This window comes from Somniosus microcephalus, chromosome 3, assembly GCF_052327205.1.
Source record: "Somniosus microcephalus isolate GS21.2 chromosome 3, FLI_Smic_1.0, whole genome shotgun sequence".
Classification (NCBI taxonomy): Eukaryota; Metazoa; Chordata; class Chondrichthyes; order Squaliformes; family Somniosidae; genus Somniosus; species Somniosus microcephalus.
The window spans coordinates 126,301,798-126,445,976 of NC_140989.1; the positions used below are offsets into that span (position 1 = coordinate 126,301,798).

The 144,179-nt window shown below is 47.8% G+C and overlaps 1 protein-coding gene and 1 pseudogene across 1 annotated transcript; both read left to right on the forward strand.

Annotated features, from left to right (window-relative positions):
- The first annotated feature begins 16,358 nt into the window (after positions 1–16,358).
- On the forward strand, positions 16,359–17,552 carry LOC147121393 (uncharacterized; annotated as a pseudogene).
- A 3,511-nt stretch (positions 17,553–21,063) lies between these two features.
- Positions 21,064–117,464, forward strand: slc1a4 (solute carrier family 1 member 4). The gene is made up of 8 exons (XM_085981615.1): positions 21,064–21,890; positions 80,469–80,511; positions 82,734–82,811; positions 94,217–94,383; positions 97,169–97,402; positions 102,724–102,918; positions 108,200–108,334; positions 116,030–117,464. Exons 1-8 carry the CDS (start codon positions 21,337–21,339, stop codon positions 116,262–116,264), a joined length of 1,641 nt encoding a protein of 546 aa, XP_085837741.1. The 5' UTR covers positions 21,064–21,336; the 3' UTR covers positions 116,265–117,464.
- The last annotated feature ends 26,715 nt before the right edge of the window (positions 117,465–144,179 follow it).

Sequence of the window (144,179 nt, forward strand, 5' to 3'; positions counted from 1 at the left end):
TCCGGAGAGTGATAGATTCCGGAAGGTGATAGACTCCGGAAGGTACTAGTCTCCGGAAGGTGATAGACTCCAGAAGGTACTAGTCTCTGGAAGGTGATAAACTCCGGAAGGTACTAGTCTCCAGAAGGTGATAGATTCCGGAAGGTACTAGTCTCCGGAACGTACTAGTCTCCAGAAGGTACTAGTCTCCGGAAGGTGATAGATTCCGGAAGGTGATAGACTCCGGAAGGTACTAGTCTCCGGAAGGTGATAGACTCCGGAAGGTACTAGTCTCCGGAAGGTACTAGTCTCCGGAAGGTACTAGTCTCCGGAAGGTGATAGATTCCAGAAGGTGATAGACTCCGGAAGGTGCTAGACTCCGGAAGTAGGCAGCACATTTTCCTAAGTCAGAAGCTTGTGGGTTCAAGTCCCACTCCAGGAGACTTGAGCACAAAATCTAGGCTGACACTTCCGTCCAGTACGGAGACGCCACCTTTCTGGTGAAATGAAAAACCAAGGCCCCTCTCAGGTGGAGATAAATAAATCCCACAGCCACTATTCAAAGAAGAGCAGGGGAGTTCTCCCTGGTGTCCTTGGTCAATATTTATCCCTGAACCAAACTAAAACAGACTATCTGGTCAGTATCACATTGCTGTTTTATGGGACCTTGCAGTGCGCAAATTGACTGCCACGTTTCCTACATTACAACAGTGACTCCACTTCAAAAGTGGTTGTAAAGTGCTATGGGATGTTGTGAAAGGCACTATATAAATGCACGACATTCTTTTTTTGGATATGGAGTGTAAGTTCTGGGCTAACAGCATGGTAGAAATAATATACCATAGAATGCTAACAATATCATGTGACTGAGTTGGGATGTAATTGTGACCGAAGGCAACCTGGCCAGTTCTGTTCTCATTGTACCAAATGAGCAGGGATAATATTAGAGTTTTATGGCATAAAGTAACCTGTTTCCCCTGGCTGGAGTGCCTAGAACTAGGGGTCATAGTCTCAGGGTAAGGGGTTGTCTATTTAGGACAGCGATGAGGAGAAATTTCTTCACTCAGAGGGTTGTGAATCTCTAGAATTCTCTGCCCCAGAGGGCTGTGGATGCTCAGTCGTTGAGTATATTCAAGGCTGAGATCGATAGATTATTGGACTTAGAGGAATCAAGGGATATGGGATTGGATGGAAAAGTGGAGTTGAGGTCGATGATCAGCCATGATCTCATTGAATGGCGGAGCAGGCTCGAGGGACTGTATGGCTGACTCCTGCTCCTATTTCTTATGTTCTTAGTGCTGCCTACATTCGATCACTAGAGGGCAGGGACGGAATCTGAAAAAAAAACACACAAATTTTAATGAATTGCCAAGAAGTTTACAGAATGTAATAGGATTCAAAATGGCATTGTCACCAAACTATAGTATTTCTTTATCACCTTTCACAAAATGCATAAAATCAACTCTTTTCTACAGCCCTTGTACACAGAGGTGGCTGGACAGAAACAATGAGTTATTATGAAATGCAGTGGTGCAATCACATAATCATAATAACAATGTATTCAAAAGGTTGATTAGGAGAACTGTGCTGAAGAAATAAATCTCTACTGAAGCCAGCCTGTGGCAGCCCCAACACGCTCCAGTGCTGGAGGTTTCTAGCGAGCATTTTCTGTTGTGGCTGTGTAGAGCTGATATAAATTCCCACCCTTCAGGAATTCATTCAATTAGTTAATTACTTTAGAAATTAACATCACAAAAACCCTCTGCCCAGTTACAGCATTTGCAAAAGCTGAAAGTCAAAGCACGAAATTGTTAGCTTCATTGCGCCCGCTGGTGACACACTGTGGCCTACAAATCCGATTGCGCCCGAAAATGAGCGCGCGGGGGGAGGGGCGAGCGAATGCTGGAGTGCGGGACTGTTCCCTTTGTCGCAGAGACCGCTTGAAATTGGTGCTGTCAGCTCATTATCGTGACTCGGAGGTGCTACCTGCGCTATCTGTTGGCTGCAGGTTTGTTTGGGAGGGTGGGAAATCGGTCACCTTTAATGCCACTTAAAGGCAGCCAGCACTTCTTAAAAGGGCAGACAGCAGAGATTGATTGTTAGGAGAGCAATGGCTGCAAGACCTGCAGTTGGGCCCAGGGTCCTCCGATGTGGTCCCTGCAAACATGTGAAACAGCCCCGTGCTTCCCACATTCCCCACTCACTGCGCAGTCATTTTTGGGTACGTACCCTCTCCCCCATGGAAGAAAACATGCTGGCCAGGGCGCATCATGGTCGTAATCAATGTTCCCGTTAAGCTGGGCAGCTACGCAGCGATCTGGAGGTCCCACGCAGGCCGCTCCAGGGCTTTATAATGAAAAAAAATGCACATGTGTGATAATTAGAATGGGCCGTGCAGCCGCCCAAAAAATTAGCAAGAACATTGGTCGTGGTGGGCTCAAATCCCACTCCAGAGCCTTGAGCACATAATCCCAGCTCTCACTTCCAGTGCAGTACTGAGGGAGAGCTGTACTGTTGGAGGAGCAGTACTGAGGGAGTGATGCACCGTGGGAGGAGCAGTACTGAGGGAGTGATGCACCGTGGGAGGAGCAGTACTGAGGGAGTGATGCACCGTGGGAGGGGCAGTACTGAGGAAGTGCTGCACCGTGGGAGGAGCAGTACTGAGGGAGTGATGCACCATGGGAGGGGCAGTACTGAGGGAGTGATGCATCATGGGAGGAGCAGTACTGAGGGAGTGATGCACAGTCGGAGGGTCAGTACTGAGGGAGTGCTGCATTATTGGAGGGGCAGTACTGAGGGAGTGATGCATAGTCGGAGGGGCAGTACTGAGGGAGTGCTGCACTGTCGGAGGAGCAGTACTGAGGGAGCGCTGCACCATGGGAGGGGCAATACTGAGGGAGTGATGCACTGTGGGAGGAGCAGTACTGAGGGAGTGATGCACCACGGGAGGGGTGTAAAGTCTGTGGGTTATATGGTGAATTAATACACAGACTACAAGAGTAACTTTAACAGGACTTTACTATTCGAAGGTCAGGGCGAATCTGCCCAATAAATCCTTACACAGCACTTATATACCGGTGTGGTCACTCCCGGTATTACAGTATACAGCAGCCAAGATAAAGTAGTGCAACACCTAAAATAGTTCTCTTAAAGGTGGACGGTTACATACAATAGTTCTCTTAAAGGTAGAACGGTTACATACACTACAAGGAGCAGTACTGAGGGAGTGCTGCACTGTCGAAGGAGCAGTACTGAGGGAGTGATGCACCGTGGGAGGGGCAATACTGAGGGAGTGATGCACCATGGTAGGGGCAATACTGAGGGAGTGATGCACCAAGGGAGGGGCAATACTGAGGGAGTGATGCACCGTGGGAGGGGCAGTACTGAGGAAGTGCTGCACCATGGGAGAGGCAGTACTGAGGGAGTGATGCACCTTGGGAGGGGCAGTACTGAGGGAGTGATGCACAGTGGGAGGGGCAGTACTGAGGGAGTGATGCACTGTGGGAGGGGCAGTACTGAGGGAGTGATGCACCGTGGGAGGGGCAGTACTGAGGAAGTGATGCACTGTGGGAGGGGCTGTACTGAGGGAGCACTGAACGGTCGGGGGCAGTACTGAGGGAGTGCTGCACTGTTGGAGGGGCAGTACTGAGGGAGTGCTGCACTGTTGAAGGGGCAGTACTGAGGAAGCACTGCACTGTCGAGGGGTAGTACTGAGGGAGAGCTGCACTGTCGGAAGGGTAGGACTGAGGGAGTGCTGCACTTTTGGAGGGACATTACTGAGGGAGCGCTGCACTGTCGAGGGGCAGTACTGAGGAAGCGTTGCACAGTCGGGGGCAGTACTGAAGGATGTGCTGCACTGTTGGAGGGGCAGTACTGAGAGAGTACTGCACTGTCAAGGGGTAGTACTGAGGGAGAGCTGCACTGTCGGAGGGGTAGGTCTGAGGGAGTGCTGCACTTTCGGAGGGACAATACTGAGGAAGTGTAGCACTTTCAGAGTCCCAGTACTGAGGGAGTGCTGCTGCACGGTTGGAGGGGCAGTACTGAGGGAGCGCTGCACTGTCGGAGGGGCAGTACTGTGGAAGTGCTGCACTGTCGGAGGGGCAGTACTGAGGGAGAGCTGCACTGTCAGAGGGGCAGTACTGAGGGTGTGCTGCACAATCGGAGGGGCGGTACTGAGGGAGTGCTGCACTGTCGGAGGGGCAGTACTGAGGGAGTGATGCACCGTGGGAGGGGCAGTACTGAGGGAGTGATGCACAGTCAGAGGGGCAGTACTGAGGGAGTGATGCACCATGGGAGGGGCCATACTGAGGGAGCGCTGAACAGTCAGGGCAGTACTGAGGGAGTGCTGCACTATTGGAGGGGCAGTACTGAGGGAGAGCTGCACTGTCGGAGGGGTAGGTCTGAGGGAGTGCTGCACTTTCGGAGGGACAGTACTGAGGGAGTGTAGCACTTTCAGAGTCCCAGTACTGAGGGAGTGCTGCTGCACGGTTGGAGGGGCAGTACTGAGGGAGAGCTGCACTGTCAGAGGGGCAGTAATGAGGGAGTGCTGCACTGTCGGAGAGGCAGTACTGAGGTCGTGCTGCACTGTCGAGGGGCAGTACTGAGGGAGTGCTGCACTGTCAGAAGGGCAGTACTGAGGGAACACTGCACTGCTGGAGGAGCAGTACTGAGGGAGTGATGCACCGTGGGAGGGGCAATACTGAGGGAGTGATGCACAGTCAGAGGGGCGGTACTGAGGGAGTGATGCACTGTGGGAGGGGCCATACTGAGGGAGCGCTGAACAGTCAGGGGCAGTACTGAGGGAGTGCTGCACTATTGGAGGGGCAGTACTGAGGGAGTGCTGCACTGTTGGAGGGGCAGTACTGAGGGAGCACTGCACTGTTGGAGGGGTAGTACTGAGGGAGCGCTGCACTGTCGGAGAGGCAGTACTGAGGGAGTGATGCACTGTCGAGGGGCAGTACTGAGGGAGGGCTGCACTTTCAAAGGGTCAGTACTGAGGGAGCGCTGCACTCTCGAGGGGCAGTACTGAGGAAGCGCTGCACAGTCGGAGGCAGTACTGAGGGAGTGCTGCACTGTTGGAGGGGCATTACTGAGGGAGCACGGCACTGTCGAGGGGTAGTGCTGAGGGAGAGCTGCACTGTCAGAGGAATAGTACTGAGGGAGAGCTGCACTGTTGGAGGGGCAGTACTGAGGGAGTGCTGTACTGTTGGAGGGGCAGTACTGAGGGAGTGCTGCACTGTTGGAGGGGCAGTACTGAGGGAGTGCTGCACCATTGGAGGGGCAGTACTGAGAGAGCGCTGCACTGTCGGAGAGGCAGTACTGAGGTCGTGCTGCACTGTCGGAGGGGCAGTACTGAGGTCGAGCTGCACTGTCGGAGTGGCAGTACTGAGAGAGTGCTGCACTGTCGGAGGGGCAGTACTGAGGGAGTGCTGCACTGTTGGAGGGGCAGTACTGAGGGAGTGCTGCACCATTGGAGGGGCAACACTGAGAGAGTGCTGCACTATTCAATTCAATTCAATTCAAATCGTTTTATTGGCATGACAAGGTACATCTTATGTTGCCAAAGCATCGAAAAACATTTATGGTTGAACACATAAACGCAGATCTATCCATACAGTGTATAAACAGGTATATCCTTGTGTGTATAAATATACACTCATATAATATGTATATACTCTTCTTAGATTTAATGGTTGTCCCTCTGCTTATGGCAAGCTGTAACATAGTTTGCCGCTAAAGTTACACAATTTCTCTGTTCCCCTAATAGGTATGGGAGTTTTTAGTCGTCATTCAAATTTCTGAATTCAGGGCATATTTTTGTGAATTTTGGGTAGAAATTCTCCCTGATGCCCTGATATTTTCCACAAGCTGTGAGGAAGTGCATCTCTGTCTCCACCACTCCCTGACTGCAGTGAGAGCATATCCTGTCCTCTCTTGGCAGCCGGGTCTGCCTGTGTCTGCCTTTTTCGATGGCCAGGCTATGTTCACTAAGTCTGTACATTGTCAAGGTTTTTCTCAGTTTGCTATCCTTTACCATGGTCAGGTATTCAGCCATGTTGTATTGTCTGTCTAGGGCCAAGTATCAATTGAGTTTGTTTTGGGTTTTTGTTGTTTCTGCCCAATATGACATATTTTTCCTTTTGCTTAGTGACAATTGTGTTGGGTCGAATTCTCTGTGCTACGATGTCACTGTCCTGGGGCTGGCTATTGTTAGTCGTGTTAGTAGTTACTTCACTGAGTCCCAGGACTAGTTGACTGAGGGTATTCTTCTTTATGGTCCTCTCTTGGCATTTCAGGGCTTCGTAATGATAGCAGTGGGGGTTGCTCATTTTTAGCTGTTGCCAAAATTTGGTGGCTCTTTTTTGGATAGTAATTATTAATGGATATTGGCCTAGTTCTGCCCTGCATGCATTGTTTACGGTTTTCCTTTGAGTCCGGAGGATACTTTTACAGAATTCTGCATGTAGGATCTCAATTGGATGTTTGTCCCATTTTGCAAATTCTTGTTGTGTTAACGGTCCCCACACCTCACTGCCATAGAGTGCAATTGGTTCAATTACTGATTTAAAAATTTTGAGCCAAATGCCAATTGGGATTTCTATTTGGATTGATTTTTTAATGGCATAGAAAGCCCTTCTTGCTTTCTCTTTCAGTTCATTCACAGCCAGATGAAAATTTCCCGTAGAACTGATTATTAAGCCCAAGTATGTGTAGTTAGTGGTTTGTTCAATTTTAGTTGTTCCTAGTGTGAAATTTATTCTGGGTCCCTGATGTCTGGATCTTTGCTGGAACACAAGAACTTTGGTTTTTTGGGGGTTTATTGTCAGGGCCCAGGTCTGACAGAACGACTCTAGCAGATCCAGGTTCTGCTGTAGACCCTCCTTAGTTGGTGACAGCAGAACCAGGTCATCTGCATAGAGGAGGAATTTGACCTTGGATTCATATAGGGTGAGGCCGGGTGCTGTAGATTGTTCAAGTAGTTTTGCCAATTCATTTATGTAAATATTAAAGAGTGTCGGTGAGATGGGCGAGCCCTGTGTCACACCACGCCCCTGTGGGAAGTATTTTGTTTGTTTGTCTCCAATTTTAACTGCACATTTATTGTTTGTATACATTGATTTAATTACATCATATGTTTTTCCCCCTGCACCACTTTCAATAAGTTTCAAGAATAGACCGTCATGCCAGATGGAATCGAAAGCCTTCTGGAAATCTATAAAGCAGGCAAAAATTTTGCTTTTGTTTTGATGAACATGTTTGTCAATTAGGGTCTGTAGGGTGAAGATATGATCTGATGTTCTATAGTTTGGTAGGAATCCAATTTGGCTTTTACTCAAGACATTGTGCTCCTCAAGGAAGTTTATAAGTCTTTTGTTTATGATACTACAGAATACCTTCCCCAGGTTACTGTTTACACAGATGCCTCGATAGTTATTTGGGTCAACTTTGTCTCCACTTTTGTATATGGGCGTTATGAGTCCTTTGTTCTATCGGCGAGGCAATAGTGAGGTTGTGCTGCACTGTCGGAGGGGCAGTATTGAGGGAGTGCTGCACCATTGGAGGGGCAGTACTGAGAGAGTGCTGCACTATCGGAGAGGCAATACTGAGGTTGTGCTATACTGTCGGAGGGGCAGTATTGAGGGAGTGTTGCACTGTCAGAAGGGCAGTACTGAGGGACTGCTGCACTGTTGGAGGAGCAGTACTGAGGGAGTGATGCACCATGGGAGGGGCAGTACTGGGGGAGTGATGCACTGTCGGAGGGGCAGTACTGAGTGAGTGCTGCAATGTCAGAAGGGCAGTACTGAGGGAACGCTGCACTGTCGGAGGGGCAGTACTGAGGGAGCACTAAACTGTCGGAGGGGCAGTACTCAGGGAGCGCTGCACTGTTGGAATGGCAGTACTGAGGGAGTGTTGCACTGTTGAAGGGGCAGTACTGAGGGAGAGCTGCAGTGTCGGAGGGTCAGTACTGAGGGTGTGCTGTACAATCGGAGGGGCAGTACTGAGGGTGTGCTGCACTGTCGGAGGGTCAGTACTGAGGGAGCGCTACACAATCGGAGGGGCAGTACTGAGGGTGTGCTGCACTGTCGGAGGGGCAGTACTGAGGATCTGCTGCACAATTGAAGGGGAAGTACTGAGGGAGTGCTGCACAGTCGGAGGGGCAGTACTGAGGGAGTGCTGCACAGTCGGAAGGGCAGTACTGAGCGAGTGTTGCACTGTTGGAGGGGCAGTACTGAGGGAGCACTACACAATCAGAGGGGCAGCACTGAGGGACTTCTGCGCAATTGGAGAGGAAGTACTGAGGGAGTGCTGCACTGTTGGAGGGGCAGTACTGATGGAGTGCTGCACAGTCGGAAGGGCAGTACTGAGGGCGTGCTGCACTGCCTTCACAGGTACCGAGGCCCCGTCTGTCCTCTCAAGTGGACGTAAAAGATCCTACGGCCACTATTAAGTTCTGTCCATGCCCTGGTATGAGGCTCGAGTGGTGACATACCTCAGTGACAACCTCCTTGGTGAAGCGAAAGGGACTCAGACATTGCTCCTCAGTGAAGTTTATGTAGAAGAAGAGCTCCCTGAAGACCCGCTGGGGGTATGGCCTCCTGCGCAGTGCCCTCCTCCTCCCTCTTGTCCCAGCTGCTCCTGATCTCTCCTGCCCCCATCATCCTCCAGCTCCAAAAGCAACCCTACCAGACCGTCTATGATTACAGCCAAACTGTTTAGAATGTGGCCACAAGCAGTGCAACTCCGGCAAAATCTTCTTCTCAGAAGTCAGAATTAAGTTTCCACAGTCTGGGATACCCAGGAATTAACCAGCAGCCTGAAATGGCAAACCAGCAACTAACGTGTATGCAGGGGAGGAGCCCTTTAAATAGCGCTACTGAAGGGCCTTCCTGGCTGTTAGCGCCATGGGTTGCTGAGCGAGTTTATCACGTGGTGAGTCAGGCACTGTGCTGCCCTGTGTCTCCCAGGTAGTGATAGAATGTCTATCAGGCAGGGAGGGCCGTGAAGACTGATTGCCTCTGTAAGAAAGAGCCAAATATGGAGATACTGGGGGGTGATTTTGCCAATGGGGGTGCGTTGGAGGCGGGACTGCTGCTTTTCGGGTCATTGTCCTGCCTCCATTGACTTGTGGCCAATACACGCTATTTTCCCTTGATTGACCTTGTTAAGCCCGCCTAGCGGGCTTAGCAGGCCAATTAAGGGGAAGCCGGTTACAGAGAACGTCAGCGTATGACGTTTCATCTGTCAAACACCCGCCCCCAGATTCTGAAATTTTCCCAGCAGCCCCCATACCCACCTCCCCAGGGTTGGCAAGATCGCGCCCACTGTATCAAATCTTCTGAGCATGTAGCAATATCTTTTATTCCAAGCTCAGAGGCACCTTTTAGAATCATAGAATGGTACAGCACAGAAGGAGGCCATTCGGCCAATCGAGTCTTTGCCGACTCTTCCGAAGAGCAATCCAGTTAGTCCCACTTCCCGCTCTTTCCCCATATCCCTGCAATTTTTTCTCCTTCAATGATTTATCCAATTCCCTTTTGAAGGCTACTATTGAATCTGCATCTACCACCCTATCGGGCAGTGCATTCCAAATCCTAACCACTCATATCCTATCACTGAAATTGTGTTTAAGATGATTAACTGATTTGATCGGGTAGATGGAGAGAAACTATTTCCTCTGGTGGGGGCATCCAGAACAAGGGTTGCGGGGGGCGGGGGCAGAGAGGCTGTGAAGGCAGAAGACAGGCTTTTAAACAGATTCCTGCAAAAGCTTTAGTACTGTAAGTTAGACGTGGTAAGTTCGAAATGCTAGGGGAACACTCAGAAGATATCTTGGTGCAGTCAAGTAATATAACCCATTCATATGGGGAAGCGTGGCACATTCCTTATTTTGTACCATTACGTGAAGATAAATTGTGCTGATTGAACTAATTGAATCCAATCATAACTGTTGCTCTTTCTGTTAACAGTAACAGTGGGTGAAATGGTACGTGGAAGTAAAGAGCTCCTGTACACTGAAATGCAAATACAGACAAAATATGCAAATATTCTGTATTACTTTGGTTGCTGACACAGGTGTTTAATCAGATATAGAAATGATTTTGTATAAAATAAGAGGTAATGTACATGCATATTATGAATAAGCTTACAAGATCATTTAATGTGGAACTGTAGACAGGCTGGCATGGATTTTTAATTATTTTAGATCAGTTTTATCAATTTCCTTTTTCCAATTTTGCCCTCTTTCTTCTGTCCTGTTCTGAGAGCAGTGACGTCCGAGGACACCATTCTGTGGGTGCCTGCAGTCCTCCAATAGATAGCTCACCCAAGAGGCCATTCTGCATCAATGAGTGTGGCAGGCTACTCCGTGATTGGGGCTCAAAGCTGAACCAGAACCTCGTACATTTTTGTCCATCGCATTGCACTTCCTGAGTCACACTTTGCATTCGGAAAAGAGCAACAAATCAGTAGTCATCGGGTAGGGAAAATGCACACCAGAAACCAGGAAACTAGGTGGAATAGTACCAATCAGGAGCTACTGGGAGTGTATCAAAGCAATGAATTAAGGATGGGTGGTGAAGAAGATTTATCAATAAAAGAAAGGCAATAAAATAGTTTCAAAACTTTTACACAGCTGGTGTGAAACACCGTCTTGAATTTTAAGCCCTGCTGAACATTTACAGTAAAATTTATCTCACAATAAACCTGTTACAATTTCAACAATTCTGAATAAAATGCTCATTGTGTTACTCATAGAATTAACTGTATGGTGTTTGAAATCCCTGCAAACATCTTCTCAGGTTAAATTTGGAGCATGTGCCTGGAACTTAAAGCCTTCACTCAGGTTTTCTGTGGTGTCACTGTGTTCCGCTCCCATGGCACATGTGCAGCCTGGCGTCCAATGGCTATAGAGGCACTGAAAGGGGCTGCAGGTGTGGTCGCTATGGAAACATTAAAATACCTGCGGTTGCTATGGCAACACTGGAAATGTGGTTGCTATGGAAACGCAACGTTTCTGTGGTTGCTATGGTGGGGTAAGAATGGGGGAAATTACAGTGGAGCGCAGTGGAATGGCAGCAGGTATGTGTGAAGTTGTTCCGATGTGTTCTCTTAGAAAAAAAGAAAAGGCTTGCATTTCTATAGCGCCTTTCATGATCTGAGGATGTCCCAAAATGCTTTACAGCCAGTGAAGTACTTTTAAAGTGTAGTCACTGTTGTAATGTAGAAAATGCAGCAGCAAATTTGCGCACAGCAAGGTCACAAAAACAGCAATGTGATAATGACTAGATAATCTGTTTTAGTGATGTGGGTTGAGGGATCAATCTTGGCCCAGGACACTGGGGATAACTCCCCTGCTCTTCTTCAAAATAGTGCCATGGGATCTTTTACATTCACCTGAGAGAGCAGACAGGGCCTTGGTTTAACGTCTCATCTGAAAGACGGCACCTCCAACAGTGCAGCACTCCCTCAGCACTGCACTGGGAGTGTCAGCCTAGACTTTTGTGCTCAAGTCTCTGGAGTGGGAATTGAACCCACAATCTTCTGACTCAGAGGCAAGAGTGCTACCAACAGAGCCACGACTGCCAGAACTTCTCCCCGCGCCATTGCTACAAGATCCTGGGACCTCCTCCCTGAATTTCCACCCACCTGGACCCCCCCTTACTGCTGCCAGACCTTGCCACCCTCTGCTCCATTGACCCCAACCACTGGGACTCCCCCAACACAGTGGCGACATCCCCTCCCCCAGCAAACCCTAATTCCAGGGATCTCCAACCAGGGCTGCCACTGATCCCTGCCCCTGCTGCCAAATCCCACATTCCACCATTGCTGGAAAATTCCCTTATGCTATCAAACCCCAGGCTCTCTTCCCAGTGCTGCCAAACTTTGGAATTCTCTCCCTGGTGCTGACAAATTCCCTTTGTTGCTAAACCCTGGTGCTTCCAAACTCCCGGAGTCTGTTGTCAAGCCCTGGAGCCATCACCCCTGTGCTAATAAAACCCAGGACCTCCCTCGCTGTGCTGTTTAATCCCAGGACATCCTCCTCCTCAGCGCTGCTAAACCCCAGGACCCTTTCTAGTGCCACTAAACTGCAGAAGCACCTTCCCAGTACTTACCCAATGTTCCTACATCCCCTTCATCTTTCTCTGCCTGATCCTCATGGAATTAAGAACCGGCACAGGCATGATGGGCCGAATGGCCTCCTTCTGTGCTGTATCATTCTGTGAAAATACTGAAAATCCCAGAATACCATGTAACAAAAAGAGAATTTAAATTATTCGGTCACCGTAAATCCGTGGCCCTGATAATAATCCATTGTGCATAACACAGTGTAATGCTTCTATTGTCATAGAACAGCACAGCCTCCAACATACCATCAGTGATGCCAAAGGAGATCCACTAGTACATTCAACAACAGCAACTTGTATTTATATAGCGCCTTTAACACAGTAAAATGTCCAGAGTTTGGGGCCTAGGCAGCTGAAGGCACGGCCGCCAATGCTGGAGAGATTAAAATCGGGGATACTCAAGAGGCCAGAATTGGAGGAGCGCAGAAATCGCGGAGGGTTGTAGGGGCTGGAGGAGGTTACAGAGATAATGGGGGCGAGGCCATGGAGGGATTTGGAAACAAGGATGAGAATTTTTAAGTCGAGTCGTTGCTGGACAGGAGCCAATGTTGGTCAGCGAGCACAGGGGTGATGGGTGAACAGGACTTGGTGCGAGTTAGGACAGGGACAGCAGAGATTTGGTTGAGCTTAAGTTTATGGAGGGTGGAAGATGGGAAGCTGACCAGGAGTGCGTTGGACTGGTCAAGAATGAAATGGTGTCAAATAGAGGTAAAACACAATGGGATAGAGTTTCCGCTGGTTTGCGCTAGTATTATCAGCGCAAAAGAGGTGAAATCAGCCGAACCAGCGCAAACCATCAGGGAATTTTAAACGTAGGTTACGTTGACCGTAAATCTAGTTTAAGTGATCTTTAACGAGATCGAAATAACGAGGATGGCGCGTTTCAGCCAATTGCGCTGTTGGCTAACGTTCAAGGAGGCTCTTCAAATTGAGCACAGGCACTCGTAGGCGCGGTTTTAAAGTTTCTATATGGTAAAAAAAAATTAATTCACTAAGAAATTGAGCAGTGTATGCCAATGAAACTAGTAAATGGTTCTGTACAGTTTTTTAAAAGTCATTTTCAGTAAAACCGGGTTACTCACAGGTGGAGGACTGGACACTATTATTAAAATGCTTATTTTTTTGTGGTAAACCCATTTGCAGCTGTGTTAATCAAACTGCACCAGGTTACCACTCTTAATTACATCAAGGAATACTTTTTAATACAAAGAAAAAAACCAATTACATTTGATTACGCTGCCCGATTACACTGGCTCATGGAAATTTTTACATTTGTGGTTATGCAAATGAATTTGGGCGGAAACTTGAACCATAACTTCACTTAGGAAAAACAACGCAATTTCAAGTGTCCAGATTCCCGATGTCGCCCAAAGCGAAACTGTTTTCTATCTTGACTGGTTTACTAGATTCTCATTTTGGTTATCTAGTGTTTAGTTTTTCCATTTTGAGGACACCTATCATCTCAGTTATATTCTAACATTTGGTGATCGGGTCCTCTGTGGCTACAACATCAATGACAGAGAGGTTAAACTAATTCATAAAGAGATAACTTTGATGTTCAGGTTCTGCACCCTGAATTGGCAAGGTTATTTTTTGGATTGTTTGTGGTTAAATGGTTTCAAACTGCTGCTTTCTTCCTTTTTTTAACCAATGTGGGTAACGATAGCAACTCAACAGATATGTTGCATCATCCTCAGGCTTGTCACATGACCCAAACTGAAATTATTATGCTGAAATATTAGCTTTCCTATAATGAGAATGCCCAGACATTTATGCTGAAAATATTGAACGTTGTCACTTTATGGTACAAAAAAAACATTGCAGCTTCATGATCAAATAGTGTAAATGGTGGAACCAGATTAAATGAATAAAACTGTGTACAATTCTAATCAGTTGGTACAGTAGACTGAAGTCTTGGATATATACCTCTCCCTGCCCCAAGAAGGTTAAGGGGAGATTTAATGAAAGTGTTCAAAATGATGAGGGGCTATGATAGATTAAATAGGGAGAAACAGTTTCTACTGGCAGGAGGGTTCTTAACCAGAGGACACAGATTTTAGGTGATTGGCAAAAGAACCAGAGGGGAGATAATGATAACTTTTTTGTAATCAGCGAGTTGTTGTGATCTGGATTGCACTGCCTGAAAGGGTGGTGGAAGTAGATTCAATAATAACTTTCAAAAGAGAATCGGACAAATACATGAAGGGGAAAAAATGCAGGGTTCTGGGCAAAGAGCGGGGGCTGAGACTAATTTGATAGCTGTTTCAAAGTGCCGGCACAGGCATGATGGACTGAATGGCCTCCTTCTGTGCTGTATCTTTCTATGATTCAAATATTCACCATCTTACATTCGAGGGATGTCTTGGACCTGCACCTGCCTGTTCTTTACTGACGAGCCTTGCAATAGGCATTGGAATTGGAGCAGGTGACGACCTCCCATTATCCCACTCTCATTTGCATGTTGCCACTGATGTGTTGATGGGCGAGCCAAACATTCATCAACATCCTGACCAGAAAGTTAACTGGACCAGCCACATAAATACTGTGACAACGAGAGCAGGTCAGAGGCTAGGTAATCTGCGGCGAGTGTCTCACCTCCTGACTCCCCAAAGCCTATCCACCATCTAACAAGGCACAAGTCAGGAGTGTGATGGAATACTCTCCACTTGCCTGGATGAGTTCAGCTCCAACAACACTCAAGAAGCTCGACACCATCCAGGACAAAGCAGTCCGCTTGATTGGCATCCCATTCACCACCTTAAACATTCACTCCCTCCACCACTGGCGTACCGTGGCTGCAGTGTGTACCATCTACAAGATGCACTGCAGCAACTCGCCAAGGCTTCTTCAACAGCCCCAACACCTCCCAAATCTGCAACCTCTACCACATAGAAGGACAAGGGCAGCAGGCACATGGGAACACCATCACCTCCAAGTTTCCCTCCAAGTCATACAGCATCCTGACTTGGAAATATATTGCTGTTCCTTCATCGTCACTGGGTCAAAATCCTGGAACTCCCTCCCTAACAGCATTGTGGGAGAACCTTCATCGCAAGGACTGCAGCGGTTCAAGAAGGCGGCTCATCACCACCTTCTCAAGGGCAATTAGGGATGGGCAATAAATGCTGGCCTTGCCACAACGCCCACATCTCATGAATGAATGAAAAAAAATGATTCGGTTGGAAAATAAATCCTGGCAGACAGAGAGGTATTGGGGAGTAGCAGAACGCATAACCCAAGACAGTTTCCAACCCGTTTGCCAGGGATGTGCTGATGTTAAGGTGAGCGGAGAGAAAATGAAGAAGGCCAATTTTTCTGGAGGAATACAAACTTCGTGCTGCCTGGTCATTTACATGATTGCAATGCACAGCACAGCGCTGAATGTGCTGCTGAGCGGCTGTATGCTCAGCAGGGGGCCCAAGTTTGTGCAAGGCTAACTCAAATTAAAGCTAGCCTGCACTTCTTAAAGCCAGCCTGCGCCTCTTTACGGGGAGGTGCAGTTTGACGAGAGCAGGTGCTGGAAGTCATTGCAGAAGTGAGTTTGAACTGGCAGGGCAACAGGAATGGTATAACATTCCAGAGAGCAGATTCCAAGGTTCTCCAATGCAGCACTGGAGCCTTTAGTGCAGGAGGTGGACAGGAGGAGAGAGGTCCTGTTTCCACAAGGGCCCAGGAGGCCCTCCAGACAGAGACTGCAAAGGCAGTGGGAGCAGATAGCGGTGGAGGTAACTGCCAGCGCTGTTGCCCCGAGGACCTGGATGCCATGCTGAAAGAAATCCAATGACCTCACACAAGTGGTCAAGGCTAGTGAATGCATCTTCAAATGCCATACCCCACCAAATGCACCACTAGCCTCACACACTGTTCAATGCACCACACACCCATCACTCATCTACCAACAATCTCTATCAATCACGACTCATCCCTCGCATACATGCGCTCCACCTCACCCTCACACACTTACCACTGCTGCAAGCCTCATAGCCACATGCACAGCTTGCACACACTGCCAGCTATTCAACCATGACAGCCACATCAACCAAACACATTGCATCACACTCAGTGACACACTTCCCTCTCTCTTGCAGGAAAAGGTGGTGCACAATCGGAAACAGCAGCAGCTAATCGAAGGGGAACAGGTGTGTCTGCATATCTTAACCCCAATGGAGGAGACCGTACTTGGCATTATTGGAGCCAATGCTCCCTTTAAGCTGTGCAGCTGACCCAATGGCATTCTAATGGCAAAACCTGAGCATGCACGGTAATTTGAATGGGCCAGGCAGCCCCTTAAAGGGGTTGCACACCCAAAAATAATTAGCGGGTACATTGATTGGAGCTGCCGTGACTGAGGCCGTGGCCAGTGGCAGGGTTGAAACCATTGAAGATGACGGTATGCTCATACCTAATCCTCCTTCTCACATGCCTCATCTGACAATCTCTTCTGATTTACAAGATGTACATGGTGTAAGCATGCAGCCCTTGCTTTCCCCCCTCCCCTCACCTCAACCCTACCCTTGTGCCTTTCTCCTTTCAGACTCCCGAGAACTCCAACCTGGGCAGGCAGTGGTGGAAGAGGAAGAAGACACTGATGAAGAAGTAACACCATCACTCAATCTCACACTCGCAGCCACCAGCTCAGATACTGGCACTGTACATACTTTAGAGGGTAACATAGAGGCGGGATCTGCACATGGTGAGTCACTGGGCACAAGTAGGCTGCAGTCAGGGCAGGGGGAAAGGATAGCTCAGGTGCCAGCTCCCCGGAGGGCAAGGTCACACATGAGTTCTGCTGCACAGGACTCAGATTAGGACTTTGATGGGGCGGCCAACAGAAGAAGGCTGATGGGTATGCACAATGAAATGCTTGGTGCATTGGCAAGCCTGAATGCAATGTCAAGGAGCTTGGAGGAGTTTGGCACCAACCTTGCACAGGGCTTTGCACAGAGCTTGGAGCCCATCCTTTCCAACATGGAAGTGATGGGCAACTCCATTAGCACACTTGTGGACCCAACCATGATGCAGTGTCTGATGGCCGATGTCTCAGCTTCCATTGCAGCACAAGCAGAAGCCACCCAATGTCTGAGTGCTGTAGTGGAAGCTCAGACTGAAGTTATGCAAGTGCAGCTTGCTGATACGTAAGCACAGACTGCTGCCATCATGGCTGCGGTTACCAGTGCTGAAAGGAGCTTGCAAGGTGTCACAGCAGTCCAGCAATCTGTCCTCCAGCAGTTTACTAGGATTGCTGAGGCGCCGCCCCGAGGGAGTGGCAGTGGCTCCATGGAGCACGAACCTGCTGTCTTCTCTCAGGATGACAGCATTCATCCTCCCACCACTGCCACTCCGCCAGTGCCCTTGCTGTTGCCCGTCAGCCAGCCAGTCCAGACAGCTGCCACCCAGGCCGAGGTGGTGCAGGCCCAGCTTTGGATTACTAGGCCCAGAGATGCTTGAAGTTGTCCTACAAGGCCATCTGCAGTCTCCCCCACTGAAAGTCAACAGCCTTCCACCAGCCATGCTGCAGCCACTGGGGTAGCACTGTGTAGGAACATTAGGACACAACGAATCTTCAGACGCACTCCAGCGGACCCTGGAAGGAGCCCAACACATAAAAATTCATGGCCTGCTCACCTTCACAACCACTGGCAATGCCATCCTCGCCGTGCACAGAGGCTGCAGGTCTGCTTGCGACAGGCAGCTTATTTCAGTGAGCACCTCCTTAGTGAAGCAAAGACGTCGCATGCACTGTTCCTCGCTGAGGTTGAGGTAGGAGAATTGCTCCCTGAAGACCCTGGGTGAATATGGCCTCCTGCTGAAAGCCCTTCTCCCCCTCCTCCCTCTTCGAGCAGCTTGTCCTCCTCTGTGTCGCCTCTGCTCATTCTCCCTGTCATGCTGCAGGCCAAGGGGGGATACAAACTGTAGCATCTATGTCTGGAAGCAACAGGTTTGAACAGACGCCTTGAAGTGACCTGCCACACCACTCCCTGGACACTTTAGCAACTTCAAATAAGACACCAAACCAAGAAACACCTCTACAAACTCACCAAGAACCAGTCGAAATCAATCAGCAGCTAACCTGAAAGCAGGTGGTGATCCCTTTAAATAGCGCTGGGGGGGGGGGGGGGGGGTGGGGTCCTTCCTGCTCCTGAACGCATGCTCAGCTGCGGGAGGTTAGCTCCAGTGTTGAGGTCAGAAATGGCAGCACTGGCTTCAAATCAGCGCCGCACACTGACTGACGTCACGATCTGCGTACCCTGCATACTTCCGGCGCACGCTCCCTGCACCGACACAAATAATCTCACCAAAATGGCGTCTGGTGCGGCCCACGGCAGAAGTGTGCATGCACGGCGCAGACGCCATGGTCAACACAAAACGGCACCTGTAGCGCCAAATAAATCAGGCGCTACGGAGCCAAATTTCTAGGCCTTCAACTTTCAATGGAAAATAATTTGCAAAACATTAACTTTAAAGACAAATATTGTCCTTGGTAGTTATTATCATCATTAAATGTGCAAATACCTGCAGCTGAATAATGGTAAGTTGTTTCTATTTATATAGCAGCATCAACTGGCAATTTCACATGAAGGCTTACAACAGAGTTATGACTCTATGGGCAGGATTTTCATTGGGCCGTGGAGTCAGGATTGGAGGCATGCGGGGGGGTTAAAATCCTGAAATCAGGGGTCCCGACCCCATCCTGCACCCAAACCCGCCTCCATGCCAGTTTCAAAGGAGGCGGGTACCTGCCCCACACTGGAACCCACCTACCCGAGGCGGGAAGGGATTAGTGCCAATTAACTGCCTGTTAACAGGTAGTTAACAGGCAGTTTTTAGCCTAATCCCTATTTTCAAGGTTGAACTGTGGGATTCCCGACGGCTCCAAACCACGCCAAGTTAGAGGAGGCGGGCCGTCGGGTTGAAGGGCTTGGAGGGGTCGAGATGTCAGTGTTCAGGTGAGTGATGTGTGCATGAGTGCAAAGGTAAGTGTGTTTGGTGTGTCTAAAGTGATTAAATACGTTTTACATACCTTTTCTTACCTTTTCAGCCTTCCTTCCTTTAGGTCTTGGGAGTCCCTCATCTCACCGGCACAGAAAGCAGAATGGCTGCGAACTGTCAAAAGTGACAGCCTGCAGCTTTCTGTGCAGGAGAGATTTCTAACTGAGTCTGTGGAGAAGGACTCATGTTAAAAGTAAGACTGTCAGTGTTTGACAGCTTCAAACAGCTGTGAAACACTGATATTTCATCTGTCAATAGCTCTTGACAGATGAAATTTCAGTCTGTGATGTCACCTGTTGCCAGGTGGCCCTCAATTGGCCTGCTGAGCCCGCTGGGCGGGCTCAACAAGGTCAATCAAGTTAAAATCGCATGGATTGGCCGCATCTCGATGGAGGCGGGACTACAACCCTGAAAGTTGTAGTCCCGCCTCCAACCCGACTCCTGAATGAAAATCCTGCCCTTTGACTCTATTGACTCTATGCCAGAACAAAGATGAACTTGCAACTTACAATTACAAAACCTTTATTTTTGGTGTTCCGATTTCCCCTATGGTTTTCAGCTCTTATCCCTCTTGCTTGTTTCCACTGGCAACCACTGTCCTTTGGTAATTTATCCAAGTGGCCATTCTTGATGTGCAGCTCTGAATTTTGGCAAGTTATTTGAACCGTGGGAGTTTTTTTTTGTTTCAAAAATATACTTTATTCAGAAAAATTTAGTTCGAATACATTACAGTACAATCCATATCAATTACATACAGATCATATTTTATATCGTACAGTCCAGGTTCAATACATTACATGGCACTCACTTTCGTTTCATGCCAGTTACATTTCAAATGTTATGTACATTTACATTCAGACAATTTGATACATACGGCCCGAGGGGGTTTTTATACTGGTTTCAGCCCCTCGGTGTACACTGGCGGGAGGGCCTTAAACTGTGGCCCTTCCCCATCGTGCCTTTGCGGCGGCGGCACCAACCTTTAGTGCGTCCCTCAGCACGTACTCCTGGACCTTGGAATGTGCCAGGCTGCAACACTCGGTCGTGGACAACTCCTTGCTCTGGAAGACCAGCAAGTTTCGGTCAGACCAAAGGGCGTCTTTCATCGAGCTTAGAAGAATGAGGGGTGATCTCATTGAAACATATGTCTTAAGGGGCTTGACAGGGTAGATGCTGGGAGGATGTTTCCCCTGGCTGGGGAGTCTAGAACCAGGGGTCACAGTCTCAGAATAAAGGGTTGGCCATTTAAGACTGAGATGAGGAGAGATTTCTTCACTCAGAGAATCTTTGGAATTCTCTGCCCCAGAGGGCTGTGCATGCTGAGCCTTTGAGTATATTCAAGGCTGAGATCGATAGATTTTTGGACTCTAGGGGAATCAAGGGTTATGGAGATTGGGGGGGTAAGTGGAGTTGAGGTCTATGATCAGCCATGATCTTATTGAATGGTGGAGCAGGCTCGAGGGGCCGAATGGCCGACTCCTGCTCTTATTTCTTATGTTCTTACAAAATATGAATTACCAGCCCTAAACGGTTGTGGCGAGATTAATTCACATTAACGCCATAAATCCAGCAATTTCATGGCACACAATGAAATTCAAGGGGACGCTCATGGCGAAGTTGCCATTTTTTTCGATTATGTCGAGATAAATCATCTAGTAATTTGTGGGGAATCTTACGATCTATCCCTTCCCTTCGCCACAAATTACTGGACTTTTTTTTAACGAACTAATAATGACCTGCGCCGTGAATTTGCCGTTATTTTTCCAGCAAATTCCGGGCCATTATTATGCAGATACTATTTACATATTTACTTAACAGTTGCCCCGGGCCCCCCCCCCCTCCAATATTGGCAGCTTGACAGTGGAAATTGGATCTGTTTAGAGAAAGTGCTGACAGAAAGCTAATCCTGGAGTCAGTGATCTGTGTGTGGGGGAAATAAATGCCTTTGGAGCTGCATATTCCTGAAGACACTAAACATCGCAAATTGCAGAAACCGTCTTAGCCTTCGCACATAAAAACTTTCCCGAGCCTTCTTCAGCATTAATAATGAATATAAGCAGGCAGCAGTAATATCGGCGCTGGTTGCATCATCCGATCGGGTTTCCCCTCCTCCTCATTCCACAGGCAGAGCACTGAAGCATTATTAGATCCTCACAGTCTCAGCAACACATCGGCAAAACCGCTTACCCTTCCAGCTGCAGACTGCACTTCTCTCCACAGGGTCGGGCCAAGCATATTCAACATGCAGAAAGGACCCGAGCCGGTTGCGAATGGACATATTGGCCTGAAGAGCCGCCCGGCTTGTACTATTGACGGGTTGGCCAGAGTTGGGTCTCAGGATGTACCAAGAGCAGAGCAGAAACTGTCAGCCATGGGCAAGGTCTTGGGCTTCCTCAGGAGAAACTCCCTGGTGATATTCACCGTCTCCGGGGTGCTGGTTGGAGTGGCAGTCGGGCTGGGCGTGAGGAAGCTGCACATCTCCCGGACTCACATGGTTTATTTCGCCTTCCCCGGCGAGGTCTTCCTCCGGCTGTTGAAGATGGTGATCCTGCCCGTGGTCTTCTGCAGCCTGGTGTCGGGAGCAGCAAGCCTGGACACCAAAGCCCTGGGCAAACTGGGGGGTAAAGCCATCCTCTTCTTCGCCCTCACCACGCTCATCGGCTCGACAGTTGGCGTCGCTCTGGGGTTGATCATCAAACCAGGACAACACGCCCAGGCTGAGAACACCAACACCCCGGCCTTAGGCTCCGGGCTCCTCGCCAAAGAAGCCGCAGACTCCTTTCTAGATCTTTTCAGGTAAAAAAAAGGGAAGTTAACTGGGGTTGTTCTTCTTGGAGCAGAGGAGGTTATGGGGAGATTTAATAGAGGTGTTCAAAATTATGAGGGGTTTTGAAAAAAGTAAATAACGATTAAGTGTTTCCTTTAGCAAGTGGGTTGGTAACCAAACGACACATATTTAAGATAATTGGCAAAAAAAAGGCCAAGGGGGAGATGAGGATAATTTTTTTACACAGCGAGTTGTTATGATCTGGAATGCACTGCCTGAAAGGGTGGTGGACGTAGACTCAATAATAACTTTCAATAGGGAATTGGCTAAATAATTGAAAAGGAAACATTTGCAACACTGAGACAATGACTGAGACTGAGACTGAAAATTAGAACAAGACAAGACCGAGAACAAGAACAAGAACCAGACCGAGAATGAAACCCAGACCGAGAATGCAAAGGAGACTGAGCCAGAGACAGAGACTGAGACTGGGAAAGAGCGGGGGAATGGGATTAATTGGACAGCTCTTTCACAGGCACGATGGGCTGAATGGCCTCCTTCTGTGCTGTATCATCCTATGATTCTATGAGATGGTCCATGTTTATCAGTGAGGGGAGCGCTGCGTGAACTCGGCACATCATGCAATTCATTGGGAACATGGGCAGCATGGAGTCAACAATATCCTACAAGAGCTAGGGTGAGTTAGTGCCACGAACTTATATTGGAGGTAAATTGTTGTTTTTATGTTGTGCGTTTAAATAGTTGATCGAAATGACAGCAAGTGCACAAAGCTCAGGGTTCCTGTTGCATGGATTTAGAGAGTTATATAGTTCTTGGTGAAGGGACATGTCTGACCAATGACGAGAACCATGCTTTTTCAGTGAACTCAAAGCACCGCCTGAGATTCAAGATTCAGAAGGTAACATGCTGATATGGCCAGGCAGGTTCAGCAGAGGTCAGTCTCCGTCTCTGTCTCAGCCTCCTCCGCGTTCTCGATCTGGGTCTCATTCTGGGTCTGGTTCTTGTTCATGGTCTTGTCTTGTTCTCATTCTCAGTCATTGTCTCAGTCATTGTCTCAGTCATTGTCTCATCATTGTCTCAGTCTTTGTCTCAGTCTTTGTCTCAGTCTCAGTCATTGTCTCAGTCATTGTCTCAGTCATTGTCTCAGTCATTGTCTCATCATTGTCTCAGTCTTTGTCTCAGTCATTGTCTCAGTCTCAGTCATTGTCTCAGTCTCAGTCATTGTCTCAGTCTCAGTCATTGTCTCAGTCTCAGTCTTTGTCTCAGTCATTGTCTCAGTCATTGTCTCAGTCTCAGTCATTGTCTCAGTCTCAGTCATTGTCTCAGTCTCAGTCTTTGTCTCAGTCATTGTCTCAGTCTCAGTCTTTGTCTCAGTCATTGTCTCAGTCTCAGTCTCAGTCATTGTCTCAGTCTCAGTCATTGTCTCAGTCTCAGTCTCAGTCATTGTCTCAGTCTCAGTCTTTGTCTCAGTCATTGTCTCAGTCTCAGTCTCAGTCATTGTCTCAGTCATTGTCTCAGTCTCAGTCATTGTCTCAGTCTCAGTCTTTGTCTCAGTCATTGTCTCAGTCTCAGTCATTGTCTCAGTCATTGTCTCAGTCTCAGTCATTGTCTCAGTCATTGTCTCAGTCTCAGTCTTTGTCTCAGTCATTGTCTCAGTCTCAGTCTCAGTCATTGTCTCAGTCTCAGTCTCAGTCATTGTCTCAGTCTCAGTCATTGTCTCAGTCTCAGTCATTGTCTCAGTCATTGTCTCATCATTGTCTCAGTCTCAGTCCAGTCTCAGTCTCGGTCCAGTCTCAGTCTCAGTCTCAGTCCAGTCTCAGTCTCAGTCTCAGTCTCAGTCTCAGTCTCAGTCCAGTCTCGGTCCAGTCTCGGTCCAGTCTCAGTCTCAGTCTCAGTCTCAGTCCAGTCTCAGTCTCGGTCTCGGTCTCGGTCCAGTCTCGGTCTCAGTCTCAGTCTCAGTCTCAGTCTCAGCCCAGTCTCAGTCTCAGTCCAGTCTCAGTCTCGGTCTCGGTCTCGGTCCAGTCTCAGTCTCAGTCTCAGTCCAGTCTCAGTCTCAGTCCAGTCTCAGTCTCAGTCTCGGTCTCGGTCCAGTCTCAGTCTCAGTCTCAGTCCAGTCTCAGTCTCAGTCCAGTCTCAGTCTCAGTCTCAGTCTCAGTCCAGTCTCAGTCCAGTCTCAGTCTCAGTCCAGTCTCAGTCTCAGTCTCGGTCTCGGTCCAGTCTCAGTCTCAGTCTCAGTCCAGTCTCAGTCTCAGTCCAGTCTCAGTCTCAGTCTCGGTCCAGTCTCAGTCTCAGTCTCAGTCCAGTCTCAGTCTCAGTCCAGTCTCAGTCTCAGTCTCAGTCTCAGTCTCGGTCTCAGTCTCAGTCTCAGTCTCAGTCTCAGTCTCAGTCCAGTCTCGGTCCAGTCTCGGTCCAGTCTCGGTCCAGTCTCAGTCTCAGTCTCAGTCCAGTCTCGGTCCAGTCTCGGTCCAGTCTCGGTCCAGTCTCAGTCTCAGTCTCAGTCTCAGTCCAGTCTCAGTCTCAGTCTCAGTCTCAGTCTCGGTCCAGTCTCAGTCTCAGTCTCAGTCTCAGTCTCGGTCCAGTCTCAGTCTCAGTCTCAGTCTCAGTCCAGTCTCGGTCCAGTCTCAGTCTCAGTCTCAGTCTCGGTCCAGTCTCAGTCTCAGTCTCACTCTCAGTCCAGTCTCAGTCGCAGTCTCGGTCTCAGTCTCGGTCCAGTCTCGGTCCAGTCTCAGTCTCGGTCCAGTCTCAGTCTCAGTCTCAGTCTCAGTCTCGGTCCAGTCTCGGTCTCAGTCTCAGTCTCGGTCTCAGTCTCAGTCTCAGTCTCGGTCCAGTCTCGGTCTCGGTCTCAGTCTCAGTCTCAGTCTCAGTCTCAGTCTCAGTCTCAGTCTCAGTCTCGGTCCAGTCTCGGTCTCAGTCTCAGTCTCGGTCCAGTCTCGGTCTCAGTCTCAGTCTCGGTCCAGTCTCGGTCTCAGTCTCAGTCTCAGTCTCGGTCCAGTCTCAGTCTCAGTCTCGGTCTCAGTCTCGGTCCAGTCTCGGTCTCAGTCTCAGTCTCAGTCTCAGTCTCAGTCTCAGTCCAGTCTCGGTCTCGGTCTCAGTCCAGTCTCGGTCTCAGTCTCAGTCTCAGTCTCACTCTCAGTCTCAGTCTCGGTCCAGTCTCAGTCTCAGTCTCAGTCTCAGTCTCAGTCCAGTCTCAGTCTCGGTCTCAGTCCAGTCTCGGTCCAGTCTCGGTCTCAGTCTCAGTCTCAGTCTCAGTCTCAGTCTCGGTCTCGGTCTCAGTCTCAGTCTCAGTCTCGGTCTCGGTCTCAGTCTCAGTCTCAGTCTCAGTCCAGTCTCAGTCCAGTCTCAGTCTCAGTCTCAGTCTCAGTCTCAGTCTCGGTCTCGGTCTCGGTCTCAGTCCAGTCTCGGTCTCAGTCTCGGTCCAGTCTCAGTCTCAGTCTCAGTCTCAGTCTCAGTCTCGGTCTCAGTCCAGTCTCAGTCTCGGTCCAGTCTCGGTCTAGTCTCAGTCTCAGTCTCAGTCTCAGTCTCAGTCTCAGTCTCAGTCCAGTCTCGGTCCAGTCTCGGTCCAGTCTCGGTCCAGTCTCAGTCTCAGTCTCAGTCCAGTCTCGGTCCAGTCTCGGTCCAGTCTCGGTCCAGTCTCAGTCTCAGTCTCAGTCTCAGTCCAGTCTCAGTCTCAGTCTCAGTCTCAGTCTCGGTCCAGTCTCAGTCTCAGTCTCAGTCTCAGTCTCGGTCCAGTCTCAGTCTCAGTCTCAGTCTCAGTCCAGTCTCGGTCCAGTCTCAGTCTCAGTCTCAGTCTCGGTCCAGTCTCAGTCTCAGTCTCACTCTCAGTCCAGTCTCAGTCGCAGTCTCGGTCTCAGTCTCGGTCCAGTCTCGGTCCAGTCTCAGTCTCGGTCCAGTCTCAGTCTCAGTCTCAGTCTCAGTCTCGGTCCAGTCTCGGTCTCAGTCTCAGTCTCGGTCTCAGTCTCAGTCTCAGTCTCAGTCTCGGTCCAGTCTCGGTCTCGGTCTCAGTCTCAGTCTCAGTCTCAGTCTCAGTCTCAGTCTCAGTCTCAGTCTCGGTCCAGTCTCGGTCTCAGTCTCAGTCTCGGTCCAGTCTCGGTCTCAGTCTCAGTCTCGGTCCAGTCTCGGTCTCAGTCTCAGTCTCAGTCTCGGTCCAGTCTCAGTCTCAGTCTCGGTCTCAGTCTCGGTCCAGTCTCGGTCTCAGTCTCAGTCTCAGTCTCAGTCTCAGTCTCAGTCCAGTCTCGGTCTCGGTCTCAGTCCAGTCTCGGTCTCAGTCTCAGTCTCAGTCTCACTCTCAGTCTCAGTCTCGGTCCAGTCTCAGTCTCAGTCTCAGTCTCAGTCTCAGTCCAGTCTCAGTCTCGGTCTCAGTCCAGTCTCGGTCCAGTCTCGGTCTCAGTCTCAGTCTCAGTCTCAGTCTCAGTCTCGGTCTCGGTCTCAGTCTCAGTCTCAGTCTCGGTCTCGGTCTCAGTCTCAGTCTCAGTCTCAGTCCAGTCTCAGTCCAGTCTCAGTCTCAGTCTCAGTCTCAGTCTCAGTCTCGGTCTCGGTCTCGGTCTCAGTCCAGTCTCGGTCTCAGTCTCGGTCCAGTCTCAGTCTCAGTCTCAGTCTCAGTCTCAGTCTCGGTCTCAGTCCAGTCTCAGTCTCGGTCCAGTCTCGGTCTAGTCTCAGTCTCAGTCTCAGTCTCAGTCTCAGTCTCAGTCTCAGTCTCGGTCTCAGTCCAGTCTCGGTCCAGTCTCAGTCTCGGTCCAGTCTCGGTCCAGTCTCAGTCTCAGTCTCAGTCTCAGTCCAGTCTCAGTCTCAGTCTCAGTCTCGGTCTCAGTCTCAGTCTCAGTCTCGGTCTCAGTCCAGTCTCAGTCTCAGTCCAGTCTCGGTCCAGTCTCAGTCTCGGTCTCAGTCTCGGTCCAGTCTCAGTCTCAGTCTCAGTCTCAGTCTCAGTCTCAGTCTCAGTCTCGGTCTCAGTCCAGTCTCGGTCCAGTCTCAGTCTCGGTCCAGTCTCGGTCCAGTCTCAGTCTCAGTCCAGTCTCAGTCTCAGTCTCAGTCTCGGTCTCAGTCTCAGTCTCAGTCTCAGTCTCGGTCTCAGTCCAGTCTCAGTCTCAGTCCAGTCTCGGTCCAGTCTCAGTCTCGGTCTCAGTCTCGGTCCAGTCTCAGTCTCAGTCTCAGTCTCAGTCTCAGTCTCAGTCTCAGTCTCGGTCTCAGTCCAGTCTCGGTCCAGTCTCGGTCCAGTCTCAGTCTCGGTCCAGTCTCGGTCCAGTCTCAGTCTCAGTCTCAGTCTCAGTCCAGTCTCAGTCTCAGTCTCAGTCTCGGTCTCGGTCTCAGTCTCAGTCTCAGTCTCAGTCCAGTCTCAGTCCAGTCTCAGTCCAGTCTCAGTCTCAGTCTCGGTCTCGGTCTCGGTCTCGGTCTCAGTCTCAGTCTCAGTCCAGTCTCGGTCTCGGTCTCGGTCTCGGTCTCGGTCTCGGTCTCAGTCCAGTCTCGGTCCAGTATCGGTCTCAGTCTCAGTCCAGTCTCGGTCCAGTCTCAGTCCAGTCTCAGTCTCAGTCCAGTCTCAGTCTCAGTCTCAGTCTCGGTCTCAGTCTCAGTCTCAGTCTCAGTCTCAGTCCAGTCTCAGTCCAGTCTCAGTCCAGTCTCAGTCTCAGTCTCGGTCTCGGTCTCGGTCTCGGTCTCGGTCTCAGTCTCAGTCTCAGTCCAGTCTCGGTCTCGGTCTCGGTCTCAGTCCAGTCTCGGTCCAGTCTCGGTCTCAGTCTCAGTCCAGTCTCGGTCCAGTCTCAGTCCAGTCTCAGTCTCAGTCTCAGTCTCAGTCTCAGTCTCAGTCTCGGTCCAGTCTCAGTCTCGGTCTCGGTCTCGGTCTCAGTCTCAGTCCAGTCTCAGTCATTGTCTCAGTCTCAGTCTCGGTCCAGTCTCGGTCTCGGTCTCGCTCTCGGTCTCGGTCTCGGTCTCGGTCTCAGTCTCAGTCTCGGTCTCGGTCTCAGTCTCAGTCTCAGTCTCGGTCATTGTCTCAGTCTCGGTCTCGGTCTCAGTCCAGTCTCGGTCCAGTCTCAGTCTCAGTCTCGGTCTCGGTCTCAGTCTCGGTCTCGGTCTCGGTCTCGGTCTCGGTCTCAGTCTCAGTCTCGGTCTCGGTCTCGGTCTCGGTCTCGGTCTCAGTCTCAGTCTCAGTCTCGGTCATTGTCTCAGTCTCGGTCTCGGTCTCAGTCCAGTCTCGGTCTCAGTCTCAGTCTCAGTCTCAGTCTCAGTCTCAGTCTCAGTCCCGTCTCGGTCTCAGTCTCAGCCTCGGTCCAGTCTCGGTCTCGGTCTCGGTCTCGGTCTCGGTCTCGGTCTCAGTCTCAGTCTCGGTCTCAGTCTCAGTCTCAGTCCCGTCTCGGTCTCAGTCTCAGTCTCGGTCTCGGTCTCGGTCTCGGTCTCGGTCTCAGTCTCAGTCTCAGTCCAGTCTCGGTCTCGGTCTCGGTCTCGGTCTCAGTCCAGTCTCGGTCCAGTCTCGGTCTCAGTCTCAGTCCAGTCTCGGTCCAGTCTCAGTCCAGTCTCAGTCTCAGTCTCAGTCTCAGTCTCAGTCTCAGTCTCGGTCCAGTCTCAGTCTCGGTCTCGGTCTCGGTCTCAGTCTCAGTCCAGTCTCAGTCATTGTCTCAGTCTCAGTCTCGGTCCAGTCTCGGTCTCGGTCTCGCTCTCGGTCTCGGTCTCGGTCTCGGTCTCAGTCTCAGTCTCGGTCTCGGTCTCAGTCTCAGTCTCAGTCTCGGTCATTGTCTCAGTCTCGGTCTCGGTCTCAGTCCAGTCTCGGTCCAGTCTCAGTCTCAGTCTCGGTCTCGGTCTCAGTCTCGGTCTCAGTCTCGGTCTCGGTCTCGGTCTCAGTCTCGGTCTCGGTCTCAGTCTCAGTCTCAGTCTCGGTCATTGTCTCAGTCTCGGTCTCGGTCTCAGTCCAGTCTCGGTCTCAGTCTCAGTCTCAGTCTCAGTCTCAGTCTCAGTCTCAGTCTCAGTCCCGTCTCGGTCTCAGTCTCAGCCTCGGTCCAGTCTCGGTCTCGGTCTCGGTCTCGGTCTCGGTCTCGGTCTCAGTCTCAGTCTCGGTCTCAGTCTCAGTCTCAGTCCCGTCTCGGTCTCAGTCTCAGCCTCGGTCCAGTCTCGGTCTCGGTCTCGGTCTCGGTCTCGGTCTCGGTCTCGGTCTCAGTCTCGGTCTCGGCCTCAGTCTCAGTCCCGTCTCGGTCTCAGTCTCAGTCTCAGTCCCGTCTCGGTCTCAGTCTCAGCCTCGGTCCAGTCTCGGTCTCGGTCTCGGTCTCAGTCTCAGTCTCGGTCTCAGTCTCAGTCTCAGTCTCGGTCTCAGTCTCAGCCTCGGTCCAGTCTCGGTCTCGGTCTCGGTCTCAGTCTCAGTCTCGGTCTCAGTCTCAGTCTCAGTCTCGGTCTCAGTCTCAGTCTCGGTCCAGTCTCGGTCTCAGTCTCAGTCTCAGTCCACATTGTGTCATCTGTAGTTGCTGTTATTGTTTTATATAGAATTACATAGAATGTACAGAACAGAAACAGGCCTTTTGAGCCGCAGAATACCCAGCCTCTGACCTGCTCTTGTTGCCACATTAATTATGTGGCTGGGCCAGTTAAGTTCCAGAATGTTTCACGTGTGGGAATTTTTCACATGTGGGAATTTTTCACGTGTGGGAATTTTTCACGTCTGGGAACCCCTCTTCACCTTACCCTAGTAGCATATCCTTCTAATCCTTTCTCCCATCTGTATTTATCAAGCTCCCCCTTAAATGCATCTGTGTTATTCTCCTTAGAAGGGAATTAGATCAGCCATGATCTCATTGAATGGCAGAACAGGCTCAAGGGGCCGCAAGGCCTACTCCTGTTCCTATGTAAAGAAGTTTCTTCAGAATTCCTTATTTTTTTTTAGTGACTATCTTGTATTTATGGTCTCCCCCACAAGTGGAAACATCTTCTCTACGTCTACCCTATGAAACCCCTTCATAATTTTAAAGACCTCTTAATTTTAAAGATCTATTAGATCACCTTCAGCCTTCTATTTTCTAGAGAAAAGAGCCCCAGCCTGTTCACAGCCTTTCCTGATAGTTATAACCTGGTATTATTCTGGTAAATCTTTTTTGCACCTTCTCTGGTGCCTCTATATCCTTGTTGTAATATGGAGACCTGCGTGCACAGCACTCTGTAGTCTAACCAAGGTTCGATACAAGTTTAACACAACTTCTCTGCTTTTCAACTCTATCCCTCTAGAAATGAACCCAGTGCTTGGTTTGCTTTTTTTTTAAGGCCTTATTAACCTGCGTCGCTACTTTTAATGATTAATGTTTCTGTTCCTCTAGATCCCTTTGCTCCACTACCCCATTTAGGCTTAGTATCCAAGCAGTATGTGGCCTCCTTATTCTTCTTACCAAAATGCACTGCCTCACTTTAATACTGTCATTTGGGTCTTTGAATTGTGCACACGTGAACCTTTCCCACACGTAACAAATTCCCACATGTGAAACATTCCCACACGTGAACCTTTCCCACACGTGACAAATTCCCACATGTGAAACATTCCCACACGTGAACCTTTCCCACATGTGAATCTTTCCCACACGTGAAACATTCCCACATGTGAACCTTTCCCACACATGAAACATTCCCACACATGAACCTTTCCCACACGTGAACCTTTCCCACACGTAGATCTTTCCCACACGTGAACGTTTCCCACACGTGAACCTTTCCCACATGTGAATCTTTCCCACACGTGAAACATTCCCACATGTGAACCTTTCCCACACATGAAACATTCCCACACATGAACCTTTCCCACACGTGAACCTTTCCCACACGTAGATCTTTCCCACACGTGAACGTTTCCCACACGTGAACCTTTCCCACACGTAGATCTTTCCCACACGTGAACGTTTCCCACACGTGAACCTTTCCCACGCGTTGAAACCTTTATTTTTGCAAATAAATACAAGGGTGCGTCCGTTTCATTTCTGAAGCTCTTTTTACACCTCCTTCCCTCCCCCCCCCCCCCCTGCCAACACTGGGGTGTTTCGAGCACAAACTGAACATGGAGGAGGGTCAAGGCTGCAGCTTCGAGGCCTGTCCAGTGCGCACGAGGTTAACACCTACAACTGCTGAGACTCAGACAGGACCGAGGGTTTGGGAGGTTATACCAGAGGAGCAGTGAAGCTGATAAGAACATTTCTAACAAACGCTACAGCAGATTACTTTTAGTACAAAGTTTACACCCTACTCCACAATGGTAAACATAAAGGAAAATTGAACGCAGAATTATAATTTAGTGTTGGAATAGTTTGTTACATTGTCAATGGGCTGAATTTTTACCCGTGAGTGTGTTCAGGTGCGAGGGGGCCGCATAGTGGGTCATCATCATGAACTCTCCATCAGTGGGCTCTCCACTGTGTGTTTAACTGAACTAGATCAATTGACTGAGTCATGCGGGTTTCCCGGCCAATTAACTGGAGCGAGTCTGATGACGTCATGGACGACTCGCCTTCAGCTCACCTGTTTAAAGGAGCCTTTACACATCAGAGTTGAAGGTTGTTGTAGGAGGGTCTGAGGTGGTTGTGAGAGGTGCCTGTTGCTGTTACATCCAATACTTTGACTGTGAGGGTGCAAGCATTTATAGCCAAGGACACAGTCTCAGCGCCAGAAGGCTTTCTGATTCCTCCCTGGATATCCTGCTCCAGGGAGTGAGAACACGGAAGGAGGTCCTCTTCCCTGGTGATGGCAGGAAAAAGCCAGCCACTGAAACAAAGAGGGTATGGCTGGAGATCGACCATGAAGTGAGCAGCAGGGGTGTTGTGAACTGCTCCTGGATGCAGTGTAGGAAGAGATTTAATGACCACAGGAGGTCAGGAAAGGTGAGCACAATGTTACATTCAACTACATCCTGATGTGCGTGTCACCCCAACCCCATCACTCTGCCTTCCCAAGCCTACTCCTGCACGCCACTCCTCACACCAACCTCCCCTGCAGATGCACCCATCCCTCACTGTCTGTTCACCTACTCACATCCCCATCTGAGTGTCCACCACTGACACTCACCTTCATCCTAATGCAATCATAGAAAGTAACACTACAGAAAGAGGCCAGTTGGCAATGTCACGCCACTCCCTTATAGTCACCCTCTACAGATGTAGCCCATCCATCCCTTACACCCATTTCATCACTCTCACTCAAAGTTCACTTCTTTCCCTCCTTGCAGGAGAAGAGAGCCCAGAACAACAGGGGGAGACTGAGAACCGGAGGTAGCCCTCCTATTTACAATACATTGACGCCAGCAGAGGAGGAGGCACTGGAATTAAGTGGAGTGACAGAGCTGCTTGCGGTGGGAGATGGAGAGAGGGGGACCTCCCAGCAACCTGGTGACAGAATTAAATCTCATACATCCACATGGCATACAACAGTCACTTGTGGTGACTTGATGTAGGAAGCCAGTGAAATATCATGATGTCCATAATGGTAACCTTACACATTCTTATCATAAGAGTTCTAATTCATGTCTTTACTCTCCCACAGGTAATCAAGTGCCCCCCAACCGTCCAGCCGGAGGAAGAAGATGACTCCTCAGAGGAAGCGCCACACTCTGAGGGTGCACCGTCACCAGACACAAGCGCACCCAGCACCAGCGCAGACATGCGCACCTCGATGGGGCCAGGGAGAGAGAGAGTAGTGTTGTCACCTGGTGTCTCACAGATCACAAGTGAGCAAGAGCAGATGGTGGAGTCAGGGACAGCAGTGGAGAGTCCTCACCAGAGAGCACAGGACGCTCCCAGCTCTGCTCAGACTGATGCAGATGCTGAACCTCGGGGGCCGTCGACAAAGAGGGTGATCTTGGAGGAGCAGCAACAAATGCACGAGGCTCTGGCAGCTTCTCCAGCCACGATGTGCCGATTGTAGAGGAATGGAGGAGTCCATCTCCAACATGAGCACCACAATCTCGCAGGTGATGGCGACCATGGAAAGGATGGCCACCTGCATGGAGCAGCTAATGCGCCAGTCCAACGAGAACATGCTTGCTGTGAACAACAGCTTGCAGGCTCTGATTGACCTCATCTCAAGGAGGGATATTAATGTAGACTTGGGCATTCATCGCCACATTACTGTGCAGCAGGGTGCTCTCCAGCTACTTGCTAGCAGGGAAGTGTGGGTGGCCCATGAGATGGACGATGGTGAGAGGGGACATGGAAGTGGGGGCTCTGCTCAAAGTGCTCCCACTTCTCCCCCGTTGCCTTCCCCTCAGTCAGAGCCCCACATGCTGCCTTGGATCCCGATGGCCAAGTCTGCCCCTGCACAGGTGAGGGAGGAGCAGTCTTTGGCGAGGCCATCACAGGCACCAAAATCCAGAGGACGTCCACCAAAAGTGTTGAAGCAGTCAGAACAGGGAAGTGAGCAGCCTGCCTTTACTTCTACTGAAGCCACAGGGGTTGCGCCTCGTAGAAGCACTCGGAAAAGAAAAATGATGCAATCGTAGATGCACAAGGCTATGCACATGGGTGTTTGCCAAAATGTTAGTGTTAAGTTTCGGTTCTATTTGTGACCCACATTAATTTATTTATTTGCATCACTTCCCCGTCTTGCCCATTTTTGCCTGCTACTTGGGAAGTGGCCTTGTCACTTGGAGTGAATGGTGAGACAATTACTTAACCTTGAGCAATAGGTGTGTGTGTGTGACAGGAATGGTTTGGTCATTTTAGGACTGCTTTGTGCTGTTGGTGGCGAGGTGTGGGGGATGTTGGTACAGCATCTGGGAGCCAGATGGGTGCACTGGTGCAACTTAACTAAATCGTGCCATTATGAGACCATCCCAGGCCTCCCGGGCAGCAGTGTACGCTGTTGCTGGTGCCATGTCCACCTCAGGTTTCTCCTCCTCCTCATCCTCCTCCTCGTCTTCCACCTGCTTCTCCTCCTCCTCCGTAGAGGCTGTGCGCTCTGCACCTTGCTCCTCCAGCAGCTCCAATCCTCACTGTTGTGCTATGTTGTGCAGTGCACAGCATACGATGATGATTCTGGAGACCCTAGCTGGTGCATACTGAAGGGCTCCTCCAGATCTGTCAAGGCATCTGAAGCATATCTTCAGTATGCCAATTGCTTGCTCTATGACCCATCTGGTGGACATGTAGCTTTCATTATAGCGCTCCTCGGCCTCATTGCTTGGCCTCCTCAATGATGTCATCAATCACGTCTTCAGTGGATAGCCCTTGTCTCAAAGCAGCCAGCTGGTAAGTCTGTTTGGAGGTGCGAAGAACTGAGGGAGGGTGGACTGGTGCAGGACAAAAGAGTCATGACAGCTGCCAGGGAACCTGGCACACACATGCATGATGATTTTTTATGGTTGCAGACGAGCTGCACATTGAGGGAATGGAAGCCCTTGAGGTTCACAAACACTCCTGAGTGATGATGGGGTGCCTTGATGGCCACAAGTGTGCAGCTGATGACGCCCTGCACCTGTGGGAAGCCAGCCAGAGCTGCAAAGCCGAGTGCACACCCAGTAACACTGGCTTCATCAGTGGCAAAGTTGATATAATTGGCTGACTTGTGAAACATGGCATCAGTCACCTGGGTGATACATTTGAGGGCAGCTGACTGTGAGATCCTGCGAATGTCTGCTGCAGACCCCTGAAGGAGCATGAGGTGAAGAAATTGAGAGCGGTGGTGACTTTGACAGCCACTGGTATGGAGTGTCCACTAGGTTCTCTCGGCAGCAGGTCTTGTTTCAGCAAGCTACAAATGTCTGCAACGACCTGGCACGATAGCCTGAGCCTCCTGAAGCACTGCTGCTCAGTCATGTCCAGGAAGCTCATCCTCTGCCTATATACCCTGTGTTGGGAGTATCGCCTGTGGAGTGGCACACCCCTGTGCTGATCCCCTCTCTCCTGTGGTGAGGAGAAGGCTGCTGGTGTGGTTGCTGCTGGTGTTGTTGGTGCTGGGGCTCATCTTGGTCCAATTCTGAGATCCAAGGTGAAACAGCATAAGCAGCACCCATGCTGATCTAATAGATGTCAGGTAAAGTGGAGATCATTGGTACAATCCTCCAATGTTGTGAGAGTGACTTGCAATGTGGTGAGAGTGGCTTCCGAGGTTGCAGAAATCACCTGCAAATTCCTGAAAGCTCCTGAAAGCAAAACCTCTGCACAAAATGGTGTCAGCAAGAGCCTTTCCCTTAGGCAAGGAAGCAGGTGTAAGGTGTGAATATTTATGTGCTTTTTCCAGCTGTCACTTAATGAACTCGCACAATGGCCACTGAGCTCCCGCCTCCCCTTCACAGGCGAGCTTCCCGAGGTGCATGAATCTTGTGCGCAACAAGTTAAAGTTCAAACCTGACGTTAAAAAGGCAGTTAAGGGTCTGTAAACGAGCAGTTAACAACCTCAATGAGGTGGCCCACCTCTCCTGAGCGGGTCCGTGGCGCGCCACAAAATGCGCCCCAGGGAAAGGCGGAAGTCAGCGGGATGACGGGGGGTCCCCGACACGCTGTCAGTTTCTGCGCTTTTAGCCGCCTCCCCTCCCCCAAACCCGCACGCTCTCCAATGTAAAAATTCTGGCCAATGTCTTTAAACAAGTCAGTGTGAATCTAATAGCTCTTGCATTAGGATTAGGTATCACATATAATTAACAAGATCCATTTGATCACAGTAGTTGAGAATTTAGTGTTGAGTGGCTGAACATGAAATCCTTTCATCTGTGACCAGACCGCAATTTATTACCCTTCAATGTGTTACCAGCTGTGATGTGTTTTCTGTTACTGTTTGAGTTAGGTAGCGATTTTTGAAAGCTGCGCAGGGCTAGAAAAACAAGATAATGGCCTCTATCAGTAGTAGAAACTGTAATCAAAGAGCAGTAATGAGCTCTGCCTGAACTGCACTGGGGATCCTTCAAATTGATCTGGCAATCTTCAGTCTGCTGATTCAGTACACTTAGTTGCCTGTTATTACTTTCATCCTCAATGGAATTGATCCAAAATAACAAAGTCATATGATTGCCAGTAATGCTTTGGTTAGAACATCATCAGCTTTGTGCCACAAAAATATCAAACATCTATATATATAAAGCGGTATGTCTCTCTGTCTGTCTTTCTGTCTCTCTGTCCGGCTATACAATCAAAAGTTATAGAGCGTACCTACACGTGTGTTACATCAAAAGAAAGCTTACGATTACAGAACGGTTGTAAGCATATTTACGTTTCGGTGAGACAAAAATTGTGCCCGCGGTATCCAAAAAACGTTCAAAATTCCGCTCATTATCTACTCATTAGCATTGAGTGACGTCGAGGTCGACCAATCGTACGGTCGAGCGACCCGACGGTCGACCAATCACTGCGTGGCGGGGGCGGGTTCCTGGCGCGTGCGGGCGGGCCCTCCTAGAGTCGAGTGATGGGACGATTGACCAATCCTACGCTTTGGTGACCTGACGGTCGACCAATCGGTGCGTGTGTGGGCGGGCCTTATCGTTCTGAACCGAGGTGAGTCACCGCCATCTTGATTCCAAACTTTTCATTTCTTTTTCCCGCTTTCTGCGTCTTAAAAAAAAAAGTTGCTTTTAAAACACATATTGTTTTTTAAAAAAGTTAATTACTTTCTAAATCTTTTATCTAATCTCATTAATTTTCCTACCTTTCCCGGTTTTTGCAGGTAGGCCTCGAAGCCTGGGCGTCTGTTGCCAGCCATGCTGGACCCTAGGCAATTGTTTTGTGGCAAGCTCCTCCCACCCCTCACCCCCCACCCTCCCCCGCTGGGCCCGATTCCGAACCAGCGGCCAGCCATCTTGGTAAAGGCTGGCTGGGCTCACTGCAAGCTCCTCACGCTTGCGCTGCACGGCGCATGCGCACCTCCACACAGAGCGCGGCCAGAGGGAAGCGAGCAGGTTAGCGGGGGGGGCGGGGCTCGGGAGGGGAGGGGGAGCGGAGAGGGTTACCCCGGCAACTGGGCTCGCCAGCCGCAATCGGCCGTCTGAAGCCGCTCAGGCCCAGGCCCGGTCCCAGAGATCGGGAGGCGGAGAGGTGAGGAGGGTTACCAAGGCAACCGGGCCCGGCCAGCCGCAATCGGCCGTCTCAAGCTGCCTCAGGCCCGGCCTCGGGAGGGCGGGGCTCGGGCTGACCGGGCCGCTGCGCTCGGCATGTCAGTGCGTGGGGCGGCATGGAGCTCAGCGGAGCCATCGCCGGCAGAGGGGAGAGGGTCTGCTGGCTCCCCCCTCCCTTTCTCCCCCCCTCCTTCCCCCACCTCCCCCACCCCTCCCCCCCTCTCCCCTCCCCTCCCCCTCCCCTCCCCTCTCCCCTCCTCTCCCCTCCCACTCCTCTCCCCTCCTCTCCCTCCCCCCTCCTCTCCCCTCCCCCTCCTCTCCCCTCCTCTCCCCCTCCCCTCCTCTCCATCTCTCCCCCCTCTCCCCCCTCCCCTTCCCTTCCCCCTCCTCCCCCTCCCCTCCCCCCTCCCTCACCCCTCTTCCTCCCCCTCCCCCCTCCCCCTCCTCCTCCCCCCTCCCCTCCCCCTCCCCTCCTCCTCCCCCCACCCCTTCTTCCCCCCCCGCACTCCTCCTCCCCCTCCCCTCCTCCCCCCTCCGCCCCCACTTCCCCCCCTTCCCCCCAGTCGCTCTCTCTTCCCCCCAGTCGCTCTCTCTCTTCCCCCCCAGTCGCGCTCTCTCTTCCCCCCCAGTCGCGCTCTCTCTTCCCCCCAGTCGCTCTCTTCCCCCCCAGTCGCGCTCTCTCTTCCCCCCCAGTCGCTCTCTCTCTTCCCCCCAGTCGCGCTCTCTCTTCCCCCCAGTCGCTCTCTCTCTTCCCCCCAGTCGCTCTCTCTCTTCCCCCCAGTCGCTCTCTCTTCCCCCCCGTCGCTCTCTCTCTTCCCCCCAGTCGCTCTCTCTCTTCCCCCCAGTCGCTCTCTCTTCCCCCCAGTCGCTCTCTCTTCCCCCCGTCGCTCTCTCTCTTCCCCCCAGTCGCTCTCTCTCTTCCCCCCAGTCGCTCTCTCTCTTCCCCCCCAGTCGCGCTCTCTCTTCCCCCCAGTCGCTCTCTCTCTTCCCCCCAGTCGCGCTCTCTCTTCCCCCCAGTCGCTCTCTCTCTTCCCCCCAGTCGCTCTCTCTCTTCCCCCCAGTCGCTCTCTCTCTCTCTCTCTTTCAACAACAACATGCCCTCAAAAATCCCTCGGCACCGCCGGGCACTTCAGCTAGTGAATTATAATGCAGTGTATTTTTTAAAGTTGAAAATGTGTCACTGGAAGCTCGTCCATTGGGCTATAACTGTAGCTAGAGTGGAGCACTTTCAATTTTAGAATAGTCAGGCTTCCCACACTGCATTGGCTCCCAGTCCGACAAAGTCTCGATTTAAAAATTCTCATCTTTGTTATCAAATGTTTCCATGGCCTCACCCCTCCCTATCTCTGTAACCTCCTTCAGCCCTACAACCCTCCGAGATCTCAGCGCTCCTCCAATTCTGGCCCCTTGCGCAACCCGATTTTAATTGCTCCACCATTGGCGGCCGTGCCTTCAGCTGGCTGGGCCCTAAGCTCTGGAATTCCCTCCCTAAACCTCTCCGCCTCTCTACCTCTCTTTCCTCCTTTAAGATGCTCCTTAAAACCCATTACTGTGAAAGCCATTGCTCCCTCTAAATATTACCTTGGGTGCGTGGCCTGTTTATTTAAATGCGCGGTACCTTTAAATCTGCAGCAGCTGCGCACGCACAGTACCTTCAACAGGACAGCTTGTGAGCGGCCTGCGCGGTCCCTTCACAGATTGCTGCGCGGCTGCATACCCTCACAGCTTACAGGGAACATTGGTGACCACCTGTCCCAATAGCTCCTTACGTGGCTATGTGTCAAATTTTGTCTGATCACGCTCCTGTGAAGCGCCTAAGGACATTTTACAACGTTAAAGGTGCTATATAAATGCAAGCTGCTGTTGTTAGAATCATTACGGGCTGGATTTTCTGGGGGGTCAGCAGGCGCGATTGGTGGCGGGTCAGGTGGGAAAGTGTTTGTTTTCCCCAGCGGGTTGGGACCCCGCTGTGAACCTGCCACCACACGTCTTTCCCCGATGTCGGGTCTCTCAGCACTGAGCAGACCCGACAGGCAGTGGCGGGCGACTCAATTCAGGTAATTAGTGACTTCTTTAGAGCCACTTAAGAATGAATATCAGCTCAGCTTCTGCATTTGACAGCTCGCCCATAAGGTCCACGCTGGTCGTGGACCACGTCTGTCAAACTGAGGCAGGAGTTCAGCGGCCATTGAATCAGCTGTTGAGTTGACAGCTTCAAATATACAGTAAAACCTCCCACCTTACAGAGATATTGTCAGGGCAACTGTCAGGGCGAGACTGGTTCTGGACCCAAGTGCAGACAGACGAGGCGAGAAGCAGATATGCAGTCTTAAATAACAGTACTTTACTAGAATCACACAGGTAAACAGTTACAAACATAACAGCTCAAGACAAGCTACCACATAGGCAAACGGCTAGTCAAGATGGAAACTCAAGACAAGCTACCATGAGGCAACCGGCTTGTGAAGACTGAGCTCAAGACAAGCTACCACAGGGCATCCGGCTTGTCAAGATAGAAACTCAAGACAAGCTACCATGAGGCAACCGGCTTGTCAAGACTGAGCTCAAGACAAGCTACCACGGGGCAACTGGCTTGTCAAGACTGAGCAACTTCTCAAGACTGAGCAACTTGTCAAAACTGAGCAACTTGTCAAGACCGAGAACAAAGGGAAGAACCACAGAACTTAAATACAAGCAAAAACATAACACAGATAAACAGTTATAGACATAGGAGCTCAAGACAAGCAACCACTTAGGCAAACGGCTTGTCAAGACTTAGCCCAAGACAAGCTACCACAGGCAACGGCTTGTCAAGATAGGAACTCAAGACAAGCTACCACTGGCAACCGGCTTGTCAAGACTGAGCTCAAGACAAGCTACCACAGGGGCAACAGGCTTGTCAAGACTGAGCACCTTGTCAAGACCGAGAACAAAGGAAAGAACCACAGAACTTAAATACAAGCAAAAACATAACACAGATAAACAGTTATAGACATAGGAGCTCAAGACAAGCAACCACTTAGGCAAATGGCTTGTCAAGACTTAGCCCAAGACAAGCTACCACAGGCAACGGCTTGTCAAGATAGGAACTCAAGACAAGCTACCACTGGCAACCGGCTTGTCACGACTGAGCTCAAGACAAGCTACCACAGGGGCAACAGGCTTGTCAAGACTGAGCACCTTGTCAAGACTGAGCACAAAGGGAAGAAACCACAGAACTTAAATATAAGCAAAAACAGGTGAAACCAATAAACCTGATAAAAGGCAGTTAAGTAATAAACACAGGAGAAACTAGTAACAATTAACAAAGGGAAACAAACAAGTGAAGGTGCCATCTAGGGGTTACTGAAGGAACTGACCGGCACCCTCACAGATATCTTCCCTCAGCCACAAACTCTTCCTCACTGCATTTCCACAACAGATTCACCATGCTGCAAGTCTTTATACAAGCCTCCATTCAGACTGACCTCATTACCTCTCTCACCATTGACAGATTGCTTTTGTCATCTCTACTTCACCTGCCATCTATTCCATCAGCATGGGTGCCTTTTACACTCTCTCACCTTGGTCCTCAGAATCCCACCACGATCAGCCCCAACACCAGCAGCACCAGGCACACCAGCAGCACCAACAACAACACTAACCTTCTCCGCAATCACCTGATGCTGTACAGGACAGAGGGTATCAGCACCCGACCACATTGCTGCCCGGGATGCCAGGGATGGTCTCACCATGGTCAGATTGACTTCACCTGATGCTGTACACCAGGTTGGCACCACCCCACACCAGCACCACAAAGCATCCCTGCAATGCCCAAGCCATTCCTTTCACACTCATCACCATTGCGGGGGTTGTACCATTATGTCTCACCATTCACTGCAACTCACTAAGCCACTTCCAAAGGTGCACACAAATCTGTCCAAGAACGCAAAGTGTTGAAAATAATGATTTCAATGTTTGACACCACATTAACGGAAACTTCACATGAACATTGCATAAAACACCCAATTGCCTACCCTTGTGTGTTGTTAGTTGGTATGATTGCACTAGAATGAGGGTTAGTGTGCGGGGTGGCTAGTGAGATGGGGATGTGATAATGTAGATAGAGAGGGATCGGTGGAGGTGCAAGGTAAGTTGGTGTGAGTAAGGATGTGCAGGAGTAGGGTAGGGAAGGCAGATGTGATGAGAGGCACAGCAGGATGAGGTTGAGTGTGGCTTTGTACTAACGTTTCGTGATCTACTGAGATCATTGAAATGTTTGCGGCACTGCACCCAGGTCCTCCTGACCACATCCCTGCTTGTGCCTTCCTGTGCAATGTGCAACCAGGCTGTGTTGATCTCCTGGAGAGGCTTCTTTCACCATTGGAAAGGGAATAGGACCACCCTGCATGCTGTGACTCCCTCCATAAACATATGGAGGGAGTCATGGGAGAGCCGGGGTGCAGCCATGCATCTCTGTGCAGTCATTGTCAGTGTTTGCAGCACCTCAATGCTGTAGAACACTGACAGCTGTAAGATTAGAATCACAGGCTCACACAGATTACCCAACAGGGCTTTAGAAGTTGTAGGGCTTTTATTAAAGAGCTACAGTTTTAAAGCATAATCAGGTATTACATATGGTTTAAGCTGAGTATAATAGACATACAACCCATGACAGTAGGAGCGATCTACAACTCCCGAATCCGAATGCCACGACCGGACGGATGGGGAGGCAGTACGGTGGTCTCGGTGGTCATGCAGTCTGCTGCAGTGGTCACTTCCGTTGGGTCATCTCTCAAGCTGTTGGAGGTGTGAGGCTGTCAGCCACCTCAGAGGCTAAACTTGACCAAGGTGTTAGGCCATAGCCACCTCGGGGAAGCCTTCGCCCCTGACTGCCTGAATTCCTCTCTTGGTCGTCTATATTTATAGTTATTTCAGTGGGCTGGTAATCACCTGGTGTCAATCATTTGATCCCCATCCTATTGTCCAATTGTGAAGCGGGAAGGCATCCCTCACCGTCCCTTTCTGCATGGCTGATGAGGCCTCCCTCTTATCTTTCTGAGGAATGTTTTGTTATGTTTCTTTAAGGACATTTTATGACTTTTCGGCTCCATTTTTGTCTATTATCCCACCACCCTGTGATGTTTTGCATTTTACGATTCCCTTATCACTTCTATTTGTCTTTTGGTGTTTGTTATTCGACCTTGCTGACATTCCTGCCATCTGTTCCCCCGCTGCATGTTGTCAGTCTCTGTTCTAAGAATTAAAACCCATCTTTGAATCTAACAGCTATTTCTTACAATTCTCTTCTTTGAGAAGGAAATATCCTTACTGACTTCTCACAATCGGCTCTTGACTAATCTAGCTAGCTCTTATTGCTCTCTCAACTTGGGCGTTAGTTAGTAGGGAGTCTTGAAGATTTCTCCCTTCCTTACAGTCCATTCCTTTGAGGAGAAGGAGCAACCTCTGACCCCTTACTCAAATTCAATTCACTGTTCTGGTGTTCCAATTCCGCCCCGCCTGGGCTATCCTCTATTTCTTCTATCTTTCCTGATGTTACCCTGCCTGGGGGTCACCTCTACATTGCTTCAGATCTTCTCTTTCAGTGTGCTCAATTAATATGTTAGTGCTGATTAGTCATAGGCATGAGTGCCCAATTGACTTATGTATCAAAGTCTTACTCCACACATTACATATATCAAATACACTATCATTATAAGTTGGAGGACTACCAGAGCGTGTGAAATAATATGAACCTAAGGACGTGCTGATATATTAAGTCCAATATCCCACCAGTGTGAGTTGTCCTCTATGCTGTCAATTTAAATATCCATTCTCGATTTGTCTTGCTCCAAAACATAAAAATGCTTTAGGGAGGAGTTCAGTTGCATCACGAGCTCACTGAAACTCTCAAACAACAGAGGAATATCGTATCCGAGTATCTGAATTGTGCCACATAATTGTGTAGCTCATACTTAAAAATGTGTTGGTTGATGGGACAAGTCCTGTTAGACCCGTAAACCATGGTAGTTGCGGTAGTAGTGACACAGGAGGCACCACCAAAGCCACCTCATACTGGATTTGCACTGGTTTTTCCCACGTTCTGTTACCTACAAAACACAATTATTACAGTCACAGTTAAATTCAGTCTTACAATCATTTCAAGCGACATTACAGTTTAACATCTAATCAACAAATCATGGACTTAAAAGATTCTCCAGATCTTTCTTTTACTCGTATCCATCTTGTGGATAATTCTTACTAAACATGATTTCTCCTTAGCCCTCAATTGTCCCAATTGTCCCAATCCAAATTCCATGTAACTCTCCACTTCAACTTCAATTTCAATCCCTCTAACAGGTACCAGTGCATTCAACTTTATTCTGATTGTTTCATTAATTAGATAGTTTCTCGATGGAGTATGTGTCAATGCTTTAAAGGTTGTCTTGCTCTCCTGAGCCACATTAACCATTTCATGTCTTGCTGTTGTCAAGTAACTGAGCATGTCTGAGACCTGTTCTTCAATGCAAACTCACCATACATTTCCAGATGGTAATTGCCTCATACGTAATGAATCACCTTTGCACACTTATACCGGTATCTCAATATCGTGCCACATGTGCCATCCGATACAAGTCTTTCTCGGGCTTTCAGGTGATCTTATCAAAAGATTTTCTGGAGGTCTTTGTTCATCTTCCACCGCATGGTCCCGACGTCTTGGATAGTGGCCAGACTATCAAATTCAGTTTTCTTAAAAAGTTCATTATAGGCAGGGACACAAATGTCTCCAAGAGAAAGCTATCAATTTACTATTCTTAACTACACTTTCCTGACTTTCACAAGAAAGTTTGGAAAATTCCCAATTGGTGGTATAATTCTCCTACTTCTATCTCACACCCTCAATCACTTCCTCTCTCCATTTTACACATCCCATTAATTACCATTCATATCTCATTCATGAGCCCTGGAGGAACTTTACTGTCCAATACAATATTTAAGATTGAAAACATATCAAACATTCTCACTTGGTCCAAGCTATTAACACTTTTTATTTATCATTATTTTAGAGGATCTTTTATTTTCCCAAAAGGAGCCCAATATATAGTGCCTGCTTCCATTTTGTTATCAACCCCTCCACCCAGTCCAATTCCTTTTGAATTATTTACACAGAAACATTGGGCCAGAAATTCGCGGCCAAAGGCGTGAGTGCGCTCGGGGTACTCACGCATCTGGCCGTTGGAAATGCCGGCGTTCAGCATGAACAGCGCATGCGGGGAACGCCGGCATTTCCAGACCTCGAGCGCGTGCGACTGCACAGGCAGCGCTTGCGCAGTGAACTTCGTAGATTTCATTCATGAAATCCGTGAGGGTAAGTCCTCAGAAGTTACACTTGAAAAAAGCAAGTGTAAAGTGGTTCATTGGCTGCGGAGGAAGAAACATTTTATCGTGGAGCTTCTGAAATGCAATACTTTTGTTTGGGAAAGGGAGGGAAGTTATTTTAAGAAATTTTAAGTAAGTTTTAAAGTTAAAATTTTTTTTTTTTAAAAGGGTTTTCAGAACGGTAGGTAGAAGGAGCAATTGTGGCTGTGTGAATGGAATGTGAGAATGAGTTATGTATGTATGTCCACATATATTCCTTTACGTATATGTATGTATGTTTTATATTCCTTTACTAATGTGTATGAATGTATGTTTTTAATTATGATTTTCAAATAAGTTACTTTCTCCGAAAGTCATAACTAAATAATACATTCATACACATAAGTAAAGGAATATATACATAACACGCAAAGGAATATATACAGACATACATACTTTCAGAAGCTCCACGATAAGAAATATCTTCCTCCGCAGCCTCTGGAGCAACTGTACCCATGCTTTTTTCATGTGTAAGTTGCAAGGACTTGACCTCACTGAAAGCAGTAATGAAAGCGGCGAATTATACTGCGCACGCGCTGCCTGTGCAGTCGCACGCGTTCTGCCTCTGAACCCCTTCGTTCAGAGGACAGGAAATGCCGGTTTTCCCCAAAAGCACTGTGCATGCTGAAAACCGACATTTCATCCGGCCAGATGCGTAAGTACCCCGACCGTACTCGCGCAGTTGGAAGGGAATTACTGGGCCAACATTTTACATGTCAATAAAATGAAAAATTTAACAATTGCACGACTTGCCCCCTCGCATCTGCGACTGAGGGTCCAAGGAGGTGCATTGCGCAAGAGGTCATCATCGTACGTATCCTCACACTGTTCCCTTTGGGGAACTGTATGAAGTGGTGGAAGGATTTATGGCCGTGATTAACGCTCATTCCGTGACCGTAACCATCTCTGAACCAGCCATTAGGGTGGTTAGTCCTATGGCGGGAGGGTTTTACGGGCTCCCACAACCCATCTGAGGGGGGGGGGCCACCAACACCCACGGACGCAAGTATCCCGCTGGATGTCCACCCAGAATTTAAAGTTGGAACTCCGACTCCACTTGCCGGGACTGTCTGGAGTGGGGTTCAAAACCCTACTCCTTCTGGCCCAGCGGCGGGGATGCTTACTGCTACGCAAAAGGCCCACTCCGCACAAAAGGTGACACCCATACGTTTCCTGCGCCTTTTCCCTCCCCGTGACTGGAGCCCTATGCTGCCATTTCACGTTGCTAATCGGATTGGGCCTTTGTCATAGCGGTAGGATCCCCGCCGCTGGGCCAGATCAGGGTAGGGTTTCGAACCCCGCTCCAGACAGTCCCGGCAAGTGGAGTCGGAGCTCCGGCTCTAAATTCTGGGTTGACATCCAGTGGGATATTTGCGTCCGTGGGTGTGGGTGGCCCCCCCTCCTTGTATAGCTTGTGGGAGCCCGTAAAACCCTCCCGCCATAGGACTAACCGCCCTAATGGCTGGTTCAAAGATGGTTACGGTCACGGAATGAGCGTTAATCACGGCCATAAATCCTTCCACCACTTCATACAGTTCCCCAAAGGGAACAGTGTGAAGACACGTATGACGACGACATTGCTAAATAAATAAATGGAATTTAAAAAATTCTTTTAGGACTTTTAAAAGTCTTTAAATTGCTTTAATTCTCTTTAAAACTACTTCAGATTACTCAAAATAATGTAAACATTTTAAAAAGTTTATAAAAGTTACCAAAATCTTCAAAAAACTTCCAAAAACCTATTTAAACTGCTGCTTTGCATGTAAAAATCCTTAGCAGCTTGACAGAAACATTGGGGGTGTGTCCAGTGAAACTGAGACCTCAAGGGGCGTGTCTCACTTACACTGCACGCTCCTGGCTTCGCGCTGGCTGCACTCCTGGGCGGCGTGACGTCATACGCTGCCCGGGATTCTTCTTTTTCATTCACCAAGTCCAGGCGTCCCTGGAGCTGATCGTCAGTAGCGTGGGGTACGTGTAAATACGGGGCTTGCACGCACTGCAAGCCCCGTTCTGGAATTTCTGGGCCATTGAAATGGGGGAAAAAAATGATTTGGAAAACATTTCTTTGACTGGTCCACAATGAATAACCTCCTCAGTACGACTTAGCAGTTTATTCACCTTGGCTTTCGCAGCCAAAGTAACTGGGTGCTTCTATGTGCGTTTAGTTAATCTGGGTGCATTAACATTGTACTGTGGCAGAGCTACTAAAGGACTCAGACCATTTGTATATAATTCCCTTTAACAACATGTTAGCTACAGCCTGAGTCTGTATCTTTATTTATACTGTTTACTTGTATAGAGCGTGATTACTTTAACAGCGCGGGTAAATGCGATGATGTCACGCCGTACATCACATGATCCCCCATTGACGGGAAGAACGTGATGACGTCATGACGTCAACCACGGGACCAGCCAGCAGTCCTCGTGGAGCCTCCGAACTGAATAGACCTACACTCGATGTTCTCCTGCAGTTACTTGTTTAAACCTGTTAGTTTCCAGTAAACTTCGTTTTGTTTAAGCGCCTGAGTGGACCTCAGTCTTTGGATAGGAACTGAACATTCCTACATTGGTGACCCCGACTTTTGCGAACGGTTTTCGCTGAAGATAATCAACATGGAAACGAACGCCGTTACCTTGAAGCTATCGCAGTTCTGGGAGCAACAACCAGCCACGTGGTTCATCCAGGCTGAAGCCCAGTTCGCCATCAGGGACATCGTTGCGGATGAGACCCGTTATTATTACGTGGTCTCCACCCTCGACAGCGCCACAGCCTCGCGGATCGTCAGCCTACTCGGTAGTCCGCCTACTGATCGCAATTATGACACCTTAAAGGCGCGGTTGCTGCAGGTCTTCGGGCTCACGAAGTCGGAGCACGCCCGCTGGCTGCTCGCTATGCCCGGCCTCGGGGACACCAAGCCGTCCGAGCTCATGAGCTAGATGCTCACGCTCCTCGGGTCCGAGCCGGAATGCTTCCTCTTCAGGGAGCTATTCCTCAGCCTACTCCCGGAGCAAGTTCAGGCTGCCCTAGCCAGGTCCGAAGTCACAGACTGTATGGAGCTTGCTGCCGAAGCGGACAAGATCTTCGCGGTGACGCAACAGCACTGCGCGGCCACCAGGCGCCCATCCCCCACAGACGCTGCTCCAGCTCCTCAATCAGTGGGGTTGTGCTTTTACCACGCCCGTTTTGGCGCGAAAGCAAGATGCTGCCGCCCTCCCTGCAGTTTTTCGCACAAAAAAAACCATCTACAGACACCCTGGCGAAAGAGGACCGGGTTTAACGAGCGCCCCGCTGCTGCGATGGCCATCGGAGATTCAGGGAGGCTTCTCTTCATCACCGACTCCCTATCTGGTCGACGTGTCCTTTGCAACACCGGGGCGCAGTGCAGCATCCTACCCGCGTCAAATCTCGATATACTAGCTGGGGGCCACGGCCCCGCCCTTGCGGCAGTTAATGGCGTGGCCGTTCGGACCTTCGGAAGGCGGCAGGTCCAGGTGTGTTTCGGCGGCCAGCGTTTCCAATGGGAATTCATCACGGCCAAAGTCACACAGGCCATCTTTGGGGCGGATTTTTTGTGCGCCAACGGCCTCCTGGTCGATGTCAGGCACCGCCGGTTGATAAATGCGGCCACGTTCCACTCCATCCCATGCCACCGCGGTAACGCCGTGCCACGCACTGTCTTCTGTACGTTCCCACCTCCAGACGACTTCACTCGGCTCCTCGGAGAGTTCCCAGATCTGACCAGGCCCACTTTCTCCTCCTCGGCTACTAAACATGGTGTAGAACATCACATCACCACCACCGGCCCCCTGGTTTACGCACGGGCCCAACGACTCGAACCCGGCAAGCTCGCAGCTGTGAAAGCGGAGTTCGACACGATGGAGCGGCTGGGGATTATTCGCCAGTCGAATAGTCCCTGGTCTTCGCCTCTCCACATTGTTCCAAAACCCGGCGGCGGATGGCGGCCATGCGGCGACTACCGACGCCTGAATGACGCCACTACTCCTGATCGGTACCCGATCCCGCATAGCCAAGATTTCTCGGCCCATTTGGCGGGAAATACCTTTTTTTCGAAAGTCGACCTCGTCCGCGGTTACCACCTGGTCCCCGTGCACCCGCAAGACGTCCCGAAAACCGCAGTCATCACCCCATTCGGCCTGTTCGAATTCCTGCGGATGCCGTTTGGCTTAAAGAACGCTGCACAGACTTTCCAGTGCTTAATAGACTCTGTGCTTCGGGACCTAAAATTCCTCTTCGTCTACCTTGACGACATCCTCAGCGCCAGCCCTAGCAAAGAGGAGCACTTCTGCCATTTGCGCACCCTCTTCACACGCCTCAGTCAACACGGTTTGATTATCAACCCGGCCAAGTGCCAGTTTGGCCTGCAGCGGATTGATTTCTTGGGCCACCGCATTACATCAGACGGCGCAATTCCCTTACAGACGAAGGTCGAGGCGGTTACATCTTTCTCGCGCCCGCAGACTGTCAAGGCCCTACAGGAGTTCCTCGGGATGGTAAATTTTTATCACCGGTTCATCCCTAAGGCGGCTCTGCTTATGCAGCCCTTGTACGAGGCCCTCAAGGCCAAGTCCGGTAAGGATCCGATCAGCTGGACAGCCGCGATGGACCGGGCGTTCGTCGACACCAAAGGCGCCTTGGCCAACGCAACCATGCTGGCGCACCCGCTTCCAGGTGCCACCATTGCCCTTACCACTGACGCGTCGGACTACGCAATCGGCGCAGTGCAGGAACAGTGGGTGAATGAGACGTGGCAACCGCTTGCATTTTTCAGCCGTCAACTACGGTGAAACGAAAGAAAGTACAGCACTTTCGACCGGGAGTTGCTGGCCCTTTTTCTAGCCATCCGCCATTTCCGGTTCTTAGTAGAGGGACGTCCGTTCATGGCTTATGTGGACCACATGCCACTAACGTACGCTATGGCCAAGACCGCCGAACCGTGGTCAGCTCGGCAACAACGTCACCTGACGTTCATTTCAGAATTCACCACGGACATTCAGCATTTGTCCGGCAAAGACAACCTGGTGGCGGATTGCCTCTCCTGCACGACTGTGCACGCAGTCCAACTCGGAATCGACTATGCCCTCATGGCTGTGGATCAAGCCTCGGACCCGGAGGTCCAAGCATACAGGCCCTCTAGCTTCCAAGCGGCCGATGTCAAATTCCATGCCGCGGGCACCATGCTACTTTGCGACGTCTCCATGGGAGTTCCCTGCCCTATAGTTCCAGTCGCCTGGCGCCAAAAAGTGTTCGACGCCATACACGGGTTGTCACACCCTGGCATGAAGGCCTCACAAAGGCTGATGTCGTCAAAATTCGTCTGGAGGGGTATGCACCTAGATGTCCGCGACTGGGCCAACACCTGCGTGGTCTGCCAAAAGGCCAAGGTACAGCGTCATGTAAAAGCTCCATTGGCCACCTTCGCTGTTCAGGAGCGTCGATTCGACCACGTGAATGTGGACCTCGTGGGGCCGCTTCCACCTTCTCAAGGTTTTGCACACATCCTCACAATGGTAGACCGCACCACTAGATGGCTAGAGGCAGTTCCTATGGTTTCCACCACTTCGGCAGACGTGGCCAGAGCTTTCATCTCCTCTTGGGTTGCTCGTTTCGGCGTACCGGCGGACATCTCTTCCGATCGTGGACCGCAGTTTTCCTCTGAGCTCTGGAACGCTGTGGCTCAGGGGCTCGGCACCAAACTACATCGCACCACAGCCTATCATCCACAGGCGAACGGCCTGTGCGAGCGATTCCACAGGTCGCTCAAAGCCGCTCTGCGGGCCAGTCTTCAAGGCGCGGGATGGGTGGACAGACTTCCCTGGGTCCTTTAGGGTCTTCGTACGGCACCCAAAGAAGATTTACAATCCTCCTCGGCGGAACTCGTATATGGCCAAACACTACGAATACCAGGGGATTTCCTCCCGTCTCCAACAGAGCCATGGTCCGCATCCCAGCAACTCGTCAGCCACCAGGAAGCGGCCAGATGATTCGCTCCAGTGCCTACGTCGCATCACGGCTTACAGAGCTCCCACGTCCCAACTGAGCTGAAAAGCGCCGAGTACGTGTTTATCCGCCACGATGCTCACCGGGACCCGCTCAAGCCTCCTTACACTGGTCCCTTCCACGTCGTAGAGCCGGGAGACAAATCCTTTTCGGTCGATATCGGAGGTAAACCGGACCACATATCGGTTGACCGGCTGAAGCCGGCGCACTTAGACCTGGACAGCCCAGTCGAAATCGCTCAACCGCCAAAATGGGGCCGACCGCCCACAGTCGCCATGCCAGCTCCACCACAACCGCCCAACAGCTCAACCACCGGCCATCAGCTTCCACTCCAGGGTTACAGAAGTCGCTCGGACAGGCTTGTCAGGCCTCCTCGCCGTCTAACTTTTGCTGTTAAAGACAATTCTGGGGGGGCGCATGTGGTGGAGCCACTAAAGGACCCAGACCGTTTGTATATAATTCCCTTTAACAACATGTTAGCTACAGCCTGAGTCTGTATCTTTATTTGTACTGTTTACTTGTATAGAGCGTGATTACTTTAACAGCGCGGGTGAACGCGATGACGTCACGCCGTACATCACGTGATCCCCCACTGGCGGGAAGAACGTCATGATGTCATGACATCAACCACGGGACCAGCCAGCAGTCCTCGTGGAGCCTCCGAACTGAATAGACCTACACTCGATGTTCTCCTGCAGTTACTTGTTTAAACCTGTTAGTTTCCAATAAACTTCGTTTTGTTTAAGCGCCTGAGTGGACCTCAGTCTTTGGATAGGAACTAGACATTCCTACAGTACAATAAAAATTGGACCAGTAAAATGCTAGTATGTATTCAACAGCTGAAGGGCTATTTTATCCCGAGAAGTGTCCGATGCAGAGTTGACATTTTTTTTCTTCTTAAAAATATTTTCCTTTTAAATGCATGGTAGAATATATCTATCGTTTAATATCTGTACGCTGTCCAATCAAGGAGCCCAGGCTTAGGCTTGAAGCCTTGATCAGAAATCACTGAAATAAATATGGACTGTTGCAGCGGCAGCAGTGAATTGTGCAAATACTTCCATGAGAACTAAAAACTGATAAATAACCTCGACTGCACATTGTCAGTCTGTGTCCAGATGCAAAAAGGCTCTGTTGTTAAATGTGTGAAATAGGAGGGGGAAATTGCATGTATATAAAATGATCCATTCATGCATGCTTGATTGCAAAATAGGCTCATTTTGGGAAGGTGCATAGTGATTTTGTTTAATGATTTTGTAAACTGTCCTGCTCATGTCCGGTTTTAGTCTGTGTACTGTAATAGGTGATTGCCATAACTGCTGGGGACTGGTATAAATGGAGCTGTACCACACAGAAGTGTCAGCACCTTCAGCAGATTGTGGGAAGGGTGGGCGGGGTGTGGGGGTTGAGGGAATGAAAGCAGGCTTTGGACTGTGACATACAATTTAAGTTAAGAAGTAATAACTGAATATTTTAATTTCCCGCTTATAGCAACTGCTTGAAGGACATCTGCGTTCTTACAGCTTTCACACTGAACACAGCAACAAACTGCAGAAAATCTGTTCACACAACAATAATACCAATTGTTACCAGAACGTGTCTCCTAAAAGCTTTGGGGATGCTGTTGGCAAAGTGTAGATAGAAAGCCTGCACTTTCAGAAAATGAATGAAAATAGATCTCTGAGACATCTTACTCATCAAGACAGTTAGATCAGTTGGAAAAGTCATATTGGAGCCAGAAGCTATGGCTGGTTCGGATTTGTCTTCCTATGGAGGGGAAGTGAATACTGAAAGTGGCCCTGTGCCGACTGCTGACTAAAATAGGAGGAAGTAGAGAGAATGGGGGTAATTCTAACATCAAAAAAAGGGTAGGTTGGGGTCGAGTGGGAGGTTAAACTATTAAAAATGTGAATCCCAACCTCAAGCCCTCTCCATCCTGCCCACTTCCAGGTTTAATGGAGGCGGGACAGGGGGCGGGCAGCCAACCTGCTCCCAGGAAGCGGGTTGGCACCTTAAATATGATAATGAGAATGGAAGCCTCTGATTGAACCTGCTGTGCAGGTTTAACTGTGGCTGGCAGAGGTTCCCAAGCCGCGGGATTCCCGGCAGCTGCAGCGAAGTGAGGACAGTCTCCGGGGAGCAATCCTTGTGGGTCGGGAAGAGCAGGAGTGCTTCCTTCCGGCCCCCCAAGATCCCCGACCATCAGCGACCCCCATACAAACCTCCTCCCCTGCCCCCCACCCCCCGGGATCGCCCCACCCCGGGATCGGACTTCGCTCCCGGGGCTGGGCCTTGCACTTAGCTGTGGTTGCGGCCTACTGTCCCTATCAATCAGGCTGACTTCCTGGTGGGGAAACTGTCCATGATGTCACACGCACGCTGTGGTGTTAAAACTGCACAGCGTGCGAGGAAAACCGGACTTCCGTGTTTCCTGCGCTCTACCATCCCCCCACCCACCCGCCCCAGCGGGTCAAAAACTTAAAATTCCGACTAATGAATGAAGGGAGCAGACAAACACGACAATAAGTAAGCAGTAAACCTCGGTAATTCTCCTTTAGCCTTTGGACTGAGATCTCGGGAGACGTGGAATGATTCTGCTGCAGATGGATTATTCTATTCTGAGACAACGCGAGTGTCAGAAATTCAGACAGTAAAACTGTTGTGTCTGTGTATAATAAGACACAGACTGCAGGAGAACGGTACAACAGGTGTTTACTCAACGTGGCTCACACGGGAACTGATCTGTACAGATTACTGCTCAGTGCGATATACAGGTGTGGTCACTGCCGGTACTGCAGTATACATGAGCTGCAAAAGATAGTTCCCCCCTTAAAGTTATATACGTTACAATTCCTCCCCTTTTAGATTAACAGTACCATAGCACTCATTTAACAATTAAATATCAAACTAATTACAATTAACACTTTTAACACGCAACATTAGCTGAAAATAGTCTAATTATATATTCAGTCTTTGGGGAGGCTTCCTGATCCTTTCTGGATAGTGCCTTTCCTGAGTGTCTTGCTCTTGGTGCGGAGGCGATTCTGGCCCCCTGTCGTCGGTTGGTTCATCAGCTTCCGATGCTACTGTTTCTGGGGTAGATGCGACCTGTACGTCGGGTTCATCACCAGGTACGTATGGGCGAGGCATGGGGTTGACTTGTTCCTGTGACTCTAGGATCTGGTCAGCATGGCGTCTCACGATGCTCTCCCCAACGTCCACTGTGTACATTAGTGGGCCCTGCCGTGTGCATATCGTTCCTGTTATGTCTGTGTATCTTAATGTTGTGTCCTTCAATAATCAGACAACAGACTGCAGGGAACGATTCAACAGGTGTTTACTGAATGAGGGTTACTCTAGAACTAAATGTACAGATCACTACTCAGGGTTTATATACAGGTGTGGTCACTGCCGGTACTACAGTATACAGGAGCTATAAAAAGTAGTTCTCTCCCTTAAGGTATATATACATTACATACATTACAATTCCTCCCCTTTTAGATTATCAGTACCATAATACTCATTTAACAATTAACATTTTTAATGGGGCAGTAATTCCTCCCCAAACGCGTGAGTACGGAAGGGGTACTCACGCGTCTGGCCGGAGGAAATGCCGGTTTTCAGCATGCACAGGCATGCGCTGAAAACCGGCATTTCCTCTCCTCTAACCCAAGAGGTGAAGAGGCTAGCATGTGCGCTGTAGGGGGCAGCGCGTGCGTCTTGGATTTCCTCTGTTTTGGGGGATTTGCGCATGTGTAAAGGCCTCCGGTCTTTACGCTTGTAAAAAGCACACGTAAGTATTTATTTTTACAGGTAAGTGGTGTTTTAGTGCAATTTAGAATTTTTTTTCCCACAGGTTTATTATGTTAAAGAATCTACAATAAGGTAAGTTTAGTTTTAGACCCTTTTTATTACATTTTTTTTTTTTTTTAATTATTGTTTAAATTATTTTTTTTAAACTTATTTATACTTAATTTAATGATTGGGATGTTTTTTAAAATTTTATTTTAAGTTTAAGTAGTGTTTTGGGGTGCAGTACTTCTCATGAGTTTGACAGTTCTTACTCTGAAACTTATGAATGAAGTTTCCCCTCCCCTGATTGGCTGAACAGTGCTCACCTGATCCCAGCCGGCACATCGCACTAACTACGCCGCTGGGTCAGGTTAGCACAGCGCGCCGACATCAGAACCGGGCCACTGACAGGAAATCCATTGTGGGCCAGGTTTCAGACGTCGGCGCACCGGGTAAGTGCACATCGGGGGCTTGCACGCGCGGCAAGCCCCCGACACCAAGTTCTGGGCCAATATACAATGTTATATGAAAATCGTCCATTCATATATTCAGTCTCTGGGGAGGCTTCCTGATTCTTTCTGGATAACGCCTTTCCCGAGTGTCTCGTTCTTGGTGCGGAGGCGATTCTAGCACCCTGTCGTCAGTTGATTCATCAGCTTCCAATGCTATTGTTTCTGAGGTAGATGCGACCTGTATGTCGGGTTCCTCACCAGGTACGTATGGCCGAGACATGGGGTTGACTCGTTCCTGTGACTCTAGGATCTGGTCAGCATGGCATCTCACAATGTTCTCCCCAACATCCACTGTGTACATTAGTGGCCCCTGCCGTGTGCATATCGTTCCTGGTTGCCATTTCTCTGTTCGGTAGTCGCGGGCCAAGACTGGTTGCCCTACATTGAAGCTCCTTGTCGGCTTCTCATTGATGTGCTGGAATTGCTTACTCTCAACATCTCTTTGTACATTTGGTCTGAGCAAATCCAGACGAGATCTCAACCTTCGGTTAAAGAACATCATGGCCGGGGCCTGGTTGGTGACTGCATGTGTCGCATTTCTGTAGGCTAACAGGAAATTGTCCACCTTATGCTGCAGTGGAATGTTGTCATCGCACATGGCCTTTACTGCTTTTTCAAAGGTTTGTACGAACCTCTCAGCCAATCCATTTGTGGCTGGATGATACGGGGCGGATGTGTAATGCCTTACCCCATTCCTTTTCATAAATCTTCGAAACTCTTCGGACACAAACTGTGGTCCGTTATCAGAGCAAATCTGCTCTGGCAAGCCGTTCCTGGCAAAAATGGTCCGTAGGACTGCAATAGTTTTCTCCGTGGTGGTGGAGGACATTTTGATCACCTCAGGCCATTTCAAGTGCGCATCCACGGCTATTAAAAACATTGAGTCCATGAATGGACCAGCAAAATCAATATGCACCCGTTGCCATGGAGATGAGGGCCACTCCCATGGGTGTAGAGGGGCATGTGGTGGTGCATTTTGGACCTTCTGGCATCCTGAGCAGCTCTTTGTCAGGTCCTCGATTTGCTGATCGATCCCCGGCCACCACACATAAGCCCTAGCAAGGCTTTTCATTTTCACCCCTCCCAGATGACCTTCGTGAAGCTCACTGAGCACTCTCTCCCTTAACTTGGGTGGAATTACCACTCGGGATCCACACATCAAGGTCCCCTGGCATACTGACAGCTGTTCTCTTCTGGATGAGAATGCTGGCAACAGTGAGTCGCCATGTGCTGGCCATCCCTTCACCGTCAAATCATATACCTGAGACAGTGTCGGGTCATTTCGGGTCTCCTTCTCTATACCAGCGTTAGTTACTGGCAAGCATTCAATTATAGTCGAATGAAATATTTCGACAGGATCCACTGCTGGTGCTTCCTCTGCAATAGGCAGTGGCAGGCGTGATAGACCATCAGCGTTTCCATGCTGTTTCGTGCCCTTATACTCGATTTCATATTGGTGCGCCCCTAGAAAAAGGGACCATCTCTGTAGCCATTGCGCAGTCATCACCGGAACGCCCTTCTTTGGATTAAAGGTGGAGACAAGTGGTTGGTGGTCAGTCAGCAAGGTGAACTTCTGCCCGTGCAGATAGTGATTGAACTTTTTCACTCCCCACACTAGGCTGAGGGCCTCCCTGTCAATCTGGGCGTAGTTACGCTCGGCTGAGGTTAGTGATCGTGACGCAAAGGCTATTGGCCTCTCTGAGCCGTCCGAGAATTTGTGCGACAGCACCGCTCCAATGCCGTAGGGTGACGCATCATATGTGAACCGAATTGGTAATGCCGGGTTGTAATGGGCCAATACCTCTTTCGATGTGATTAGTGTTTTGCTCTTCTGGAAAGCTCATCTACATTCGTCACTCCACTTCCATGGCACCCCAGTTTGCAGTAGGGTGTTCAGTGGGTGTAGTATTGTAGACAAATTTGGCAAGATCTTATGGTAGTAGTTTACCAGCCCGAGGAACGACCTCAGTTGTGACACATTTTCCGGTGCTGGAGCCTTGACTACTGCCTCAATCTTCTCTGGGGACTTATGTAACCCCTCTTTATCGATAACGTGGCCACAATACGAGATCTGTTTTCTAAAAAACTCGCATTTGGGACGGTTAGCTCGGAGCCCATATTCCTGCAATCTAGTGAGCACCTGCTCCAGGTTGGCAAGGTGATCACTGTCATTTTCACCCGTGACCAGGATGTCGTCCAAATAACACTGGGTCCCTGGGATCCCTTGCAGGACTTGTTCCATTGCCCTCTGCCAAATAGCCGGAGCTGATGCTACCCCGAATACCAGCCGGTTGTATTGGTAGAGACCTTTATGGGTGTTGATTGTGAGGTATTTTTTTTGATGCTTCTTCTACCTCCATTTGCAGATACGCCTGGGCCAGATCAATCTTAGTGAAGCGTTTCCCTCCAGATAGCGAGGCGAAAATATCTTCAATCCGCGGAAGTGAATATTGTACGGTGTGAAGGACCGGGTTCACTGTTACCTTAAAGTCCCCACAGATGCGAACCTTCCTTGGTTCCCCAGGCGTGCTGCTCAACGACTTTTTCATCACAGGGACGATGGGTGTAGCCCACTCGCTCCAGTCTACCTTGGACAGTACACCTGAACGTTCCAGACTCTCCAGCTCTGCTTCGACGGCTGGGCGGATTGCAACGGTACCGGTCTGGCCTTAAAAAAATTTATGCTTGTGTTTTCTTCAATTTTAATCGTCACTGTCATGCCTTTTAGTGTTCCGAGTCCTTGCTGGAACACTTCTTTTGCGTCAGTTAGGATCTTTGACAGTCGCCCAGGTGTGACGTCATCATCCTTTTTGTCAGCCACAGTCAGTGCCTGTATGGAATGCCAATCCAGTTATATTTTCCGGATCCATTCACGTCCCAGTAATGGTGGTCCTTCATCTTGCAATACATACAGGTCTAGTTTTGGTGTTTCCTTACCGTTATATATAACGGTCACCCTTATTTTTCCTTTGATGTAGACTTTTTGCCCCGTGTACGTCTTCAAAATAATTTTTGTGTCTCTCAAGGGTATGTGTGAGAATAGCCACTCGTAGTCCCGTCGGTTTATGACTGTTAGGGCTGATCCTGTGTCCAATTCCATCTTTACCTGGACTCCTGCTATCTTGAGAGTGACCCAAATGGTTCGGTGATCCTCCATTGTGATCACATTATTTAGTTTCAGACAACTCAGTTCCCTGCTTTCGGAGTCGTTATCACTCTTTTGTTCATCTGAACTATTCTCCGTCATCTTATGTACCTTCTTGTACTTTTCTTTGGTCGGTTTCTTATTGCTGGTTTTCTTTCCCGACCTGCAGACTCGTGCTATGTGTCCTACTTTTCCACACTGTCTGCACACTTTGTCTTTAAACCAGCAATCATTCTGGTCGTGTGTTGTTCTGCCGCAGCGATAGCACTTCTCTGTTCTATATGACATTTTGTTTGTGCCATATTCTTGCGGTCTCTGTTGCATCTCTGCAGCGCCCCGTGCTGCTGCTTCATATGATACCGCAATGCTGAAAGCCTTTTCCAGCGTAAGGTCCTTTTCAGATAAAAGCCATTTCTGGGTTCCTTCACTTTGAAGCCCACACACAAACTTGTCCCTTAAGGTATCTGCCAGTCTTGCTCCAAACTGGCAGTGTTTCGATAGTTTGCGCAGTTCTGTTAAATAATCAGCATTGCTTTCATCCTTATGCTGGTTCCGTTTGTGAAACTTGAATCTTTCTGCTATCAGCAGCGGTGTGGGGTTTAAATGTTCCTGTAGTATCGTTACTATGTCTTCAAAACTCTTTTCCATTGGCTTCGTTGGAATTACTAGATTTCGTAATAAACCATATGTCTTTGCACCCATTAAATTTAACAATACCGACGCTTTCTTGTCATCTGACACCTCATTTGCCTTGCAGTATACCTCTATTCGTTCGACATATATAGTCCAATCTTCGACTTCATTGTCAAACGCGGTGATACTGCCGCTCTTTGGCATTTTGGGTGTGGTTTAAAATGGCATCTCCCAATGGCTTAGAATGGCGTCTCCCGCGCTTTCCTTCCTCCCCCGCTGCTGCCAACGCCGCTCCCGGCGGTTCTCGTGGCAATGGCGGCGCCCTGTAGGTTTCGCGCGCTTCTCCTGCGCTGCTGCCAACGCCGCTCTCGGCGGTCCTCGTGGCAATGGCAGCGCCTTGCGGGTTTCTGCGCGTCTCTCTCTCCCTCTCTTCGACGCTGCTCGGCCCCTGAACACCAGCTGCGCCCTGTGCGCTCTGCCCTCTCTCTCTCTCCCCCGTTGACGCTGCGCGGCCCTTTGCTGTGCCGCTCGGTCGGGCTCTAACCCACCGCTGTCCAGGAAGGGTCTGCGCACTACCTGTTGCCAGCCCGTTTCGCTGGACCATCTCGACTGGAAAGCCAAGCCTGGCTCTCAACAGCCTGCCCCGCAATTCTCGAGTCTCTGCTGGATGACTGGGCGGTTGCCCGTGGTCGACGCCCGAGTCTCTGGCCTTGACCTCCAATCCACTGATCTCCAGGAACGAATCCCCGGGAGGTGATGCAGAGTTGCAGGTAGGTTCGAACTTGCCTTGTCGCCAATGTTGTGTCAGTGTATAATAAGACACAGACTGCAGGAGAACGGTACAACAGGTGTTTACTCAACGTGGCTCACACGGGAACTGATCTGTACAGATTACTACTCAGTGCTATATACAGGTGTGGTCACTGCCGGTACTGCAGTATACATGAGCTGTAAAAGATAGTTCCCCCCTTAAAGGTATATACATTACAAAAACGTTCTATGAAATAGGACACAAAATGCTAGTTTTGATGCACTTTATTTCGATCTTAATTCAAATATGCTGTACTTCAGTGAATTTGTAACTTATTAAGACATAATGCTCACGTATTAATGGAATATTCGCTAATTGGATATGTAATCACTATTAAAGGGAGCTAGTTCAATTAGAAGCTTTTCAGCTTGGCTGGTAATGGCAAGAGTAATGGTGTCACACAGGCACAGAGCAGCTAATGTATGTTGAGTAATAGGATGGAAGATTTGTGAGAGTCATTAAACTCCTGATTTAGCAGTGCAGTTTTTAACGTGTATCTAACAGCAGGCTGCCATTTCCAAGGCAACATGAAAAAGTGCAATTTAAAACAATTGTGCTTGGGTGCCTCTGCTAGCTCGTTAATTCATTGATTACATCAGCAGACATGGCAGGTACGTTCTAGGTGCGATGCCCGTTCTGTACTGACTTAGCTGAGGGGTGTTACGGTTAGCTTTTACACTCGTGAGTTAAGGAGGGTAAAATTACCTAGGCCTCCCACTCCTGATATAAAAACAGAAAATGCTGGAAATACTCAGCAGGTCAAGCAGCATCTGCAGAGAGAGAAACAGAGTTAATATTTCAGGTCGATGACCCTTCGTCAGAACTGGAAATAGTCAGAGATGTAAAAGGTTTTTAAGCAAGTGTAGGGGCAGGGAAAGGGGGGAGGAGAGGAAAGAACAAAAGAGAAGGGGGGAAATATTCGGTTGCTTTGTGCCTCCCATTAGCACCCTAAGAGGGCGCTAACGAGGTGCAAAGCAACTAGCACCCGGGCGTGGTGCTGCCAACGGCTCCCGCAAAATTTAGCGGGAGGTTAGCGGCGGCGGTAACGGTTAGCGCCCGTGGCGCTGCGTCGCCAGCGATGACATCGCCGTGCGCAGTGCCCCGCTCGCAATCTTCGGTAGCGCCCCCCTGACTTACTGCCGGACGCTATGTCCGACGGGGTCAGGGGTGCCTACCTGCGGCCGGGGCGGCGCTATTTAAAGGCGAGGTGCCGGACGGCCATTTTTGTTGCTGGCCGCCTGCCAGCACCTGCCTCCGTTCCCGTCCCTGGCCTCCTGAGCACCCCCGCCCCCCTGCAGAGTGCTGACTGCACTCCATGAGCCCGGCACTTCTCTTGAGGCTCTTTTGACGGCACTCCGATCCCGGTGGCCCAGCTGGGCCCCAGGTCGCACTGCACGAGGCCACTCCCCTTTAAGAAGAGGCGGAAGGTCTGCAATGCTGTGGCAAGTAGCGCCGCGATATTCCCTCACAGCACCCCAAGAGGGAGGTGGGGCACTTCCAGTAGTGCCCCGCTTCCCTCTTGGGGCCCTACCACTCAATTTCGGCCGCAGGGGCGCTACTTTTTTCAGGGCACTAAAAGTAGCACCCCGGCGAAGTTAACGCCCCAAAGGGGGCACGACTCAATTTTCCCCCCAAAGTCTGTGATAGGATGGAAGGCAGGAGAGATTAAGAGACAAAAGGTATGATGGTGCAAGGCAAAAGGAGATTGTAATGGGACAAGTTAAGAAACAAAAGATGAATCTAGATGAGGTGTAAACAGGAATAGCAGAATCATCAACAGCTGCCATGTGAAAAAAAATAGGTGCAGAGGTTATGGTCTGAAATTGTTGAACTCGATGTTGAGTCCAGAAGGCTATAAAGTGCCTTATCGAAAGATGAGGTGCTGTTCCTTGAGCTTATGTTGAGCTTCATTGGAACAGTGTAAGAGGCCAAGGACGGAGAGGTCAGAGTGGGAGTGGAGCGGAGTATTAAAGTGACAGGCGACCGGAAGCTCAGGGTCACCCTTACGGGCTGAACGGAGGTGTTCCGCAAAGCGGTCACCCAATCTGCGTTTGGTCTCCCCAATGTAGAGGAGACCGCATCGTGAGCAGCGAATACAGTATACTAAATTGCAAGAAGTACAAGTAAATCGCTGTTTCACCTGGAAGGGGTGTTTGGGGCCCTGGACAGTGGGAAGAGGGGAGGAATAGGGGCAGGTGTTGCATCTCCTGCGCTTGCACGGGAAGGTTCCGGGCGAAGGGGAAGGGGTGATAGAGGAATGGACCAGGGTGTCGCGGAGGGAGTGGTCCCTTCGGAATGCTGAAAGGGGAGGTGAGGGGAAGATATGTTTGGTGGTGGGATCATGCTGGAGGTGATGGAAATGGTGGAGGATGATCCGTTGAATATGGAGGCTGGTGGGGTGAAAGGTGAGGACAAGGGGAACCCTATCGTGGTTCCGGGAGGGAGGGGCAGGGGTGAGGGCAGAAGTGCGGGAGATAGAATGGACACGGTTAAGGGCCGTGTCAACCACTGTAGAGGGGAATCCTTGGTTGAGGAAAAAGGAAGACATGTCGGAAGCACTGGTGTGGAAGGTGGCATCGTCGGAGCAGATGAGACAGAGAAACTGGGAGAATGGAATAGAGTCCTTACAGGAAGCGGGGTGGGAGGAAGTGTAGTCCAGGTAGCTGTGGGAGTCAGTGGGCTTATAGTGAATGTTTGTCAATAGCCTATCCCCAGAGATGGAGACAGAGAAGTCGAGGAAGGGAAGGGAAGAGTCAGAGATGGACCATGTGAAGGTGAGGGAAGGGTGGAAATTGGAAAAAAAGTGAATGAAATTTTCTAGTTCAGGGCGAGAGCAGGAAATGACACCGATATAGTCATCAATGTACTGGGAAAAGAGGTGAGGGAAGGGACCTGAGTAGGACTGGAATAAAGAATGTTCCACATATCCCACGAAAAGGCAGGCATAGCTAGAGCCCACGTGGGTTCCCATAGCAACACCATTAATTTTGAGGAAGTGAGTGGAGTCAAAGGAGAAGTTGTTCAATGTGAGAACAAGTTCAGCCAGACGAAGGAGAGTGGTGGTGGATGGGGCCTGGTTGGGCCTCTGTTCAAGGAAGAAGCGGAGCGCCCACTCCTGATTGTTGTCCAACAACCCCTGCTGGAAATGTGCATGTGTAGATGTTGGGTGAGGTCCACATCAGACTTGGCTTTAATTGCACCTGTTGTTGAATAGCCCTCACAGTCACGGCTCACACGTGAATAATGGCCACTTGGGCACGGTACCACAGACACTGGCAGCTGTAGCATTGTACCCAGCAAGGAATCAATATTTTCAGGTAAGTATTATTGTCACCTGCAGTTTGCCAATTAAGATATATGCCTTTAAAGAGACTTATAGATTTTTTATTTATAAAGAGGCATTCCAAGCAACATAGCGTTCCTGCCAACCTGTCATGAGTGCCATTAAAAACATGTAGGGGCAGGACAATCACATCTCTGATTGCTCAGTGTGTAAATGTACCACCTCATGTGGAACAACAACAACTTGCATTTGTATAGCGCCTTTAACGTTGTAAAACATCCACAGGCGCTTCACAGGAGCAATTATCAAACAAAATTTGACACCGAGCCACATAAAGAGATATTAGGGCAAATGACTAAAAGCTTGGTCAAAGAGATGGCACATTGATAATCAAAATAGTAACATGTTTAGACTTGAAACATGGTAGGCTATATATCGGAGATCAGATTTAATGATATCCCTTTGTTTGTGGTTATGGCTGTTACCATTGAATTATCTTTTTTAATCATTGCCTTGAACGATGCTGTTCATTTTCTACAAATTGTTTACAGCTTTACCTCACGCTGCTGCCCATGTGGTTGGAAAGAGGATTAGGTTATCAGTTGGCATGTGCAGTAAGCTGTACTGGAATCTGCTCACTGTACATATGTACAGTTTATACTTTGTCATTAAAGGCTGGAGAGCCTAAAGTTTCAAGGGTATGTTTGCTATGGCAATGTGTCTCACAAGGGTGTTTGTCTTGTTTAGAAACTAAGGCAGATTTACATAGAACATACAGCACAAAACAGGCCATTCAGCCCAACTGGTCTATGCGGCGTTTATGCTCCACACGAGCCTCCTCCCACCCTTCTTCATAACCTTCCATTCCTTTCTCCCTCATGTGTTTATCTAGCTTCCCCTTAAGTGCATCTATGCTATTTGCCTATTGGCAGTAGAGTCATAGAATCATTATACAGCACAGAAAGAAGCCCTTCGGCCCATCATGTCCGTGCCGGCCATCAAGCCCTGTCTATTTGAATCCCATTTTCCAGCACTTGGTCTGTAGCCTTGTATGCTATGGCGTTTCAAGTGCTCATCTAAATGCTTCTTGAATGTTGTGAGGGTTCCTGCCTCTACTACCCTTTCAGACAGTGAGTTCCAGATTCCAACCACCCTCTGGGTGAAAAAGTTTTTCCTCAAATCCCCTCTAAACCTCCTGCCCCTTACCTTGAAACTATGCCCCCTGGTTATTGATCCCTCAACTAAGGGGAAAAGTTCCTTTCTATCTACCCTATCTATGCCTCTCATAATTTTGTACACCTCAATCAGGTCCCCCCTCAGCCTTTTCTGCTCTAAGGAAAACAACCCCAGCCTGTCCAGCCTCTCTTCGTAGCTGAAGCGCTCCAACCCAGGTAACATCCTGGTGAATCTCCTCTGCACCCTCTCCAATGCAATCACATCCCTCCTATAGTGTGGTGACCAGAACGGCACACAGTATTCCAGCTGTGGCCTAACTAGCATTTTGTACAGCTCCATCATAACCTCCCTGCTCTTATATTCTATGCCTCGGCTAATGAAGGCAAGTATCCCATATGCCTTTTTAACCACCTTATCTACCTGTCCTGCTGCCTTCAGGGATCTATGTACATGCACACCAAGGTCCCTCTGATCCTCTGACCTTCCTAGGGTCCTACCATTCATTGTGTATTCCCTTGCCTTGTTAGTTCTCCCAAAATGCATCACCTCACACTTTTCAGGGTTAACTTCCATTTGCCACTGCTCTGCCCATCTGACCAACCCGTCTATATCGATAGCAAAATACTGCGGATGCTGGAAATCCAAAATAACAACAGGAAACGCTGGAAAAACTCAGCAGGCCAGGCAGCATCGGTGGAGAGAGAAACAGAGTTAACATTTCAGGTTGATGACCTTTCGTCAGAACTGGAAAAAAAGCAGGAAATGGAAAGCAAGTTTGGGGGCTGGGAAAAGGGGGAGGGGATGAAAGAACAAAAGGGAAGGTCAGTGATAGGATAGAAAGCAGAAGAGATTAAGAGACATTGAGAGACATTAAGAGATATTCAAGGCAAGGGGAGGTGGAAATGGGACAGGTTAAGGAAGAAAGGATGGCTCTAGATGGGGTGTGAATTGCACTGGCAGAATGAAGGACAGCTGAAGGGAGGGAAGAAAAAACAAAAAGTGTGGATAAAAAAAAGGAAGAAAATATATATATGTGATAGGGGCCGAGGTTATGATCTGAAATTGTTGAACTCTATGTTGAGTCCAGAGGGCTGTAGAGTGACTAATCGAAAGATGAGGTGCTGTTCCTCAAGCTTACGCTGAGCTTCCGTGGAACAATGCAATAGGCCGAGGATGGTGAGGTCTGAGTGGGAATGGAGCAGTGAATTAAAGTGACAGGCCACCGGGAGCTCGGGGTCCCCCTTACGGACTGAACGGAGGTGTTCCGCAAAGCGGTCGCCCAATCTGCGTTTGGTCTCCCCAATGTAGAGGAGACCACATCGTGAGCCACGAATACAGTATACTAAATTGCAAGAAGTACAAGTAAATCGCTGTTTCACCTGGAAGGGGTGTTTGGGGTCCTGGACAGTGGGAAGGGGGGAGGTATAAGGGCATGTGTTGTATCTCCTGCGCTTACACGGGAAGGTGCCGGCTGAAGGGGAAGGTGTGCTGGGAGTGGTAGAGGAGTGGACTAGGGTGTCGCGGAGGGAGCGGTCCCTATGGAATGCTAAAAGGGGAGGTGAGGGGAAGATGCGTTTAGTGGTGGGATCACGCTGGAGGTGGCGGAAATGGCGGAGGATGATCCGTTGAATGTGGAGGACAAGGGGAACCCTATCGTGGTTCTGGGAGGGAGGGGCAGGGGTGAGAGCAGAAGTGCGAGAAATAGAATGGACACAGTCGAGGGCCGTGTCAACCACAATAGGGGGGAATCCTCAGTTGAGGAAAAAGGAAGACATGTCGGAAGCACTGGTATGGAAGGTGGCATCGTCGGAGCATATGCGGCGGAGATGGAGAAACTGGGAGAATGGAATAGTGTCCTTACAGGAGGCGGGGTGGGAGGAAGTGTAGTCCAGGTAGCTGTGAGAGTCGGTAGGCTTGTAGTGAGTGTTAGTCAATAACCTATCCCCAGAGATGGAGATGGAGAAGTCGAGGAAGGGAAGAGTCGGAAATGGACCACGTGAAGGTGAGGGAAGGGTGGAAATTGGAAGCAAAGTGAATGAAATTTTCTAGTTCAGGGCGAGAGCAGGAGACAGCACTGATACAGTCATCAATGTACTGGAAAAAGAGGTGAGGGAGGGGACCCGAGTAAGACTGGAACAAAGAGTGTTCCACATATCCCATGAAAGGGCAGGCATAGCTAGGACCCATGCGGGTACCCATAGCAACACCTTTGATTTGGAGGAAATGAGTGGAGTCAAAGGAGAAGTTGTTCAATGTGAGAACAAGTTCAGCCAGGCGGAGGAGGGTGGTGGTGGATGGGGACTGGTTGGGCCTTTGTTCAAGGAAGAAGCGGAGCACCCTCAGGCCATCCTGGTGGGGTATGGAGGTGTAGAGGGATTGTGTCCATAGTGAAAAGGAGGCGGTTGGGGCCGGGAAACTGTAAACTGTTAAAGTGGCGGAGGGCGTCGGAAGAGTCGCGGATGTAGGTGGGAAGAGACTGGACAAGGGGAGAAAAAAATAGAGTCGAGATAGGAAGAGATAAGTTCCGTGGGGCAAGAACAGGCTGAAACGATGGGTCTACCAGGGCAGTCCTGTTTGTGGATCGTGGGAAGGAGGTAGAAGCGGGCTGTGCGCGGTTGGGGAACTATGAGGTTGGCGGCCGTGGGGGCAAGATCTCCAGAGGAGATGAGGTCAGTGACAGTCTTAGAAACGGTGGCTTGATGTTCGGTAGTGGGGTCATGGTCCAGGTGGAGGTAGGAGGAGGTGTCGGAGAGTTGGCGTTCAGCTTCCGCTAGGTAGAGGTCGGTTCGCCAAACAACAACAGCACCACCCTTGTTAGCAGGTTTAATGACAGTGTCAGGGTTGGTAGCCTGAGGCTTCCCTCCTCGCTATTTACCACTCCACCAATTTTTGTGTCATCTGCGAACTTACTGATCATACCTCCAACATTCATACCTAAATCATTAATGTACACTACAAACAGCAAAGGACCCAGCACCGATCCCTGCGGTACACCACTGGACACAGGCTTCCTGTCACAAAAACAGCCTTCGACTATCACCCTCTGCCTCCTGCCACTAAGCCAATTTTGGATGCAATGTGCCAAATTGCCCTGGATCCCATGGGCTCTTACCTTCTTGACCAGTCTCCCATGTGGGACTTTGTCAAAAGCCTTACTGAAGTCCATGTAGACTACATCAAATGCACTACCCTCATCCACACACCTAGTCACCCCCTCGAAAAATTCAATCAAATTGGTTAGACATGATCTCCCCCTGACAAAGCCATGCTGACTATCCTTGATTAATCCTTGCCTCTCCAAGTGGAGACTAATTCTGTCCCTCGGAATTTTTTCCAATAATTTCCCTACCACTGATGTTAGGCTCACTGGCCTGTAATTCCCTGGTTTATCCCTACTACCCTTCTTGAATAATGGTACAACGTTGGCTGTCCTCCAGTCCTCTGGCACCTCCCCTGTGGCCAGAGAGGTTCTGAAAATTTGTGTCAGAGCCCCTGCAATCTCCTCCCTTGCCTCACACAGCAGTCTGGGATACATCTCGTCTAGGCCTGGGGATTTATCCACTTTTAAGCCTGCTAAAACCACTAGTACCTCCTCCCTCTCAATACTAATTTGTTCAAGTATAGCACAATCCCCCTGCCTGATTTCTATGCCTACATCGTCCTTCTCCATAGTGAAAACAGATGCAAAATATTCATTTAAAACCTCACCTACATCTTCCGGCTCTACACACAGATTGCCACTTTGGTCCCTAATGGGCCCTACTCTTTCCTTGGTTATCCTCTTGCCCTTAATATACTTATAAAACGCCTTGGGATTTTCCTTTATTTTGCCTGCCAGTGTTTTTTCATGCTCCCTCTTCGCTCTCCTAATTTCTTTTTTAAGTACCCCCCTGCACTTTCTATACTCCTCTAGGGCTTCCACTGTTTTTAGTCCTTTGTATCTGACAAAAGCCTCCCTTTTTTTCCTAATCCATTCTTGTATATCCCTTGACATCCAGGGTTCCCTGGGCTTGTTGGTCCCACCCTTGACCTTTACAGGAACATGTTGGTGTTGTACTCTTTCTATTTCCTTTCTGAAAGACTCTCACTGCTCTGATGTGGATTTTCCTACAAGTAGCTGATCCCAGTCCACTTTGGCCAGATCCTGCCTTATCATATTTAAATCGGCCTTCCCCCAATTTAGAACCTTTATTTCCGGTCCATCTTTGTCCTTTTCCATGACTACCTTAAATCTCACCAAATTATGGTCACTGTCACCAAAATGCTCTCCTACTGACACTTCTATCACTTGCCCGGCTACATTCCCTAGAATTAGGTCCAGTACCACCCCCTCTCTTGTAGGACTTACTACATGCTGGCTCAAAAAGCTCTCCTGGATGCACTTTAAGAATTCCACACCCTCTAAGCCTTTCACACTCTGACAATATCGAGTTCAACAATTTCAGATCATAACCTCGGCCCCTATTACACATTTTTTCTTGTAATTTTTCCACTCCTTTCCCGCCCCCCCTTTCCTTTTGTTTCTCTCTCACACCTGGCAGCTATCTCTTGCCCTGCCAGTACACTTTACACCTAATCTCAGCCTATTACCATCTCGTCTAGCTCTTTAGTTTCTTTCACTTCTTTTGTCCAATCGCAGCCCTGCCTTTGATCTAATTTCTTTTCTTTCCAGTTTTGAAGAAGGGTTCGACCTGAAACGTCAACTCAAATTTCTCTCCACGGATGTTGCCTGACCTGTTGAGTTTTTCCAGCATTTTCTGTTGTTATTTCACACTCTGACTATCCCAGTTAATATTGGGGAAGTTGAAATCCATATTATTACCCTATTATTTCCACACTTCTCTGAGATTTGCCTACATATCTGTGCCTCTATCTCCCCCTGACTGTTTGGGGGCCTATAGTACACTCCCAGCAAAGTGCTTGCCCTCTTTTTGTTTTTAAGTTCTACCCATATGGCCTCATTAGAGGAACCTGCTAAGATATCATCCCTCCTTACAGCAGTAATTGACTCCTTGATTAATGTAGAAACATAGAAGCATAGAAACATAGAATCATAGAAGATAGGAGCAGGAGTAGGCTATTCGGCCCCTCTAGCCTGCTCCGCCATTCAATGCGATCATGGCTGATCATCCAAATTCAGTACCCGGTCCCTGCTTTCTCCCCATACCCCTTGATCCCTTTAGCCTTAAGAAATATATCCAACTCCTTCTTGAATATATTTAATGAACTGGCCTCCACCACCTTCTGTGGTAGAGAGTTCCACAAGTTCACCACTCTCTGGGTGAAGAAATTCCTCCTCATTTCTGTCCTAAATGGCCTACTCTTTATCCTTAGACTGTGTCCCCTGGTTCTGGACTCCCCGACCATCGGGAACATCCTTCCTGCATCTAGTCTGTCCAGTCCTGTCAGAATTTTATAAGTTTCAATGAGATCACCTCTCATTCTTCTAAACTCCAGCGAGTACAAGCCCAATCGACCCAATCTCTCCTCATATGTCATTCCTGCCATCCCAGGTATCAGCCTGGTGAATCTTCGCTGAACTCCTTCCATGGCAAGAACATCCTTCCTCAGATAAGGTGACCAAAACTGCACACAATACTCAAGATGTGGTCTCACCAAGGCCCTGTATAACTGCAGCAAGACATCCTTGTTCCTGTACTCAAGCCCTCTCGCTACGAAGGTCAACATACCATTTGCCTTCTTAACCGCCTGCTGCACCTGCATGCTTACCTTCAGCAACTGGTGCACAAGGACACCCAGGTCTCGTTGCTCTTCCCCTTCTCCCAATCTATTGCCATTTAGATAATAATCTGCCTTCCTGTTTTTGCCACCAAAGTGGCTAACCTCACATTTATCCACTTTATATTGCATCTGCCATGTTTCTGCTCAATCACCCAACATGTCCAAATCATCCTGGAGTTTCTCGACATCCTCCTCACAGCACACACGCCCACCCAGCTTTGTGTCGCCTGCAAATTTGGAGATATTACATCTAGTTCCCTTGTCTAGATCATTAATATATATTGTGAATAGCTGGGGTCCAAGGACCGATCCCTGCGGTACCCCACTAGTCACTGCCTGCCACTCGGAAAAAGACCCGTTTATTCCAACTCTTTGCTTTCTGTCTGCCAACCAGTTCTCTATCCAAGTCAATACCTTGCCCCCAATCCCATGTGCCTTAACTTTACATGCTAATCTCTTATGCGGGACCTTATCGAAGGCCTTCTGAAAGTCCAGATACACCACATCCACTGGTTCTCCCTTATCTATTTTACCAGTTACATCCTCAAAAAATTCCAGTAGATTAGTCAAGCACGATTTACCTTTTGTGAATCCATGTTGACTTTGTCTGATCCTGTCACTGTTTTCCAAGTGCTCTGCTATTACATCTTTTATAATGGACTCTAGCATTTTCCCCACTACCGATGTCAGGCTTACCGGTCTGTCATTCCCCGTTTTCTCTCTACCACCTTTTTTGAACAGTGGGGTAACATTAGCTACCCACCAATCCATGGGTACTGTTCCAGAGTCTATCGAATTTTGGAAGATGACCAGCAATGCATCTACTATTTCTAGGGCCACTTCCTTAAGTAACCTAGGATATAGATTATCAGGCCCTGGGCATATATCGGCCCTCAATCCCATCAATTTCCCTAACACCATTTCCCTACAAATACTGATTACTATCAGTTCCTCCCTTTCATTAGACCCTATGTTCCCCGACATCTTTGGGAGGTTATTTGTGTCCTCCTTTGTGAAGACAGAACCAAAGTATGTATTTAATTGGTCTGCCATTTCTTTGTTCCCCATTATAAATTCCCCTGATTCTGACTGCAAGGGACCTACGCTTGACTTCACCAATCTTTTTCTTTTCACATATCTATAAAAGCTTTTACAGTCAGTTTTTATGTTCCCTGCAAGCTTACTCTCATACTCTACTTTCCCCCTCTTAATTAATCCCTTTGTCCTCTCCTTGGATCTTATACTATCCCTAATTTCCCTTGTTAGCCACGTTTGAGTCACCTTTTTTGTTTTATTTTTATGCCAAACTGGGATGAACAAATTCTGTAGTTCATCCATGCGATCTTTGAATGTTTGCCATTGCCCATCCATCGTCAACCCTTTGAGTGACATTCCCCAGTCAATCCTACCCAACTCGCACCTCATACCATCGTAGTCTCCTTTATTTAAATTCAGGGCCCTAGTCTCTGAGTCAACTATTTCACTCTCCATCTTAATGAAGAATTCTATCATATTATGATCGCTCCGACCCAAGGGGCCTCGCACAACAAGATTGCTAATTAATCCTTTCTCATTACATAATACCCAGTCTAAGATGGCCTGATCTCTAGTTGGTTCCTCGACATATTGGTCCAGGAAACCATCCCGTATACACTCCAGGAATTCCTCCTCCACAGTATTGTTACTAATTTGGTTAGCCCAATCTATATGTAGATTAAAGTCACCCATGATGACTGCTGTGCCCTTATTGCACGCTTCTTTAATTTCCCTTTTAATGCCATCCCCAACCTCCGCCTTACTGTTTGGGGGTCTATATACCACTCCCACTAACGTTTTCTGCCCCATGGTATTTCACAGTTCTACCCATACAGATTCCACATCATCAGAGCTAATATCCTTCCTTTCAATTGTGTTAATCACCTCTTTAACCAGCAATGCTACCCCACCTCCTTTTCCTTTCTGCCTATCTTTCCTGAATATTGAATACCCCTGGATGTTGAGTTCCCAGCCTTGGCCACCCTGGAGCCATGTTTCCGTAATCCCAATCATATCATATTCGTTTACTTCTATTTGCGCAGCTAATTCATCTATCTTATTACGAATGCTCCTCGCATTAAGACACAAAGCCTTCAGGCTTGTTTTTTTAACGCTCTTAGATCTTTTAGAATTATTATTTACTGTGGCCATGTTTGATTTAAACCCTTGATTTCTCTGCCTGTCACTTTTGTTTTTATTAAAGCCATATAATCACTATAATAATTCAGAAATTCAGGCAGACTCAGTCCTTAGGCTAGTGAGGCGGGGGAAACAGCCTGGGTTTCTGCTCCTGATCTCTATCCCGCTAGCCCAGCTGGAAAGGGCATTTGATCTGCACATGGTGCAATGACAGCATTGATGAAATAGACTCTCACAGTCGAATAGTGCCTCACTGTTTAGGCTCACTTACTCAGTGAGGTACCAGAGAGAAGCTGATATTTATGGAATGACACTTCAATCTGAGTTGGCACATTCAAGAGAATAAAAGAGGTAATGAGAGAGAACCAGAGGGATAAAATCTGAAATAAAAACAGAAAATGCTGGAAACACTCAGCAGGTCAGGCAGCATCTGTGGAGAGAGAGACAGAGTTAACGTTTCAGGTTGAGGACCCTTCATCAGAACGGGAAAATGTTAGAGATGTAACGGGTTTTAAGCAAGTACAGAGGCAGGGGGAGGGGGAGGGGGAGGGGAGGAAAGAACAAAAGGGAAGGTCTGTGATAGGATGGAAGGCAGAAGAGATTAAGAGACAAAAGGGATGATGGTGCAAGGCAAAGGAGATGGTAATGGGACAAGTTAAGAAACAAAAGATGGCTCTAGCTGAAGTGTAAATGGCAATAGCAGAATGGTCAACAGCTGCCATGTGAGAGAGAGAAATAAAAATGGAAAAAACGGTAGGGGCAGAGGTTATGGTCTGAAATTGTTGAACTCTATGTTGAGTCCAGAAGGCTGTAAAGTGCCTAATCGAAAGATAAGGTGCTGTTCCTCGAGCTTACGTTGAGCTTCATTGGAACAATGTAAGAGGCCGAGGGCGGTGAGGTCAGAGTGGGAGTGCAGCAGAGAATTAAAGTGACAGATGACCGGAAGCTCGGGGTCACCCTTACGGACTGAACGGAGGTGTTCCGCAAAGCGGTCACCCACTCTGCGTTTGTTCTCCCCAATGTAGAGGAGACCGCATCATGAGCAGCGAATACAGTATACTAAATTGCAAGAAGTACAAGTAAATCGTTGTTTCACCTAGAAGCAGTGTTTGGGGCCCTGGACAGTGGGAAGGGAGGAGGGAAAAGGGCATGTGTTGCACCTCCTGCGCTTGCACGGAAAGGTGCCGGGCGAAGGGGAAGTGGTATTGGGGGGTGATAGAGGTGTGGACCAGGTTATCACGGAGGGAGCGGTCCCTTCAGAATGCTGAAAGGGGAGGTGAGGGGAAGATGTGTTTGGTGGTGGGTACACGCTGGAGGTGGCGGAAATGCCAGAGGATGATCCGTTGCATGTGGAGGCTGGTGGGGTGAAAGGTGAGGACAAGGGGAACCCTATCATGGTTCCGGGAGGGAGGGGAAGGGGTGAGAGCAGAAGTGCAGGAAATAGAACAGACACGGTCCACGGCCGTTTCAACCACAGTAGAGGGGAATCCTCGGTTGAGGAAAAAGGAAGGCATGTTGGAAGCACTAGTATGGAAGGTGGCATCGTCAGAGCAGGTGCGACGGAGACGGGAGAAACTGGGAGAATGGAATAGAGTCCTTACAGGAAGCGAGGTGGGAGGAAGTGTAGTCCAGGTAGCTGTGGGAGTCAGTGGGCTTTTAGTGAATGTTTGTCAACAGCCTATCCCCAGAGATGGAGACAGAGAAGTCGAGGAAGGGAAGGGAAGAGTCAGAGATGGACGGGCTTCACTTGGCCAGTGCTGGGACTAGAGTCCTGGCGGATCATATAACTGGGGCTGTAGAGAGGGCTTTAAACTAACTAGTGGGGGGGGGAGGTTCCTAGAGAGCAAATTAATAAAAATGACAACAGAGAAGGTCATAGACTTAGGTAGCAGTGGGGAAATTAAAAACCAGAGCGTGTCAGGAAGGGGCAGAAGGTATGGAGTAAAAGGTAAAGTAATAAAAAGGGCAAAAGCAGGAACTAAGTGTCACAAAACATATTTGAAAGTTCTCTATCTGAATGCACGTAGCATTCGTAACAAAATAGACGAGTTAATGGCACAAATAACTACATATGGGTATGATCTTGTGGCCATTACAGAAACATGGCTGCAGGGTGACAATGCCTGGGAATTAAACATACCAGGTTATTTAACGATCAGGAAGGACAGGCAGGAAGGAAGGGGAGGTGGGGTGGCTATGTTAATAAAGGAAGGAATCACTGTAATACAGATAAATGATATTGGGTCAAAAGATCAGGATAATGAAACAGTTTGGGTGGAGGTAAGGAATAATAAGGGGAAAAAAACACTAGTGGGCGTAGTCTATAGGCCTCCGAACAGTGGCAACTCTGTTGGACGGAGTATCAATCAGGAAATAGTTGAGGCTTGTAATAAGGGAACATCTATAATTATGGGGGATTTTAACTATCATATTAATTGGACAAATCAAATTGGGCAGGGCTGCCTTGAGGATGAGTTCATTGAGTGTATTAGGGATGGGTTTCTTGAGCAGTATGTAACTGAACCGACCAGGGGGCAAGCAACCATAGATCTGGTCCTGTGTAACGAGACAGGATTAATTAAAAATGTCCTAGTAAAGGATCCCCTTGGAATGAGTGACCATAACATGGTTGAATTCCATATTCAATTAGAGGGTGAGAAGGTTGGATCTCAAACAAGCGTGCTAAACTTGAATAAAGGAGACTATGAAGGTATGAGAGCGGAACTGAGTAGAGTGGATTGGGAAAATAGATTAAAGGGTAAGACGATACATGATCAGTGGTGTACATTTAAGGAGTTATTTTACAACTTCCAAAAAAAAAATATTCCACTGAGAAGAAAAGGGTGTAAAAGAAAAGACAGCCATCCATGGCTAAGTAAAGAAATTAAGGATAGTATTTGACTAAAAACAAGGGCATATAAGGTAGCCAAATCTAGTGGGAGGATAGAGGATTGGGAAAACTTTAAAAGACAGCAAAAAATAACAAAAAGATTGATTAAGAAAGGGAAGATAGATTATGAAAGTAAATTAGCAAAAAATATAAAAACAGATAGTAAGAGTTTTTATAGTTATATGAAAAGAAAAAGGGTGGCTAAAGTAAATGTTGGTCCCTTAGAGGATGAGACCGGGAAATTAATGGTGGGAAATATGGAGATGGCAAAAACACTGAATGAATATTTTGTATCAGTCTTTACAGTAGAGGACACTAAGAATATCCCAACACTGGACAAACAGGGGCTAAAGGGGGGGAGGAGCTAAACACGATCAAAATCACTAAGGAAGTGGTACTCGGTAAAATAATGGGACTCAAGGCGGATAAATCACCTGGACCTGATGGCTTACATCCTAGGGTCTTGAGGGAAGTGGCGGTAGGGATTGTGGATGCATTGGTAATAATTTTCCAAAACTCCCTGAACTTGGCAAAGGTCCCGACAGACTGGAAAACTGCTAATGTAACACCCTTATTTAAAAAGGGCAGTAGACAGAAGGCTGGAAACTATAGACTGGTTAGCCTAACATCTGTGGTAGGTAAAATTTTGGAGTCCATTATTAAGGAGACAGTAACAGGACATTTGGATAATCATAATTTAATAGGACAAAGTCAGCATGGTTTTATGAAGGGGAAGTCATGTTTGACAAATTTGCTGGAGTTCTTTGAGGAAGTAACGTATAGGGTGGATAAAGGGGAACCAGTGGACGTAGTGTATTTAGACTTCCAAAAGGCATTTGACAAGGTGCCACACAAAAGATTATTGCTTAAGATAAAAAATCACGGGATTGGGGGTAATATTCTGGCATGGATAGAGGATTGGCTATCTAACAGAAGGCAGAGAGTTGGGATAAATGGTTCATTCTCAGACTGGCAATCAGTAACTAGTGGTGTTCCGCAGGGGTCAGTGCTGGGTCCCCAACTCTTTACAATCTATATTAACGATTTGGAGGAGGGGACCGAGTGTAACATATCAAAGTTTGGGAGGGAAAGTAGTGAGTGAGGAGGACATAAAAAACCTGCAAGGGGACATAGACAGGCTAAGTAAGTGGGCAGAGATTTGGCAGATGGAATACAATACTGGAAAGTGTGAGGTTATGCACTTTGGCAGGAAAAATCGTAGAGCAAGTTATTATCTTAATGGCAAGAAACTGGAAAGTTCTGAAGTACAAAGGGATCTGGGGGTCCTGGTGCACGAAACTCAAAAGGTTAGTATGCAGGTGCAGCAAGTGATTAAGAAGGCCAATGGAATGTTGGCTTTCATTGCTAGGGGGATAGAATATAAAAATAGGGAGGTATTGCTTCAGTTGTACAAGGTATTGGTGAGAATGCACCTGGAATACTGCGTACAGTTTTGGTGTCCATACTTAAGAAAGGACATACTTGCTCTCGAGTCAGTACAAAGAAGGTTCACTCAGTTAATCCCGGGGATGAGGGGATGGACATATGAGGAGAGGTTGAGTAGATTGGGACTCTACTCATTGGAGTTCAGAAGAATGAGAGGCGATCTTATTGAAACATATAAGATTGTGAAGGGGTTGGATCGGGTGGATGCGGGGAAGATGTTCCCGATGATGGGTGAAACTAGAACTAGGGGGCATAGTCTTAGAATAAGGGGCTGCTCTTTCAAAACTGAGATGAGGAGGAACTACTTCACTCAGAGGGTAGTAGGTCCATGGAATATGCTGCCCCAAAAAGCTGTAGAAGCTACATCATTACATAAATTTAAAACAGAAATAGACAGTTTCCTAGAAGTAAAGGGAATTAAGGGTTACGGGGAGCGGGCAGGAATTTGGACATGAGTCTAGGTTCGGATCGGTCATGGCCCTGTGGGTAGCGGAGCGGGCCCAGGGGCCGTGTAGCCTGATCCTGCTCCTATTTCGTGTGTCTAATTCTGTTAGATTCAGGAGATGGTTCTGTGATAGTGGATTGGCGGTTAGGATCAGATCAGCCATGATCTTATTGAATGGCGGAGCAGGCTCGAGGGGCCGATTGGCCTACTCCTGCTCCTATTTCTTATGTTCTTATGTTCTTATGGACCATATGAAGGTGAGGGAAGGGTGGAAATTGGAAGCAAAGTGAATGAAATTTTCTAGTTCAGGGCGAGAGCAGGAAACAGCACCGATACATTCATCAAAAAGGCAGGCATAGCTAGGACTCATGTGGGTTCCCATAGCAACACCTTGTACTTGTTAGTCCGTTTTTCATGTAGCTAGAATAGTCTACAATACCAACAGTATTTGCATCATCCTAACCCTCTGTGCTGTACAGTGGAGATTCAGGTGCTTACAAATTTACCACATCTTTATTAGGTATCTTAATAGCTACTTAAACACAGCAGTGAAGCAACCAAAGTATGAGTGAGCTGACATGAAACATGTGGCCAATTTTTGACAAGCCTGCTTGTTATACGTCTGTCAGATTTATAGAATTTGGGAATATCACGATGATTTACTCCCTCTGCAACACTGCTAATTAGGTCTTCAAAAGACAATAAAAAAGGTTGATGTGAGTGAGCTGAAATGCCTTGCTTCGTGTCAGCACTTCACTGAGGGACACTAAATAACATATCAGCAACCATCTCTGGAGTGGAAGTGGAATGGGACAAAGTTCAAGGAGATTGTCAACAAAACTGCAACCAAAATAACCCGTCATTATTAGGACTGGTTTGAAGGAAATTATGTAAAGATTCTAAATCTTCTCAGCACAAACTCCGTCACAAAGAAAGAACATTACACAAATGTCAGAAACAGAATGCAAGCTAAACTGAGAGAAACAAAGAACGCCTGATGGGGGGGAAAAACAAGTGGAGGAGAATGCAGTTATGCCCTAAGCAGAATGGTGCAAAAGAGGGCTAGAAATTGCATAGCATCCCATTTGGGGCGATGACTTTTCAGGGAGCGCAAAAGTATCGCCAGCGAAAAAGATTTGCTGCTGCCGGGACCTTCCCCTTTAGCGCTACCACTTCCCTTAGGGCGCTAATGGGAGTGAGGGGCGGTATCGGCAGAGCGCTGAGCAATGTTCGGGGCAGCGCTGCCATCTTTACAGGCTCCTTCCCTCCCTTAAAGGGAAGGGCCAATGCTGCATTTAATGAATCTTCAGGCTGTGTCTGTTGGGCAACGACACCTGCGCAACGCACATAGCAGCCCCATGCACTCTAAGAGAGTGCAGGGCTGAGCAATCGCAGGGGCAAAAGAAAGCAGGAGGCACCAGAATGGGGACATAAATGAATGTTGCCCTTCCTGACCACCACTGCCTTTAAATAGCACTCCCCAAGCGACCAGTCGAGGTGACGACGCCTTCTGCAGCTGCCGTTGTTGACGCCCGGCGATGCTGCAGAGGACGGGAGCGAATATCACTTACGGGGCGCTGCGCACCGGATAACATCACGATCTTCAGGGCGCAAGAGAGCGAGGCGGTAAGGCTTAGCGCCAGCGCAAATCCACCAGAGAAGTTTGCGGGCATCGGTGAATTCGCCGCACCCGGTCGGTAACCCCTCAGTGCCCCGTTACCATCTCCCACAGGCGCTAACAGGAGGCGCAAACCAGGTGAATTTCTCCCCGTGTCTTGTCCAATCACCCATGCTGCTGCATCTCTCAGGAGCGCACAAACTACTGGAACATTGAGACAAACATTCCATTGAGTCCACTGAGCTTCTCAATAGACCCTCAGCAATGAACAATGCCTCTACAGCCAGAATTCTACAGCAACAGATAGTAAAGGACTGCCATAGTTTTGGGTTGTTTTGTGCTCGATATTCTCTTTGTTCAGCCTCACTGGTCACTCCTTTAAGCAGATCTTATGTTCCCTATTATCAAGAGTGCACCCTTTTCTGCCCACATGTAGTTTAACAGTATTATTACCCAGGGATCATAACACAGGACCCTTACTCTATCACCAGCTACTGAAAGATTACACTGTGAACTCTCCTCTTTTTATGAATGGCGAACTGGAATAGCACTTTACTGAGACATGGTGTGGAGTTTAGACCAATAGTTGGTTTATTTACACAAAATACATGAATGAACAGTATACACTTTCCACTGTGAGAGCTTATATTTTCCTCCAGTCTTCAGTTGTGAAAACAACAAAGACATAATTTGTTTTCTCTCTAAATATAGGCTCTCCTTTATCTTCACCTTCAATGCTACATTGGTTCCGACTTTAAGACACAGATACCTTTTTGTTTCTGGCTGTGGAATTGCAGACATGGTGACTGAGAGAGAGCGAGAGACTGCCTGTTCATATAATCACATGCAGACAACATACATCTCATGATTTAATTGACCCAGAATGGCTATTTCATCAATATTGAATGAAGACAATCTTTATTGGTGGCCTAAGAAGCTTACCGATAAATGTGACCATTTCAGCTAACTGGCCCCTGGGAATTTCCCATTGTCTACAGTAACTTGCATAATATCAATGATGTTGTGCCTAGGGTAGGACTGCTGTGATTTCCCTCTCCCCATCTGAGTGACCTTGGATGACATAGATTTAACCCCTTACGTGCTGCCCCTAGAACTACAGAAATATTGTGGAGCTTTACCCCATTAGTGGCTGTACAGGAGATTTATGCTGTACTGCTTGTTGGGTTTTTATAGGATATTGTCATAAATCCTTTCCCCTTATGTGGAGGTATTATAGGATAATCATTTATCCTATATCCCTAATACAAATTTGAGGAGTAGGAAACACTGAAATGTCTGATTAATACTCTTTGTTTATCAAATCAAAGTTATACAACCCCTTACATGCAGCGCCATTGAGACTGGTACCGATTGTAAATCACGTACTCATCAGAACTCATCAGGAAGTCATAAGCATGTCACCGTGACTGCTCACGCTAGCTTCAGCGAGACTAGGTCGAAGTTGCTTGGGTGTGTTGTATCTTTTATAGGGTTAATAATCACGTCCTCCTAACATGATGCCATTATGTTAACATGTCCTCTCTACATCTGGTTAATCTCCCTTCAAAGCGCCTGCGCAATAACATCTATCTTTTGCTCAATGTTCTCCCTGCATGATGGACCATGGATAGCAATCATGGCTTTTTACTTCCTTATCTCTTTCTAGTACATCCATAACTAACTCCAATAATACTCCCTTACATTCTGCCTCTACACCCACTACATTTCTTAACTCTTCCCACATATAGTTACTGAGGTAGTGTCTGCTATACTCCAGGCCTCACCTCATACTTTTTGCAACTACTGCAGAATTAGTCTTAAATATGTGTGTATGTATGTTTTATATTAAGTAAAGCTTACTATGGCTAGTCTACCTGGTACATCTACACTGCTGTGGAACAAACAGGTCCATATTCGTATAGTGCAAGCACCACCAAAGGTATAGCCAACTTTAATCAGTGCTGCTTCACCTATGACCTGGTGCTGCATTTAATGTAGTTACCTCCCAGGCCTTGGCTGAGGCATGACAACTCCACCCGTAACTTCCAGAACAAAATAAACAAATGAAGCATGAAATCCTGACAGTTTCCTTCCTCTTGCTTTGCTCAACTTTGCAGGACTGACTAAAGTATGTCTTAAGCTGTTACGAGCTGCTTTTAATAGCAAATTAGAGCGACGGCTGTGGAAAATAGTGTCAGACAGTAAGTGTGGAACATGGAACGGTCATGTGTTTGAATGCCATTAATTGGAACTCTTTTTGAGGTTAACGCCAGGTTTGCAAAACGTTTTGGGACTACCGAACTTTATACGATTGACGTAGATCTGGGTGAAAAATGGAATGGAGCAAAGTCAGGCAAACTAGAAGCAAATATTGCAAATTTTATCCTTGCCAATGTTATGTGTTCCACTTCTTGTCTAAGACACATTTATTGTTTATTTTTCTCTATCTTAAGCTTACTGAATTATTACCAAAATGTTTAGTGGGTCACTGAGAAATTGTGTTTTTTTGTTGTTGCAGAAACCTGGTTCCTTCAAATCTTGTTGCTGCTGCTTTCCGATCGGTAAGCTTAGCTCCATTTTAACATCAGCAAATGCAACATGACAGAAAAATTAATAAGTAGCTAAAATAGATGTTGTATCTTCATTTTCCACTCTGGGTGTCCTGTGCTCACAAACTAAATGTTATATTTTGATGACATTTCTCACAAGTGCACAGTTTTTTAAATTCCAACTCGCCAACTTTTCAAAATAACTTTTGGGAAAGATTCCCTCTGCTGTTTATAATGAAATTGTAAAAGCATTCTTTATACTCTCAAATAGTGAACAAAAGAAATCTCCTCATTATTTTTTGGTACTACAGGTAGACTACCCTTTATCCGGACTTCCGAAAACCGAAACCCTCTAAAAACCGAAGGTTTTTTCGTTCAGCGTAAGTCGTGCGTACGAACGAAAAAACCTTCGGTTTTTAGAGGGTTCCGGTTTCGGAAGTTCGGATAAAGGGTAAGTCGTGCGCACGACCCCCCGCCGACCCCCCCGCGGACCCCGCCGGCCCCGACAACCGCCGACCCCGCCAGCCCCGACAACCGCCGACCCCCCCGCGGACCCCGCCGGCCCCGACAACCGCCAGCCCCGACAACCGCCGACCCCCCCGCCGGCCCCGACAACCGCCGACCCCCCCGCGGACCCCGCCGGCCCCGACCCCCGCCGACCCCGACTGACTTACGCTGAGCGTCAGCGTAAGTCGTGCGCACGACCCCCCGCCGACCCCCCCGCGGACCCCCGCCGACCCACCTTCCGAAATCCGAAATTCTCCTTTATCCGAAACTCGGCTGGTCCCGAGGTTTTCGGATAAAGGATAGTCTACCTGTATTATAATGCGTACTGTTAAAAAATTACGGGACTGGATGCAACATTGAGTTAATGCACTGTTCCTTCACCTCAGGAACCAAGACTCAAATGGATAAAAGACTCCTCTCTGTCGACTGTAGGACAGAGTCTCAAACTTAATCCTAATTCCTAGGTCATAGTATGAAACTGTCCACAAATTGGCATTAATTGGCACTCAATTTTCTGCCTTGTTTTACAAACTCCACAAGGATGGTTGGTGTGGGAAATTGAAATGCACTCCTTAGGATGGGGTTATGGCCCATTCTTGATTGAGAATAGAGGAGGCTTTGTTCTGCATCTATGCCTGACCTTGGAGTGATGGACACCAAGTGAAAAATGAGCATTTCCCATCTCCAGCACTGACATCCCTCACATTAATCAGCACAAAACATCAGAAAGAAAAGAAGGAAAAAACTAGTTACTTTTTCTTGCTGAATTCTCTTATTTTGTTTGAGGATTTTTTTTCTCCCTTTCTTGGTCACCCCATTCTATCAGTGGAAAAATTGCTACTCGGGCACTCGAACAAATTCAGATCGCTGAAGTGGTCCCTTATGCGTTTATAACCTGCCCGATCTGTCCCCATAACTGTCTGCTAACGCTGCTCTCAAAACACAGACTGGGTACTGCTGTAAGGTCAGACGTGAGCTGCCAACAGGAGATAAATGATAGAGTACAACAGTAAAAGAAAGCCAGAGAAATAGCAGACGCTTAAGAAACACGTGCAACAGAAAAGAGGAGAATTAGAAAAGACAAACAGCGAGGAGAAGGAAAGGATTGAGAAGAGAGCAAAACTGAGAGTCACCAATAAGTTGTAAGTACAGTGTTATAGTACAATCTTAAACTTAAAAATCCTGTATGCTGAAAAGTGATCATTACGTAAATAAAAGGATGCAAACATTTCCTTTCTCTGCATTTTTTCTCAGTGTGTTCAATTCCCTGTGGACACAGGGAGAAGCAGAAAAAAAAGAGAAAACATAAAGGAACCGTATCCTACAGGAAAAGCCTGACTAGGTTATAGGAACAATGTGGTTGCAGCGCACATCCCACCTGTAAATTTTATATAGCCTTTCCTTACATAGAATAGACAGAACAGAAACATGCCATTCGGCCCAACTAGCCTGTGCTGGTGTTTATACTCCACACGATTCTCCTTCCATTCCACCTACCTCATCTCAACCTCTCCCTTAGCATTGAATGAGCTCACCATAGTGAGCACAAGAATTCACCGAAACATTTCTGGAAGAAAAGATACAAGTTTTGCTCGCCTTTGGTGGTGCCACCTGGGTGTGCTAGTTGGTATCTTGAGGTTCCCGGTGAATAGCACTCTACTGAATGTGCCTGGTATATGCATTGACCTATAAACTGGGACAGCTCTAACACAAGCTTCATTTTTCAGTATGCGACAGATTACAAATGGGAGTTAACAGCTGCTCCTGGTGAAAATGTAACATCTGGAAACACTACATATGAAAAGGTAAGAAAGAACAAAAACTGGAATAGAACTTGCTGGTGAGTGGTGACATGTGTTGTTCCAGAACTCATTGTGTGGTGTGTGCACTGAACGGATCTACCAGAAACCACTTGCCCATGCAGTAAGAAACCAGTGTCTTCTGGCAATTAATTCAACCATTTGTATTCTGGGAATTCTTTCACTCATATAAGACTGCTGTAAGTAAAGGCAGCCAAGTGGCATAATGTGTATGTACGTTCTTGGGTTTTCTGCTAGATACTTTTCTTGGATTTAAGATCACCAGTCATTCCTGCAGGTGAACCTTTGAGTCCCCTGCGCTTTGGGCCAGGCTTTAACCTGCCCTGTAACTACAACAACAACTTGCATTTATATAGCGCCTTTAACATAGTAAAACGTCCCAAGGCGCTGCACAGGAACGATTATCAAACAAAATTTGAAACCGAGCCACATAAGGAGATATTAATCAAGGAGGTAGGTTTTATGCAGCATCTTAAATGAGGAGAGAGAGGGAGAGAGGCGGAGAGGTTTAGGGAGGGAATTCCAGAGCTTAGGGCCCAGGCAGCGGAAGGCACGGTCACCAATGATGGAGCGAACAAAAATCCGGGATGCACAAGAGGCCAGAATAGCAATAAAGAATACAAATCAAAACTTTTATACAGAATAAAAATACATTTTTGCCACGGTGGATTTGTATTTTTATTCCAGACGCACCAGGTTCCTGATACCAACCGTAGGTAAGATTGAATTAAAGTCTCAGGGCCTCTTTACAAGGAGGGGGGCAGAGTACAAGGGGAATTAGTTAAAGGAAAGGCTGCAAGAGATGTGGGAATGTTAGTGGGAAAGGAAGAATCTGCAATTCTATAGTGCTTTTCGTGCCCTTTGGATGTCCCATTGCACCTCATAGTCAGTGATTTACTTTTGAAATGTAGTCACTGTTGCTTTGGAAGCGAACGAGGCAGAGAATTTGCATACAGCAAGGTCCCAGAAACAAAACAATGAAAGAAATGACCGATTAATCTGTGGTTGAGGGCTGAATGTTGTCCAGGACACTGGGACAGCTCACTGCTACTCTTCAAGAAAGTACCATGTGGTATTTCACATCCAACAAACAGGTACCTGGGGCCTTGTTGAACATCTCACCTGTGACAATGCAACGCTCACTTGGCATTGCACTGAAATGTCAGCCTTGATCACATATTTAGCACCTAGAACGAACTCGAACAAAAATCTTCTGACTTAGGGGCCAAGGCGCTACTACCGAACCAAGATGACAGTTGTAGACTTAATCAAAAGCAAAATCCTGTGGGAGAGCGATCCAATTAATCCCACTCCTCTGTTCTTTCCCCAGAGCCCTGTAAATTTTTTCCGTTCAATATTTATCCAATTCTCTTTTGAATGTTACTGTTGAATCTGTTTCCACCACCCGTTCAGGCAGTGCATTCTAGATCCTAACAACTTGCTGCGTAAACATTTTTTTCCCTCGTGTCGCCTCTTTTGCTAATCACCTTAAATCTGTTCACATTTGTGAACGGTATCTGCTCACCCTCTGGTGAAAGATGCTGTTGTATCCGTGTGTTAATGGAGACACGGAATGCAGGAGTTGGTTTAACAGGTGTTTACTGAACAAAGACTGGAGGTGAACTAAAAGATACAAGACGCTATACAGGCTTATATACCCGAGTGGTCACTACCGGTATTACAGTACACAGGGGCTCTTAAAGGTACATACACTACAATTCCTCCCCTTTTAGATAATTAGCACATAACATTTTAAGTAATCATTAATTAACATGTTTACAAGAACAATAATCTACACATTTGCTGCAGTTAATCAATTATAAGTCAGTCTCTCTGGAGGCTTCCTGACTCGGTCCGGATAACGCCTCGGTGGTGTAGTAGTTTTCGGTGGTGTAGTAGGTTCTTTTGGCAAGGTCGATTCGGCTTGAATGCCAGTGTCGGGTTCATCTGGTTCCAGTATCACCGGATCGGAGGTAGATACTATGGGTATCTCTGCTTCATCATTAGGCGTATAGAGTTGTGGTGTAGGTTGTCCCTTTTCGGATGACTCTATGATCTGGTCAGCATGGCGCCTTATTATGCTTTCTCCAATGTCCACGGTATACATCAACGGTCCTAGTCGTGTGCAAATAGTTCCAGGCTGCCATTTCTCGGTACGGTAGTCCCGGGCCAAAACTTGTTGACCTATCTGGAAGGTTCTAGTTGGCCTTTCATTCATGCCTTGAAATTGCCGGTTCTCTACTGTTAAGTATGTGTATTGTATTGAACAATTAACACAAAGACTTAAACGTATAACTCAAACAGGTCTTTACTGGTTGGAGGTAGGGACTACACGTAGGTCTTTACTTCATGCCCACAGGCGGGAACTGAGGGGAGATCAGTACCCACAGTACTATTTATACCCCTATGGCCAGGAGTGGTACTGCGTATCACTACGCCCTACAAGTAGTGCAGTCCTGTCCATAGGTTCAAAGTAGCACACATATTACATACACAACATTCCTCCCTTCTTAGCTTTACAGTCATCTCCCCATTTAACATAACGTAATAACATATATACATATATAACTTCAGGTTTACATAACAGAATAACATAGATACATAGATAACTTCATGTCAAAACAGATCACAGATTCAGTCTCTGCGGAAAACAGTTCACAGATTCAATCTCTGTGGTGTAGTCGGTTCACGTTGCTGGAGTGACTCATTCAATAGTCCTTCCATGAATTTAACGGTTTGAACTTCCGAACTGATTTGGCTCCGTTCGGAGGGACCACGTGTGTGATCTGGTAGGGGTGATAATGGTTCAGATGGTTATCATCTTCTGCTTCGTCTTTTCCTTTTCTGCTTCTTAGAGACTCTCTGGGCTCCCCTGTCAGCTGCCAGCTGTAGCGCCACCATCTCCCTATGTTCCTTAGACTTTAAGTGATTCATCCTGATTTCTGCACTTTGGGAGTTTTCATCACAAGCTGGGCAGACCAGGTCACTATAATATTCAGTGTCACTCAATAGGTCATGGTAATATTCGGTGTCGTCCTGATCTAGGCCAGCGAGAGGGTCTTCTATTTCCTCCATACCCAGCTGGGCGTTAGCCAGCTTTTGTTCCAAGTCCAGACATCTTTCCTGAAGAGACTTCTTCATGCGTACCTCTTCATCCAGCTTTTTCTGGGCTTTCAGCAAGTCGTTTACTAATGACCTCATTTGAGATTTTACTACTTCAACTTCTTTTGGAGATTGATTGATCGGACTATTCAATCCCTCTACCGGAGCAGCTGTTTCAGCGGTCTGTTGTTCTACGTTGACGTGAGTCAGCGTACTTTTGGCATCCAAGGGCTGCTCTGTTGCAGTCATCTCAGTCTGTGTTGCCACCTCAGCTCTTCCAATAACCTTTGAGAGCTCCGAACCCCTTTCGTTTGAATATTGAAGTTCGTGTTCAAGTTTTTCCCATTTCAGAGTCCTGTCCTTCAGCATATGCAGGAGTTGGCTGACCGTTAACTCCTCTGACATCAGACGTTTTGTGTGCTCCTGCTCCATTTGCTCCAGCAGCTGCTTCTGTTGTCTTTCCAGATGTTCCCACTCTATATCAAAGAACTCTTTCATCGCATTCATCTCTTGCTCAAAACGGCGAATCATTTGTTCTAATTGCTGTTGCAGTTTGAAATGGAGTTGAGTTCGAGCCCGGTGTCCCTCAGAAATGTGCATGTCAGTAGACTGGACAGACTCAGAATTCTCTATCTCAGTGGAATTCTGTGCTGAAACTTTGTCTTTTGCACACGGGTTGGTCTTACCATCATCAGTTCCAGAGTCTGGGTTGATTATGTTCACCGAGTTCTCACTTGTTATTGTTTGTAGGAAATGCCAGTCGATATTCATTTTCCTAATCCACTCCCGTCCTAGTAGTGGAGGACCTCCTTCAGATAGCACATATAAGTCCATTATTTGACTTTCTTCGCCCTTGTGGACCACTGTGACCTCAATTTTCCCGATGGGGTACACTCTTTGCCCCGTGTATGTTTTCAATATGAGCTCCGTATCCTGTAGGGGAATATGTTGGAATAACCTTCCATAATCTTTCTTATTTATGACCGTCAATGCCGATCCAGTGTCCAATTCCAGTTTTACTTGGACTCCTTCTATCAGAAGAGTGACCCAAATTGTCTGGAGGTCTGCACCCTTACCAACGTTGAGTACCCTTAAGCTAGCCAGTTCAATACTGCTTAAGCCAGCCAGTTCATTACTGCTAGCATCTGAATCGGACTCCTGTTCGGCCACCTTGTGTACTTTTGCGTATTTTCCTTGCGGTGACTTCTTGTTGCTGGTCTTCTTCCCTGACCTGCATACTCTAGCTATGTGTCCAAGCCTACCACAAGTTCTACATTCTTGGTTTTTAAACCAACACTGGTTCTGATCATGCGTTGTCTTTCCACAACGATAACATTTGCCAGAACTCACACCCAATTTGTGTGCACTGAGCTCCGGTGACCGTAGCTGCATTACTGCCGTGCCTCTCGCTGCGGCTTCATGTGCTGCTGCCATAGTGACCGCCTTCTCAAGCGTCAGCTCATTCTCCTCGAGCAGTCGCTTTTGTGTATCCTGTTTAAATAAACCACACACAAATTTGTCTCGTAGTGCATCTGTCAGTCCCGTTCCAAACTGGCAATATTTCGCTAATTTACGCAATTCCAGCAAATATTCAGCATTGCTTTCATGCTGTAGCTGCCTTCTGTCGTAAAATTTAAATCGTTCTGCTAGCATCAGCGGCGTGGGGTTTAGATGATCTTTCAGGACAGTAACAATCTCATCGAACGTCTTATCCGCCGGTTCATCTGGTGATAACAGGTGTTTCAATTGCCCGTATGTCTTCGCACCCATTAAATTTAATAATGTTAGAGCTTTATCTTGGTCACGAATTTTATTGGCCTTACAATAATTTTTTACTCTTTCAACATATATGGCCCAATCTTCGAGGTCACTATCAAAGGTGTTAATATTCCCGTGTTTAGGCATTGTAGATTTGCAATTTCTCAGATTTTATTTTCTTTACTTGTTATCAAAGATGGCGGCTTCCCGCTCTTGCCGTCGTCCTCCGCCCACAAAATGACGGTTTTCCCGCGCTTGGCGGTCTTCACCCGTCCCCCGACGCCGTCTCCCTTCAGCCCCCGAGTGCGGCCCTTATCTTCGCCGCGATCGCCCGAGTGCGGCCCTTATCAGCGGATGCGATCGCTGGATCGCGAAGTGGCTCCCGACCGAAGCGGCTCTCGGCCCTTATCTTCTGTGCGATCGATAGCGCTCTCGCACCTTGAGATTCTGCAGCCGCCGCGCCTTTCAGTCCGAGTGCGGCCCTTATCTTTGGTCCCGATCGCTGGCCCGCGCTGCGCCTCGCACTTGAAGGCGGCCCGGCCTTATCTCCGATCGCGATCGATGGCCCTTATCTGCTCCGACTTCCCCAGCCCTGTCTTTGCAGCCAACGCTGCACGGCTTACCCCACCACCTAGGTTGAACAAGGAAACTGCAGAAAGACTTCTGTCAGTCGCTGGAAGCTGTCAGGATGGCTGCTGCACTCCAGTGCTCAGTCGCTGATGGAGGCTTCAGAGTCCTAAGCCTGTCGCTTCTAGTGGGGTGGTGAGGTTTGAAACCTCTCTTCAACTGCCGCAGGGTAAGAACCTGACTCGTCGCCAGTGTTAAGTATGTGTATTGTATTGAACAATTAACACAAAGACTTAAACGTATAACTCAAACAGGTCTTTACTGGTTGGAGGTAGGGACTACACGTAGGTCTTTACTTCATGCCCACAGGCGGGAACTGAGGGGAGATCAGTACCCACAGTACTATTTATACCCCTATGGCCAGGAGTGGTACTGCGTATCACTACGCCCTACAAGTAGTGCAGTCCTGTCCATAGGTTCAAAGTAGCACACATATTACATACACAACATCTACATCCCTTCTGATGTTTGGCTTGATCAAATCCAGCCGGCATCTTAGTCTTCTATTGAAAAACATCATGGCGGGAGTTTGGTTTGTAACCACATGTGTTGCATTCCTGTACGCAAACAAGAAGTTATCTACCTTATGTTGTAGATTTATGTCTTCATTACCCATGGCCTTTATGGCCTTCTTGAAGGTCTGGACAAACCTTTCAGCCAATCCATTGGTGGCGGGATGGTATGGGGCGGACTTGTAGTGCTTAACCCCATTGTTTTTGAAGAACTTCCTGAATTCTTCGGACACAAATTGCGGTCCATTATCAGAACAGATCTGTTCAGGCAGCCCATTCCTGGCAAATATGGTCCTTAATACTGTGATGGTTTTTTCCGTGGTGGTGGAGGACATCTTTATTACCTCCGGCCACTTGGAGTGTGCATCAACCGCGATTAAGAACATTGAGTCCATAAATGGACCAGCAAAGTCAATGTGTACCCTTTGCCAGGGAGATGAGGGCCACTCCCATGGATGTAGAGGGGCTTGTGGTGGGGCGTTTTGGACCTTCTGGCATCCTAGACAGCCCTTGGTCATTTCTTCGATGTCTCCATCGATACCTGGCCACCACACAAACGCTCTGGCTAGGTTCTTCATTTTCACTCCACCCAGATGCCCCTCGTGAAGCTCCTTTAGCACTTTATCCTGGAGTTTGGGTGGAATCACCACTCTGGATCCACACATCAAGGTTCCTCGGCACACTGACAGCTGTTCTCTTCTTTGCGAGAATGCTGGCAACAGTGGTTCGCCATGTGCTGGCCATCCTTTCACCGTTAAATCGTAGACTCGAGAGAGAGAGAGAGAGAGAGAGTCGGGTCATTTCTCGTTTCCTTTTCAATGGTAGAATTTGTTACTGGTAGACATTCCACTATGGTTGAGTGGAACATCTCCACTGGGTCCACTGTAGGTGCCTCTTCTACCGTTGGCAACGGTAGGCGCGATAAACCGTCAGCATTCCCATGCTGTTTTGATCCTTTGTATTCTATGTCATATTGGTGTGCCCCTAGGAAAAGGGACCACCTCTGTAGCCTTTGTGCTGTCATAATGGGAACGCCCTTTTTAGGGTTGAATATGGAGACGAGGGGTTGATGGTCAGTCAACAAGGTAAATTTTTGTCCGTGTAGGTAATGGTTGAATTTCTTCACTCCACACACCAGGCTGAGTGCTTCCCTGTCGATCTGGGCATAGTTACGTTCAGCTGAGTTCAATGAGCGTGACGCAAAAGCTATCGGCCGCTCCGAGCCATCAGGGAATCTATGCGATAATACCGCTCCTACGCCATAAGGGGATGCATCGCACGCCAGTCTGATTGGCAGTGATGGGTTGTAATGAGCCAACACTTCCTTGGACGTGATCAAGCCTTTGCATTTATGGAAGGCACGTTTACAGTCTTCGCTCCATATCCAAATTACACCCATTTGTAGCAGTGCGTTAAGAGGGTGCAGAACAGTTGACAAGTTCGGTAAAAATTTATGATAGTAATTTATCAATCCCAGGAACGACCTTAATTGTGAGACATTTTCAGGTGCTGGGGCTTTTATGACCACTTCAATTTTTTCAGGTGACTTATGCAACCCTTCTTCGTTAATTATATGGCCACAATATGATATTTGTTTCTGGAAAAATTCGCACTTGGGGCGATTTGCTCGTAGGCCCCGTTCTCTCAGCCTAGTGAGCACCTGCTCCAAATTGGCAAGGTGCTCGTTGTCGTTTTCTCCTGTTACAAGGATATCGTCTAGGTAGCATTGAGTCCCCGGAATCCCTTGCAGGACTTGCTCCATAGCTCTTTGCCAGATAGCTGGAGCTGATGCTACTCCGAAAACCAGTCGATTGTACTGGTACAGGCCTTTGTGTGTGTTTATCGTGAGATACTTTTTAGAGGCCTCCTCAACCTCCATCTGTAGATATGCCTGTGCCAAGTCAATTTTGGTGAAACGTTTCCCTCCGGATAGTGAGGCGAAAATATCTTCTATCCACTGTACCGTGTGAAGGACCGGGTATACAGTCACCTTGAAGTCCCCACAGATGCGAATTTTTCTCTGTTCTTCAGATTTATCATTATTCAACGTTTTCTTCATGACCGGGACGATGGGTGTTGCCCACTCGCTCCAATCTACCTTGGATAACACGCCTGCCTTTTCCAAATTCTCCAGCTCTGCCTCGACTGCTGGACGAATTGCGTATGGCACCGGCCTTGCCTTAAAAATCTTGGGAATTGCCGCATCTTCTACTTTTATTGAGGCGGTGGCGCCTTTCAAGGTTCCTAGTTCCTGTTGAAACACTTCTTTGGCATTGGCCAAGATGTCTTTTAATCGTTCAGGTATGACGTCATCATCATTTTTTTTCTTACTGGTCACCGTCAGTGCCTGAATGGAGTGCCAGTCTAAACGTATCTTCCTGATCCATTCACGTCCCAACAGCGGTGGACCACCATCTTGCAGAACGTATAAATACAACTTCTGTATTTCCTTGCCGTTGTATACAACAGGCACCCTTATTTTCCCTCTGAGGTATACTTTCTGCCCCGTATATGTCTTCAAGATAATGGATGTGTCTTTCAAAGGTATATGCGGAAATAGCCGCTCGTAATCCCATCGACTTATGACGGTCAGAGCTGATCCTTTATCTAGCTCCATTTTAACTGGGGACCCCGCTATCGTGAGGGTAACCCAAATGGTCTGGTAATCTTCTTTGGCAATTACATTATGTAATTTGAGACAGCTTAGTCTCTTGTTTCCGGAGTCGCTATCGCTCTTCTGGTCTTCGGAGCTACTGTCCATCATCATTTGTACCTTTCTGTACTTTTCCTTATTGATTTTTTTTCTGTCAGTGGATTTTTTGTTTCCAGATCGGCATACACGTGCAATGTGTCCCATCTTTCCGCATTGCCTGCATGCTTTGTCCTTGAACCAGCATGGGTGGATCTGCCGCAGCGATAACATCTCTCGAAACCCCGTGTCATTTCATGGGTGCCGAAGTCCTGTGGCTTTTGCTGTATCTCTGCAGCTCCTCTTGCTGCTGCTTCGTATGATACAGCCACACTGAAAGCCTTGTCCAGTGTCAAATCTTTCTCAGAAAGTAGCCTTTTCTGTGTTCCTTCACTTAGGAGACCGCAGACGAATTTGTGTCGTAGAGAATCTGCCAGTCCTGCCCCAAATTGGCAGTGATTTGACAGCTTTCTTAATTCGGTGAGGTAATCAGCGTTACTTTCGTTCTTGTGCTGATTCCTTCTGAAGAATTTGAATCGTTCCGCTATCAGCAGCGGTGTTGGGTTTAAGTGCTCCTGTAGGGTATCAACAATCTCCTTAAAATTCTTGTCCATCGGTTTGGCTGGAGTGATTAAGTTTCGTAACAGCCCGTATGTCCTTGCGCCCATCAGATTTAGAAGTACCGATGCCTTTTTATCATCCTCTACTTCATTCACTGTGCAATATGCCTCCACTCTTTCCACATATGTGGTCCAATCCTCTATATCACAATCGAAATCAGTAATATTGCCAGTCTTAGGCATCCTGAAAATCAAAAATGGCACCTCCCGCGCTTTCCTTTCTTCCCTGCCGAGAAAAAATGGCGCCTCCCGCGCTTTCCCGCCGCTGCCGCTGCTGACAACGCTGTTCTCCGCGGTTTTTATTTACACAGATATTTTTAATAGTTGGAGACTCGTTCCCGCCGGACTCTCTGGGACTTTTCCCTCCCTCTGCTTGGTCCGAACGCCGACCTGCTTTGCAGCGCCGGCCGTCTCCCGAGTGCTCCACCCTCCGTCTCTGTTTGCCTCCACCTTCCGACTCGCTGCTCGGCCCCGCTGCAGAGCCACCCGATCGAGCCCCAGCCCGCCGCCCAGGAAGGATTAGTGCAGTACCTGCCACCGGCCCGGCTAGCTGGTGAACTCACAGTTTTTTTTTCTTCGACCTTCGTCTGAGGAATCGATCTCCTTGAGGTGCTGCCGAAGTCCGTTTTCAATTCGTCACCACTGTTGTATCCGTGTGTTAATGGAGACACGGAATGCAGGAGTTGGTTTAACAGGTGTTTACTGAACAAAGACTGGAGGTGAACTAAAAGATACAAGACGCTATACAGGCTTATATACCCGAGTGGTCACTACCGATATTACAGTACACAGGGGCTCTTAAAGGTACATACACTACAGATGGCAGGTGGAATAGTGGAGACAGGAATCCAATAAAGAGAGGGGGAATTAAAAAAATAGCTAAGCAATTTTCTTTTAACAACAGGAATAAGTTACAAAGCACCTCAAGCTTTTTCATACAAAAGCAAAATACGGCGCATGCTGGAAATCTGAAATAAAAACAGAAAATGCTGGAAATAGTCAGCAGGTCCAGCAGCATCTGTGGAGAGAGAAGCCCGCCAGCCCCCACATTCAACGGATCATCCTCCGCCATTTCCGCCACCTCCAGCGTGATCCCACCACCAAACACATCTTCCCCTCACCTCCCCTTTCAGCATTCCAAAGGGACCGCTCCCTCCCGACACCCTGGTCCACTCCTCAATCACCCCCAACACCAACTCCCCGTCCCACGGCACCTTCCCGTGCAAGCACAGGAGATGTAGCACCTGCCCTTTTACTTACTCCCTTCCCACCGTCCAGGGCCCCAAAACACTCCTTCCAGGCGATTTACTTGTACTTCTTTCACTTTAGTATACTGTATTCGCTACTCACGACGTGGTCTCCTCTACATTGGGGAGACCAAATGCAAATTGGGTGACCACTTTGCGGAACATCTCCGTTCAGTCTGCAATCATGACCCCGAACTTCCGGTCACCTGTCATTTTAATTCTCCGCCCCACTCCCACTCTGATCTCTCTGTCCTCGGCCTCCTACACTGTCCCAATGAAGCTCAACGTAAGCTCGAGGAACAGCACCTCATCTTGTGATTAGGCACTTTACAGCCTTCTGGACTCAACATCGAGTTCAACAATTTCAGATCGTAACCTCTGCCCCTACTTTTTCAGACGGCAGCTGTTGTTGATGACTGCTATTCCCATTTACACCTCCTCTAGACCCATCTTTTGTTTCTTTACTTGTCCCATTACCATCTCCTTTTGCTTTGCACCATCATCCCTTTTGTCATTTAATCTCTCCTGCCTTCTATCCTATCACAGACCGTCCCTTTTTGTTCTTTCCTCCCCTCCCCATTTCCCTGCCTCTGCACTTGCTTAAAACTTGTTACATCTCTAACCTTTTTCCAGTTCTGACGAAAGGTCATCGACCTGAAACGTTAACTCTGTTTCTTTCTCCACAGATGCTGTCTGACCTGCTGAGTATTTCCAGCATTTTCTGTTTCTATTTCAAGCTTCTTCATGTTTGTATGAAAAGTACGACACTGACCATCACCTTTATGTGATATCCTCTGTTTATTCCTATGCTCTATATTTCTGTTTGTGATTACAGGTTCCCATTGGTACTGAAGTGGAAGGCATGAACATACTGGGATTGATCCTCTTTGCAATTATTTTTGGCATAGCCCTCAGGAAACTTGGCCCTGATGGCGAACAGCTGATTAAGTTTTTCAGTACCTTCAATGACGCAACTATGATCTTGGTTTCCTGGATTATGTGGTGAGTTATTCAGTGTGGTGCCAGGTGGGAAAACCTTCAATAATGTATTGTCATAACTCTAAAGACTGTGGGCTAGATTTTCAGTATAGACAGTTTTGGGGCGCTAACCTTAGCGCCCGCCCGAAGTTAGCGCCCGCCCCAAAGTAGCGCCCCGTTGCCGGAAATTCAGTGGCTTCGCCCTAAGAGGTTGGTGGAGCGCTAAAAGAGGCGTTCCACTACTATCTTTAGGCGCTAAGCCGGCGGTGCAGAGCGCAGCGCACGGCAGACACTCTGGTGCCAGTGAGCTCTTAAAGGGGAAGGGTGCATGTGTTTTTTTAGGAGGAGGAGGAGGAGGAGGAGGAGGAGGAGGTGGTGGAGGAGGAGGAGGAGGAGGAGGAGGAGGAGGTGGTGGTGGTGGTGGTGGTGGTGGCCGGAAACATAAATACACCGTTCACAACAACACACTGGATCCTTCCACACAACACATGCAGACTGCCGTTTATAGTGCAGGAGGAGTGCCCTTTAATTTGCGCTCCCCAGGGTGTGTTGCGTTCCATTTTACAAACGCTCTGGACGCCAGCCGCAGAATGGGGCGGTCCGACTGAAGTTTGGATTCGGGGCGGCCAAAGGGCGTTGCACGAGGATGTGACGTCATTTTCTGCGCGCGCATCCGGGCGGCCGCTAAACTTTGCGCCGGCGCTAACGGGCAACTTAATTTGGGGCGGGGCGCAAACTGCGCTGCGCCCGGGCGCTACACGAATAGCGCCCGAAAATCACTTCTCTTAAGGCGCTAACTGCTGGCGCAAGCAACTGAAAATCTAGCCCATAGTCCTCGATTATAACTCCAGGCAGAAACAAAGTGGGGATGTGGGGGTGGATGCAGTTAATATGGAGCGGGGTCTTACTCACTGCTTTCCTGTCCCGATTTGACCCTCTCCAAGCTGGTGAGATCTCCTTTAAATATGCAGATCAAGCTCCGATGACATCATCAGGGCCAGATGTGCACTTTTAACCCAAGGCCCGAGTTGGGAAGCTGTGTTGGATTCCTCGCCGCACCAAACCTGCCCGGAACGGCAGTGAGGGACAACATTTTAGTTTCCTTGTAGGCCAGGAGGAGCAGGAGTGCCCACAACTGCTCCAGGCTTCCCCAACCCCTGTCCCCACATCTCCCCATCGCAAACACCTCTGGACAACTGCCCAACCCCCCTCCCATTGCCATTCACCTCCCCTGGGTCCCTCACAAATACTCCTGCTACCCGAATTCCTGCTCTCGCCCGCCAACCGGGATCAGGCGGGAGTCGGAGCCTGACTATGGAAATGAGGCCCCGGGGGTTAAAACATCCCCGGGCCTTGACATGTGAGTTTGTCGCTCGTCACAACCCCTTGACTATGAGTTAAAATCGAGGCCCTCATTATTGTGCCGTACGATGCAGTATTGATCCGTATAGATCCAGCCAGATCTCATGTTCAATCATAGGATCAGGAGGAGGCCATTCATCCCCTCAAGCCTGTTCCACCATTCAGTTAGATCGCGGCTGATCTGTATCTTAACTCCATCAACCCACCTTGGTTCCGTTACCCTTGCCTAACAAAAACCTAGGGGGGAAGTTTTTGGGGGGTCAGCGGGTGTGATCGGTGGTGGGTCAGGTAGGAAAAAAAATTTTTTGACAGCGGGTAGGGAACCCGCTGTCAACCCACCCCCACGCTAGTCTCCCAGATGTCGGGTCTGTTAGCGCTGAACAGACCCGACACCAAGCAACAGGGATGGCAATTTAAAGCATTAAGAGATTGTTAAGAGGCACTTAAATACTATTTTGAGCTTACATTTCAATTTTACGAGTTCCCTCACGGGGAAAGAAGTCAACAGTGTGAACATTATAATTAATCTCAGTGTTGCTAGACTAGAGAGGGGGGAAAGAATTTAGCCCAGCTCCCTACTCCTGATTCCTAATCAGTGATCTGTATTGTGAAGTGTACTTACGCTGGTTTCAGCTGAAGACAAGATTGAGCTTGTCTGTAATGCTGTTCTTGGAGGGAATAGGTTGCTGATATTCACTGTTGAAGCTCGCACATGATGAATGGCCACTTGGACGAGATGGTGAATGGAAGACGATACCCAGGACCTGTACCTCACTATGAATCAACATTTTCAGGAGGAGAGGAAAATAGAGAGTGAAGTCTATTGTCTTTAATTGTGTTAATCATCCATGCCTTTGTTACCTCTGGACTTGACTATTCCAATGTTCCCCTGGCCGGCCTCCCATCTTCCACTCTACATAAACTTGAGCTTATCCGAAACTCTGCTGCCCATAACCTAACTCGCACCAAGTCCCGTTCACTCATCATGCCTGTACATTGTCTCCCGGTCCGGCAATGCCTCGATTTAAAATTTTTCATCCTTTTTTTCAAATCCCTCCATGGCCTCGCCCCCACCTCCCTATTTTTGTAATCTTCTCCAGCCCTACAACCCTCCGAGATCTCTGCACTCCTCCAATTCTGGCCTCTTGCGCATCTTCAATTTTAATCGCTCCACCATTGGTGGCCGTGCCTTCTGTTGCCTAAGCCCTAAGGCTAAGGCTCTAAGCTCTGGAATTCGCTCCCCAAATCTTTCTGCCTCTCTACCTCTTGCTCCTCCTTTAAGATGCTCCTTAAAACCTGCCTCACCTGTCCTAATATCTTCTTATGTGGGAGGTTTCACTATGTTAAAGGTGCTACACAAATGCAAGTTGTTGTTAATATTCTATTGTGTGATGTGTCCTGCATGTAATGTTTCACTGACAATTGTTTTATGCCTTGCTTTGAACAGGTACGCACCGATTGGTATCCTGTTCCTGGTTGCTAGCAAAATAGTGGAGATGGATGATGTTGTTTCCCTGGTAACCGGCTTGGGAAAATACATTCTTGCTTCCATATTGGGACATCTTATACACGGAGGAATTATTCTACCTTTGATCTATTTTATATTTACCCACAAAAATCCATACACATTTCTGTTGGGCATCATCACTCCATTAACAACAGCATTCGGAACATGTTCCAGGTCTGAGTTTTGTTTAGTATTTTAAGTCACATTGGGGTAGCATTGAGGGAAACATATTTCTATTTACAACTACTATTATCAAGCATTGCAGGTCACTGTACAACTCTCCCATTTAGTGAAACCTTGGGTCAAAAGAGCACCCTATTAAAACATGTGATTTTTCTTTCAATTTATGTAACGCCTTTAATGTTGTAAAATATCCCAAGGTGCTTCACATGATCGTTAACAAAGTTTGACACCGAGCCACATAAGAAGATATTAGTCAGGGAGGTAGGTTTTAAGGAGCATCTTAAAGGAGGAGAGAGAGGTAAAGAGGTGGAGAGGTTTAGGGAGAGAATTCCAGAGCTTGGGGCCGAGGCAGCTGAAGGCACGGCCGCCAATGGTGGAGCGATGAAAATCGGGGATGTACAAGAGGCCAGAAAGCGCAGAGATCTTGGAGGGTTGCAGGGCTGGAGAAAGTTACATAAATAGGGAAAGGCGAGTTCATGGAGGGATTTGAAAACAAAGATGAGCTTTTTAAAACTGAGGCATTGCTGAATTGGGAGCCAATGTATGTCAGTGAGCACAGGGGTGATGGGTGAATGGGACTTGGTGCGAGTCAGGCTGCGGGCAGCAGAGTTTTGGATGAGCTCATGTTTCTAGAGGGTGGAAGATAGGAGTCTGGCCAGGAGAACATTGGAATAGTCGAGTTTAGAGGTAACAAAGGCATGGATCAGGGTTTCAGCAGCAGATGAGCTGAGGCAGGAGTGGAGTCGGGCGATGTTATGGAGGTGGAAGTAGGCGGTCTTGGTGATGGAGCGGATTTGTGGTCGAAAGCTCATCTCGGGATCAAATGCAACACTAAGGTTGTGAAAGGTCTGGTTCACCAATGGCAGTTGCTGCTCTGACTGGGATTGGCTTTTCTACTCGCACATTCCGTACTTGTGAACTCTCCAAGTAAACTTGTGAAAGGAATTCAAAAGTACTAGTCATGTTGTTGTTGACTGGTGACCATTAGATGAGAGGTTAAGATTCTCCACACACATGTTGGTGAAGAAACTTCAAAAACATTCAACTTTGAACCCAGCCTCCTAGGCCACACCTGGTTATAAAGATGAAAGTTCAGCTCACACCCAGCCCTCCAGGTCTAAAGTCTATCTATATTTTTCTGCATTTTACCCCTTAGTTTTCATCTCATGGGCTCACGCCTGTTCACAGTCTTCCTCAATAGTACAAAGACCAATAGCAACTTTCATTTTAATAGCGCCCCTCGTGTAGCGGGAACTCTCACGGATCTTTGTAGAAGGTATGTCGAGGTTGCCAAGCGGGAGCTGGGACTGCGAAAGAGGGACGAGGATCAAAAGCATGTTCAAAGTGATAGATTTTTCGGGGGCTTTTGAAAGGTGCAAGAGAGGCGGCAAAGCAAAGTATTTTTGGAAGAGTTCCAAAGATCGGGGGTGGGGGGGGTGGCGTGGTGTTGGGGGCTTGTGATTGAACGATCGGCCAATGTTGCTGAAACACAAATAGAAAGTCAGAGTTGGAGCATGGAGGATGCGAGCTGGGAAATCTGAGGAGAAGATCGCTTCAATATGGTGGGATAAGATCATGGAATGATTTGATGACAGGGGCAAATTGATGCACTGGAGGACTGTGAGCTAGTGGAGGTAGGGGAGGAAGGAGTAAGGGTATATGGCACTTTGTCCAAGAAAGAGTACAGGCTGTGGAGTTCTGGATTAACTGGAGGTTATGAAGTGTAGAGAAGGGAGGGATGACCAGGAGACCATTTGAGAAATTGATTTATTTTTTAATTCATTTTTGGGATGTGGGTGTCACAGGCATTTATTGCCCATCCCTAGTTGCCCTTGAGAAGGTGGTGGTGATCCGTCTTGTTGAACCGCTGCAGCCCATGTGGTGAAGCTACTCCCACAGTGCTGTTCTAGGTTTATGACCCAGCGATGATGAAGGAACAACCAATATATTTCCAAGTCAGGACGCTGTGTGATTTGGATGGGAACCTGGAGGTGGTGGTGTTCCCACGCACTTGCTGCGCTTGTCCTTCTAGGTGGTGGAGGCTACAGGTTTTGGAGGTGCTGTCGAAGAAGCCTTGGCGAGTTGCTGCTGTGCATCTTGTAGATGGTACACACTGCAGCCACGGTGCACTGGTGGTGGAGGGAGTGGATGTTGAAGGTGGTGGATGAGATGCCGATGAGGCGGACTGCTTTGTCCTGGTTGGTGTTGAGTTTCCTGAGTGTTGCTACAGTTGCATCCATCCAGGCAAGAGGAGATTATGGAGGTGATGAAGATATGAATTAAGGTTTGAGCAATGGAGGGCGACAGATAGAGACACAGGTACAGGAAACTTTGTGCTATCCGGCACCGACGGGACCGAGCTGTTGCCATTCCCTCAAAACTGCCGGACACACCAGCGTTAATGTTGAAGCATACGGAGATTTTCAGCTCCGTATCTGACAACAAACACTGTTGCTTAGCAACAGCTTCTAAACAGTCGGCCCGTACCTTGGAAGCGTCTCTCTGAAGCTGTTGCTAAGCAACAGAGACTTTGCAGAGCCTGACTGTTGAAAAAAAATCCACGAGAAGAAAAAAACCTAACAAAACAGCTCCTGATTTTTGCCGGTGGCTCGAGCTTGCCGGACATTTAGCCTCCGGATAACACAAAGTTTCCTGTAATATGTTTCAGAGGTGAAAAGTTTTGTTTTCAGGAATGACTTGATTTTTTCATCTTTGGAATTTTGGAGATAGTGAACTTGCACATAAGCTTCTGTGGCAGGAGTGCAACAACTAGACAAAGGAGAGAGCAGACAATGTCTCTTTAATAATGAGTCTGAAACCAGAATCCTGGCTCAGTCACAAGATGCTGTTTATTATTTTGTATAATTTAGGGATCTATTACAACTGTTTGTGATGTCAGCACATTGCAAGATAATGATGAAGGATTACATGAGTGATGGGCTTTTCCAGAGCTGCTTTTAACAGGTGTGAAGGGAGAACTGTTAACCTTTACTACATTGTCATTCCCATTAAAGAGCTGGGTGATATCATTGATGTCTTAATGGACACTCTGCTAATGGAACATTTGCTCACCCACTACCTAAAGATTCAAAAGTGTTTGCTTAGCTGGATGTTTTGGGGATAAAAGCTTGATATTTAAAAGGATGACATAAAAATATTGCAACGAAAGCATCCCTGCACATTGCTTTTGGTACAAATAATGAAGAGGGAGAGTATAATATAACTAATCAATCTTCCATGGCATTGCATATGGGGAATCAAGACCAAAGTCAAAGAAGGTTAGAAGTTGGGGGGCAGGGGTGGAGCGGTGGGATAATTGGGCTGAGTGCTGGGAGGGGTAGGAGTTAGAGAGAAAGGTGGAAGAGTGGGACAGGGAGAACATGGGAGAGGGTGAGAGGAGGAGAGGGGACAGAGGTAGAGGTAACGGTACAGGAGTGTAGTGACTGGGCCAGAAATTTGGGTCGGAGGCTTCCCGCGGGTGCAAGCCTCCAACCTGCACTTATCTAACCCACCGGCCGCTGTGCTGTGGGCCCGCGTGGGATTCCGATCCTGGGCCTGCTTCAACTGCCGGCGCGCAGTGCTTGCGTATCCCAGGGGCGCGGTTAGTTCGAAGCGTCCCCTGGGATCATGTGGGCCATGGAGAGCTAATCGTGTCAGGGAATCTCTATTCATAGATTTGAATGGAAGACCTGTCAAATCTATGAATAGAGTTCGGCCCCAAAACATAACTAAAACTTCAAATAATTTTTTTTTTAAATCACATTTTTAAAATAACTATAAATTACATAAATAACTATTTTAAACAATAATTTCAATTTTTGAAAAAATTAATTACAGTTTTTAACAGGGCTAAAAATAAACTTACCTTTCTTTAAAGTATTTAAAAATAATATTTTAATTTTACTTAATTCACCACTTACCTTGTTAAAAGCAGGCCTTGCGACTGCTTTTTAAAAGCGTAGCTGCTGGAGACTTACCCTCCCGGAGAAACCTGTAAAAAAAAAATGGAAGTTCCAGGCGTACGCACTGCCTCTCCGGCGCACACGTTCGACCTGTAAACCCCTTCCTTGAAGGGAACGGAAGTTCCGGTTTCCCGCGCATGCGCAGTGCATGCACGAAACCAGCACTTTCGTTGGGCCTACGCATGAGTACCCAGCGCATACTCACCCGTGGGGACCCGAATTTCTGGCCCACCAGAAATTCAGGTCAGAGGCTTCCCGCGGGTGTAAGCCCCCGACCTGCACTTACCTTGCGCGCTGGCCATTGAGCTGTGGGCCCGTGTGGAATTCCGATCCTGGGCCTGCTCCAGCTGCCGGCGCGCAGTGCTTGCGTATCCCAGGGGTGCAGTTAGCTCGATGCGGCCCCTGGGATCATGTGGGCCATGAGCTAATCGGAGCAGGGAATGCTCCATTCATAAGATTGACAGGAAGAGCTGTCAAAACTTATAAATACTATGAGCCCCAAAACATCACTAAATCTTCAAATAATTTTTTTTTTAAATCTCATTTTTTAAATAAACTATAAATTACATGAAATAACTATTTTAAACAATAATGTAAATTTTTGAAAAAATAATGTTATTTTCTAACGGGGCTAAAAATAAACTTACCTTGCTTTAAAGTATTTAAAAATAATAAACCTGTGGAAAAAATGTTTTAATTTTAATTAATTCACCACTTACCTTGTAAAAAGCAGGCCTTACACCTGCTTTTTAAAAGTGTAAATTCTGCAGACTTACCCTCCCGGGAAAACCTGTTAAAAAAAAACAAAGTTCGATGCGCACGCGCAGCCTCCCCCGCACACGCGTTCGAACTCTGAACCCCTTCTTTCAGGGGAACGGAAGTGCCGGTTTCCCGCGCATGCGCAGTGCATGCAGGAAACCGGCACTTCCATTGGGCTTACGGGTGAGTACCCAGCGCGTACTCACCCATGGAGACCCGAATTTCTGAGCCAAAATTTGACACCGAGCCACATAAGGAGATATTAGGACATGTCAAAGAGGTAGGTTTTAAGGAGCATCTTAAAGGAGGACCTCTCTCTTTCCTCCTTTAAGACGCTCCTTAAAACTACCTCTTTGACCAAGCTTTTTCCTTATACGTGGCTCAGTGTCAAATTTTGTTTGATAATCGCTCCTGTAAAGCATTTTAGTATGTTCAAGGCGTGAAATGCAGGTTGTTGTTGTAGGGAGAGAATTCCAGAGCTTAGGGCCTAGGCACAAACTGGAGTCCAATCTTGTGAATGCCATGTTATCTTTGAGTGCAAAGATTTATAAGCTATATATTTCACTCCTATCTCCCAATAACATATTGCAGCTCTGCCACCCTTCCTTCAATGATCAAGTGCGTTGAAGAAAACAACGGAATCGATAAAAGGATTTCCAGATTTGTCCTGCCCATCGGAGCTACAGTCAACATGGACGGAGCTGCTATATTTCAGAGTGTTGCTGCTGTCTTCATTGCGCACTTGAATGGTGTCATCTTAGATGCAGGACAGATCTTTACTATCATGTAAGTATCATGTTTTTCTTTTATCCTTTTTCATAATGAAGTGGAGCCTTGATCAGGAGACCCAGTGCTGTCAGAAATGTCTTATGCTTTGCTTCTTTCTTCTGCCTCACCAATTTCCCTTAACTCCATCCTCAGAAATGCACTTTTTGCTAAACCAGTGTGGATTTTTCCCTTGTCTACATCACCTATATATGGCTGTACAAGTGAGATTGCCAATTCAGTCCCAATTTGTGATGATTTGTGGGTAGTTTTATGCTACGGACTTCAAAGTATCATAGAATGATACAGCACAGAAGGAGGCCATTTGGCCCATCATGCCTGTGCCGGCTCTTTGAAAGAGCTATACAATTAGACCCATTCCCCTGCTTTTTCCCCATAGCCCAGCATATTTATCCCCTTCAAGTATTTATCCGATTCTCTTTTGAAAGTTACTATTGAATCTGCTTCCACCACCCTTTCAGGCAGCGGATTCCAGATCACAACGGCCCAGAAATTCCGCAGGCGGAGGGCTGCAATTTGGAAAAATCTCCGCCTGGACCGGAGGGCTCCCGGGAGGCGCAGAGTTCCGTTGCTGGGCCTCTTCAAACTGCCGGTGTGCAGGGCCCACGTATCCCAGGGGCGCAGGTAGTTCGCAGCGTCCCTGGGATCACGTGGGCCATGGGGAGCCAATCAGAGCAGGGAACCTCCATTCATAGATTTGACAGGAAGACCTGTCAAATGTATGAATAGTGATCACCCCAAAACATAAGTAAAACTTCAAATAAATGTTTAAAAAACATCACATTTTTAAAATGACTATAAATTACATAAATTAACTATTTTAAACAAAAATTTAAATTTTTGAAAAAAATAATTAAAGTTTTTAACGGGCCTAAAAATAAACTTACCTTTCTTTAAAATATTTTTAAATGATAAATCAGTGGAAAAAAAATGTTTTTTTACTTTCTTCAACTCTTAGCCTGGTAAAAGCAGGCCTTGCTTTTACAGGCGCAAGAATTGTAAGTGCTTTCTGCGGGCGGAGGGTCTCCAAAAAACGGAACTCTCCACCCGCAGAGGCCCTGCTCCAGGGCAGGCATCCGATCTGTCAAGAGCTTTCTTGACAGATTGGAAATGCCGGTTTCCAGCGCATGCGCAGTGCATGCCTGAACCCGGCATTTCCATTGGCTCTACGAATGAGTACACAGCGCGTACACACCCGTAGGGACTGGAATTTCTGCCTCAACAACTCGCTATGTAAAAAAAATTCTCCTCATCTCGCCTCTGGTTCTTTTGCCAGTCACCTTAAATTTGCCAATTACTTTAATTGATGACCTGTATCCATTAGCAACTGTCCTGAGTCAGCTGAAACCTTTCTCACTTTGGACTCTTACAAACAATGGAGCGAGAGAAGATATTCAGCTCATGATTCTAAGCTGGATTCAAACCAAAGACACAGAGGTGAAAGAACAGTGTGTGAACACAGTGCACTACCTGCTCTCAGAAATAACAAACTTCAAAATAGGGAAATAGACCCTTGCTTCTAAAGGAGAAGTATTTTTTGAGTAATGGCTGTGATAAATCTGCTCTGAATTTATAATAAACTCGGCTGCCCGTGTCCTAACTCGCACCAAGTCCCATTCATCCATCACCCCTGTGCTTGCTGACCTACATTGACTCCCAGTTAAGCAACGTCTCGATTTAAAAATTCTCATCCTTGTTATCAAATCCCTCCATGGCCTCGCTCCTTCCAGTCTCTGTAACCTTCACCAGCCCTACAACCCCCCGAGATATCTGCGCTCCTCCAGTTCTGGCCTCTTGAGCATCCCCGATTTTAATCGCTCCATCATTGGCGGCCGTGCCTTCAGCTGCTGAGGCCCTAAGCTCTGGAATTCCCTCCCTAAACCTCTCTACCTCTCTCTCCTCCATTTAGATGCTCCTTAAAACCTACGCCTTTGACCAAGCTTTTGGTCACCTGTCCTAATATCTCCTTATGTGGATCGGTGTCAAATTTAGTTAATAATCGCTCCTGTGAAGCAGCTTGGGACATTTTGCTACGCTAAAGGTGCTGTATAAATGCAAGTTGTTGTTGTTGTTCAGCCTGTGTGTACCCTGTGAGCATCTCTGGGAATGCAGGGTAGCAGAATCATCTCTCATGAAATAAAAACAGAAAATGCTGGAAATTCTCAGCAGGTCCGGCAGCATCAGTGGAGAGAAAAACAGAGTTAACGTTTCAGGTCGATGACCCTTCTTATTGACAAAATACTATACCAACAAGGTTGTTATTATGTTACCAAACAAGGATACTCACAGACATTGCATCTTGCCTAGCGTATAAGGAAGGATGGAGGAGGATAGAAAACAAGCTGCCACACTTGGACCTTGTTCACAACTGAGAAAACACTTCCTCGAATACTACTTCCTATGCAGACAGGAAGAAGGTCAAATAACACACTGCTATACAATAACTACCACTAGGGGCGCTACCTCCATGTAACAAGTCCAGAACAGACATTTTTGAGTAATAGCTTTGTTAAAAGTGATAAATCCCACTTTCTGTTGGTCTCAAGTCAAACACTTGGGCCTAGAAATACAGTTGCTTGCGCCAGCCGGTAGCGCCTTAGGAGGAGGAGATGTTGGGCGCTAGGCGGCTAGCGGCCGGGCGCAGCGCGATCTGCGCCTCTCCCCAACTTCACTAGAGATTTAGCGTCGGCGCAAAGTCTTTGCACACGCTCAGCTGCGCGCGCAGATCCTGACGTCATTTCATCGTGCAACGCCCTTTGTGCGCCCCAAACCGGAACTTCAGTGGCGCCGCCCTTCTTTGCGCCTGGCGCCCCCAGCGACTGGTAGAGGGGAACGGTTCCCAGTCGCTGCGGGGTGCGGGGGGGCGCTATTTAAAGGGGACTCCTCCTGCATTATAAGTGACAGCCATTTTGTGCCAATCCTTCTGTGTGAGAGACAAAGGCAGAGAGCTTTCTGCTTTGACTCAGCGCTCGCACAGGTACTTCTGGCTTCAGGCCAGAGCTTTGCACTTGGATTTCACTTTCAGTGCCATAGCCTTGAGTCGCCACATATACTGTAATGGGGGCTACAATGGGTGGAAACGTTGGCTTTCTGCATTGCATTCAAAGGGATCAGAGACGCCGTGAGAGAGTGCCAGTCATGGCCAGACGGAGAAGGGCCAACAGGTGTCGGCACAGGAGGCCTTACCCACCCAGGGTATACTGCCAGCAGTTCTCATATCTGAACATGTCTGAGGAGCAGTGTGTTCGGAGGCTGCGATTCAGAAGGGAGGTGGTCACTGAGATCTGCCACCTGCTTCGCAGAGATCTGCAGCCACAGCTGAGGAGCAGGACGTCTCTGTCGGTGGCAGTGAAGGTGACGGTGGCTCTCAACTTCTATGCCACCGGCTCCTTCCAATCCGCTACTGGGGACATTGCCAACATCTCCCAGTTCGCGGTACATTGCTGCATCCGACAGGTGAACAATGCCCTTTTCAGAAGGAGACGTCAGTACATCTCCTTCCCCATGACCCTGGACAAGCAGCAAGAGCGTACAATGGGATTTGGAAGAATAGCGGGCTTCACCATGGTCCAGGGCGTAGAACTGATGAACCAGCATTGGTCAGGCCTTGCTTCAGGGCTGCAGTGCGCAGGGCATGGCAGCCAGACAAGTCCACCCTCCCCCTTTAAGAGCTGACCAGCGCCAGAGTGTCTGCCGTCAATCAGCAACTCGCCGCACCTGCGCTGCGCCCGCCCTCGGGGGTATCGCCCCGGACCGCCGGCTTAGCGCCTAATGATAGTCGTGCATCGCCTGTTTTAGCGCAGCAGCAACCTCTTGGGGCGATGCGACTGAATATCGGCGAAGGTGGCGCAAACTTGCACCGGGTGCAAACTTTAGCGGCCGCCCGACTTTAGCGCCCTGAACGTGGCTATACTGAATTTCTAGGCCTTGCTTTTTTCTGCTAGCTTTCCTGTTCCCAGTTTTCGCCTACAGAAAATGAATCAAAACAGTTTCTAAGTAAATCGAATTGAAGTAGAGTTGAATAGTATTTAAGTGGTGGAACAGATGCAAAGGAGCAGTGAGCAGGAGAGCATTGGAATAGTGGAGCCCGGAGGTAACAAAGGCACACATGAGGGTTTCGGCAGCAGATGGGCTGAGGCCGAGGCGGAGGTGGGCGATGTTACAGAGGTGGAAGGAGACGGTCTTTGTGATGGAAGATGGATAGCCTGCTTGTTGCAGGCATGGGAGAGAATCTCTACATGGAGCAAAGCTACTCTGGCATAGACTCACGGAGTGCGCAATAATATGAGAGAGCAATTTGAAATAATCTCGCCTCATTAGTCTGGAAAGCCATTCCTGTGTTTGTTCCGTGTTTGCCTCCACAAGCAAGTTCTCAACACTTGTGTACACTCTGCTCATTAATCAAAACCACAGGTGATGTCTGACTCAGCTAATCTCTCATCGGAAAAAATAAGGTCGGATAATACCAGCCTCAATGCAATAGTTCACCGGCAGCACGGTGGCATAGTGGTTAGCACTGTTGCCTCACAGCGCCAGGGACCCGGGTTCGAATCCAGCCTCGGGCGACTGTCTGTGTGGAGTTTGCACATTCTCCCCGTGTTTGCGTGGGTTTCCTCCGGGTGCTCCGGTTTCCTCCCACAGTCCAAAGATGTGCGGGTTAGGTTGATTGGCTATGATAAAATTGACCCTTAGTGTTAGGGGGATTAAATACGTGGGGTTACGGGGATAGGGGTGGGATATGTGTTGGTGTAGGGGTTACGGGGATCGGGTGGGATATGTGTCGGTGCAGGCTCGATGGGCCGAAATGGCCTCTATCTGCACTGTTGTGATTCTGTGATGTGAACAGAACAGCATCAACGTTGGTGTTTCAGGCAGTTTACACTGTGGTACAGCTCCACTTTAAACATAAACCTTTCCTGTTTTGCCAGAACTTGCTGGGTGGTGGGTTGACCTGCTTGTTTGTATTTGCAGTTAAGTCAAGGACTCCAATTTTGTGTGTTTCTGAGAGGGCCGAGTCCATCGGTCATCGCAATTTCCGAGAGTTTGGGGAAATTTGGATCAATTAATTTTAATGCTGCTGCTACTCATGAGGGAGAAGGGAATAGCAGGATATGCTGATAGGGTGAGGCGAAGAGGGGTGGGAGGAGGCTGGTGTGGAGCATAAACACCCGCAGGGACCAGTTGGGCTGAATGGCCTGTTTCTGTGCTGTCGACTTGATGTAACTTGATGTAAAGTGAGCGAGTGTTGTTATTGTTGAAATGTCGTTTGTCCTGATTACAGAGTGACTGCCACAGCATCCAGCGTTGGAGCAGCGGGAATTCCAGCTGGAGGAGTACTCACAATAGCAATTATTCTGGAAGCTATTGGACTTCCCACCAACGACCTCTCCCTCATATTAGCAGTTGACTGGATTGTGTAAGTGCCTCAGATCCCACTATAGTCCAAATTTCTACCTTTTTTTTATTAAGAAAGCAATTTCTATAATATTTAAATGTTGAATTATATATGTTCCTGTGTTTTGGATTTTTTCTTCGCTTTCCATTTATTAACCTGTGCCACTTAGAACGGTTGGAAACTAGGGATGAGCCAATATTCTGGGAACACTGATGTGATTTGGTTCAAATTGAACTGAGTGAAACCCATCAAACCCAAGTCTGAGCTGATCTGATGGCAGTGTGAATACAGTGATTTTAACAGCCAGGCCTCATTTTAATCCCACCGGACAACTTCCCACGCGGAACAGCGGAAAATCGCACGAACGGGAGCATGCTCGCTCACAAGAGATAGATGGCAGGAACTGTGCTGTCCGTATCCTAACTAGCACCAAGTCCCGTTCACCCATCAATCCAGTCAAGTGTCCCCAGTGCTCACTGACCTACGTTAGAAACATAGAAAAATAGGAGCAGGTGTAGGCCATTCAACCCTTCGAGCCTGCTCCGCCATTCAGTATGATCATGGCTGATCCTCTATCTCAATACCATATTCCTGCTCTCTCCCCATACCCCTTGATGCCTTTTGTGTCTAGAAATCTATCTATCTCCTTCTTAAATATATTCAGTGACTTGGCCTCCACAGCCTTCTGTGGTAGAGAATTCCACAGGTTCACCGCCCTCTGAGTGAAGAAATTTCTCCTCATCTCAGTCCTACATGTCCAACCCTGTATCCTGAGACTGTGACCCCTCATTCTAGACCCCCAGCCAGGAGAAACATCCAGTCTGTCTAGCCCTGTCAGAATGTTATACGTTTCAATGAGATCCCCTCTCATTCTTCTAAACTCTAGTGAAGACAGGCCTAGCCGACCCAATCTCTCCTCACACGACAGTCTTGTCATCCCAGGAATCAGTCTGGTGAACCTTCGCTGCACTCCCTCTATGGCAAGTATGTCCTTTCTTAGGTAAGGAGACCAAAACTGCACACAGTACTCCAGGTGTGGTCTCACCAAGGCCCTGTATAACTGTAGTAAGACATCCTTGCTCCTGTACTCAAATCCTCTTGCAATGAAGACCAACATACCATTTGCCTTCCTAACTGCTTGCTGCACCTGCATGTTTGCTTTCAGTGACTGGTGTACAAGGACACCCAGGTCCCTTTGTACATCAGCATTTCCCAATCTAGCACCATTTAAATAATACTCTACCTTTCTGTTTTTCCTACCGAAGTGGATAACTTCACATTTATCCACGTTATACTGCATCTGCCATGTATTTGCCCACTCACTCAACTTGTCTAAATCACCTTGAAGCCTCTTTGCATCCTCCTCACAACTCACAATCCCACCTAGTTTTGTGTCGTCAGCAAACTTGGAAATTTGGTTCCCTCATCCAAATCATTGATATACATTGTCACTAGCTGGGGCCCAAGCACTGATCCCTGCGGTACCCCACTAGTCACCGCTTGCCACCCCAAAAAAGACCCATTTATTCCTACTGTCTGTTTCCTGTCTGTTAACCAATTTTCAATCCATGCTAGTATATAGCCCCAATCCCATGTGCTTTAATTTTGCACACTAACCTCTTGTGTGGGACTTTATCAAAGGCCTCCTGAAAATACAAATACACCACATCCACTGGTTCTCCCTTATCTATTCTACCAGTTACATCCTCAAAAAACTCCAGTAGGTTTGTCAAACACGATTTCCCTTTCATAAATCCATGTTGACTTTGTCTAATCCCATTGATATTTTCTAAGTATCCTGTTATCACATCCTTTTTAATAGGATTAAAGCATTTTCCCTACTGCTGATGTTAGACTAACTGGTCTGTAGTTCCCTGTTTTCTCTCTCCCTCCTTTTTTAAATAGTGGGGTTACATTTGCCGCCCTCCAATCTGCAGGAAATGTTCCATAATCTATAGAATTTTGGAAGATGACAACCAATGTATCCACTATTTCCATGGCTACCTCTTTTAGTACTCTGGGATGCAGATTATCAGGCCCTGGGGATTTAGCTCCAATGTTCCCTGTAATTTTTTTTGGTGCCGCATGGCCCCTTTACGGGGATGCGCGGGCCATTCAAAATATCGCACAGTTATTGTCGGGGTCGCTAACGGGGCGCTGAGGCAGTAGCGCCACGGCGAGGCGAATCCAGTGCCACACGCCAAATTCAGCCCCCCCCCGTAGTGCCGCCGCTATGAGTTAGTGCCGGGGACTTCAGCACCAGGCAGATCGTGACGTCAGCGAGCGTGCGGCGCCCGATCTACCAAATTGAGTATCGCCCCCTGCCTTAGCACCTGGTCCCGACAGTGACAGGGAGAGGAGGCACCAAGCAGGCAGATGCCGATTCCAGGGGTGCTATTTAAAGGGATCTTTAGTAATGAGCCGCAATTGTCAGGTTAGTGGTGTTTCACTGCTTCCTTGTCAGTTTGAGATAGTTCAAGAGTTGAATTCAGTCATTCAAAGGTTGATTAGTCTCTGGAGTGTTGCGGCTTCTAAAAGTTAGTTACATTTATTCTCACAAAATATGAAAGTGCTGCACTTGGTTACATTAATGGGGGCTGTACTGGCAGTCGACCTTGCCCTCCAGGATCTACTGCGGAGGGAGCGCAGGCAGCGAGAAAGATTGGAACATGTGGCCAGAGGGAGGAGGAGGGCCATGAGGGCTCTCAACAGGAGGCCTTATCCTCCGAGGGTATTCCGAGAGCACTTCTCCTACCTCCAATTAAGCGAGGAGCAGTGTACTAGAAGACTCCGCTTCACCAAGGATGTGGTCACAGAACTCTGCCACCTCCTGCAATCAGACATTGAGCCTCAGATGAGGATGATCACGGCTCTCTCAGTGGCAGTCAAGGTCACCGTCAACCTCAATTCCTTCGCCAGCAGATCCTTCCAGTCTGCAACAGGAGATATAACGAACATCTTACAGTTCGCTGTCCATCGCTGCATCCGGGAGATCACAGAGGCTCTACAGTAGGAGAAGGGGCTACATTTCCTTCCCCATCACCAGAGAGAAGCAGGACGAGTGTGCATGTGGCTTTGCCAGGATAGTGGGCTTCCCCATGGTGCAGGGCACCATTGACTGCATCCACGTGGCTTTGCGGGCACCGCATAACAACCCTGAGATCTTCCGTAACCGCAAAGGCTACCACTCACTTAATGTGCAGTTGGTGTGTGACCACAGACAGCAAATCCTCAATATGAATGCCCGCTATCCTGACAGCAGCCACAATGCCTTCATCCTGCACCAGACCAGTGTGCCAGCACTCTTCCAGCCACCACATCAAGCTCACGGCTGGCTGGTCAGCGACAAGGGCGATCCGCTCTCCACCTGGCTCATGACTCCCCTCCGCAACCCCAACACTCCTGCATAGCACTCCAGTAGTGAGAGCCATGCTGCCATCAGGAGCATCATTGAGCGGACCAACGGTTCCGCTGCCTTGACCACTCGGGAGGAGCCCTCCAGTACTTGCGGGTGTCTCATTTCGTCGTGGTCTGCTGCATGCTCCACAATCTGGCCATCATGAGGGCCCAGCTCTTGACAGCAGAGATTGCGGGACCACCTCAGGAGGAGGAAGAGGGAGAGGAGGAAGAGGAGGACGACGGGGGGGGGGGGGGAGACGAGGAGGAGGAGGAGGATGATGAACAGGAGCGAGGGAGGAGGTAGCCACTCAATTGGCCTTTCCAGGCTGGAAATGATGGGCTCCATGGTGTGTGCAGAGCTCTGTGCAATGTTGGAGGCGGACTCTTCCACGCTCCTTACAGTTGCCGACAGGCTCTCAGGCACCCTTGCCATTGCACCTATGATCTTCGTGTGCATGCATATTACCCTTCTTCTAAAGACCTCCCCGTCAAGGTCCTCATCTGAGTCCTGTGAAGCAGAACTCGCACGCGAACTCGCCCTCCGGGGAGCTGGCTCCCGAGCTACCCTTTCCCCCTGGCCTTGCTACAGCCGCACATCCCCAGTGCATTACCCTGTGCAGATCCCACTACTATACTAGCCTCTAAAGAATGCGTAGTGCCAGTATCTGAGCTGGTGCCTGCGGGCGAGACATGCAGTGACACGGTGTCTTCTTCCTCCTCATCTTCTCCTGCCTCGTTCTCTACGGTGCCCTCAGGGACAGGCTGCTCCAGTGCTTGCTCATTATTTGAAAGCATAAAGGCACAAGATTCAGGTTAAGGTGAGAGGAGGGGGGCAGGAAGGGAGAAATGCATGCATACAACATGATTAGCTGGAAAGTGTGAAAGGCTTGTGGGGTGAGGGGGAAGTGGGATGTGAGAAGAAGGAGTAGGGATGAACATACCGTTGTTGTCCCCAAGGGGGTCAATGTTGCCGGTGGCCATGGCGCCCACCACCTAGCACCCAATAATCTCCAGCACTCTATTTTCCAGTGCAGACAGTGGTTGGGTGTCGCTTGTCCCCCGCCTGTGCACTCCTGCTCCCTCCTGTTGTGAGCCACCTTGGCCTGCAAGAGAAAGGAAAGTGTGTGCGAGTGTGGAGCAATGTGTTTGGATGATGTGCCTGCCATAGTTGAATATCTGTCATTGTGTGCAAGGTGTGAGATGTGGGTGTGAGTGTTGGTAGGTAGAGATTGTTGGTGGGTGAGTGCTGGGGGTGTGGTGCTTTGGGCAGTGTGTGCAGACTGTGTTTCAGATGGTGGTATGTAGCATTTGTTGAAGCATTGACTCACCCTGCCCACCTAAGTGAGGTCGTTAAATTTCTTCCTGCACTGTGTATGGGTCCTGGGGACCACAGTGCTGCCCGAGACCTGATCAGCAACCTCCCTCCACATGGCACGGAAGACTTGCGGTGAGGGCCTCCTGCCACTTGCCGGGTAGAGCACCACCCTCCGGGCTAGAAATTCAGTAAGGCCCCGCCAGCTTTGCGCCCAGTTACCGCCCAAAGAGGGCTTCTGTGCCAATAGAGGAGTTTGCGCTGATATTCAGCGCAGCGGTAATGGCGGCGGTAGCCGGTAGCGCTGCGCCAGCACCGATGACGTCATCGGTGTGCGCAGTGCCCCGGTTCCGCCCCGATACCGGCCCGACCCCCATATTTAGTTGCGGCCGCCTCTTCCGCAGCGGCCGCAAGCAACGTTCTGCAACCGTGGCCGTCCTGCAGCCTTAGTGGCGCTAGTTAAGGCGGAGGTGCGGCCGGCCGCTTTTTCGGCGGCCGCCTGCCCGCACCTCCTCCCCCGGCCTCCTCCACCCCCCCCCCCCGTGGCATTGCCGGCTGCTTTCCGCGAGCCCGGCACTTCTCCGTGGTGCCGGGCTCATTTGCCGGCACTATCAAGCGGCGATCTCCCCGTTGCAGGCACCTCCCCCTTAAGAGAAGGAGGAGGCCTGCAGTACCGCAGCCTGCCGCTCCGCAGCGGGTGGCGCAGCGGCACCTACAGCGCTGAAATTCAGTTTCAGCGCCCCAAGCGGGGGCGGGCACACCCTGGAATAGCGCCCGGTTCCGACTTGGGGCGCAAAAACTGAATTTCTGACGGTCGCAACTGGCTCCGCGCGCAGCGCTAACTTTTGGGCGCAAGCGAGCTGGCGGGGCCTTACTGAATTTCTAGGCCTCCGTCTCTCCACAGCGGACACCAACTCCTCCAATGCTTGGTCCAAAAATCTGCGGGCTTTCACCCTGGGGCGTGGATCTGCCATGAGTACAGCTGGTTGAGTCATCCGGCTCCTTGGACTTGGCCTGCTCCTGCTTGCTGACACAGGTTCACAGGCAGCAATGCTGAGAATGAGGTTCTGCAGCATGAATGAACCTCCCCTTTAAGAACTGGAAAGAGCCTGTGGCAATGATGACTAGCAATTAGACTGCACCTGATATTGGTTAGCGCTTTGAGTGTACCACCACTGAGCTCGGTCATTAGCGCTTGATTTAGCACTCCCATCCTTTCTTTGAGTGATGACACTGAATTTTGTGTGCAGCGAGATCCTGCTAAATCTCAAACTTTTCCAAAGTTAGCGCCCATTCCTGGGTTATAATGAATTTCTCCCCCAGAGTCTTTGACCAATCTTTTGGTCACTTGTCCTAGTATCTCCTTATGTGGCTCGGTGTCAAATTTTGTTTGATAATTGCTCCTGTGAAGCGCCTTGGGACACTTACTACATTAAAGGAGCTGTATAAATACAAGTTGCTGTTGTTGTTGTTGTTGTCCCGGGCGCTTTCTCGCTCGGGAAGGAGGAAGTCCAACACAGGGCAGGGCTGAATAACTGCTGAATTTCACCGGCAGATCTCCTTTTATGGTACTCGGCTAACTCGCACCAAGTCCCGTTCGCCCATCACCCATGTGCTCACTGACCTACATTGGCTCCCAGTTAAGCAGCGCCTCGATTTCAAAATTCTCATCCTTGTTTTCAAATCCCTCCATAACCTTGCCCCTCCCTATCTCTGTAATCTCCTCCAGCACCACAACCCCCTGAGATATCTGTGATCCTCTAATTCTGCCCTCTTGAGCATCCCTGATTATAATCGCTCCACCATTGGTGGCCGTGCCTTCTGTTGCCTAGGCCCTAAGCTCTGGAATTCCCTGCCTAAACCGCTCCGCCTCGCGACCTCTCTTTCCTCCTTTAAGACGCTCCTTAAAACCTACCTCTTTGACCAAGCTTTTGGTCATGTGCCCTAATTTCTCCTTATGTGGCTCGGTGTCAAATCATTTTGTCATACAATACTCCTGTGCAGCGCCTTGGGACATTTTACTACGTTGGCGCTATATAAATACAAGTTGTTGTTGTTGTTGTATACATATTCCCTCCTGCTAATAGCACTTTGGTTGGATGGTAGAAGCTAAATTTCTGGAACAGTGAGTAATAATGAGAATATTTCTGGTAAGATGGTTCATAGTAACAAAATAGCAGAGGTGGGAATATTGGGGGAGTGGCAAAAGTAGATGAACAGTTAGACCACACCTGGAGTACTGTGTTCAGTTCTGGGCATCACACCTTAGGGAGGATATATTAGCCTTGGAGGGAGTGCAACGTAGATTTACTAGAATAATACTTGGGCTCCAAGGGTTAAATTACGAGGATAGATTACACAAACTAGGGTTGTATTCCCTGGAATTTACAAGATTAAGGGGTGATTTGATCGAAGTTTTCAAGGTATTAATGGAAACTGATAGGGAAGATAGAGAGAAACTATTTCCGCTGGTTGGGAAGTCTAGGACTAGGGCACATAGCCTAAAAATTAGAGTCTGGCCTTTCAGGAGTGAAGTTAGGAAACACTTCTACACACAAAGGGTGGTAGAAGTTTGGAACTCTCTTCCGTAAATGGCAGTTGATGCTGGGTCAATTGCTAATTTTAAATCTGAGATTGATAGATTTTTGTTAACCAAAGTTATTAAAGGGATATGGGCCAAAGGTCTTCAGAAGCTGTGGGGGAGGGCGTGTTGGCAGAGATAAGGGTAGGAAGTAAAGGCTCTGGTAGGCCCCAGCTGGAAAATGTGTGTGTGTGGACTTTGGGCAAGAACATGTTCAAGCTCAGTCATATGCCTCCTACAAAGAAAAAGCCTGTCGGTCGACACTTACTATCTGGGCTCACTCAGAAAGAATAGCCACTTGACGCGGTACCAGAGGGCTGCCGTTGCTTGTGGGTCAGTCACCACTATTGGGTCGGGAGGAAATTGGAGGGGCGAGCAGAAATCTCCTGCTGTATTCTGAATTCTTCTTCTGATTGTCAACCAGGGACCGGAGCTGCACTGTGGTTAATGTGGAAGGGGATGCTCTCGGAGCAGCCATCCTTCATTACACCAGCTTGAAGGAACTGGACACAGAGAAAACAGAACTAACAGACGTGAAAGTTGAAGCTGTGGCTAATGCTAGTTCAGAGGAAGAATCATCTCCACTGGTCACTTACACTGAGCAGCTCCCTACTCCTTTCAGCACCATGGATCCAGAATCAAGAGAATCTATACTGTGAAGGCATCAAAATATCCAACACAAACATCTGCTACCTGTGTCTGAAACCCCTTTCATCATGGAGAATCTATGTGGGAATAAACATCTCCTGTGCTATCTGTTGATTTCTGATTATTTAATATGCAGGTTTGTTCCATGGACATTAATGTTGGTATCACTGCTTTATCCACTTCCACACTGTTACTTTATAATAGTTCAAATAGAAATCACACGTTAATCATGTGAAAACAATCCCCAACAAACACTCCCATGAGCAGCACATCAGTGACCTCATGGAAACAATGGATAACTGGCTGGGACCACAGTCAATCAGTGACATTTCGACAAATTTTAATATTTAAGAACTTCAACTAAGTTTAATATTTGTGTTTATCCATCTTATTCTGTTTTTCTACAGTTCTTTTCTTTTTAAACATTAATGTCTATAGAATAAGATACCTCTTGTTACAGATGAGACAGGGGGTTTCAAAATGTTCTTGTGCCAATCACTGGCCTTTCTCACTCGCGAAGTAATACATTGCCATTTGTACAGTATCCTGTATAACATCACATGGACGTGCCACTGTGTCGATGCCTAAAGCTTTTTTCAGATAAAAATGCATTTCAAATGTATGGGGTGTTGCTTTAGCCTGTAAATAAGTCTTGTGCCTTAAAGTGTACTTTCTCCGCATTACTTTGATCCCTCTTTAAACCAATCCTGACTTAGCTGCCTTCAGCTTGATTCTGACTCTGCAGCTCACAAGAACAGAAATGTAAATGAGAAATCCCACAACGCCAAAATGAAAATGGTTTACAAAGCAAAGAGCTTTGCTTGTCCCTCTACCACTTTAATATGCAACAGTGTAGAGTTGCTGCTGAATTCTTTTGGTATCCCCTAGTAGCACATTGACGAAGACAAGACTCCCCTACTGGGTCTGCCTTTGTATCGGAGGCTGGAGGAGCACAGAGACTGGTGGGACTGGCCTTTTGAGGGTGTGCTAAACAATTAAGTGCTAGAAGACCTGCATGTAAAGAAGGCGAAGGCTTCCTAGAGTTTTATTTGTGTTTTTTTTATAAACTATTTCGGCCTGAATTAATGACCGTCATTCATTCAAATGTATCCTTCCTAATCTTAAAAAAATTCCTTTTGTAAAACTCTCTTGCAAGATGAAAACTGCAAAATGTAATATTAAAACTATTGGGCAATGAGTCCGCCATGATAGTTTTCAGAAGTTTTTGAAGTTTCAAAGAAGCAATCTAGGCTGCATTTCAGAAGCTATCCAAGAGTTGAAAGTCACAGCTGATGCACTCACTAACTTTCACCGTGCTGCTTATCTCCTGTGCAGATTGTTGTTGTGCAAGACATTTTTTACAATATAGTATAGCGCTTTAAAATTACACAATGACTCCAATCCAGGAATGTGTCCGCCATAATGGGAAACTTCTTTGCCTAGAGAGTGGTGAGAATGTGGAACTCGCTACCACAGGGAGTGGTTGAGGCAAATAGTACAGATGCATTTAAGGGGAAACTAGATAAGCACATGAGGGAGAAAGGAATAGAGGGCTCTACATCTTGCACGCTGTAACTGAGAACTTTGAACTGTTAAGACACTCTTCGACTTGTGTACGTGGTTGTGCAATATCCTTGGGCAATATTGGATGAGGAAGGATGGGAGGAGGCTCATGTGGAGCATAATCGCCGGTATGGACTGGTTGGGCTGAATGGCCTGTTCCTGTGCTGTATATTGCATGTAATTCTATGAATAGATTTCACTGTGAGCCTCACCAACTATCTGTAGCCTAGCCCACAATCTCAAGGACAGACATTGATTTTGTAAAAGGAAGCCCATTTCAAAGTTGGGGTCCAGGAACATTTATAGACTAGTCTCGTTAAAACTAGTTCTTGCTGATCACGTGTCTTCTTTCATACTAACTTAATTTAAAGTACGTTTTAGGGTTTTGTGACTAATCTCTTGAGGGAATTTCTCTTGAGGAGCGCATTTTTACTGAGGAACCTTCACAGTGCATTATCCAATGAATTAATCTCTTTTGGTGCAAACCGTTTCCTATATGGTGAGAATGGACAATAATGAGACAAGTTAACTTTCTTCCCCAATTTCAGTTACATGCCGAAGCAAATAGAATATATGATATGGAAATGTATACTTGAGATGAATCTAGTACCAGTTTCTTTTGTACTGATTTTCTTTTTGTTTTAAGGACAGTATTTTGGTTTATTATGTGTTCGTTGATGCAGAATTTTATACTTCAACTGGAACAATGGAAACATGTTCTGCTGGTTTCCATCATTGTTTACAAATCCCTCCATGGCCTCGCCTCTCCCTATCTCTGTAATCTCTTCCAGCCGTACAACCATCTGAGATTTCTGTGCTTCCCCAATTCTGGCCTCTTGAGCATCCCCAATTTTCTTCACTCCACCATTGGTGGCCATGCCATCAGTTGTCTAGGCCCTAAGCTCTGGAATTCCCTCCCTAAATATCTCCCCCTCTCTACCTCTCCTCCTTTAAGACACTCCTTAAAACCTACCTCTTTGACCAAGCTTTTGGTCATTTGTCCGAATATCTCCTTAAGTGGCTCAGTGTCAACATTTTGTTTAATAATGCTCCTGTGAAGCACCTTGGAATATTTTACTACGTTAAAGGCGCTGTATGAATACAGGCAAGATTTACAACGGGTGAGATTTACAGCGGGCGAGATTTACAACGGGTGAGATTTACAACAGGTAAGATCTACAGCAGGCTAGATTTACAACAGGCGAGATTTGCAATGGGCGAGATTTACGACGGGTGAGATTTACAACAGGCGAAATTTACAATGGGTGAGATTTACAACAGGCGAGAGTTACAACAGGTGAGATTTACAATGGATGAGATTTACAACAGGCAAGATGTGCATCGAGTCAGATTTACAACGGGGGTGATTTACAACGGGTGAGATTTACAACGGGTGAGATTTACAACGGGCGAGCTTTACAACGGGTGAGATTTACAACGGGCGAGATATACAACGGGTGAGATTTACAACAGGCGAGATTTGCATCGAGTCAGATTTACAATGGGTGTGATTTACAACGGGCGAGATTTACAACGGGTGAGATTTACAACGGGTGAGATTTATAACGGGTGTGATTTACAACAGGCGAGATTTACAACGGGCAAGATTTACAACAGGCGACATTTACAACAGGTGACATTTACAACGGGTGAGATTTACAATGGGCGAGATTTACAAAGGGCGATATTTACAACGGGTGAGATTTATAACGGGCGAGATTTACAACAGGCGAGATTTACAATGGGTGAAATTTACAACGGGTGAGATTTACAATGGGCGAAATTTACAAAGGGCGATATTTACGATGGGCGAGATTTACAACGCGCGAGATTTACAATGGGTGAGATATATAATGGGTGAGATTTACAACAGGCGAGATTTACAACAGGCGACATTTACAACGGCTAAGATTCACAACAGGCGAGATTTACAACCGAGATTTGCAACAGGCGAGATTTACAACAGGTGAGATTTACAGCGGGCGAGATTTACAACAGGTGAGATTTACAATAGGTAAGATCTACAGCAGGCTAGATTTACAACAGGCGAGATTTGCAAAGGGCGAGATTTATGACGGGTGAGATTTACAACAGGCGAAATTTACAATGGGTGAGATTTACAACAGGCGAGAGTTACAATGGGTGCGATTTACAACGGGTGAGATTTACAACAGGCGAGATTTGCATCGAGTCAGATTTACAATGGGTGTGATTTACAACGGGTGAGATTTACAACGGGTGAGATTTACAACGGGCGAGCTTTACAACGGGTGTGATTTACAACAGGCGAGATTTACAACGGGTGAGATTTACAACAGGCGAGATTTGCATCGAGTCAGATTTACAACGGGTGTGATTTACAACGGGCGAGATTTACAACGGGTTAGATTTACAATGGGTGAGATTTCTAATGGGTGTGATTTACAACAGGCGAGATTTAAAATGGGCAAGATTTACAACAGGCGACATTTACAACAGGCGACATTTACAACGGGTGAGATTTACAATGGGCGAGATTTACAAAGGGCGATATTTACAACGGGTGAGATTTATAACGGGCGAGATTTACAACAGGCGAGATTTACAATGGGTGAAATTTACAACGGGTGAGATTTACAATGGGCGAAATTTACAAAGGGCGATATTTACGATGGGCGAGATTTACAACGCGCGAGATTTACAATGGGTGAGATATATAATGGGTGAGATTTACAACAGGCGAGATTTACAACAGGCGACATTTACAACGGCTAAGATTCACAACAGGCGAGATTTACAACCGAGATTTGCAACAGGCGAGATTTACAACAGGTGAGATTTACAGCGGGCGAGATTTACAACAGGTGAGATTTACAATAGGTAAGATCTACAGCAGGCTAGATTTACAACAGGCGAGATTTGCAAAGGGCGAGATTTATGACGGGTGAGATTTACAACAGGCGAAATTTACAATGGGTGAGATTTACAACAGGCGAGAGTTACAATGGGTGCGATTTACAACGGGTGAGATTTACAACAGGCGAGATTTGCATCGAGTCAGATTTACAATGGGTGTGATTTACAACGGGTGAGATTTACAACGGGTGAGATTTACAACGGGCGAGCTTTACAACGGGTGTGATTTACAACAGGCGAGATTTACAACGGGTGAGATTTACAACAGGCGAGATTTGCATCGAGTCAGATTTACAACGGGTGTGATTTACAACGGGCGAGATTTACAACGGGTTAGATTTACAATGGGTGAGATTTCTAATGGGTGTGATTTACAACAGGCGAGATTTAAAATGGGCAAGATTTACAACAGGCGACATTTACAACAGGCGACATTTACAACGGGTGAAATTTACTATGGGTGAGATTTACAATGGGCGAGATTTACAAAGGGCGATATTTACAAAGGGTGAGATTTACAACGGGTGAGATTTACAACAGGCGAGATTTACAACAGGCGAGATTTACAACCGGTGAAATTTACAACGGGTGAGATTTACAATGGGCAAGATTTACAAAGGGCGATATTTACCACGGGCGAGATTTACAATGGGCGAGATTTACAACGGGTGAAATATATAACGGGTGAGATTTACAACAGGTGAGATTTACAACAGGTGAGATTTACAACGGCTAAGATTTACAACAGGTGAGATTTACAACGGCTAAGATTTACAACAGGTGAGATTTACAACAATCGAGATTTGCAACGGGCGAGGTTTACAACAGGTGAGATTTACAATGGGTGAAAATTACAACGGGCGAGATTTACAACGGGTGAGATTTACAATGGGTGAGATTTACAACGGGTGAGATTTACAATGGGCGAGATTTACAACAGGCGAGATTAACAATGGGCGAGATTTACAACGGGTGAGATTTACAATGGGCGAGATTTACAACGGGCGAGATTTACAAAGTGCGAGATTTACAACGGGCGAGATTTACAAAGTGCGAGATTTACAATGGGCGAGATTTACAACAGGTGAGATTTACAACAGGTGAGATTTACAACAGGCGAGAAATACAACAGGCGAGATTTACAAAGGGTGAGATTTACAACGGGTGAGATTTACAACAGGTGAGATTTAGAACGGGAGAGATTTACAACAGGCGAGATTTACAACAGGTGAGATTTACAACTGGCGTGCTGTAGATCGGGCGAGATTTATAACAGGTGAGATTTATAACGGGCGAGATTTACAACAGGCGAGATTTACAACAGGCAAGATTTACAACGGGTGAGATTTACAACTGGGAAGCTGTAGATCTGGTGAGATTTACAATGGGCGAGATTCACAACGGCGAGATTTACAATGGGTGACATTTACAACGGGCGACTTTTACAACGGCGAGATTTACAACGGGTGAGATTTACAATGGGCGAGATATACAAAGGGCAAGATTTACAACGGGTGAGATTTACAACGGGTTGTGGGAGACTACAGTCTCCCATGTAAAGAAATAGGCAACACAGCGAGCTACAAGAAATAGGTCTTTACTCCAACTCTCACAATACAGTACTGAATTCGTAAAGCCCGCGAGCCTGTGATGACTCACGGATTGGTCACCTGCTGGAACCTGATTGGTTTTCCTTCTCTCAGCAGCAGGCAAGTCTGAACATGCCTTATTCCTCTCAGCTTGCAACTGTCTTGCGGGGGGAGGGGAATACAGCAGTTAAAAGGGGATTATACAGGTTTATCTACATACACACAGTGTTTCCCCAATGTGACAACGCCACATACGCCCCCCCAGAATCCTCGTTAACTGTAAAAGTCAGTCTCTGCGGAGGTTTGACCAAATGGCCGTAGCGGCTGTAGTAGCCATCTGGCGTGTGAGGAGGGCTATCTGGGAGGTCGGCCGGTTGGTTCGTCGGCTGCTCTGGCGGCTGGTCTGCCGGTGGGCTGGCTGGACGGGCTGCCGGCAAAGGTGGGGCGGTGGCCGGGAAGTAAGGTTCTGGCGTGTCTTGGTCCTCTTGTGGGGCCGCCGCCAACGTGGGAGGTCTGCCCCGCCGTGGGGGAAGAGCCAGACGAACCGGGAAGCTGAGGTCCAGGTGCGCCGGTTTGAGGCGGTCTACTGAAATAAGGTCCGGCTTCCCGCCGACGTCGATAAGAAAAGCTTTGTCCCCCGTCTCCAACACTGAGAAGGGGCCGGTGTATGGTGCCTGCAGCGGGCCTCTGTGTGCGTCCCGGCGAACGAAGACCAACTCCGCATGTCGTAAGTCCCGAGGCACGTAGGACGGCTGCGGGCCGTGTTGCGAAGTGGGCACTGGACAGAATTGCTGGGCCGCGTCCTGGTGCAGGGAAAGCTGCCTGGCGGCCGACCACGGCTCCGTTGTCAGGGGGAGGAAGTCGCCTGGTACTCTGAGCGGTTGACCGTAGACCATCTTGGCCGCGGAGGCGCGGAGGTCCTCTTTGGGCGCGGTGCGCAATCCCAGGAGGACCCAGGGTAGTTTGTCGATCCAGCTGGTGTCGGCCAGGCTGGCGCGGAGGGAGGCTTTCAAGGAACGATGAAAGCGCTCGCAGAGCCCGTTGGCCTGCGGGTGGTAGGCTGTTGTCCTGTGCAACTTGGTGCCGAGGCCGGCGGTGATGGCATTCCACAAGTGGGAGGTGAACTGGGGGCCTCTGTCCGAGGATATGTCGGTCGGCACGCCGAACCGGGCCACCCATGTCAAGACGAATGCTCGCGCGACATCGGTCGTGGTGGTGGAGGCGAGGGGAACCGCCTCGGGCCATCTGGTGGTGCGGTCGACGATCGTGAGCAGGTGTGTGAAACCGTGCGATGGCGGCAAGGGGCCTACCAGATCGACGTGGACATGGTCGAAACGCCTCTCGGGCACCGGAAAACACTCCAATGGTGCCTTGGTGTGCTGCTGGACCCTAGCGCGCTGACACGCCACGCATGTGTTGGTCCAGTCTCTCACATCCTTGTGGAGTCCAGGCCAGACGAACTTGGCGGACATGAGTTTCTGAGACGCACACATCCCTGGATGTGAGAGGCCGTGGATGATGTCGAAAACTCGCTTGCGCCAGGCGGATGGGACGACCGGCCTAGGCGAAGGGACTGAGACATCGCACAGGAGGGTTGTGCCGGCTGCGTGGAAGTGGATGTCGGCCAGAGTGAGGCTGGTGGTTGACGTCCTGAGGGCCTGGATCTCCGCGTCGGCGGCCTGGTCTCTCGCCATGCTGGCGTAGTCAACGCCCAGGTGCACTGCTTGGAGCGAGGGTCTTGAGAGGCAGTCGGCCAGCAAATTGTCCTTGCCAGCGACGTGGCGGATGTCCGTGGTGAACTCCGAGATGAAGTTGAGTTGGCGCTGTTGGCGCGCGGACCAGGGTTCGGTTACTTTGGCCATGGCGAAAGTGAGCGGCTTGGGGTCCACGAATGCGGTGAACAGCCGGCCTTCCAGGAGGAAACGGAAGTGCCGGATTGCCAGGAACAGGGCTAGGAGCTCTCTGTCGAATGTGCTGTAGGCCTGCTCGTTCTTGCGCAGCTGTCGGCTGAAAAATGCCAGTGGCTGCCACGTGCCTTCGACCCACTGTTGCTGGACAGCACCGACGGCGTAATCCGAGGCGTCCATGGTGAGGGCGGTCTTGGCACCCGGGATGGGGTGGGCCAGTAGTGTGGCGATGGCCAAGGCGCTTTTGGTCTGGTGGAAGGCTGTCGCCATCTCGCTGGACCAGGTGAGTTGCTTTTTGCCCGTTTTGCCCCTGGTGGCTTCGTAGAGGGGGCGCATGAGTGAGGCGGCCTTGGGCATGAAACGGTGATAGAAATTGACCATCCCCAAAAATTCCTGCAGCGCCTTGACCGAGGTGGTCTGGGGAAAGTCCGCCACCGCCTGCACCTTGGAAGGTAGGGGAATGGCTCCCCTTGGCGAGATTCTGTGGCCGAGAAAGTCAATTTGGGCTGCTCCGAACTGGCATTTGGCCAGGTTGACGATTAGCCCGTGTTGGCTGAGGTGCTGGAAAAGAGAGCGCAAATGCGCGATGTGCTCGGCCTTGCTGGTGCTGGCCACGAGGATATCGTCCAGATAGATGAACAGGAAGCTCAGGTCCCGTAGGACGGAATCCATGAGCCGTTGGAAGGCCTGTGCGGCGTTCTTGAGCCCGAAGGGCATGTGCAGGGACTCGAACAGTCCGAAGAGGGTGATGACCGCCATCTTCTGGACGTCTGCGTGGTGGACGGGGACCTGATGGTAGCCGCGAATCAGGTCGGCCTTGGAAAAGACGGACTTTCCTGCTAGGTGTGCCGAAAAGTCTTGGATGTGCGGAATGGGGTATCTATCGGGCGTGGTGGCATCATTGAGCCATCTGTAGTCGCCGCAGGGGCGCCAGCCACCGCCCGGCTTGGGCACAATGTGGAGGGGGGATGACCAGGGGCTGTTCGAGCGGCGGATGATGCCCAGTTTCTCCATCGTGGCGAATTCTTCCTCGGCCACCGCCATCTTGGCTGGGTCCAGGCGTCTGGCTCAGGCGAACACTGGTGGTCCCATAGTGGCGATGTGGTGCTCGACACCATGCTTGGCTGCCGCGGCTGAGAAGGTCGGTTGTGAGAGCCTTGGGAAATCTGCGAGTAGGCGGGCGTAGTCGTCATCCGCCGGGGCAGAGCAGGACCCGACGAGGACTGGGCTGTTGCTCTGCTGGCAGGCCAGTGAAGCGAAAGTTGCTGCATCGATCAGGCGCCTGTCGCGGACGTCGACCAGGAGTCCGTGGGCGCAAAGAAAATCGGCGCCCAGCAAGGGATGTGCCACCGAGGCCGTCACGAAATCCCACGTAAATCGCTGGCCTTTGAAACAAACCTTGGCCCGTCGCTTTCCAAAAGTAGCGATGGCTGCGCCATTTGCCGCCATGAGGGGTGGGCCGCTGCAGCCTGCCTGGATGTTGAGCTGGGAGGCAGGAATTATGCTGCATTGGGCTCCGGTGTCGCAAAGGAATCTGCGCTCTGAAAAGGAGTCGGTTATGTACAGCAGTTTACCTGCGGTGCCGATGGCCATCGTGGTGGTGGGGGTGCGGTCGAGCGGGCCTAGACAGCAGCGCGGGGCTGGTGCGTTGGGCCGGGCGGCCATCTTGGTTTGATCAAAAGAGCAGGGTGCTCTGCAGCATTGGGCCTTGTGGCCAAAACGCACATGGTAGTAGCATAGTTCTGCGGCCTGGCGTGGCGGCGCGCGCTCGGTGGTGTCGGGGGGCCTCGCGGCTGCACAGCCGAGTTGGGCGACGGTGAAGACTTTGTCCGCGGCGGCGGCCAGTTGTACGCAGTCCGTGATCGGGGGCCCCACGAGGGCAGTCTATACCTGCTGAGGAAGCAGGCTGAGGAAAAGGGCCCGAAACAAGAAGCACTGCGGTTCAGAGCCCTGGAGCGCAAGCATCCGGCTCGTCAACTGGGTCGGGTTAGAGTCGCCAAGGCCTGGTAGTGAAAGAAGCCTACGTGCCCTCTCCTCCCCGGACAGGCCGTAAGCCTGCAGCATGCGGCCCTTAATAGTTGAGTACTTGCCGGTCTGTGGTGGGTTCCCCAGCAGGTCGAGAACTTCAGCGGCGGTGGAGCTTGCTAGTGCTGAGACTACGTGGAGGTACCTTTCTTCATCGTCTTGAACCCTGCGAAGGGTGAATTGGGCCTCCGTGTGCGCGAACCAAGCTGGTGCTTGGTGTTCCCAGAAGGTGGGGAGCTTCAAGGACGCGGCGCCGGCCGACATCGGGCTGCTGCTGGTTGCTGTCAGGTCATTGCTGCCCTCTGTAGGGCTATGTGAGTTGGGGGCTTCGGCCGCCGACATTCGGGGTCACCAATGTGGGAGACTACAGTCTCCCGCGTAAAGAAATAGGCAACACAGCGAGCTACAAGAAATAGGTCTTTACTCCAACTCTCACAATACAGTACTGAATTCGTAAAGCCCGCGAGCCTGTGATGACTCACGGATTGGTCACCTACTGGAACCTGATTGGTTTTCCTTCTCCCAGCAGCAGGTAAGTCTGAACATGCCTTATTCATCTCAGCTTGTAACTGTCTTGCGGGGGGAGGGGAATACAGCAGTTAAAAGGGGATTATACAGGTTTATCTACATACACACAATGTTTCCCCAATGTGGCAAAGCCACAGGGTGAGATTTACAATGAGCGAGATTTACAAAGGGCGAGATTTACAATAGGCGAGATTTACAATGGGTAAGATTTACAACGGGTGAGATTTACAACGGGTGAGATTTACAATGGGCGAGGTTTACAACGGGTGAGATTTACAATGGGCGAGAGTTACAACGGGTGAGATTTACAACAGGCGAGATTTACAACGGGTGAGCTTTACAACAGGTGAGATTTACAACATGCGAGATTTACAACAGGCGAGATTTACAACGGGTGAGATTTACAACAGGCGATATTTACAACGGGTTAGATTTACAATGGGCAAGATTTACAACAGGCAAGATTTAGAACAGGCGACGTTTACAACAGGCGACATTTACAACGGGTGACATTTACAACGGGCGAGATTTACAATGGGTGAGATTAACAACTGGTGAGATTTAAAATGGGCGAGATTTACAACAGGTGAGATTTACAACAGGCGAGATTTACAACGGGTGAGATTTGCAACTGGCAAGCTGTAGATCTGGTGAGATTTGCAACGGGTGAGATTTACAACGGGTGAGGTTTACAACGGGTGAGATTTACAACGAGCGACTTTTACAACGGCAAGAGTTACAACAGGTGAGATTTACAACAGGCGAGATTTACAACAGGCGACCTTTACAACGGGTGAAATTTACAATGGGTGAGATTTGCAAAGGGCGAGATTTACAAAGGGCGAGACTTACAACGGGTGAGCTTTACAACAGGTGAGATTTACAACAGGTGAGATTTACAACGGGTGAGATTTACAACAGGTGAGATTTACAACGGATGAGATTCACAACAGGTGAGATTTACAACAGGCAAGAATTACATCAGGCGAGATTTACAATGGGTGAGATTTACAACGGATGAGATTTACAACAGGTGAGATTTACAACAGGCGAGAATTACAACAGGCGAGATTTACAATGGGTGAGATTTACAACGGTTGTGATTTACAACGGGTGAGATTTACAATGGGTTAGATTTACAACAGGTGATATTTACAACAGGCGAGATTTACACAAGGCGAGATTTACAACAGGTGAGATTTACAACAGGCGAGATTTACAACGGCGAGATTTACAACGGGCGAGATTTACAACGGCGAGATTTACAACGGGTGAGATTTACAATGGGCGAGATTTACAACGGCGAGATTTACATTGGGTGAGATTTACAACGGCGAGATTTACATTGGGTGAGATTTACAAAAGGTGAGATTTACAACAGGCGACATTTACAACGGGTGAGATTTACAACGGGTGAGATTTACAACGGGTGAGATTTACAACAGGCGACATTTACAACGGGCAAGATTTACAACAGGCGACATTTACAAAGGGTGAAATGTACAACGGGTGAGATTTACAATGGGCGAGATTTACAAAGGGCGAGATTTACAAAGGGCGAGACTTACAACGGGTGAGCTTTACAACAGGTGAGATTTACAACAGGTGAGATTTACAACGGGTGAGATTTACAACAGGTGAGATTTACAACGGATGAGATTCACAACAGGTGAGATTTACAACAGGCAAGAATTACATCAGGCGAGATTTACAATGGGTGAGATTTACAACGGATGAGATTTACAACAGGTGAGATTTACAACAGGCGAGAATTACAACAGGCGAGATTTACAATGGGTGAGATTTACAACGGTTGTGATTTACAACGGGTGAGATTTACAATGGGTTAGATTTACAACAGGTGATATTTACAACAGGCGAGATTTACACAAGGCGAGATTTACAACAGGTGAGATTTACAACAGGCGAGATTTACAACGGCGAGATTTACAACGGGCGAGATTTACAACGGCGAGATTTACAACGGGTGAGATTTACAATGGGCGAGATTTACAACGGCGAGATTTACATTGGGTGAGATTTACAACGGCGAGATTTACATTGGGTGAGATTTACAAAAGGTGAGATTTACAACAGGCGACATTTACAACGGGTGAGATTTACAACGGGTGAGATTTACAACGGGTGAGATTTACAACAGGCGACATTTACAACGGGCAAGATTTACAACAGGCGACATTTACAAAGGGTGAAATGTACAACGGGTGAGATTTACAATGGGTGAGATTTACAAAGGGCGAGATTTACAAAGGGCAATATTTACAACGGGCGAGATTTACAACGGGCGAGATTTACAATGGGCGAGATTTACAACGGGTGAGATTTACAGCGGGCGAGATTTACAATGGGTGAGATTTACAGCGGGTGAGATTTATTGCGGGCGAGATTTACAACGGATGAGATTTACAACAGGTGAGATTTACAAAAGGTGAGATTTACAACAGGTGAGATTTATAACAGGTGAGATTTACAACGGGTGAGATTTACAACAGGCGAGATTTACAACAGGTGAGATTTACAACAGGCGAGATTTACAACAGGCGAGATTTACAACAGGTGATATTTACAACGGGTGAGATTTACAACGGGTGAGATTTACAACGGGCGAGATTTACAACGGGCGAGATTTACAACGGGCGAGATTTACAACGGGCGAGATTTACAACTGGCGTGCTGTAGATCGGGTGAGATTTATAACAGGTGAGATTAATAATGGGCGAGATTTACAATGGGTGAGATATACAACGGGTGGCTTTTACAATGGCGAGATTTACAACCGGTGAGATTTACCACAGGTGAGATTTACAACAGGCGACATTTACAATGGGTGAAATTTACAACGGGTGAGATTTACAACGGGTGAGATTTACAACAGGTGAGCTTTACAACAGGTGAGATTTACAACAGGTGAGATTTACAACAGGCAAGATTTACAACGGGTGTGATTTACAACAGGTGAGATTTACAACAGGCAAGAATTACAACAGGCGAGACTTACAATGGGTGAGATTTACAACGGATGAGATTAGAAACAGGTGAGATTTACAACAGGCGAGAATTACAACAGGTGAGATTTACAATGGGTGAGATTTACAACAGGTGTGATTTACAACGGGTGAGATTTACAACGGGTTAGATTTACAACAGGTGCGATTTACAACAGGCGAGATTTACAACTGGTGTGCTGTAGATCGGGCGAGATTTATAACGGGCGAGATTTACAACGGGTGAGATTTTCAACGGGTGAGATTTACAACGGGTGAGATTTACAACGGCGAGATTTACAATGGTTGGGATTTACAATAGGCGACATTTATAACGGGTGAAATTTACAACGGGTGAGATTTACAATGGGCGAGATTTACAAAGGGTGAGATTTACAACAGGTGAGGTTTATAACAGGCAAGAATTACAACAGGCGAGATTTACAATGGGTGAGATTTACAATGGGTGTGATTTACAATGGGTGAGATTTACAACGGGTGTGATTTACAATGGGTGAGATTTACAACGGGCGAGATTTACAACAGGCGAGATTTACAACGGGTGAGATTTACAATGGGCGAGATTTACAACGGGTGAGATTTACAACGGACGAAATTTACAACGGGTGAGATTTACAACGGGTGAGATTTACAACGGGCGAGTTTCACAATGGCGAGATTTACAATGGGTGAGATTTACAACAGGCGAGATTTACAACAGGCGAGATTTACAACGGGTGAGATTTACAACGGCGAGATTTACAACGGGTGAGATTTACAACAGGCGAGATTTACAACAGGCGACATTTACAACGGGTGAAATTTACAACGGGTGAGATTTACAATGGGTGAGATTTGCAAAGGGTGAGATTTAAAATGGGCAAGATTTACAACGGCTGAGATTTACAACGGCTGAGATTTTCAATGGGTGAGATTTACAACGGATGACATTTACAATGGGTGAAATTTACAACGGGTGAGATTTACAACGGGCGAGATTTACAATGGGCAAGATTTACAACAGGCGACATTTACAACAGGCGACATTTACAATGGGCACGATTTACAACAGGCGACATTTACAACAGGCGACATTTACAACGGGTAAAATTTACAATGGCTGTGATTTACAATGGGCAAGATTTACAACAGGCAAGATTTACAACAGGCAACATTTACAACGGGTGAGAATTACAACGGGTGAGATTTACAACGGGTGAGATTTACAGCGGGCGAGATTTACAACGGGTTAGATTTACAACAGGTGAGATTTACAACAGGTGAGATTTACAACGGGTGAGATTTAGAACAGGCGAGATTTAGAAAGGGCGAGATTTACAACGGGTGAGATTTACAATGGACGAGATTAACAACGTGTGAGATTTACAACTGGTGAGCTGTAGATCGGGCGAGATTAACAACGGGTGAGATTTACAACGGGTGAGATTTACAACAGGCTAGATTTACAATGGGTGAGATTTGCAACGGCGAGATTTGCAATGGGTGAGATTTACAATGGGTGAGATTTACAACACACGACATTTACAAAGGGTAAGATTTACAACGAGCGAGATTTACAACGGGTGAGATTTACAACGGGCGAGATTTAGAAAGGGCGAGATTTACAACGTGCGAGATTTACAATGGTGATATTTACAATGGGCGAGATTTACAACGGGTGAGATTTAGAACAGGCGAGATTTACAACAGGTGAGATTTACAACAAGCGAGATTAACAACGGGTGAGATTTACAACGGGCGAGATTTACAACAGGTGAGATTTACAACGGGCGACTTTTACAATGGCGAGATTTACAACGGGTGAGATTTACAACAAGTGAGATTTACAACAGGCGAGATTTACAAAGGGTGAGATTTACAACTGGCGTGCTGTAGATCGGGCAAGATTTATAACAGGTGAAATTTATAACGGGCGAGATTTACAACAGGCGAGATTTACAACGGGTGAGATTTACATCAGGCGAGATTTACAATGGGCGAGATTTACAACAGGCGATATTTACAAAGGGCTAGATTTACAACAGGCGAGATTTACAACGGGTGAGATTTACAACAGGTGAGATTTACAACTGGCAAGCTGTAGATCTGGTGAGATTTGCAAAGGGTGAGATTTACAACGGGCGAGATTGACGACGGGTGAGATTTACCACGGGCGAGATTTACAACGGCGACATTTATAATGGTTGAGATTTACAACGGGCGAGATTTACAACGGGTGCGATTTACAACGGGTGAGATTTACAACAGGCGAGATTTGCAATGGGCGAAATTTACAATGGGCGATATTTACAATGGGCAAGATTTACAACAGGCGACATTTACAACGGGTGAGCTTTACAACAGCTGAGATTTAGATCAGGTGAGATGTACAACAGGCGAGATTTACAACGGGTGAGATTTACAACAGGCAAGTTTTACAACGGGCGAGATTTACAATGGACGACATTTAGAACGGGTGAGGTTTACAACAGGCGAGATTTACAATGGGTGAGATTTACAACTGGCGACTTTTACAACGGCGAGATTTACAACGGGTGAGATTTACAACAGGCGAGATTTACAACAGGTGTCATTTACAACGGGTGAAATTTACAACGGGTGAGATTTACAACGGGCGAGATTTACAACAGGTGAGATTTACAACGGGCGAGATTTACAACGGGTGAGATTCACAACTGGTGAGATTTACATCAGGCGAGATTTACAATGGGCGAGATTTACAACGCGCGATATTTCCAAAGGGCTAGATTTACAACAGGCGAGATTTACAACGGGTGAGATTTACAACAGGCGAGATTTACAACGGGCGAGATTTACAATAAACGAGATTTACAACGGGTGAGATTTACAACGGGCGAGATTTACAATGGGTGAGATTTACAACGGGCGACTTTTACAATGGCGAGATTTACAACGGGTGAGATTTACAACAGGCAAGATTTACAACAGGTGACATTTACAACGGGTGAAATTTACAACGGGTGAGATTTACAATGGGCGAGATTTACAACAGGCGAGATTTACAACAGGCGAGATGTACAACGGCGAGATTTACAACGGGTCAGATTTACAATGGGCGAGATTTACAACGGGTGAGATTTACAACGGGCGAGATTTACAACAGCGTGATTTACATTGGGTGAGATTTACAAAAGGTGAGATTTACAACAGGCGACATTTACAACGGGTGAGATTTACAACGGGCGAGATTTACAATGGGTGAGATTTACAACGGGCGACATTTACTACGGGCAAGATTTACAACAGGCGACATTTACAAAGGGTGAAATTTACAACGGGTGAGATTTACAATTGGCGAGATTTACAAAGGGCGAGATTTACAAAGTGCGACATTTACAACGGGCGAGATTTACAACGGGCGAGATTTACAATGGGCGAGATTTACAACGGGTGAGATTTACAGCGGGCGAGATTTACAACGGATGAGATTTACAACGGGTGAGATTTATTGCGGGCGAGATTTACAACGGATGAGATTTACAACAGGTGAGATTTACAAAAGGTGAGATTTACAACAGGTAATATTTATAACAGGTGAGATTTACAATGGGCGAGATTTACAACGGGTGAGATTTACAACAGGCGAGATTTACAACAGGTGATATTTACAATGGGTGAGATTTACAACGGGTGAGATTTACAACGGGTGAGATTTACAATGGGTGAGATTTACAACTGCTGAGATTTACAACGGGTAAGATTTACAACGGGTGAGATTTACAACGGGTGAGATTTACAACGGGTGAGATCTACAACAGGCGACATTTACAATGGGCGAGATTTACAACGGGCGAGATTTACAACAGGCGACGTTTACAACAGGCGACATTTACAACAGGCGAGATTTACAATGGGTGAGATTTACAGCGGGTGAGATTTATTGCGGGCGAGATTTACAACGGATGAGATTTACAACAGGTGAGATTTACAAAAGGTGAGATTTACAACAGGTGAGATTTATAACAGGTGAGATTTACAACGGGTGAGATTTACAACAGGCGAGATTTACAACAGGTGAGATTTACAACAGGCGAGATTTACAACAGGCGAGATTTACAACAGGTGATATTTACAACGGGTGAGATTTACAACGGGTGAGATTTACAACGGGCGAGATTTACAACGGGCGAGATTTACAACGGGCGAGATTTACAACGGGCGAGATTTACAACTGGCGTGCTGTAGATCGGGTGAGATTTATAACAGGTGAGATTAATAATGGGCGAGATTTACAATGGGTGAGATATACAACGGGTGGCTTTTACAATGGCGAGATTTACAACCGGTGAGATTTACCACAGGTGAGATTTACAACAGGCGACATTTACAATGGGTGAAATTTACAACGGGTGAGATTTACAACGGGTGAGATTTACAAAGGGCGAGATTTACAACGGGCGAGATTTACAACAGGTGAGCTTTACAACAGGTGAGATTTACAACAGGTGAGATTTACAACAGGCGAGATTTACAACGGGTGTGATTTACAACAGGTGAGATTTACAACAGGCAAGAATTACAACAGGCGAGACTTACAATGGGTGAGATTTACAACGGATGAGATTAGAAACAGGTGAGATTTACAACAGGCGAGAATTACAACAGGTGAGATTTACAATGGGTGAGATTTACAACAGGTGTGATTTACAACGGGTGAGATTTACAACGGGTTAGATTTACAACAGGTGCGATTTACAACAGGCGAGATTTACAACTGGTGTGCTGTAGATCGGGCGAGATTTATAACGGGCGAGATTTACAACGGGTGAGATTTTCAACGGGTGAGATTTACAACGGGTGAGATTTACAACGGCGAGATTTACAATGGTTGGGATTTACAACAGGCGAGATTTACAACAGGCGACATTTACAACAGGCAAGATTTACAATGGGTGATATTTACAACGGGCGAGATTTACAATGGGCAAGATTTACAATAGGCGACATTTATAACGGGTGAAATTTACAACGGGTGAGATTTACAATGGGCGAGATTTACAAAGGGTGAGATTTACAACAGGTGAGGTTTATAACAGGCAAGAATTACAACAGGCGAGATTTACAATGGGTGAGATTTACAATGGGTGTGATTTACAATGGGTGAGATTTACAACGGGTGTGATTTACAATGGGTGAGATTTACAACGGGCGAGATTTACAACAGGCGAGATTTACAACGGGTGAGATTTACAATGGGCGAGATTTACAACGGGTGAGATTTACAACGGACGAAATTTACAACGGGTGAGATTTACAACGGGTGAGATTTACAACGGGCGAGTTTCACAATGGCGAGATTTACAATGGGTGAGATTTACAACAGGCGAGATTTACAACAGGCGAGATTTACAACGGGTGAGATTTACAACGGCGAGATTTACAACGGGTGAGATTTACAACAGGCGAGATTTACAACAGGCGACATTTACAACGGGTGAAATTTACAACGGGTGAGATTTACAATGGGTGAGATTTGCAAAGGGTGAGATTTAAAATGGGCAAGATTTACAACGGCTGAGATTTACAACGGCTGAGATTTTCAATGGGTGAGATTTACAACGGATGACATTTACAATGGGTGAAATTTACAACGGGTGAGATTTACAACGGGCGAGATTTACAATGGGCAAGATTTACAACAGGCGACATTTACAACAGGCGACATTTACAATGGGCACGATTTACAACAGGCAACATTTACAACAGGCGACATTTACAACGGGTAAAATTTACAATGGCTGTGATTTACAATGGGCAAGATTTACAACAGGCAAGATTTACAACAGGCAACATTTACAATGGGTGAGAATTACAACGGGCGAGATTTACAACGGGTGAGATTTACAACGGGTGAGATTTACAGCGGGTGAGATTTACAACGGGTGAGATTTACAGCGGGCGAGATTTACAACGGGTTAGATTTACAACAGGTGAGATTTACAACAGGTGAGATTTACAACGGGTGAGATTTAGAACAGGCGAGATTTAGAAAGGGCGAGATTTACAACGGGTGAGATTTACAATGGACGAGATTAACAACGTGTGAGATTTACAACTGGTGAGCTGTAGATCGGGCGAGATTAACAACGGGTGAGATTTACAACGGGTGAGATTTACAACAGGCTAGATTTACAATGGGTGAGATTTGCAACGGCGAGATTTGCAATGGGTGAGATTTACAATGGGTGAGATTTACAACACACGACATTTACAAAGGGTAAGATTTACAACGAGCGAGATTTACAACGGGTGAGATTTACAACGGGCGAGATTTAGAAAGGGCGAGATTTACAACGTGCGAGATTTACAATGGTGATATTTACAATGGGCGAGATTTACAACGGGTGAGATTTAGAACAGGCGAGATTTACAACAGGTGAGATTTACAACAAGCGAGATTAACAACGGGTGAGATTTACAACGGGCGAGATTTACAACAGGTGAGATTTACAACGGGCGACTTTTACAATGGCGAGATTTACAACGGGTGAGATTTACAACAAGTGAGATTTACAACAGGCGAGATTTACAAAGGGTGAGATTTACAACTGGCGTGCTGTAGATCGGGCAAGATTTATAACAGGTGAAATTTATAACGGGCGAGATTTACAACAGGCGAGATTTACAACGGGTGAGATTTACATCAGGCGAGATTTACAATGGGCGAGATTTACAACAGGCGATATTTACAAAGGGCTAGATTTACAACAGGCGAGATTTACAACGGGTGAGATTTACAACAGGTGAGATTTACAACTGGCAAGCTGTAGATCTGGTGAGATTTGCAAAGGGTGAGATTTACAACGGGCGAGATTGACGACGGGTGAGATTTACCACGGGCGAGATTTACAACGGCGACATTTATAATGGTTGAGATTTACAACGGGCGAGATTTACAACGGGTGCGATTTACAACGGGTGAGATTTACAACAGGCGAGATTTGCAATGGGCGAAATTTACAATGGGCGATATTTACAATGGGCAAGATTTACAACAGGCGACATTTACAACGGGTGAGCTTTACAACAGCTGAGATTTAGATCAGGTGAGATGTACAACAGGCGAGATTTACAACGGGTGAGATTTACAACAGGCAAGTTTTACAACGGGCGAGATTTACAATGGACGACATTTAGAACGGGTGAGGTTTACAACAGGCGAGATTTACAATGGGTGAGATTTACAACGGGCGACTTTTACAACGGCGAGATTTACAACGGGTGAGATTTACAACAGGCGAGATTTACAACAGGTGTCATTTACAACGGGTGAAATTTACAACGGGTGAGATTTACAACGGGCGAGATTTACAACAGGTGAGATTTACAACGGGCGAGATTTACAACGGGTGAGATTCACAACTGGTGAAATTTACATCAGGCGAGATTTACAATGGGCGAGATTTACAACGGGCGATATTTCCAAAGGGCTAGATTTACAACAGGCGAGATTTACAACGGGCGAGATTTACAATAAACGAGATTTACAACGGGTGAGATTTACAACGGGCGAGATTTACAATGGGTGAGATTTACAACGGGCGACTTTTACAATGGCGAGATTTACAACGGGTGAGATTTACAACAGGCAAGATTTACAACAGGTGACATTTACAACGGGTGAAATTTACAACGGGTGAGATTTACAATGGGCGAGATTTACAACAGGCGAGATTTACAACAGGCGAGATGTACAACGGCGAGATTTACAACGGGTCAGATTTACAATGGGCGAGATTTACAACGGGTGAGATTTACAACGGGCGAGATTTACAACAGCGTGATTTACATTGGGTGAGATTTACAAAAGGTGAGATTTACAACAGGCGACATTTACAACGGGTGAGATTTACAACGGGCGAGATTTACAATGGGTGAGATTTACAACGGGCGACATTTACTACGGGCAAGATTTACAACAGGCGACATTTACAAAGGGTGAAATTTACAACGGGTGAGATTTACAATTGGCGAGATTTACAAAGGGCGAGATTTACAAAGTGCGACATTTACAACGGGCGAGATTTACAACGGGCGAGATTTACAATGGGCGAGATTTACAACGGGTGAGATTTACAGCGGGCGAGATTTACAACGGATGAGATTTACAACGGGTGAGATTTATTGCGGGCGAGATTTACAACGGATGAGATTTACAACAGGTGAGATTTACAAAAGGTGAGATTTACAACAGGTAATATTTATAACAGGTGAGATTTACAATGGGCGAGATTTACAACGGGTGAGATTTACAACAGGCGAGATTTACAACAGGTGATATTTACAATGGGTGAGATTTACAACGGGTGAGATTTACAACGGGTGAGATTTACAATGGGCGAGATTTACAACTGCTGAGATTTACAACGGGTAAGATTTACAACGGGTGAGATTTACAACGGGTGAGATTTACAACGGGTGAGATCTACAACAGGCGACATTTACAATGGGCGAGATTTACAACGGGCGAGATTTACAACAGGCGACGTTTACAACAGGCGACATTTACAACAGGCGAGATTTACAATGGGTGAGATTTACAGCAGGTGAGATTTACAACGGGCAAGATTTACAACGGGTGAGATTTACAACGGGCAAGATTTACAACGGGTGAGATTTTCAACGAGTGAGATTTACAATGGACGAGATTAATAACGGGTGAGATTTACAACGGACGAGATTTACAATGGGTGAGATTTACAACAGGTCTGATTTACAACGGGCGAGATTTACAACTGGGAAGCTGTAGATCTGGTGAGATTTGCAACGGGTGTGATTTACAACGGGCGAGATTTACAACAGGCGAGATTTGCAACCGGTGAGATTTACAATGGGTGAGAATTATAACAGGTGAGATTTATAACGGGCGAGATTTACAACAGACGAGATTTACAACGGCGAGATTTACAATGGGTGAGATTTACAACAGGCGAGATTTACAACAGGCGTCATTTACAATGGGTGAAATTTACAACGGGTGAGATTTACAATGGGCGAGGTTTACAACAGGTGAGATTTACAACAGGTGAGATTTACAACGGGCGAGATTTACAATGGGTGAGATTCACAACGGCTGAGATTTACATCAGGCGAGATTTACAATGGGCGAGATTTACAACGGGCGATATTTACAAAGGGCTAGATTTACAACAGGCGAGATTTACAACGGGTGAGATTTACAACAGGCGAGATTTACAACGGGCGAGATTTACAATAAACGACATTTACAACGGGTGAGATTTACAACGGGCGAGATTTACAATGGGTGAGATTTACAACGGGCGACTTTTACAACGGCGAGATTTACAACGGGTGAGATTTACAACGGGCAAGATTTACAACGGGTGAGATTTACAACGAGTGAGATTTACAATGGACGAGATTAATAATGGGTGAGATTTAGAACGGACGAGATTTACAACGGGTGAGATTTACAACAGGTGAGGTTTACAACGGGCGAGATTTACAACTGGCAAGCTGTAGATCTGGTGGGATTTGCAACGGGTGTGATTTACAACGGGCGAGATTTACAACGGGCGAGATTTGCAACGGGTGATGTTTACAATGGGTGAGATTTATAACAGGTGAGATTTATAACGGGCGAGATTTACAACAGACGAGATTTACAACGGCGAGATTTACAATGGGTGAGATTTACAACAGGCGAGATTTACAACAGGCGTCATTTACAACGGGTGAAATTTACAACGGGTGAGATTTACAATGGGCGAGATTTACAACAGGTGAGATTTACAACGGGTGAGATTTACAACGGGTGAGATTTACAACGGGTGAGATTTACAACAGGCGACATTTACAACGGGCGAGATTTACAACAGGCGACATTTACAACAGGCGACATTTACAATGGGTGAGATTAACAGCAGCTGAGATTTACAACGGGTGAGATTTACAACGGGCAAGATTTACAACGGGTGAGATTTACAACGGGCAAGATTTACAACGGGTGAGATTTTCAACGAGTGAGATTTACAATGGACGAGATTAATAACGGGTGAGATTTACAATGGACGAGATTTACAACGGGTGAGATTTACAACAGGTGAGATTTACAACGGGCGAGATTTACAACTGGGAAGCTGTAGATCTGGTGAGATTTGCAACGGGTGTGATTTACAACGGGCGAGATTTACAACAGGTGAGATTTGCAACGGGTGTGATTTACAATGCGTGAGATTTATAACAGGTGAGATTTATAACGGGCGAGATTTACAACAGACGAGATTTACAACGGCGAGATTTACAATAGGTGAGATTTACAACAGGCGAGATTTACAACAGGCGTCATTTACAACGGGTGAAATTTACAACGGGCGAGATTTACAATGGGCGAGATTTACAACGGGCGAGATTTACAGCGGGCGAGATTTACAACGGATGAGATTTACAACGGGTGAGATTTATTGCGGGCGAGATATACAACGGATGAGATTTACAACAGGTGAGATTTACAAAAGGTGAGATTTACAACAGGTGAGATTTATAACAGGAGAGATTTACAACGGGTGAGATTTACAACAGGCGAGATTTACAATGGGTGAGATTTACAACAGGTGAGATTTACAACAGGTGAGATTTACTACAGGCGAGATTTACAACGGGTGAGATTTACAACGGGTGAGATTTTCAACGGGCGACTTTTACAACAGCGAGATTTACAATGGGTGAAATTTACAACAAGTGAGATTTACAACAGGCGAGATTTACAAAGGGTGAGATTTACAACTGGCGTGCTGTAGATCGGGCAAGATTTATAACAGGTGAAATTTATAACGGGCGAGATTTGCAAGAGGCGAGATTTACAACGTGTGAGATTTACATCAGGCGAGATTTACAATGGGCGAGATTTACAACAGGCGATATTTACAAAGGGCTAGATTTACAACAGGCGAGATTTACAACGGGTGAGATTTACAACGGGTGAGATTTACAACTGGCAAGCTGTAGATCTGGTGAGATTTGCAAAGGGTGAGATTTACAACGGGCGAGATTGACGACGGGTGAGATTTACCACGGGCGAGATTTACAACGGCGACATTTATAATGGTTGAGATTTACAACGGGCGAGATTTACAACGGGTGCGATTTGCAACGGGTGAGATTTACAACAGGCGAGATTTGCAATGGGCGAAATTTACAATGGGCGATATTTACAATGGGCAAGATTTACAACAGGCGACATTTACAACGGGTGAGCTTTACAACAGCTGAGATTTAGATCAGGTGAGATGTACAACAGGCGAGATTTACAACGGGTGAGATTTACAACAGGCAAGTTTTACAACGGGCGAGATTTACAATGGACGACATTTAGAACGGGTGAGGTTTACAACAGGCGAGATTTACAATGGGTGAGATTTACAACGGGCGACTTTTACAACGGCGAGATTTACAACGGGTGAGATTTACAACAGGCGAGATTTACAACAGGTGTCATTTACAACGGGTGAAATTTACAACGGGCGAGATTTACAACAGGTGAGATTTACAACGGGCGAGATTTACAACGGGTGAGATTCACAACTGGTGAGATTTACATCAGGCGAGATTTACAATGGGCGAGATTTACAACGGGCGATATTTCCAAAGGGCTAGATTTACAACAGGCGGGATTTACAACGGGTGAGATTTACAACAGGCGAGATTTACAACGGGCGAGATTTACAATAAACGAGATTTACAACGGGTGAGATTTACAACGGGCGAGATTTACAATGGGTGCGATTTACAACGGGCGACTTTTACAACGGCGAGATTTACAACGGGTGAGATTTACTACAGGCGAGATTTACAACGGGTGAGATTTACAACAGGTGAGATTTGCAACGGGTGTGATTTACAATGCGTGAGATTTATAACAGGTGAGATTTATAACGGGCGAGATTTACAACAGACGAGATTTACAACGGCGAGATTTACAATAGGTGAGATTTACAACAGGCGAGATTTACAACAGGCGTCATTTACAACGGGTGAAATTTACAACGGGCGAGATTTACAATGGGCGAGATTTACAACGGGCGAGATTTACAGCGGGCGAGATTTACAACGGATGAGATTTACAACGGGTGAGATTTATTGCGGGCGAGATATACAACGGATGAGATTTACAACAGGTGAGATTTACAAAAGGTGAGATTTACAACAGGTGAGATTTATAACAGGAGAGATTTACAACGGGTGAGATTTACAACAGGCGAGATTTACAATGGGTGAGATTTACAACAGGTGAGATTTACAACAGGTGAGATTTACTACAGGCGAGATTTACAACGGGTGAGATTTACAACGGGTGAGATTTTCAACGGGCGACTTTTACAACAGCGAGATTTACAATGGGTGAAATTTACAACAAGTGAGATTTACAACAGGCGAGATTTACAAAGGGTGAGATTTACAACTGGCGTGCTGTAGATCGGGCAAGATTTATAACAGGTGAAATTTATAACGGGCGAGATTTGCAAGAGGCGAGATTTACAACGTGTGAGATTTACATCAGGCGAGATTTACAATGGGCGAGATTTACAACAGGCGATATTTACAAAGGGCTAGATTTACAACAGGCGAGATTTACAACGGGTGAGATTTACAACGGGTGAGATTTACAACTGGCAAGCTGTAGATCTGGTGAGATTTGCAAAGGGTGAGATTTACAACGGGCGAGATTGACGACGGGTGAGATTTACCACGGGCGAGATTTACAACGGCGACATTTATAATGGTTGAGATTTACAACGGGCGAGATTTACAACGGGTGCGATTTACAACGGGTGAGATTTACAACAGGCGAGATTTGCAATGGGCGAAATTTACAATGGGCGATATTTACAATGGGCAAGATTTACAACAGGCGACATTTACAACGGGTGAGCTTTACAACAGCTGAGATTTAGATCAGGTGAGATGTACAACAGGCGAGATTTACAACGGGTGAGATTTACAACAGGCAAGTTTTACAACGGGCGAGATTTACAATGGACGACATTTAGAACGGGTGAGGTTTACAACAGGCGAGATTTACAATGGGTGAGATTTACAACGGGCGACTTTTACAACGGCGAGATTTACAACGGGTGAGATTTACAACAGGCGAGATTTACAACAGGTGTCATTTACAACGGGTGAAATTTACAACGGGCGAGATTTACAACAGGTGAGATTTACAACGGGCGAGATTTACAACGGGTGAGATTCACAACTGGTGAGATTTACATCAGGCGAGATTTACAATGGGCGAGATTTACAACGGGCGATATTTCCAAAGGGCTAGATTTACAACAGGCGGGATTTACAACGGGTGAGATTTACAACAGGCGAGATTTACAACGGGCGAGATTTACAATAAACGAGATTTACAACGGGTGAGATTTACAACGGGCGAGATTTACAATGGGTGCGATTTACAACGGGCGACTTTTACAACGGCGAGATTTACAACGGGTGAGATTTACAACAGGCAAGATTTACAACAGGTGACATTTACAACGGGTGAAATTTACAACGGGTGAGATTTACAATGGGCGAGATTTACAACAGGTGAGATTTACAACAGGCGAGATGTACAACGGCGAGATTTACAACGGGTCAGATTTACAATGGGCGAGATTTACAACGGGTGAGATTTACAACGGGCGAGATTTACAACAGCATGATTTACATTGGGTGAGATTTACAAAAGGTGAGATTTACAACAGGCGACATTTACAACGGGTGAGATTTACAACGGGCGAGATTTACAATGGGTGAGATTTACAACGGGCGACATTTACAAAGGGTGAAATTTACAACGGGTGAGATTTACAATCGGCGAGATTTACAAAGGGCGAGATTTACAAAGTGCGATATTTACAACGGGCGAGATTTACAACGGGCGAGATTTACAATGGGCGAGATTTACAACGGGTGAGATTTACAGCGGGCGAGATTTAAAACGGATGAGATTTACAACGGGTGAGATTTATTGCGGGCGAGATTTACAACGGATGAGATTTACAACAGGTGAGATTTACAAAAGGTGAGATTTACAACAGGTAATATTTATAACAGGTGAGATTTACAACGGGCGAGATTTACAACGGGTGAGATTTACAACAGGCGAGATTTACAACAGGTGATATTTACAACGGGCGAGATTTACAACGGGTGAGATTCACAACGGCTGAGATTTACATCAGGCGAGATTAACAATGGGCGAGATTTACAACAGGTGAGATTTACAACGGGCGAGATTTACAATGGGCGAGATTTACAACAGGTGAGATTTACTACGGGCGAGATTTACAACGGGTGAGATTCACAACGGCTGAGATTTACATCAGGCGAGATTTACAATGGGTGAGATTTACAACGGG

What these genes read in the sequence shown, in the direction of transcription:
- slc1a4 (XM_085981615.1), top strand. Translation starts at nt 21,337, where the DNA reads ATGCAGAAAGGACCCGAGCCGGTTGCGAATGGACATATTGGCCTGAAG. An exon ending in TTGGTTTCCTGGATTATGTG is followed by an intron (nt 94,384 to 97,168) that starts GTGAGTTATTCA and finishes TGCTTTGAACAG; the next exon opens with GTACGCACCGATTGGTATCC. An exon ending in TTAGCAGTTGACTGGATTGT is followed by an intron (nt 108,335 to 116,029) that starts GTAAGTGCCTCA and finishes ATTGTCAACCAG; the next exon opens with GGACCGGAGCTGCACTGTGG.